The following is a 144,179-nucleotide window of genomic DNA, read 5'->3' as shown; positions in this document are numbered from 1 at the left end:
TCTGTAGTAGAATATGGTTGCTGGGTGAGGAAGAGAATAGTGACATCATTAGGGCGGATGCTTATAGGAAAAAAAGAAAAAAATTTAAATCAAGTTTCAATAGTTGGGCTTCTATAGCAGCGCATGGAATGAGCAGTCTTGCTTGGAAATCTGCTGAAGATTATGGGTTGGAGGCAAGCCTTGGTCTATGGGATTCTCTTTGTTTTATACATTAGTGACTCTTTTCAGGCTGTTTTATTTCCCCTCTAATCCCCAAATCTAGCAGCTTTAGGTGAAGGATCCCTCACACATTCACTGCTGCTGGAAACGGATTAACTACAATCCCTTTAACTGGTTCCTTTCTGCACAAATCGACTTTCAACTCTTTTCCCTCTTAAAACCTATTTGGAATCCCTAGCCGGTGATTTACACATTAAATTAAAATCCCAACAGAGCAGCCCCTGTGAGGTCAGGAAGGTGACAGCACTAGCATTGTGTCATAGGGCACTAGTGTGGCGGAGAACACAACAGATAGGACTCGGGCGAGAGGAAAGAGGAAAGATAAATGACTGAAACAGTAATGAGACCACTAACACTATTGTCTGGGAGTGTTGGGACGGAGATAAATACACGGAGGGATTGGCAGGTGGAATGATGAGATATTAGTCATAGTAAAAAAAAAAATTGTCTTTGGCTAGTCTTGAATGGCCACAATCCAGCACATCGCACAGTCTACTTTGTAAAGGTACAATTGACTGATGTTTGTTATGGTACGCAGCTTCCAATAATGCTTGAATAGCTGGAATAAGGCCATTCCAGATCTCACATTGATCTTGTCCACCATGAAAAATACTCTAAATTACCACTAATCGAAACCTGGAGAGTGTTGTTCATTTTGGGGCTTTTGAGGGAAAAATGCAATTTATGAGATAGTCCTTTTAAGTTGCGTAAAGTGTTTTCTCTAGTAGATAGAGCCTAGCCCAGTGTTGGGAAACGCCTAAAAGACGTATGCCAAGATATGTATTAATCAATATATTGTGATAAACCATAGTGGACAATACACACAACTATATATGAGACTGTATGAATATAAAAAGGCCTATATCTGCTATAAACTCTATAAAGTATATAAAAACATATACAATAAATATATATTTATTTATTTTTTAAAGTTACATAGGTATTGGGTATACAGTCAATTCTAAATTTAGGCCTAAAAAACAATCTAAAGCATTTACCATAGAACTTACATTACCCGACCTGATGGGTCTGAGTGCTGAGGTGCAATATGGACCCTGTAATATGTTTTTATTATGAATGCAAGAACAAAGCATGAGATAGATTTCTCTTAATTGGGGCCTTAGGATTTATCCCCCGTTATTGTGTAAGCAGTAACTAAGTGTTTTATATTCTTTTAAGGAATAATCTTTTCCTTACCACTGATCGATTTCCAATTAGTTTTTAGTATCAATTATACAGTACTCAGTTTGACAAACAAACAGTAGGGCAGAATACAACAGCCGTAATAAGAGGTCAGATGCAGTCAGAAGTCAATCTGTCCAGAAATCATTTAGTAAAAATAGTAAACTGTAAAAATCTATGAATAACTTAAAATTACCATGTGAAGCATGTGAAATAATAATACCCGTCTTAGGCTATGTTCACACAACGTCAAAAATGGAGAAAAAATGTACGATTTTGCTATTTAAAAAAAATGTCCATTTTTGCAGCAATTTAACTGACTTCAATGCAATTGCATTGAAGTCAATAGGAAGACGGACGTCCTATGCACATAATGCATTGAAAAACGGACGTTTTTGCCGCGGACGTCAAAATAATGAACATGAACATTATTTTCGGACGTTTTTTGCAAACAGCGGACGTTTTTTATTAGTAGTTCACACACAGTTTTTCTTTTGTCACTGTTCTTTCTCCGTTTTTACTATTGAATTCAATGGATTTTTCAATTAAGCCACAATCAAAGGGCAATTAGTAACCCCAAACTAAAATAATGTGCAAACACCCGTCATTGCACTAAGAGGATGCCAGGCTTCGAAAAACGTCAGTTATTTTAGACTCAAAATAACGGACGTAATTTTAAACGGAGCTGAAAAAACGTTGTGTGAACATAGCCTTAGGCTGATTTCACACATGGCAGTTTCTTTTTTTTTTTTTTTTATCGAAGACCACTACCTACAGTTTTTGTGTCAAAGCCAGAAGTGGATCTAAATGGGAAAGAAAATATAATGGAAGGACTTGTACTTCTCTGTCCTGTTGAATCCACTTCTGGTTCTGGCACTTAAATTGCCATGTGTGAAATTGGCCTAAGGCCATGTAAGACCACTATGGATGAATGTAGACAGTAATGTTACAGAGGTATATTGTCCACTGATGTCGTATTACAGAGAACATGTGCATGGTAATGTCACAATGTTTTTTTTAATATTACCCTTTTGTTGCTGCTGCAGTGACCCCAGTTGTGTGGTCCTTTTTTCAGCGACTTGGCACTGTTCTCTTCTCGTGCACCGGCCTGTCTCTATGCACTGTAGGCGAGCCCAGTGCCCCCCAGTGTGAGGATATCCCCTCCCCTCTGTGATGAACCTCCATTATAATCAACGAGGCAGCTCCATGGCTGTTACATTTTTTAAGTGTTTTTAGCTTGGAACCATTTGTGTGTAATTTTCTACCTGTCATAATAAAGTACTTTTATTTTTCCATTGCACACTGCTGCAGCTGAGTAACCTAACTGATCTAAAGGCCACCAGCTAAGCCTAGATTCACACTGGACGTATCCGCAGCGGATTGCAGAGAAATCCACTGCGGCTATATCTCCTGTTAGTGTCAATGTGATTACATACTATTGTCATCCCGCTGCGAGTATGTAAGTGCTGCCCCCATTAACCCCCCGCCACCGGGAAGATACTTCACGTGCTCCACGATCCCGCCACACCTGAGGCTCTCAGCTCCCGGAGGTCCCGCGCAGCCTACTAGTGCACTGCTCCGCTGCATTCAATGATTGGCTGCACGGGACCTCCTGGAGCCGGGGAGAGAAATGCAGAAGCATAAGCCGCACTCATTTAATGGGGCAATCAATAGACTGCTGAAGCTGCGCAATTAAAATCAAAATGGAAAGCAGACATAAGACAGGCATAATAAACCTTTTAGGGAACAGTATAAAAAGAAGTATCCGTTTAAGAGTTAATTCATACAATTTATGTAACATATGCTGGAAACGGGACATATTTTAGGCAAATCAGCAGAGACTGCACTGATATGAAATATATGATATAAAAATAACACAATCTATATAATACACTAAACTTTTCTATTCTTCCTTTACATATTTACCAATCTAAACCCAACTAACTTCTGAATTGATTTGTAATCTTGCAGCTCCTCCATTCTGTGAGATTAGGTACCATGTCACTAAGACCTTCCCGTGAAAACGATTCCTTTAAATCTTTCAGCATTATGAGTCATGGGTCCTGCGGATCAGTATTCTCAGGGTTTAACTCAATATTCTGCATCCTGTGGTGTTACTTCCCTTCAATAAGAGCTCACATCGCCGCCTCATTTCCATAACTAAGTAGGTGTAAAATCGTTCTTGGATTGGGCATACTGGCAAAGTTACATACTGGATACATAGACACATAACCCTGATTGTAGACATTTGTCACCTATGAAGGTTTTATGCTGGACTTGGGTAGAACTGGGCGATCCAAAGCAAATGTCTATATATTACCTGCAGCGAATAAGCTACTTTTTATGCCATGGAGGATGCTGCTTTTGGAGGATTGTTTACGGATTGTAACATGTTGGCATCCGTATTTCCGCAAAAAAATCCGGATGAAGTGCATTGAAAAGCAATGAGTAGTAAAAAAATGGAATTACGGAAATACGGATGGAATACGGATGTCCAATCCGCAATTTCTCACGGGTTGTTTCAGGACCAGAAAAAAATACTGAACGTGTGCAAAAGGCCTTATAGGTTATTGCGGGTTCCTAGCTATATGCTTGCATTGTAATCTGTGGGAGGGTGCAGTAAATTGTTTAGTAGTACATCTACTTTTAGTAAGTGATACTGCATGTGTAAAGCTTACCTTGCCTCTGCTGCCAAGCACTTAGGAACATTGCTCGCCTCAACCTGTTTGTTGGTGCTGGCTGAACTCCAGACACATCCAGAGCCACGCAACAATAAATATACCTTTTCAGCTGCAAACCATGCAAACCAACTAGTTTCACAATGTAATGGGAACTTCTGTGTTCCTATGTAGGTCAAAAGAAATACATAACTCTGTTATCAGTTCCAAGAAAATCTCTTTATGTTTTGGCCACCATCTCCTCCTCCAGGGAAGCCATAATAATCTGTATAAGGCAAAGAGACGGAAAAGAAATGATCTTTTATTGTTAATGAGCCATTCACATACCAGGTTCAATAGACACTAAGTTATCAGTTATTATGCTCATGCTGTAGTTGGAAATTGTACTGAGCACGATGGACCAGTTCTGGAGTTCAGTGGGATGTGACTAAGAACAGAAGGGATAATTGTACTTGAGGAGAAGGCTGAAGAAGCCATAGGGCCCTATTACACCGGACGATTATCGTTCGCATAATCGTTAACGATTAATGATCTCAAACGACCTCTATTGCAAAAGACCTGAAAACATTCACTCATTTCCATGGAACGATAATCGTTACTTATGATCGTATTTGCGATAGTTTTTTCTTCGCTATTGCGTTCGTATCTACGAACGTATCAAACGACTGAACAACATCTTATTCAATGCGAACGATTTGCGAACGTTTTGCGAACGAGCAACGATAAAAATAGGTTCAGGTCTTATAAAGCGATCAACGATTTCTCGTTTGGTCGTTAATCGTTAACTGCCTTTCAACCGAACGATTATAGTTTAGATTCGAACGATTTAACGATAATCTTAACGATAATCGTCCGGTGGAATAGGGCCCTTAAAGCGGTAGTTCACTATACATTTTTTCAAATCAACTGGTGCCAGAAAGTGCCAGAAATTTGTAATTTACTTCTGTTAAAATATGTTAGGTCTTTTAGTACCTATCAGCTGCTGTATGTCCTGCAGGAAGTGGTATTCTTTCCAGTCCAGAAAGTTGGAGAAGTTTTCTATGGGGATTCGCTACTGCTCTGCACAGTTCCTGACATGGGCAGAGGTGGCAGCAAAGAACACTGTCTCAGACTTTCTGCAGGACAAACAGCATCTGATAAGTACTGGAAGAATTGAGTTTTTTTTTTTTAAATCAGTGCAATCCATTTTTTTTTCTTTAAAAAAAAACGGACTGCAAGAACATAATGTGAACCCAGCCTTATGTACACAAAAATTTTATCGTCCACGTTTTTCTGTATGTTAAAAATAAACGTACTGTAAAGGAAACATAGAAATGGAAGGAAAAATGTAGCATAAACCCTGCCTTAGCTTATTCCCAGTTATATACTGAAGCTTTTTCAATAAGTATTAACATTGACTTAAAGGGGAAGCTAAAGTATCTGTAAAGCATACGTGGGGAACCTGTAGCGTTGCAGAACTACAATTCCCGTCATGTCTGGACAGCCAAAGCTTTGGTGGGAATTGTAATTTTACAATAACATTTACACTATGGGAACCTAAGGAAATGTATAGGATTCACCAAAAAAGAAGACATCGGTTTACTTCAACAGAATAGAATAGAATCACATTGTACAAGTCTTACCTTGGAGGGTATGTCCATTCACTTACTACCAGCCTTATCATGGCAGACCCTAATACAAACAATAACCAACATATTAACTACCTGCTTCATTTGCATTATTTATTAACCGTAAAGGCAAACTTTTCACATTTTTACCCTGACCAGGCCTCACTAACCTGGTGAATTATTGAAGGATTCCTGATACCGAAAAGCCATGCATGAGTAGCCAATTGAGTCACGCCGATGTGCTTCACACTTAGTTATCTTACTGATTGGTAATGCAAACTGGTTTTATTGCTTAGTCTATTGGGAGGAATTTATTAGGACCAGCTTTTCATATGCAAAGTGTGCTGGAGGATGATACACCTCTTATTAAATTTGGTGCATTTTTGACTGTGTGCCACACCCTGATATCTGGGTGTAGATTTCAGCTCTACATTAATTGTGTAAATCGTAGTAAATCTGTTGTGGTGCAAAAAGGCACCATCCATCCTGCTCAGCCCCTCCTACTTGTGGTGTGAGCAGTACAATAAAAAAAAAAACTTTTTTTTTTTTAATTTACAATTTGACCTCTGAACTTCAAAGAAATCAGTTAGTGGACAAAAATATATAGCCAGATGAGTGAGCACCTCCACTTCCATCTTATAATTTACACATAGTCAATTGCAGAACAAAAACACCTACTACTATCTAACTTTAAGCAACTCTGTACCCAAAATCTGACCCCACTTGTACCTTCAGATAGCTGCTTTTAATCCAAGATCTGTCCTGGGGTCCCTTCGGCAGTTGATGCAGTTATTGTCCTAAAAAAAACAACTTTTAAACTGGCAGTCCCGTGCCCAATGGTCGGGGCTTACATTGCGTATGAATTACGCTAGCACAACCTCTTCATCATTAGGAATGCTCCAGGCAGATTGTCTCCTATTCATCAGCTGTGTCAGCCTGGCACATGGTCTGGATCATTAAGCACATGTTCAGCATGCAGAAAATGTTCCAGTGGCATTCCTAATGATGAAGAGGGTGGGGAGGAGGGGCGAAGGGGTGGTGCAAGGTTAGGGCACAGATACTCCCGTTTGGCACAGGCTGCAAGTTCAAAAGTTGTTTTTTAGGACAATCACCTGCCGAACAAGTATGTTTTGCAACTTTGCTGTGAAAGCCCACCAAATGAGGTCTGATCCAATAAATATGTCATGTGACCTGTCACACAATATTAATATTAATACACCCATTCTGAAAGGCCTCCACCACTAAGCAAACAACATGAAGATACTTTCATTGAATGTCTCCTTGGCTCTTAGTTTCCGTTAGGAGATCCCTTATTTTCACCACTAATGATTCTAGTCTCACCAGGGGGTGGGTGTCATGCATAAATAATTGTGATTGTGAAATTCTATAAAAAAAAACCTTAAATCCACTCTCATACTGTACATTGAAGATTCAAAAGGTAAACCAATGCTTCCAAAGTAAGTTCAGTGTCCCCCAAAGCTTTTCTACAAAACATTCGGTTTCGGGTCCCAATATTTTTGTCTATGCAATTACAGTTATACACCACTGAATGCATCACCTGTTATTAACACAAACCCAGGGTAGTCAATTACCTATAGAAATCAAATATCCAGCTATAGAAACCTATAGAAATCAAATAGCGTCCGCAGAAGACATATCAGTTCACACAATGGAGCATGCGGCTCCCGCCACGCGCTCCATAGTGTGCAGCGGTGAATTTGGATGCGGGCGCACACGGATGCACCCGCATCCCAATTCACCAGAAGTAAAGATCATCCTGCCGGTACTGCACTACTGTCCAGGATGATCTTCTCTGACCGGCTGGGTCACAGAACAGCTGGTGTTACACATAATGTGAACATGGCCTTAAAGAGGTATTCCACTTAAACATAACTTTTTCGACTGAGTGATCCCACCTCCACTTTCCAGACAGACTCCTCTTGGGGTGACACGGCCAGCCACGATAGCACCATGGCCAGTGATTGACTGAGCGGGCTCTCATCCTGAGTCAAGTTCATCTCTGAAGGGGAGGTGGGATCGCTCAGTTGGGGACATGAACAAGCCTCAGGAAAACACTGGGGGAGCATAGAAAGGTAACAATAGGCTGTTTGTTATTTTCTTTTGGGCTCTTGTCCAAGTAGTCCTGAGTGGCAATTGACCCACCCAGACTATCAGTACCGCCACTCACAGAAAGAGGAAAAATGACCCAAAGTGTGTGACGGTGTGTATTGGTGCTGGTGCTGATGTAAGGATGACTGAGTTCCGAAGATAAAAACAAAACAGCTTTACCGTCTCTAAATTATACAGAACACTTTGGCAGCAAATAGATAATCTTTGTACAGGTAATAGTGCTCAACTTGGTCTGTGCTGCAGAGATACTTGAAAGTGCTGAATATAGTAGAGGTAGTTGTAGTGGTACTTGGAGAGTTTAGAGTACAGTAGAGCAGCATAGAGGAGAGGAATTTGTCAAGGGAGTCCCAACCCAAAGTAGTACTGTGCTCTGCCAGAACTTTGGAGAAATACTTGAGACTTGAAAGTGAGATATACTTGTACCCGTGTTTAAAATAGTGTCTCACCACCTTCTGCCCTATAGTGTCGAGGTATTCGTCCTACTAGGGTGATACAAGCCTCAGTCATGGTTACCTGGGTGAAGCTAAGTGTCAGAGGCAGTCCAGGTGTCACCTGCAATGCAAGATAGAATACATAGACCTTCTGGTATCTTTGTTCTATCCAGGCTTGTTCCTCTGTATATCAGGATACTGCCCTGCACTTTGTAGAGTGGTTTTCAGTGTGGGCTGGGTTTATCCACGACTTTCCTCCCTCTTGTAGTGTCTAGAACTGCATGGTGGAAATAGTGGATAGACTGGAGAAACTGAGTGTCTCTGGCTGCTTCATACATGTGTTTTAGACTCAGACCAAATTAGACTTGTCCCGGACAGAGGTTCTGGCAGAGCTAGGCCCTGGCTTGGCTAGCGCAGGGACGTCTGCTCTGTGTGTCCTCCTTCCATGAGAATTTGAGTAGAACTGACGCTACACTTCCTCCCACCAAGTGACTACTTCCTACAGGGGTATGTAAGAGTCCCTGTGAGTGGTGGAAAGGAATGTGTGCAAAGAAGAGAAAGGATAGATCAGAAGAGTATCTCCATAAGGGGACACAATATATAAGAAAAAGTAACCCTTTGCTTACTTCAGCTGTGTAATAGATAAGAGATTATATAAAACACTGACATCTAGTGGCAAAATTACAAAATACCTTCATCACCACTTAACTTTGAGAAAAGAGCTTTTGCAACAAGTGTGGGATACCATACATGCCACTAAAATCATACAATATACATAATGGAAAACACAATGCTGTGATGTGCACAGTTATTGCAACTCTTGGTTTGTAATTTATTTGCAAGTTTTTAAAAAATATAATTCATAGGCTTCAGTGCATCAACAAAGATTTCTACTTACTAAAGAGAACTCTTCTGTAGGAGAAAGTGTAAGAGATATGCCATATCTTTTAATTTCAGAAAAAAATCTTTCACTAGATTTATGCTGCCTTAAATGAGGTCAGCATAAACTAGTGACAAAAAATGCTGAACAGATCAGTGTATTACTTACATCATTTTGTTCATCCGTTTACCTAATATGCAGGAGAATGGGATTCTTGCCACACCCCTGCCCCTGCCCTCCAGCTGTTGATTGACAGTTCACTGCATATATACAGCATGGATAGATTATTCCCAATCAGCAGCTGGTTGGTGGAGTTTTCTGATTCTCATGAATATCCAGGACTACTGGGCTCATGCACAGAATGGAGAGGACTACTTATTGTCCATGTTGTTCAGGCAGATATCTCTGGATCAGCTGCACAGAACAAAGTAAGTGATACCTCATTCTGTTCGGTTTCTCTGCCGCTAGTTTATACTATCTTGAGATAGTTTTTCGTAACATAATTTGGGCCATAGAAATCCTACAGACTGTCCCTGTCCACGTATAGTTATAAAGGGAAACCTGGAATGTCATTGAACATAGTTCTTTTCTATGTGTTATGGTTAGGAGTCATAATACAGCCCAGGCTTGGTATATTTGTACTATGAAATGTCAAAAATGTTCTGTCAAAAATGACAGTAATTCATGTATGCGCTTTCCCAAGTCTATTAAGAGTGGCTCATCTGACATGTTTACACATTCATGGACTCTGGTCGCTCCTCTAGAAACTGCAGAGAAAATTACAGATGTTTAAAAACCCTGATTACACTGTAAATGTCAAAATGGACGTATGTAAAGTTAGTAAAGAACGTTAAACATACAAAATTAATCCGTCGCCTATCTTGACATGGATATATTATTAAATACTTTTTTTCTCTTGTAACAACAATTTTGGAGCATATTTTCTTCACTCGGATTCCTCCTGGAAATATATGAACTGACAACTGGGTGTGACCATTTCACTTGGGAATACATCCACACTCTGTCACCACTGGTAACGTCTACTTGTGAATTTATTCATACATTTCCTGGAGAGATAATAGAGGACTTACACAATGCAGAGTTAGAAAGCAGCCATCACGGAGTGGCCGGTCTCTGCAAAGATCACCCTGCAGTACCGGCCGAATAATCTTTCCTGCCGCAGAGTTCTGATGCGGGCGCATCAGCACGCGCCCGCATCAGAACTCCCCATAGCACACCCCATAGCGGCCGGAGCCGCTCGCTTCATAGGGTGCACTGACATTGTTTCCTACGGCCACTATTTACTGAATAGTGGCCGCAGAAAACTGACATGTCAGTTGTTTGCAGCGCCGCTAGGTTTCCCAGCCGGACCGTATACTATGTGTATAGGCTCTGGCTGGGATGCAATAGACACCGGGCCAACATATTTTTTTGTATTTATACGGCCGTTGATGCAAATTGCAACAAAGGCCGTGTAAATACGAAAAAATACGTTGTGTGAACATAGCCTTATGATTCTCCAGAACTGTTGGTTGATGGGGAAAGCAAGTATTCAGTAAAACAAACCTCTCAGCAATGTTGTCTGATCACACTTATTTACAGTCTGTTGGATAGGTTTATGATCTACCTAAAAATTTACTAAATAGTTAGATGGGCGTGAGCTTGATTTTGATGATGGGAATAAATATCAGGTGATGGGCGGGATAATACTGTCAGCAAGTGTGACAGTTTAACATTGAGGGGCACGTATATCAAATATACACCCCCTGACTGTATAATCCTGCCCATCATCTCATATTCACCGCCTTTATAAATATTAAATGCACACCCATCTGACTATTACCTGAAGTGTCAAAAAAACTAATTCCACATATCTGGAGAATGGAAAGATGTATCAAGAATCTATAAAAAGGTGTGTAAGGCACCCCTGCCTATTTAATGACAGTAAAGTCTAATTTTGGAGGATTTAATTACAGGTCCTCTATAACAAGCAGACCCCCTTACATGATTAAAAAAAGCAAAAGGGCTGGAAATGTAAAGATATGTTGCCATCTGCATTGTTAGTACCATGGGGCCTCTATACAGTTCGATGATTGTTTTACAAAAGACAGACCAGTTCATAACAGAGACAGTTCAAGGCTATGTTCACAATACGTATCTTTCCGCTCGTAGTGCTAACCGCGAATATACGCAGGTAGTTTTGAGGTTGATGCGTTCGCTTGAAAGTATACGATAGTATATGAACTTACGACCGGATCGTATACGGCGCCGTGAAAAATGAACAAGACCATTGTTTGAGGACGGAAATGTTCAAACTCACGGCTGTGGATTTCCATGCGGTCCCGTACAAAGTACTTATTTCAGTCAAATTGAACTTGATTTTTCGATCCAAAAGGTTCTGTGAGTTTTATTGGGTTGGGCGAAGATTTCCAAGTAAATGACCTGTTTCAGATAACTGTACTACGGGCGTATGTTAGCGGTGTGTACGCATCCGGCCACATGTCGATTTTTGCCAAGCCCATAGTTTCAGCTGCACATGTACGGCGGCGTACGAACTGCGGACGGAATCGAACGCAGTGTGAACATAGCCCACAGCTGATGGAGAAAACTAGTGATTGTAAAGGTTAGCAGGTAGCAGGGAAGCTGCACACATACATGTCAGACCTATTGGTCTTTAAGTTTATGCTTTCTGAAAGAATAATAAAAAATTCTAAGTAACGATAAGGTTTTAGGAATAGCCCCATCTCATAAAGCAATGGTTTATCCGCGGCCTCATCTCCCATAAGGTGAGATGAGGATCTCACCGCAGGCAGTAAATTACATAGGCCTTAAGGGGGCAGCACTGGCACATTACGTGTATGGTCACTCACTACAGTACAGGAGCAGGGAGTTCAGAAGTCTCTGCTCTTGTACACATATTTAGTGGCATGCTACCCTAAAATGTGTATACAGGAGCAGGGACTCCAGTCTAATGCCATACTCCCTGTACTGCAGAGGGCACCACTGCTATCAACTGTGGACCCAGACACAGGTGACAGCTATCATAGAGCTGTGATCAATCAACTCTCTGCTCTATGTATTTAATTTTTAGACTGCAGATTGCATTAGACCTTAGCATAGAAGTGATCCGGAGCAGCTGTTGATGTCTATTTAGCACAGACTGCATGATAAGTCCAATGTGCAGCCTGCACCAGGCAGCATCCGGCAGAGGGAACAATAGTGTGGAAGTGACTGGAGAGGTGAGTAGCTTTTTTTTTTTTTGCTTTGCTGCAAGAAATGTCATGGGGCTGGGGGGCACAAAAGGTGCATTGTAACTACTTGGAGAGCAGTAGAAGGCCTTATTAATATTTTGGGGCACAGAAGTGGGCATTATACTACTTAAAGGAGAAGTCCTTTTATTAAAGTATTGTATCGCACCTCAAAAGTTATACAAATCACCAAAATACACTTATTACGTGAAATGCTTATAAAGTGCTTTTTTCCTGCACTTACTACTGCATCAAGGCTTCACTTCCTGGATAACATGGTGATGTCACGACCCGACTCCTACAGCTGTGCGGGCTGGGGATGCTGGAGAGGATGATGGCAGGGGGACACTGAGGGACACAGGGCACTGGAGGGACACTGAGCATCCCTCTGCCATCATCCTCTCCAGCAGCCACAGCCGCACAGCTCTAGGAGTCGGGTCGTGACATCACCATTTTATCCAGGAAGTGAAGCATTGATGCAGTAGTAAGTGCAGGGAAAAAAGCACTTTATGTGCATTTCCTGTAATAAGTGTATATTGGGGATTTGTATAACTTTTGGGGGGCAATACAATACTTTAATAAAAAATTTCGCCAAACTTCTCCTTTAAGGGCATGGAAAGGGCCTTATACTAATTAGGGGCACAGAAAGGGCATTATAATACTTAGGGGCATAGAAGTGTGTTGTTGCTTGGGGGCACAAATGTGGCATTATTATGACTAGGAAAAAGGGTTTTTAATATTATTTGGGCGCAGAGAAGGAACTTTTTAAAAAAAAAAAAAAAGCAGAAGGGGTATTGTTATAATGTGTAGCACAGAAGGGACTCCATCAAGTTAAACATATAACCCTACTGTGTATTTACAGTTATAAAAGTGTGGGGCAAAGGGGCGGGAGGTATTTACAGTATGGAGGCAATGAAAGGACTGATTACAATGTGGGGCTTAAATGGGGCACTATGGATAAGACGTTTGTGTAGAGGTGGGCAGGGTGCTGGAAAAGTGTGGGGGTTAAAATGTTTGTCCAATAGATGTTATGGAGACATAGCTGAAAGAAGTTTTCATTATGACTGAGACCAAATTAAGATGAAAATGGAAAGTGATCGAATCTTATCAGAAAAGATCTGTGAGTCACTGGATGTAACTGAACTCTGATCACAATATTGTCACTGTATGGGGGTAATGTTGCACGCTGTACAGTGTTTCTTGTTCAGTAGCAGTACTGGGGGTATTTTTTTTTTTTTTTTACTAAGCCTGGATAAGCCCTTTAAAGGAGAAGTCTGATGAAAATTTTTAATAAAGTATTGTATTGCCCCCCAAAAGTTATACAAATCACAAAGATACACTTATTACGGGAAATGCACATAAAGTGCTTTTTCTCCTTGCACTCAAGGCTTCACTTCCTGGATAAAACGGTGATGTCATGACCCGACTCCCAGAGCTGTGCGGGCTGTGGCTGCTAGAGAGGATGATGGCAGAGGGACACTGAGGGACACAGGGCACTGGAGGGACACTGAGCATCCCCCTGCCATCATCCTCTCCAGCAGCCACAGCCCGCACAGCTCTGGGAGTCGGTCGTGACATCACCATTTTATCCAGGAAGTGAAGCCTTGATGCAGTAGTAAGGGCAGAGAAAAACACACTTTATAAGCATTTCCCGTAATAAGTATATTGGTAATTTGTATAACTTTTAGGACTCGCTGGACTTCTCCTTTAAGTAGTGATAATATGTGATTAGGATGTGGTGGTATTATTTGTCCCTCGGGTAGTGTTAATATTGGTAATGATATTTGGTCACTATAAGGTCGTAATATGTGGTCATAGGCGGTACTGGCAGAGAGATGTAAAAAATTTTAATCAGTCGGGCTTTGGAGGTGTCTGCAGGCATACACTGTCATAAATGTGGCACATGTGGAGGCAATGTTCGCTCCGTGTGCAGTCGCTTAAGTGATAACATAGCCTACAAATAGCTCTTTTCATGTTTCTTTTTTATTTTACGTTTTATGCATACTTTTCTATCACTACTATTTATAGTACAGAATTTAGCCTAGTTGATACCCAGCTGATGTTTTTGGATATTCTCATTTTTATTAGTATTAATGAACGTTTAATCAACAGTGTCCTCCTTGTGCGTTTTTCTGACCATTGTATACATGTGTACAGCTCTCCCTTTGTGTACCATCCTTTATTTTGACTGAATAGACCGAAGTGGAACCTATGCGAGATCTTTTGTGACAGATGTTCTCACAGTCATTCAGTATATTAGAGGTAAATGTGACTTGGAGAGACAGCTTTGCAAGTTTATGAGATGTATGATCTTCTCCACCCAGCTTCCTCCTCCCTTCCTCCACTGACAGTAGCATTCTTGGAGTGGTTATACTCATTTAACCCCCTGTGGGTGCAAAGCCATGGGGGAATTCTCAGACAGCCTCCCTGCGAGTTCAGGCAAAGAACGCACGATCGAAACTGTCAGGAATTTTGGCAGTTTCTCTGATGAGGAAACTATATGTTCTAGAGCGTGTGCCTGAGTGCAGCCCTACACTTAATCACTTTACAATGTATAGCCTCTACAGGCCCCACTATGTTTATTACCAGGCAACTGTAATATATGTATATACATATATATATATATATATATATATATATATATATATATATTTGGATATGCTGCGACTTCTTGGTTATATTGAAGAGGAGACTTTATCCAATCTCCGTTGCTGGCACTCCCACACCGGGCCTTTGAGTGCACTCCAGACTGAAGCATATATATATATTTATAGCTTAATATAGACCACAGTCCATCCCCTAAGTCTTATGTGGTCTGTAGTAACAGAGTCACTTACTGAGTTAATAACTTTGGATAGACCATTCCCATTAAAAGCTCAAAAGACACGACAGCCTGTAATTCACCATGGAACTTGTCCACCAGGGATGGCGATGACCTATTCAATTCATTGGCAGCTACTGCAGAACAGGTGCTTTGTCATGAGAAGCAGGAATGTGGGCCCGTTCACAGGACAAGGATTGTCTATAATTACCATGAGAATTCATGGCTCCAATGTTGTCATTAAGTGACACGACTGTCATGAGGCCCAGTGAATGGGAGCTGAAGGATGCAAGGACACAGGTCAAGGAATACTATTCGAAGACAGTGGGGTACCTACACACTTGGGACTTTGCGTTGTAAGATGCAGAAATGCTGATGGCTACAGTGCATTATCATAGGATGTGTTCCAGAGAAGAAGCAGTAAGATGAATGACATACTGGCAGACATAAGTGGTTCCATATGATAGATAAGCTCTGCTGTAGACTGCCCCTCTCTTCTCACATTTAGATACCATTGCTTTAATATGATATCATCTGCAAAAGCCATGGGATTTTAGTGATTTGGGAGATTCCTTTAGGCATATGCTACAGATACTGGTGCGTATTGATACACACGTAATCCTATTGTTTCTCAATGTTAGGCGACATTTATCCTTCTTTCACCAATGACATAGCACAGACAAGTTAAAGGGGTTATCCAGCGAAAATAGTTTTCTTTCAAATGGTTTCAGGAAGTTATATAGATTTGTAATTTACTTCAATTTAAAAATCTCAGGTCTTCCTGTACTTATCAGCTGCTGTATGTCCTGCAGGAAATGTTTTCTTTTCAGTGTGACACAGTGCTCTCTATTGACATCTCTGGCCATGTCAGGAACTTTCCAGAGCAGCAGCAAATCCCCTAAGAAAACCTCTCCTGCTCTGAACGGTTCCTGTCTCGGACAAAGATGTCAGCAGAGAGCACTGTGTCAGACTGAAAAGAAAACAGCATTTCCTGCAGGACATACAGCAGTTGAAAGATTTCTGCTGAATAACCCCTTTAATGCCGAATCGGCATGTTTATGGTGCTGGAGGTATAGCTGTGGGTCACATGTCTGACAGTTATCTCATGTACTATAAATTCCACAGCACTCTGAGATTCTTGTCCAGTTAAATATTTGTACAGAAACAAATTCAACAATTCACAGAAAGCCAGAAGACATCCTATGAAAAGGTACTGTAGCCATCAGCATTTCTGTCGGTATTTACTGGAATCTGTTAGCTCTATATTACTCTCAGATACTTGGTACAAGGCTTGGCTTTCAGCACCGAGTCCTGTACATCCATCATACAGGGCAGGTAAGGGTGGAGGAGGGAGAAGGTGTGCATGCTGCAGCTCAGCCCAGCCTCTATGATTTCTGAGCTTAGAAGTAAAACATGATTTTATAACTTTGCAAACAACCATCAGCCAACAGGTATCATTTTTTATTTTCCTATCAGCTTTCTGCCCATGTCTGCAGCTCTGAACATAGTATAGAGTTGACAGATTCTCTTTATTTTCCATGTCTGTGAATCATTATTTTGCGTCTGCACAATAAAACTTTCAGTTTCTGAAGATTCCGAGAAAGCTTTTGCATTTGTACTACATGACTGTGGGTGTATGCTGCCCCTAAACTATCTTCCTGACGTGCACTCAATCATTTATTAGACAGTTGTCTCATGTCTATTACTGGCTTGTTCTACAAGCTCTGGTTTATGTTGAAAATTCCTAATTGTAGGACATATCCCAGATGGCCCTTTATTACATGACTGGGCAGGAGCACTCGGTTCAGCATAGATATATAGGAACCTTACAGTACAGCCCGTTCAAAGATGTTGATGTTAAAGAATTACAAATTCTATATCTATCCTAGTCTGGAATAATATACCCGTGCTGATTGAGAGGAACGTATACAATTATTCTTAAAACACAGATATTTTTTATATTCGCAATTGCTCACAGGCTGGGCCATGTATGGAAGGCTTTTGCATTTCCAGTGGGATCTGTCTCAAAATCATGAATAGTTTATGAACGCTGATTTTCTGATTTCTGACAGGTGTTTTGCTGGAGGAATCCAATCATTATCCAATGAAATACAGTGATACCTGGGTCCTCAAACTGCTCTGAACTCAAACAGTTCAGTCCTCAAATTGTATTTTTAAGGATAGTTTGCTTCAGTTCTCAAACTCTTGCTCAGTTCTCACTTTTTTGGCACTCAGTCTGGAAGTACTATAATACCTCGGTGTTTGAACGCTTCTGAAATCGAACTGAAATATATGGTGGATGGTGGGGTGTACCTGGTGAGTTAAGCAGTGGTGAGGCTTCACATACAGTACAGTGCTGTATAAGACTGCTGGAGTGCAAATACAGTACAGTAGTAGTACAGTCAGTGCACCACCATCTCCCATCCTGTACAGTACTGTATCAAACTGCTGGAGTGCATGTACAGTAATAGTACAGGCAGTGCACCACCATCTTCCATCCTGTACAGTACTGTATAAAACTGCTGGAGTGCATGTACAGTAATAGTACAGGCAGTGCACCACCATCTTCCATCCTGTACAGTATAAGATTGCTGGAGTGCAAATACAGTACAGTAGTAGTACAGTCAGTGCACCACCATCCCCCAGCCTGTACTCTATAAGATTGCTGGAGTGCATATATAGTACAGTCAGTGCACCACCATCTCTCATCCTGTACTGTATAAGACTGCTGGAGTGAATATACAGTACAGTAGTAGTACAGTCAGTGCACCACCATCTTCCATCCTGTACTGTATAAGACTGTTGGAGTGCATATACAGTACAGTAGTAGTACAGTCAGTGCACCACCATCTTCCATCCTGTACTGTATAAGACTGCTGGAGTGCATATACAGTACAGTAGTAGTACAGGCAGTGCACCGCCATCTTCCATCCTGTAATGTATAACATTGCTGGAGTGCAAATACAGTACAGTAGTAGTACAGTCAGTGCACCACCATCTCCCATCCTGTACAGTACTGTATAAAACTGCTGGAGTGCATGTACAGTAATAGTACAGGCAGTGCACCACCATCTTCCATCCTGTACAGTATAAGATTGCTGGAGTGCAAATACAGTACAGTAGTAGTCAGGGGTGATTCTAGCCTCTCTGCTGCCCGAGGCGAACTATAGAATGACGCCCCCCCCCCCCCCCCCCGGTCAATCCGCCCACATTATAATCCACTACTGCCCCCCCCCCCCCCCCCCCACTGCTGTCCCCAATAAACATAATGTTTGGTCCCTTGCTGCACAGAGGATGTCAGGAGAGGAGGGGGCTGACTTTATAGGAGAGGTCCCAGCAGCACAGAGGATGTCAGGAGAGGAGGGGGCTAATCCTATAGGAGAGGTCCCAGCAGCACAGAGGATGTCAGGAGATGAGGGTGCTAATCCTATAGGAGAGGTCCCAGCAGCACAGAGGATGTCAGGAGAGGAGGGTGCTAATCCTATAGGAGAAGTCCCAGCAGCACAGAGGATGTCAGGAGAGGAGGGTGCTGATCTTTTAGGAGATGGTCCCCCTCTTCCCCCCTTATAGATGGTCCCCCTCTTCCCCCCCTTATAGATGGTCCCCCTCTTCCCCCCCTTATAGATGGTCCCCTCTCCCTTATAGATGGTCCCCCTCTCCCCCCCTTATAGATGGTCCCCCCTCTCCCCCCTCCCTTATAGATGGTCCCCCTCTCCCCCCCTCCCTTATAGATGGTCCCCCTCTTCCCTCTCTCCCCCCCCCTTATAGATGGTGCCCCTCTCCCCCCCCCTTATAGATGGTCCCCCTCTCCCCCCCCCTTATAGATGGTCCCCCTCTTCCCTCTCCCCCCCTTATAGATGGTCCCCCTCTTTCCCCCCTCCCTTATAGATGGTCCCCTTCCCCCCCTATAGATGGTCCCCCTCTTCCCTCTCTTCCTCCCTTATAGATGGCCCCCCCCCTTATAGATCGTCCCCCTCTTTCCCCCCTCCCTTATAGATCGTCCCCTCTTTCCCCCCTCCCTTATAGATGGTCCCCCTCTTTCCCCCCTCCCTTATAGATGGTCCCCCTCTTTCCCCCCTCCCTTATAGATGGTCCCCTTCCCCCCCTACCTTATAGATGGTCCCCCTCTTTCCCCCTCCCTTATAGATGGTCCCCTTCCCCCCCTACCTTATAGATGGTCCCCCTCTTTCCCCCCTCCCTTATAGATGGTCCCCTTCCCCCCCCTATAGATAGTCCCCCTCTTCCCTCTCCCCCTCCCTTATAGATGGTCCCCCCCCTTATAGATGGTCCCCCCTTATAGATCGTCCCCCTCTTTCCCCCCTCCCTTATAGATCGTCCCCCTCTTTCCACCCTACCTTATAGATGGTCCCCCTCTCCCCCCACCCCTGCACAGCAGATAAAACAAAAACAAAAAACAGCACACAACTCACCTACCCTCCGTTCCCCCGTCGAGCCTCTCTGGTCTGGTCCCGGCTGATGTGCGGCTGCCCGGGGTGTCCCGTCCTGTCCCCGGCAGCGCGCGCATCACAGAGCTCCCCGTGCGCCTGTGACTTCCGGCGCACAGGGAGCTCTCTGATGCGTGCGCTGCCGGGGACAGGACAGGACGGGACACCCCCGGCAGCCGCACATCACCCGGGGGACTAAGGCTGCATTCCCACGTTCCGTGATCCGTCTGCATGTACTGGAGCCCCCCCCGCGCCCGGGCAGTATCTGTAATGAGATGCTGTGAGCGGGGGGGACTGTATTCATAAGCGCCGCGCTGTAGTATCAGCACGGCGCGGCTGATTTAGTACAGCGGGGCGCTTATGAATACAGTCTCCCCCGCTCACAGCATCTCATTACAGATACTGCCCGGGCGCGGGGGGACTCCAGTACATGGTACAATCAGTGGCAGATTATAATGTGGGCGGCCGCCCGAACCGCCCATATTATAATCTGCCACTGAATGCCGCCAGAGCCGTTTTAATACATTGGTGGGCCCAGTGCACAGCCCTCAAGAGTGGGCCCCCCCTTACCTTTCTGCACATTGTATAATGTACTGAATTTGCCCCCACACTGTATCAAGAGCCCCAATACATACAGTAGTTACCTTATAACACTATTTCCACAATACAGTGATTACATATTACATAAAAACTGCACTAAACAAAACAGAAAGATATTACCAATGATACCATTACATAATACCGCCACATCATGACCCCTAACACTACAATCCTATAACAGAGTGCAGTTACATCCAGTGACTCACCGGGGGTGTTTTCTCCAATCAGAGTCTGTCACCTTTTCTTTTTCTCTCCATCCAGCCTGGGCCACCTTGAAGTCTTCTCCTGGCTGTGAATCTTCTCTCCAGAATCTGCCAGACAAATATTTTAGGCTCCAACACATCCAGTAGTTAGGTCCCTTGTACCCCTATACAGTAGTTACACCCCTCTGTACTCCTACATAGTTACACCCCTCTGTGCCTCCATAGTTTTAAGGTGTCCCTGTAGTATATAGACCCTCCTCCAGTTATGTGCTCCTCCAGTTATATACAGCCCTCCTGTGCGCTCCCCTATTAGTATATAGCCCCCCTGTGCACTCTCCCCAGTAGTATATAGCCCCCCTGTGCTCTCCCACAATAGTATATAGCCCCCCTGTGCTCTCCCACAATAGTATATAGCCCCCCTGTGCTCTCCCCCAATAGTATATAGTCCCCCTGTGCTCTCCAATAGTATATAGACCCCTATGCTCTCCCACAATAGTATATAGCCCCCCTGTGCTCTCCCCCAATAGTATATAGCCCCCCTGTGCTCCCCCCAATAGTATATAGCCCCTTGTGCTCTCCCCAATAGTATATAGCCCCCCTGTGCTCTCCATAATATATAGCCCCCCTGTGCTCTCCCCCATAGTATATAGACCCCTGTGCTCCTCAATATGATATAGCTCCCTGTGCTCACCAATAGTATATACCTCCCCTGTGCTCCCCAATAGTATATAGTCCCCTGTGCTCCCCAATAGTATATAGCTCCCCAGTGCTCCCCCATAGTATATATTCCCCTGTGCTCCCCCATAGTATATAGCCCCTCTGTGCTCCCCAGTAGTATATAGCCCCCTGTGCTCCCCAGTAGTATATAGCCCCCTGTGCTCCCCAGTAGTATATAGCTCCCCTGTGCTCCCCAGTAGTATATAGCTCCCCTGTGCTCCCCAGTAGTATATAGACCCCTGTGCTCCCCAGTAGTATATAGTCCCCTGTGCTCTCCCATAGTATATAGGTCCCCTGTGCTCCCCCATAGTATATAGCTCCCCTGTGCTCCCCCATAGTATATAGCCCCCTGTGCTCCCCCATAGTATATATCTCCCCTGTGCTCCCCCATAGTATATAGCCCCCTAAGCTCCCCCATTGTATAAAGCTCCCTGTGCTCCCCAGTAGTATATAGCCCCCTGTGCTCCCCAGTAGTATATAGCTCCCTGTGCTCCCCCACAGTATATAGCTCCCCTGTGCTCCCCCATAGTATATAGCCCCCTGTGCTCCCCCATAGTAAATAGCCCCCTGTGCTCCCCAGTAGTATATAGCCCCCTGTGCTCCCCAGTAGTATATAGCTCCCCTGTGCTCCCCAGTAGTATATAGCTCCCCTGTGCTCCCCAGTAGTATATAGCTCCCCTGTGCTCCCCCATAGTATATATTCCCCTGTGCTCCCCCATAGTATATAGACCCCTGTGCTCCCCAGTAGTATATAGCCCCTTGTGCTCCCCCATAGTATATAGCTTCCCTGTGCTCCCCATAGTATATAGCTCCCCTGTGCTCCCCCATAGTATATAGCCTCCTGTGCTCCCCCATAGTATATAGCCCCCTGTGCTCCCCCATAGTATATAGCCCCCCTGTGCTCCCCCATAGTATATAGCTCCCCTGTGCTCCCCAGTAGTATATAGCCCCCTGTGCTCCCCCATAGTATATAGCCCCCTGTCCTCCCCTATAGTATATAGCCCCGTCCTCCCCCATAGTATATAGCCCCCTGTGCCCCCCCATAGTATATAGCCCCCTGTGCCCCCCCTAAACCCCCCCCCCCCGTAGTATATAGCTCCCCCTCCCATATAACATTGAAAAAAACAAACACTGTTACTCACCTGGGTCCACGCGTTCCTCTTCTCTTCCCTCCTGTGGCCGCACTTCCTCCGGTCACAAGAGGCTGCACTCCCCTCACCCTCGCGCCGACGCTCCAGTGACGTCGGCCGCTAGAGGGAGAGTGCGGCCTCTTGTGACTGCAGGAAGTGCGGCCACAAGAGTGACTGACAGGGAGGGAGCCAATGGCTCTCTCTCTGTCAGTGTCGCTGCTGCTGCAGCGCTGAAGCGCCGCAGCAGCAGCGGACGGGGGCAGCGGCGGACGGGGGGGCCCTGCAGGGGGCGCCATGGAGGGGTAAGTAGATTACCCATCCATGGCGCTCCCCCCTGACAGGCTGGTGGCCGGAGCCCTGTGCGACCGCATTGGTCGCACATAGCAACGGCCGGCCTGCTCGGGGGGGGCCCCTTTAACCAGTGGGCCCGGTGCACGTGCACCATGTGCCCTCTGGTTAAAGCGGCCCTGAATGCCGCCCCCATAAAGATAGCTGGTGGCGCCGCCTGAGGCAGACGACTCAGGTCGCCTCATCATTGCGGCGCCCCTGGTAGTAGTACAGTCAGTGCACCACCATCTCCCATCCTGTACTGTATAAGACTGCTGGAGTGCATATATAGTACAGTCAGTGCACCACCATCTCTCATCCTGTACTGTATAAGACTGCTGGAGTGAATATACAGTACAGTAGTAGTACAGTCAGTGCACCACCATCTTCCATCCTGTACTGTATAAGACTGCTGGAGTGAATATACAGTACAGTAGTAGTACAGTCAGTGCACCACCATCTTCCATCCTGTACTGTATAAGACTGCTGGAGTGCATATACAGTACAGTAGTAGTACAGTCAGTGCACCACCATCTTCCATCCTGTACTGTATAAGACTGCTGGAGTGCATATACAGTACAGTAGTAGTACAGGCAGTGCACCGCCATCTTCCATCCTGTAATGTATAACATTGCTGGAGTGCAAATACAGTACAGTAGTAGTAGTACAGGCAGTGCACCACCATCTCCCATCCTGTACAGTACTGTATAAAACTGCTGGAGTGCATGTACAGTAATAGTACAGGCAGTGCACCACCATCTTCCATCCTGTACTGTATAAGATTGCTGGAGTGCAAATACAGTACAGTAGTAGTGCAGTCAGTGCACCACCATCTCCCATCCTGTACTGTATAAGACTGCTGGAGTGTATATACAGTACAGTAGTAGTACAGTCAGTGCACCACCATCTTCCATCCTGTACTGTATAAGATTGCTGGAGTGAATATACAGTACAGTAGTAGTACAGTCAGTGCACCACCATCTCCCATCCTGTACTGTATAAGACTGCTGGAGTGCATGTACAGTAGTAGTAAAGGCAGTGCACCACCATCTCCCATCCTGTAATGTATAACATTGCTGGAGTGTATATACAGTACAGTAGTAGTACAGTCAGTGCACCACCATCTACCATCCTGTACAGTACTGTATAAGACTGCTGGAGTGCATATACAATACAGTAGTAGTACAGTCAGTGCACAACCATCTCCCATCCTGTACAGTATAAGATTGCTGGAGTGCATATACAGTACAGTAGTAGTACAGTCAGTGCACCACCATCTCCCATCTTGTACTGTATAAAACTGCTGGAGTGCATATACAATACAGTAGTAGTACAGTCAGTGCACAACCATCTCCCATCCTGTACAGTATAAGATTGCTGGAGTGCATATATAGTACAGTCAGTGCACCACCATCTCCCATCCTGTACTGTATAAGATTGCTGGAGTGAATATACAGTACAGTAGTAGTACAGTCAGTGCACCACCATCTCCCATCCTCTACTGTATAAGACTGCTGGAGTGCATGTACAGTAGTAGTAAAGGCAGTGCACCACCATCTCCCATCCTGTAATGTATAACATTGCTGGAGTGCATATACAGTACAGTAGTAGTACAGTCAGTGCACCACCATCTACCATCCTATACAGTACTGTATAAGACTGCTGGAGTGCATATACAGTACGGTAGTAGTACAGTCAGTGCACCACCATCTCCCATCCTGTACTGTATAAGATTGCTGGAGTGCATATACAGTACAGTAGTAGTACAGTCAGTGCACCACCATCCCCCAGCCTGTACTGTATAAGACTGCTGGAGTGCATATACAGTACAGTAGTAGTACAGTCAGTGCACCACCATCTCCCATCCTGTACTGTATAAGACTGCTGGAGTGCATATACAGTACAGTAGTAGTACAGTCAGTGCACCATCATCCCCCAGCCTGTACTGTATAAGACTGCTGGAGTGCGTATACAGTACAGTAGTAGTACAGTCAGTGCACCACCATCTCCCATCCTGTACTGTATAAGACTGCTGGAGTGCATATACAGTACAGTAGTAGTACAGTCAGTGCACCACCATCTCCCATCCTGTACTGTATAAGACTGCTGGAGTGCATGTACAGTAGTAGTAAAGGCAGTGCACCACCATCTCCCATCCTGTAATGTTTAACATTGCTGGATTGCATATACATTACAGTAGTAGTACAGTCAGTGCACAACCATCTCCCATCCTGTACAGTATAAGATTGCTGGAGTGCATATACAGTATAGTAGTAGTACAGTCAGTGCACCACCATCTCCCATCTTGTACTGTATAAAACTGCTGGAGTGCATATACAATACAGTAGTAGTACAGTCAGTGCACAACCATCTCCCATCCTGTACAGTATAAGATTGCTGGAGTGCATATATAGTACAGTCAGTGCACCACCATCTCCCATCCTGTACTGTATAAGATTGCTGGAGTGAATATACAGTACAGTAGTAGTACAGTCAGTGCACCACCATCTCCCATCCTGTACTGTATAAGACTGCTGGAGTGCATGTACAGTAGTAGTAAAGGCAGTGCACCACCATCTCCCATCCTGTAATGTATAACATTGCTGGAGTGCATATACAGTACAGTAGTAGTACAGTCAGTGCACCACCATCTCCCATCCTGTACTGTATAAGATTGCTGGAGTGAATATACAGTACAGTAGTAGTACAGTCAGTGCACCACCATCTCCCATCCTGTACTGTATAAGACTGCTGGAGTGCATATACAGTACAGTAGTAGTACAGTCAGTGCACCATCATCCCCCAGCCTGTACTGTATAAGACTGCTGGAGTGCGTATACTGTACAGTAGTAGTACAGTCAGTGCACCACCATCTCCCATCCTGTACTGTATAAGACTGCTGGAGTACATATACAGTACAGTAGTAGTACAGTCAGTGCACCACCATCTCCCATCCTGTACTGTATAAGACTGCTGGAGTGCATGTACAGTAGTAGTAAAGGCAGTGCACCACCATCTCCCATCCTGTAATGTTTAACATTGCTGGATTGCATATACAGTACAGTAGTAGTACAGTCAGTGCACCACCATCCCCCAGCCTGTACTGTATAAGATTGCTGGAGTGAATATACAGTACAGTAGTAGTACAGTCAGTGCACCACCATCCCCCAGCCTGTACTGTATAAGACTGCTGGAGTGCATATACAGTACAGTAGTAGTACAGTCAGTGCACAACCATCTCCCATCCTGTACAGTATAAGATTGCTGGAGTGAATATACAGTACAGTAGTAGTACAGTCAGTGTACCACCATCTCCCATCTTGTACTGTATAAGACTGCTGGAGTGCATATACAGTACAGTAGTAGTACAGTCAGTGCACCACCATCTCCCATCCTGTACAGTATAACATTGCTGGAGTGCATATACAGTACGGTAGTAGTAGAGTCAGTGCACCACCATCTCCCATCCTGTACAGTACTGTATAAGACTGCTGGAGTGCATATACAGTACAGTAGTAGTACAGTCAGTGCACCACCATCTCCCATCCTGTACAGTATAAGACTGCTGGAGTGCATATACAGTACAGTAGTAGTACAGTCAGTGTACCACCATCTCCCATCTTGTACTGTATAAGACTGCTGGAGTGCATATACAGTACAGTAGTAGTACAGTCAGTGCACCACCATCTCCCATCCTGTACAGTATAAGACTGCTGGAGTGCATATACAGTACAGTAGTAGTACAGGCAGTGCACCACCATCTACCATTCTGTACAGTACTGTATAAGACTGCTGGAGTGCATATACAGTACAGTAGTAGTACAGTCAGTGCACCACCATCTCCCATCCTGTACTGTATAAGATTGCTGGAGTGCATATACAGTACAGTAGTAGTACAGTCAGTGCACCACCATCTCCCATCCTGTACAGTATAACATTGCTGGAGTGAATATACAGTACAGTAGTAGTATAGTCAGTGCACCACCATCTCTCATCCTGTACTGTATAAGACTGCTGGAGTGCATATACAGTACAGTAGTAGTACAGTCAGTGCACCACCATCTCCCATCCTGTACTGTATAAGACTGCTGGAGTGCATATACAGTACAGTAGTAGTACAGGCAGTGCACAACCATCTCCCATCCTGTACAGTATAAGATTGCTGGAGTGAATATACAGTACAGTAGTAGTACAGGCAGTGCACCACCATCTCCCATCCTGTACTGTATAAGATTGCTGGAGTGCATATACAGTACAGTAGTAGTACAGTCAGTGCACCACCATCCCCCAGCCTGTACTGTATAAGATTGCTGGAGTACATATACAGCACAGTAGTAGTACAGTCAGTGCACCACCATCTCCCAGCCTGTACTGTATAAGACTGCTGGAGTGCATATACAGTACAGTAGTAGTACAGTCAGTGCACCACCATCTTCCATCCTGTATAATATTGCTGGAGTGCAGACACAGTACAGTAGTAGTACAGTCAGTGCACCACCATCTCCCATCCTGTACAGTACTGTATGAGACTGCTGGAGTGCATATACAGCGCAGTAGTAGTACAGTCAGTGCACCACCACCTCCCATGCTGTACTGTATAAGACTGCTGGAGTGCATATACAGTACAATAGTAGTACAGTCAGTGCACCACCATCTCCCATCCTGTACACTGCTGGGATGGGGGAGGCTCTATACAGTAAAGGAGGAGTTAGTCACTACTGTACTATAATTTCTGGTTTTGATCAACATTTCTTGTGTATAATGTACTATACAGTATAGTACCATTATGTACTGTACCGCATGTAAAGTCACATAAATATACTGTATGTGAACATTGATGTCATTTCTATTCATTTTTTACTGTTAATGCTTAGGAGCGCTTTATATTAAAGGTCCTTTACTGGACAAAATAGACTATTAAGCTATCCACTCATTGGCAGAGGACTGACACCAAGAACCTGCGCTGATCATCTGTTTGGTGCCCGCAGTAAATAGTGAATGGGGTCAGAAGTGGTCTGTATACTGTGTGCTGATGGCCACTGGTAACTGCAGCACAGCTCCTATTTGAGTGAACAGCAGCTGAGCTGCAGTAACCAGGTGCAGCCGCAGAAAAGCGAATGGAGACAACTGCTTTCACTTTTTAATTGTGGCAAAAATTTATATATTTTTTTCAACCTGGAAATTTTAAAGTCTGCAACACATTGTTTCACAATATAACAATAGATGATGCAGAGGTTGTGATTGTAGCCAGGCCCAAATGTCTGAGAGGCCCGATTTCACCAGGGCACTAGCAATGCCTGAGAGGCCTGATTGCACCAGGACACCAACAATGCCTCAGAGGCTCAATTGCACCAGGGCACCAGCAATGCCCCAGAAGCCTGATTGCACCAGGATACCAACAATGCCTCAGAGGCTCAATTGCACCAGGGCACCAGAAATGCCCCAGAGGCCTGATTGCACCAGGGCACCAGCAATGCCTCAGAGGCTCAATTGCACCAGGGCACCAGCAATGCCCCAGTGGCCTGATTGCACCAGGGCACCAGCAATGCCCCAGAGGCCTGATTGCACCAGGGCACCAGCAATGCCTCAGAGGCCCGATTGCACCAGGGCACCAACAATGCATGAGAGGCCCGATTGCACCAGGGCACCAACAATGCATGAGAGGCCCGATTGCATCGGGGCACCAACAATGTCTGAGAGCCCCAATTGCACCAGGGCACCAACAATGCATGAGAGGCCTGATTGCACCAGGGCACCAACAATGCCTCAGAGGCCTGATTGCACCAGGGCACCAACAATGCCTCAGAGGCCCAGTTGCACCAGGGCACCAGCAATGCCTCAGAGGCCCGATTACACCAGGGCACCAGCAATGCCTCAGAGGCCGATTGCACCAGGGCACCAGCAATGCCTCAGAGGCCGATTGCACCAGGGCACCAGCAATGCCTCAGAGGCCGATTACACCAGGGCACCAGCAATGCCTCAGAGGCCGATTGCACCAGGGCACCAGCAATGCCTCAGAGGCCCTAATGCCGCTTTGCCTCATGGGACAACAGCAATGCTACTAACATGTCATGGTTGGGTGCCCCAGTTACAGGTTTTCCATAGGGGTCATGGAGCTTCACATTACACCACTGTCCACTCTGTCAATTACTACAGTATATGCTTCACTTTATAACACCAGACAGGGTATTACTTGTTAGCACTGATATTCAGCTTCTAAGAGGCCCTATTGACTTGGTCTATTAAAGCTTTGTGATGAAATGTCTCTTAAACTGTGTTACCCTTACATAACCTTGCTTGTTAGTATTTTCATAAAGGGATGTGTGAGCTGCTCACCACTTTGCAATTTGATAAGCTGGAAGGCATTACCATTCATAGATTAAGGAGGCAAATGCTGGAATGTAAACCCATGCTCCATTTATCACAACCACACATGCATTTCATCGCTGGCAGTGAAATAACAGCTTGTCATCGGCAGCCTGGGAAATATTTGGGGTCTAACTATAAAAATGCAATGTAAAATTGTCTGCAGGGTAATTTTTGGGTTAGAGATGAAAGTCCGACAGCAATAATTTTTCATCTTAGGATTCCTCTAAGTGTTTTGGGTTATATTGTCAATCCCTTGTTCATTAGCAGAAAATAGATTATTCATTGGATTATGAATCATTTTGAGCTGTCAATAAATACGTCATACCACTCTTTTTGGTAAAGTTTTGCTTAATTAATTTACCTGGTTAAGACAATCCCTATACAGTAGTACCTCGGTTCTCGAACTTAATTGGTTCCGGAAGGCAGTTTGAGAACCAAGCAGTTTGAAAACCGAGCAGTGTCTTCCCATAGGAAATAATGTAAATGTGATTAATTGGTTTCAGCAGCCACTAATAATTACCTACAATACTCATTTATTACACTGATAAGTGCTCAGTATAATCACTACAGTACAGTACAGAACAGCACTATACTGTACAGGACATTAAACATAAGAAATGTTCATCAGAACCAGCAATCATAGTACAGTAGTCACCAACTCCTCACCCATCCTTTACTGTATAGCGTCCCCCCCATCCAAGCACTGTAATGTATGGGAGATGGTGGTGCACTGCCTGTACTACTACTGCACTGTATATGCACTCCAGCAGTCTTATACAGCACTGTACTGTATGTGAAGCCTCACCACTGCTTAACTCGCCAGGTACAACCCACCATCCACGCTCGCAAAAACATTCTAAAACTGAGCAAAGTTCGAATTCCAAACACTACTTCTGGGTAAATTTTTGTTCGAATACCAAGCAGTTCGAGTTCCAAAGCATTCGAAAACCGAGGTATTACTGTATATATATATATATATATATATATATATATATATATATATATATATGAGTTTAGTAACTGGGAGTTGTAGTTCAGCAGCAGCTAGAAAGTTGCAGGTACTTTTTGCTGAGAGTTGACTCATCCTTGGCCCATTTGATGCCCAGGAACACCCATAATGACGCTCAGTACACATACTCCCAGATTTATAGATAAAAGATTTTGGTTCTCTTGATGGGATTTGCTTTGTTTGATACATATCATGTAATTGACTTTATAATATTCTAGTTTTCCCCAGGGGGATATAAGTAACTAAGAAAAAGTAGGACAATTAGAGGACACAACAATTGCATCAAAGAAATCAAAGAAAACGTTATAATTGATTTCAATAGGATTAATACCTTTCATGGTGGATTTACTGACACACTCTCTAAAGAAGTGCATTCACAAATAAGGCATGTTTTCTGCTGCAAGAAAAAAAACTGATGAAAATTATTTTTTCTATTCAATGGGGACCATTGGGTGTGAATAGAATGAGACGAATCTAGGCTCTTCATTGTGGTACATGGTGTAGTCAACAAGCCAGTACAGAGGGTCTCAGTGTTTGTTTTCCCCTCCCTGCCCTTTTCAAAACTCTTAGGTTAATCTCCCACCCTTCATTTGAAACACATACTATTATAGAGAATTTATTTTTTTTAGCTGTTTACTATCCAATAGCAAAGAAGCTGAGTCTAACTAAACCTGGGGCCTGGTTCTTTAAGGGTGCGTTCACACATACAGGATCCGCAGCAGATCTGCAGCAGATCCGCAGCAGATTAAATGGTGCAGATTTGATGCTGTGTTCAGTTATTTGGATGAAATCTGCTGCGGATCCGCAGCGGAAAATCTGCAGCGGATCCGGTACGTGTGAACGCACCCTAAGGGTCCTATAGCAGCCACAATGTCTGCGTGTATTATATGTACATGCTTGTTATGGACCTTTGATAAGTATGATGTGTGTTATCATACTATAAAGGACAATGTTATTTCAATAAATTTTTTATGTGGCTCTTTATGTTTAAAGACAAGGGTGTGTTATATATATGTCGTAGTTGATCAGCTGGTCCGTCTGATACATGACAATCACAAAAGTCTGCAGATATCATCCACAAGGGTGTGGACAAAAGAAGAACCCATTGACTGGAGATCCTCCAGAATTACCACCTTTGGTTTACACAATTTTACTGTAAGCCAAAAAAGCACCTCACATGATTGAGATGTATAGCAGATATAGCATCTACCAAATAAATAGTGTTGTGCTTGGAAGAAAAAAAAAGAGGTTAGAATAAGCACTATTGCCCCTCAATTGACAAGGGTGCCGTAAATCCACCCCCCCCCCCCCCAACTAATTGGATTTTTATAGCTTATCCTAAGGATTAACCATTAATATACAGTATAAGGCCTGGAAACCCTTTTTAGGCTATGTTCACACAATGTCTTTTTTTGGGTCTTTTGCAGGGTTTTTTTTGTAAGGCCGTCATTTGGGCGACAAAGACAGCCGCGAAACGGCCCAAAAAAATTGTGAACTGTTTTTAACAGCATGTAAAGCATTTTTTATGGCAAGTTGTGAGCTTTAGCTAATTGTGAATGGTTGAAAATTGCATCTTGTTTATATATAGGTGTATCTGTATATGTGATGATAAGGAGGACACTGCTGAAAAAATGATCTGTACAGAACAGGAAGCTTTTGCTTACTATTAGGCCTAGTGGTCAGAATGAAAACTGCAAGATTTCAGAATTGTTTTAAAACATATAATGGAAAAGTAGAAAAAAAACATTTAGGGAGATTTATTAAACATGGTGTAAAGTGAAACTGGCTCAGTTGCCCCTAGCAACCAATCAGATTCCACCTTTCATTCCTCACAGACTCTTTGGAAGATGTAAGGTGGAATCTGATTGGTTGCTAGGGGCAACTGAGCCAGTTTTACTTTACACCATGTTTGATAAAATTCCCCATTGTTATTTTTTTATTTTTAAACATTTTAAATATGAAACCATTTTCAGATGACACATTCTATAGTGCAAATCCAGGCTTTTTCTATCACTAGCTTTTGGACCTTTGCTACCCTTGGCCTCAGAGGTATGGCAAAGAGTGTAGCGCATGTGCCATTGTGTGCTGCTTCCATTATGCCATCTCTCTCTGTATGTTAGTCTGTCTGTCTGTCTATGTATAAAATCAGAGGCACTCATAAGTGAAGAATGGCCATGTATAACTCTGTGAACACCATATTCAGGATCTATATGACATACATTCAGGGCCGTATTAACAGCTGCTGCTGCCCTAAGCACTAAACCTGAAGACGCCCCATCTTCACGCACCTATTGGCGATACCAGACCTTACCAATACCACCATACCTCCCACCCCCCTGGAAAAGACACCAGATTTACTGGCAAGTCTGAACGGGAGGAGGGAAATTAAAAAAATAAAAACAAAAAAAATTGTTTTTTCTGTCCCCCTGCTCCGTGGTGCTGCCCCCCTGCAAGGTGCTGCCCTAGGCACCGGACCACGGGTGCCTAGTGGTAAATATGGCCCTGCATACATTCCTAATACAGTCATATTCATGAGCTTAGAGTAATATATGCCTACTAGACAGGCATGCTATTTTGTTTATTAGGAGCGGCTACTTTCTCACCACTTACTGTATACGGAAATGTTAGAACAGCTTAGCTGTCTCATGTAATGTTCCCTATAGCCACCTGATCATTTCTAGCAATCAGAACTATAGTAATTACCATACATATGTGATCTAACGAATTCCCATATAAAAGACTCTGTCATTACACATAATTGGGCATAGACATATCGTTGATAAATATGTTAACACCAATCTGTGCCATAGGTTATGCCTATGTCATGTTTTATCATGTAAGCCCCAGCGATGACACAAAGGTGCTGAACTACATCTGCACCAGAAAGGAAAAACAAAATGGGGTGAAACCTGTTTCTATTTCTGTAATGACAATTAAAATGTGTTAAATAATTTACTGACAGAATAATTTATCAGAGAACTTAATCTTACGTGAGAAAAGCTAATAAATCAGGGAGGAGACTGCATGAGCTATGGAGCAAAGTAACATACAGCAAGAACATAAACCACAGCAATGATTAGCACCTGCACAGAAGTATCTGGCACAATAAAATATACACATAAACTTTGACTTCATTTCCCTGTGGGTGACCTTTTTGTTTTGCATGACGGATCAGTCATAGATGATTGATGGAGAATGAAAACCAAAAGAATAACAGGGAGACAACTGTCCCTATTCCATGAAGGCTCAGAGGTCCCAAGGATGATCTTCAGTGCTGGACTAGTAGTGAGCTCTACATCTTTATCCAGCTGATTTGTAAGGATTCATTGACAATCTGATGTCTATGGGAAGTGGCTAGATACAACCTGATCTATTGATATATTGATAAAATATGTTTGACCAGGCATAAAATATCTGTATAATATACTATATGCTGGGTTCGGCAACTTCTCTGAACATGAACGCTCAGCTTATGACTCCTGGCATCTTGAAAAGTTGGCTGCCATGCTAGGGCTACCAGGAAACCATGGATACAGCCAGAGGCCATGTTCACATAGAGACCGGCTGTTCCGTGACCCGGCTTTTACTGCAGTACTCTGAAAAGATCATCCCGGACGGTACTGCAGAACCAGTCGGATGATTTTCGGCCCGCATAGTTCTGATGCGGACGTGCACTGATGCGACCGCATCAGAACTATAAGGGCGAGAGATCCACTGCACACTATGAAGCTTTCGGCCGATGCTGCTCAATTCATAGTGTGCACTGACAGGGTTTTCTACAGCCACTATTCACTCAATAGGGGCCGCAGAAAACTGACATGTCAGTTGTTTGTGGCACCGGTAGAGGTCCCGGCCGGAGTGTATACCATGTGTATACGCTCCGGCCGGGATCCCATAGACACCCGGCCAGCGTATTTTCTGGTATTAACTATGGCATTTGTTGCAATAGGCAACAACGGCCGTAGAAATACGAAAAAATACGTTGTGTGAACATAGCCATAGGCTTGGGGTTCGGAGAAGTTGCTGAACCCAGACCGTTTGCTCAAGTTCGCTTAACAAAAGTCATTCACCATTTTTAGAATCTGATGGTCTGTATGAAGTTCATTCATTATTTTAGTGATTTAAACATTGAAATTTATCTTCAGAAGATGGCTCTTGTGAATTTGGAATAGTAGAAACCTCCCTGCTATTCTCACTAGAGATGAACAAATTTACAGTAGGAACAAAGTAAATCACTTTATTCCTATCTGTGTTCTGCTCATCTGTCTGCGGGCTTTAACCCCTTAAGGACAGAGCCTGAAATGGCCTTAATGACAGAGACAAATTTTATGAATATGACCAGTGTCACTTTATTCATTAATAACTTCGGGATGCTTTTACCTATCCGGCTGATTCTGAGATTGTTTTCTCGTGACATATTGTACTTTACATTTCTGGTAAATTGGAGTCGATACTCATAACAAATCTTTATGAAAAAAACCCAAATAATGTGAAAAAATGTGAAAAAATGCATTTTTCCAACTTTGAAACTTTTTTGCGTATACAGAAAGTGGTTATACCACATAAATTATATATTAAATAGCATTAGCAACATGTCTACTTTATGTTGGCGGCATTTATTAAACTATCTTTCATTTTTTTTAGACAATAGGGAGCTTAAAACATTAGCAGCAAATTTCCAAATTTTCAGTAAAATTTCAAAATCAGATATTTTTCGGGACCTGTTCAGGTTTACTTAAAGTGTATTTGAGGGGCCTGTATGTTAGAAAGCCCCACAAAGCACCCCATTTCAGAAACTGCACCCCCCACACTCTGCAAAAGCATATCCAGAAAGTGTTTTAACCCTTTAGGGGAGTCACAGAAGTAAAAGCCAAGTGTGTAAGAAATTTGTAAATTTTAATTTTCTGTGCAGAGATTTTATTGTAATCCAATATTTTTCATAATTATAAACCTATTACCAGAGAAATGCACCCCAATAATTATTGTCCCGTTTCTGCAGTTTATAGAAATACCCCATATGTGACCCTATTGCGCTATTTGACGCAACCACAAGCCTCAGATATAAGGGAGCGCCTAGTGAATTTCAACGCCTCCGTTATACTTGGTCATTTTTGACTGTACCACTTCAGGTTGGCAGAGGCTCTGGGGTGCCAAAACCTAAAAAACACCCCTAAAGGGACACCATTTAGAAAACTACACCCCTCAAGGAATGTAACAAGGGGTGCGGTGAGCATCTGGACCCCACAGGTGCTTCACAGATTTTCAGAACAATATGGCTTGAAAAAAGAAAAAAAAATTTTTTACACTAAAATGTTGTTCTAGCCTTCAATTTTTCATTTTCTTAAAGGGATAAGAGGGAAAAAAAGACAAAAAATGTGTAGCGCAGTTTCTCCCGAGTACGGAAATACCCCACATGTGGCGATAAAGTGCCAAGGGGGCGCAGGACGAGCCTCCAAAGGGAAGGAGCGCCAATTGGCTTTTGGAAGCTGAATTTCACTGAAAAGGATTTCAAGGGCCATGTCGCATTTACAGAGCCCTCGTGCTGCCAAGACACTGGAAACCCCCCACAAGTGACTCCATTCTGGAAACTACGCCCCTCAAGGAATCGAACAAGGGGTTCAGTGAGCATATGGACCCCACTGGTGACGGGCACAAATGTGGAACAATGTGACGTGAAAGGGAAAAATTTCATTTTTTCACTTTCATGGCACAAATGTACCCGTCATCAAAGGGTCCATATCCTCACTGCACCCCTTGTTAGATTCCCTGAGGGGTGCAGTTTCCAGAATGGGGTCACTTGTGGGGGGTTTCCAGTGTTTTGGCAGCACGAGGGCTCTGTAAATGCGACATGGCGTTCATCATCCATTCTAGCCAAATCCAACCTCCAAAATCCAAATGGCGCTCCTTCCCTTGGGAGGCTTGCCCTGCGCCCACATGGCGCTTTATGTCCACATGTGGGGTATTTACGGACTCAGGGGAAATTGCTCTACACATTTTGTTTTTTTTTCCTCTTTTAACCCCTTGTGAAAATGATAAATTCAAGGCTAAACCAACATTATAGTGTAAAAAATGTAATATTTCATTTTCACGCCACATTGTTCCACATTTGTGTCCGTCACCAGTGGGGTCCATATGCTCACTACACCCCTTGTTACATTCCTTGAGGGGTGCAGTTTCCATAATGGGGTCACTTGTGGGGGGTTTCAACTGTCTTGGCAACACAGGGGCCTTTTGAATGCAACATGGCCCCTCGAAATCCATTCCATCCAAATCCAGCCTTCAAAAACGAAATGGCGCTCCTTCTCTTTGGAGGCTTACCCTGCACCCGCATGGCGCTTTATGTCCACATGTGGGGTATTTCCGTACTCAGGGGAAATTGCGCTACACATTAAATGTTTTTTTTTTATCTTTTAACCCCTTGTGAAAATGAAAAAATCATGACAAGATTAATGATTTAATGATTTATTTAATGATTAATGAGTAAAAATTTTACAAAAATTACACTAAATGTTGGTCTAGCCTTGATTTTTTTCCATTTCCACAAGGGGTTAAAAAAGAAAATGAACACAAAACGTGTAGGGTAGTTTCCCCTGAGTACGTAAATACCCCACATGTGGGCATAATGTGCTATATGGGCACAGGGCAAGCCACCAAAGGGACAGAGCGCCATTTAGAGGCTGGAATGGAGGATGGAGGCCATGTCGCAATTACAAAGCTCCTGTGCTGCCAGGTCAGTAGAAACCCCCGACAAGTGACCCCATTCTGGAAACTACACCCCATAAGGAATCTAACAAGGGGTGCAGTGAGCATATGGACCCCACTGGTGACGGGCACTTACGTAGAACATGTGCCGAGAAAATAAAAAATACCATTTTTTTCATTTTCACGTCCCAAATGTGGCCGTCACCAGGGGGCCATATCCCCGCTGCCCCCCTTGTTAGATTCCTTATGGGGTGTAGTTTCCAGAATGGGGTCACTTGTGGGGGGTTTCTACTGTCCTGGCCGCACAGAGGCTTTGTAATTGCATCATGGCATCCTCTAATGGGAATGGCGGCCATACCTATTTAGCTGGGGAAAAGGGACAATTCTAATTTATTTGGGGGTATTAGGCCAATTATTAGTTTATAAGGTTGGAAATGACAGGTGTCCATCAAACTCAACCTGTGTTGATCCAGAGGAAGGCAAAAAACCCTCGTGAGGCAGACGACAGTAGCCTCATCACAGGGAAAAATTCCTTCCCGACTCCATAATGGCGATCAGAATAATCCCTGGATCAACGTGACCCCTGAAATAGGAATAAGGGACAGAATTTAGATAATGTAGAACCCCAATGACGTGTAGTGCGCCTTGGAGCGATCCAGTATGCAGAGGTCGGGGGGATCAGGACAGGTGTCACACTGGAAAATGGTGTCCTTCCTGATCCCCCTGTTACCCCACACTCTGCACTTCTTCTGGGGTCTCCCTTTCTCCAGTGTGGGGGACGTCACTTGGACAATGTTGTCCTGGTGCGATACGGGGTCCTTCATATCCAGAAGCGCTGGGTCCGCTCCATGGCTGCTAAATATTAGGGCTCTATTACTACTTCTGATATTTTCGTATCGTGCCGCAAGCTACAGTAGCTCGGGCAGCGAGGGACCGGAAGAGGGGGGCGCTGGTATAAAAGTTATCCCCGTACAGGTGGTAACCTTTATCCAGCAGTGGGAAGATCAGTTCCCGGACGATCTTCCCACTTGTTCCAAAGATGGGGGGGCATCTGGGGGCATCTGGGGCTGGATTTGGGTGTCCCTTCCTACATACACTCTAAGGGTACGTGCACACTGCGGAATCGCGACAGATAACCCTTTGTGCATTCCGCAGTTGGCACCCACCGGCGGACTGATGCGGGCGCACGTCTCCATCCGTGTCATAGACTCCATTCTATGCATGGGCGGATTCCGCTCTCCGTCCAACGTATTCATTCTTTGGACGGACGATGGAATCCGCCCGTGCATAACATGGAGTCTATGACACGGGTGGAGACATGCGCCCGCATCAGTCCGCCGGCGGGTGCCAGCTGCGGAATGCACAAAGGGTTATCCTTTGCCATTCCGCAGTGTGCAGGTACCCTATATCTGTAAGTGTACCCTGAGGTACTCTCACAGAGTTAGTAGAATTTTACACCATACCGTCATCTCTTATTGGGACGGTACTGGCAGAAAAGACGTGTCTGGGGGGCAGCGTACGCTACGCTACCCCCCAGACACGTCACTGGATGATGAGGATGATGAGGATGAATGGAGGAAAGAAGGATCCCCCCATTCATCCTCACTGGCTGTTTCGGTGTCGGAGGCAATAATAACGTATCCCTCTGACGCCGAAAACACCCTAGGGGCCATCTTTATATGGGGATTGGTATATGGGGTATGTAGTGGTGTAGTGTCAAACTTTATTCAATGTAGTGTGGTGTAATGTAGTGTTTTTTACGTGTTTTTTATTACAGTAAGTATAAAAAAAAAAACTACGCCAAAAAAGGAGTTGCTGATAAATGCCGCACTTATGTGCGGCACTTATCAGCAGACCGTGGCAGTAGAATATAGAAAAAAAACACCCTATGCCAAAAAGGAGGAGTTGCTGATTAGCAGCGCACTTTCGTGCAATGCTGGTCAACTCTCAGCAGCGATAGGGTGCGGAAAATAGAAAAAAAAAATTGAAAAAAAAAAAAAAAAAAAAAAAATTTCTACATTCTGAACATCCCTGTAGCTGCTGATAAGTGTATTACACATATCAGCCGCTAGAGGGCAGCAGAGCGCAAAATACGGAAAAAGCCGACGCTGGAGCCGAAAATAGCCGAGAGAAGCCGAACGTGACGTCACGGAGGAAGCCGAAGACCCGAACGAAGACGAGGACGCCGCGAACCCGGAAGACGCCGATCAGGAGCCCGGGACAGGTGAGTAATGTACAAATAGCTGCTCTGGACCCCTCGGCTACCTAGCTGAGGGGTCCAGGGCAGGTATTTACTATTTTGTGGGACTCTGATCGCCGTGCCACCGGCCCGATCGCCGTGAACGGCCGGGCGGCCGTTCACGGCGATCGGGCCGGTGGCACGGCGATCGCCATTACTTTTTACAGTAATGGCGGTCGGTGCCGTCCTCGGACAGCACCGAACGCCATTTTTTTCCGGGTCATCGGGTCGCCGATGACCCGGAAAGGTTCCGATCGCCGCTATTGGCTGATATGAATTGATCAGCCTATAGCGGCGATCGTAAGCACGGGGGGTGTTAACCACCCCCCGTGCCGTGAAGCTAAGATGGCCTGCTATGATTTATAGCAGGCCATCTTCCCCGATCGCTGTGTGCGAACACGCAGCGATCGGGGAAACATCGGGCGTAAATTTACGCCCTGATGCGCCAAGTACCAGGGTGCGAGGGCGGAAGTTTACGCCCGATGTCGTTAAGGGGTTAAAGTCTGCTCCACTCAGTGCCGCTCTTCCCCGGGTGCTGGGAAACGATGGATCCAGTCCTTGGAAACTGGGAGAAGTTTGTAGATTCACTTATCTCTAATTCTCACCTCATTGGTCAGGTTTTGGTAGTATGGGTGGAGTTTTTATATAATAATGATAATAATAATAATAATAATTATAATAATTATGCATAACTGCATTGTATGACACTGTCATCTATCTCTTCCTTCTCTTACGAACATTTCTTAATAAAAACTATAGAATGTATATTATAGTGGATTATAGTTTATGCCATGTTAGGCTGGGTTCACACTACGTATATTTCAGTCAGTATTGTGGTCCTCATATTGCAACCAAAACCAGGAGTGGATTAAAAATACAGAAAGGATCTGTTCACACAATGTTGTAATTGAGTGGATGGCCGCCATTTAATGGCAAATATGTGCTGTTATTTTAAAACAACGGCTGTTATATTGAAATAATGTCAGTCATTTACTGTTATATGGCGGCCATCCACTCAATTTCACCATTGTGTGAACAGATCCTTTCTGTGTTTTTAATCCATTGGTTGCAATATGAGGACCACAGTACTGACTGAAATATACGTAGTGTGAACATAGCCTTAGTCTGTTTTTTGTATTTTTTTATAGTTTGTTTTTATTTTGTTCTTGTCATTGCTCCTAGTCCCTTTGTTATTTCTTTATGTCTTAACCTGATATTTGAATTTGGAAGTTCCTGCTGTTTTGCTTAGTTTGTATTGTTGCAAATTTGACTACTTTTGGTTTTACTAAGTTGAATTTCTCTGGGTCTTAGAGTCTGTTTGTTGTTTTTGCTAGGTATATTTTGAAGTTTAGGGCTATTGCAGGAATATTGCAAGGACAGTGAGGTTAAAGGGGAACGCCAGCTAATTTTTTTTTCTTTCAAATAAACTGGCTAGGGATGAGCGAACTTTTGAAAAGTTCGGTTTGGTTCGATCCGGCAAACTTTCGTGAAGTTCAAATTCGGCCGAACCGAACCTAAAACGAACCTTGCAATAACGGCTGAATAATTGCAACTACAATAGTGGGAGTCTGATAGGGTATAGTTTTGTTTAGTTGCAGTTGCTAGTGGAAAAAAAATTAGCCAAGGTGTGATTACTTGGGACATAGGACACAAAGTTCCTTGGACCCAGTAGGGTGGAAAACAGACATTTGACAGTGGAACCAGCAGCAGTAATAGTATTGTATTGGACCCAGTGTGGAGGAGGAGGCAGTAGCACTTGATTGCAAACAGCCCAGTATGGTTGAAAAGAGACTATTGGAGAAGGCGGCACCACTTGATTGCACCAATCTCAGTATGATTGAGAACAGACTATTTGAGGAGGAAGAGGCAGTACCTGATTGCACCCAGGCCAGTATGATTGCGAACAGACTATTCATGGAGAAGGATGGTCAGCCTTGGAGTGGTGGCCTGGGATTCCTCCCTGATGATGTTGGTTACCGCACTTTTAAGAACACGGAAGAGTGGGATGACGATGTTGTTGATGCCTGCTCACAGAGTCGCGTCCTTAAAAGGGATCAACAATTGGCACGACATGTTCGAAGAAACCTGTACACTATGAGGTTCATCACATGTGCCATACAAAGTGTATGACTCCCTGCTGCACTGCAGAGAAAAGGTTCCTCCCTTTGTGGGCTACAACAGTTCCCACCGTTAGTTGACCTTGGCTCAGCCATTCATATATCTCCTACCTCATGGTCCGGAGGAGTTCCTACCCACTGTGGCTCCGATCACCCAGGCTCACAAAATGGAGGACAGCCTGGGAGCGCTGGGCCTGACATCGTTGGTAAGACACTGGGGCAGGTTGGACTGCAGTCAAAGCGGTGGATGGTTGCAAGCTGGTGGAGGGAGAACTTTTGTAGAACTGGCCTCCTAAAGAACCAGGGAAGTAAGAGGGGCAAGAATGGGCTAACTTTCTGGTGGTCTTCTGGGGGAATGTTGACCCAATGGGCAGTAACAGACATGTACTGCCCTTGCCCATAATTAAAGGACCAGACATCAGCACTGGGGTGCACGGTCTTGGGCACCAAGATACCCAATGATTCGCCAACATTTTTCTACACAACTGTGCAGTGATGGGACAGCTGATTGGACTTTTTTTTGGGACTTTTTTTGTTTCTCGGACAGTGATGGGACTTTTTTTTTGACTTTTTATGTTCTTTGGACAGTGATGGGACTTTTTTTTGGACTTTTTTTGTTTCTCAGACAGTGATGGGACTTTTTTTTGGACTTTTTTTTTTTTTAACTTTTTGTTGTTGCGGCTAAGCAGGGTTCTCCTATTTTTTGAACATGATTGTAAAGATATGAACTGATTTTCCCTTAATAAATTCGATAAGCTTGAATTCTGAAATTGCTTTCATGTGTCTTGGTTAATACTCACAGACAGCTGTCACATTACATTTTTGATTAGGCAGCACCCAGGTATATCTGAGGAGACTAATTTAAGGTGTTACCCTAACAGGGGTGACGTCACACATCTTGATATTCACAGAAAACCAGGATACAAGGGATTATAGGAGTAATAATCCCTTGTATCCTGGTCTATTCTGTGAAAAAAGTACAATTTTGCCTCGCTGTTGTTATTTTTACCAGATTCGTAACAAACTATCTCATAGTTCGGTTCAACGCCAAACTGAACTTTTTCCAAAGTTCGTAACGAAACTGGTTTGTAACGGTTCGGTTCGCTCATCCCTAAAATTGGTGTCAGAAAGTTATATAGATTTGTAATTTACTTCTATTTAAAAATCTCAACGCTTCCAGTACTTATCAGCTGCTGTATGTCCCACAGGAAGTGGTGTATTCTTCCTGCAGGGCAAACAGCAGCTGATAAGTACTGGAAGATGGACTGACATTGTTTCAGGCAGTAGTCTGTTGCAGGAGCAGGAGTTAGACATGAGCCAATTGGGTTCAGTTCCAACCCAATTACTGTGGATCCCAACTAAGCACACCTTGTTGCCATCTATACCCAATCCTCTTTTAAAGGGCACACTAATGGTCTGGCCTCACTATTCTGGGCAATCTACACAACCACTTCTCCGGTCCCCCTTGATGCCATCACCTCTCCTTCCAGTCTTATTACACCCTAGGGGACATGTCAGGATACTGTTTGGGACCACTTCAACAATCAAACTCTCAGACTTGATAAAACAGAACACTGTCCCATCTTCTTCTGTAGTCCAGTCTCTGGTGCCCTCCCGGTAATTAAAATATTTGCACCTAAATTTTATACATTTTCCCTGCAAAACTTTTTTTTATCTAAATATAAGAAGAGCAGGTTGCTGTCATGGTTGGAACATCTGTTGGTCTCCAGAGCTGTGAAGAGGCATACCCTGAACTTTTATACTAACCCCCTCTTAAAAAAAAATTTGCACCACAGATCCCCATTTTTACAAGCATGGGAAAATGAGATTGGTAGATCTCTTACAGATATAGAACGAAAGTTTGTCTCTATTTTGTCATCTTCATTCAATCCATCATCTCCAGTTCCAGGCATCTGGAATATTGATATGTGTTTGTATTTTTTTATTTTTTTTTAACTACCTCCTGGTCATTCTCTTCTGCTGTAATATAGGTTGTGGGGGTAGTTGAGTACTGGACACAGCAGTTAGAACCCTGGAAAGTCAACCACTAAAGGTGGGTTGTTTAGCAACGAGCTGGCATTGTTACAATGATGAAATATTTGACATATTAAGAAATGTCATAGACCTTAGTAGCATCAGATTTTACATTTAAACACAAGATAGGGGACAAGTAAGAGATCATGGAGGGTCCAACCTCTGTTGTCCCCGGCGATCTACAGATTGGCCCCGGCTCCCTTGTTCTGAATACAGCCACGGGTGCTGCCGGAAAGAGCTGAGTGCTGCACTCTGCTCTCTCCGGCAGCTCCATTTATTCTCTATCGAGCCACCAGAGAGAGCCAAGTATAGTAATTATCTCTTTCCGGCTGCTCAATAAAGAACTCAAAACAAAGGAGCCAGGACCAATCTGCAGATCTCCAGGGCGGTATTTAGGTTGGTCCCCCCATGATTTCTTACCTGTGCTGCATTCTGGGGACTGCAATCCTGTCATATAAAGATAGCCATATAGTGTTAGCTTTGATCATATGTGACAGCATTCCAGGAGCTTGCAGTGTACAGAGTACCCATCTTATGGGTTTTATGACCTCCTGGATGAGGTGACAATGCTCTCTTGGCAAAGTTTGGGTTGGCCAGCAACTCATGGGAAGGATTACCACTGTTCCAAATTTTCTTCAGTGTGGTTTGCTGGAATCCCAGAGTCTTAGGGTGACATGTATCAAGAGGTGGTTTGTGTATTTTCGGCGGAAAGTGCCGATTTGCGTATTATTTTATTCGCAAATGGCCGTTTTGCGAATAAAATATTAGCAAATCGCCACTTTCCACCGCGTACGCCGAGGGGGCGGGGAGGGGGTGTGGAGGGGGCGGGATTCATCATTTTTTAAACTGAAAGATACGCCGAAAACCTATTCCACCTTTCAGGTGGCGTAGGTTTTCGGCTGTGCGCACCGACACGCACAGGATTTATGTAGAGGCAGTCCGCCTCTACATAAATCTCCGTAGCACCGGAGATGCGGGGACATTTATAAGTCCGGCGTAAAAAACGTCGGACTTAATAAATGTCCCCCTTAGTATTGGCTTTGTAACCCTTTCCAGACTAGTATGGCCAAGAACTCATTTTCCTTTGATAAATGAAATAATAAAAATCATCATTGAAAAACAACATTTGTGCTTATTTTGGGTTATCTTTATGTGATGATCTGAAACAATCAGCTGTTAAAAATAGACGAAAAGAGAAGCGTGCAAATAATGCAGAGATCAGTGCAAGGGAGAGAGGAAAAGAGGTCACATGACAGCAGTACCCATGTTCAGCACTTTGTATAGGAGCACAGCAATACAAGGGTATCACAAAGTGACCTGTAGGCAGAAGAGCTGCCATTTTTATATATGCTGCAGCCTGATCTGGCTTTTTAGCATATGCATTACATTAGAAGTATTTCAGAACACACATTTCTCTGATCTGTATTAAACGACTTGGCACAGCTTGCATCTTTCCATTACATCAGATGTTATTGACAAGAAGAATTATTGAAGTGAGGATGACATAAAATACAAAAACTACTGTTAGTGCCTTTTCTTGTCTTACACAGTGACCACCAACAGCCATCTGACTCCCAAAATTGACATTAAAGGGTCTGTTATGACCAATCAGTAGCAAAGTGAGACAAAGGACACAGACAGTGAACACTAGGCTTAAGCCCGCCCATTGTCCCTGTCTACTTGCCTTGATCTGCCCTAGGCGGCAGTGAGCAACTGGGCGACAGTCCCTATACTAGATAGGTATAACAAATAACATAGTCAAGACAAACATCAGAAAAGCAAGGTGAACTAAACGGGTCGGTAACAGATGGGGCAGCAAGGTACAAAGCAATAAACAATAAGCAACATCAAGAGAATTGCAAGGGTGAAAAGGCAGTCGGCAAACAGGAGAGGTCCAGGTATACAAAGCAATGTAAAGCACAAGGAGGTAACAGGCTAGGGAGCAGGTAAGAGACAGGCTGGCTTGGCTCAATAAGCGGCAATGGAAAGCCAGACTTGCCCCTACTATATATAGTGAGCCAGAGGTCCGGTCCAAAAGATGACTCACTAATCCCATGTAGAACACCTGACAGGCTGTACAGAAGAGAGGTAGCCAAGTTAGAATACTAACTTCCGGAGACAGGCCCGTGGCGCTCCTGGTTACCAGGGAGACTGTCGGTTCTCTGTAATATCACCACGCCCAGCCTGTCGAGGTTGGGACGTGCAACAGTTGGGATCTGTAGCCACCGCAATCCCCTGAGCTGCCTAAGAGTGCGGGGTGGCTCCGGAGCAGAGAAGGAGGCAGCCAGTGCTTGATCCAGGTCAGGTAAGTTCCTGACAAGGGTATTAACTTTTTAACAAACTTTACATAGATAATCATGACTGGTAAATATTTCTAGAAATGAGAAAATTGGTTAAAATTTTATCAATTTCAGTCTGAATCTCTCCAAAAATTCTGTGCGATTTTTCTGATTCAAAATGTTTTAGGCTTTGTTTTGGCCAAATCATTTGCGCAAGAGCAAAGACAGTAATCCCTGCTCCTGTACACCGAGTGGTGAGGCATACACTCTAAACCTTGACACTCAATCTCTGTGCTCTGGTCTGTCAGATGCCCTAAACTGGCTTTTCAGCAGCAATCATGTGGGCTCATCAGCGCCTACTAGAGGCCCAGTATAGTTTTCAAGGCTATGTTCGCACATAGTATAAAACTGTCCGTTGTATGTTAATGAATGGTATTATACTGCCAGACACCGGACAGCGTTCGTCAAGTTTCTGCAGCCCATACCACTGTGTCAGTTGCAGGAAAAAAAAAATTATAATTGAATTGCAGGCACTGTTGGGTGTACCCGCAAATCAATTAACCATTGACTACAATGTAAAGTACGACCAGCAGCCGTACTTTACATTGTGTGAACAGCTATTGTTTCTGGACGCTGTTCGGTGAACAGCATCCAGAAATAATAGGCATGTTCATTATTTTAACACCCGTTCAAAAGAAGGGACATTAAAATAACACAACAGGCGGCATAGAATTCAATGCAGTGCCATCCCAGCAGAAAAGGACGGACGCTTATTTCATTACAATCAGCGTCCGTTCTTTTCTAAATAAGAAAGCTGTGTGCACATAGCCTTATACATTACATCACACTATTGCTTTAGTCAGAGCTTATACTGCTTAGTACTCCTCTGTAATGTCTTCATACTACCGATGCTTCTGTGGGTGTGCTGTATGATACTTATCTTATACTTTTACTTACAGTAAAGATGATATGTTTAATGAATTTGGTGGTTGGCTAAATTGTTGATTAGGAATATTATACAACTTATATACGGGCGGTGAATGCAACACTATAGGTCATTGCTTATACTATTGCTTTGCAGCCACTGGGACCACCTGTTAAATCTGATCAAAGTTACATCTGCAAGGTGACCACATATCAGAAGTTTTCAAGCATCATAGAGCAGGTCGCACAGTGTGGGCAGCTGAGCAGAGTATTTTCTGCATGGTTATGACATCACAGAAACCAGTTAAGAGGACCAGAGAGCTGGTGTGGCAATGGCTTGGGAGTGGGATGGGTTCTTCTCTTATTTTTACAAGGCCCCAGACATTAAGATTTTCTTTTTAGTATATTAGTATATATTTGAGTATATATTTTTTTAGTATATATACTTAAACACCTATACTATAAACAACACTTATGTGTACAATCAGGACCCCTATTGCTATTCACAATATAGGCAATACTGCCAGGACTTCTGCCGAATCCTCATACGACCTTTGATTGAAGAATTTAAATTCCATAAAGCTGTATTTCTCGCTGGTAATATATCTTTCACTGACAGACAAGTTACGCTGACTTCTATGCAAATGAAAACTTCCCTAAGTTGATTCACTGTTATTATCAGAGAGAACATCCTTCCTGTATTGGAAAATGTCATTCTGAGTGACATACTAAAAAAAGGAAGGTAAATGTAAAAGGTATATCCTGATGTATTACCACTAGGCTCACACAAATCTAATAAAAAGCAGTTTCTTGGACACAAGTCTGCTTCACATTCTTTCCTAGGGCATGTTCCTCCTCTTACTTATTTCACAGTTTACAAATCACATGATTGTTCTTGTCCAAACGTCAAATCTAAGTGTAGAAATCTTATCCTTGTCTTAAATAAATAGATGGTACATTTTATAGTAAACTTTACCTTGTCAAACACCCTCTACTTCCTCTTTTTCCCTGAACAAACATACTTTTCATGTATAAGCTTTACCTTAACTCAACATAAGCCAGATTCACTGCTTAATCCCTAAGATATAATTTCATGGTGCCTAACACTTTCTTTTGCTGGAACCCAATGTGTTATTACAATTGTTTGTGGTGTTCACCTGGTAATTTACAAAAGAGACAGAACAGGGTAAAGCTAAACCTATACTACAAGAGTGGCCAAAGGTACTATAGTATATGTAGGTAAAATATATGTTGAATTATCCCTCCTCCTGGAAAAAAAAAAAAAAAATATTCCCTCCATATATGTCACTACCTTTTCTGTCTTCTTCCCCCAGTTCTTAGCTTGCTGCTCTTCCCTGCAAACAACATCCCTGGCTGGCTGTTTGTACACTGTGTAAAGCCGGGAGGGTAAGCTGAAGTTAGGTTACTTGTGACCTTACTGTGATTGACCACAACCACATGTCTTTTTTTGCCGGCTTTTTTTGGAGAGCCATAATTTTAGCCCAAAAAATGTCCGTTATTTCAAAATGACATCCCTTTTATTTGAGAAAATGTCTGTTATTGGAGCTCACAATGACAGCCAATTAAAAAGGCGGCAGTCAAATGGCCGAAAAACGACGTTATGGCCATTAACTCTCCCTGCTGTTCAGAGAGAAGTAGTGGAGAAACAGATGTCCATGGACTTGTTTACAGCTATCTCAGAAGGGAGGGGGGAGGAGGGGGTTAAGAGCAGAGACAGACTGAACAGCTCAGATACAGTTTTCTGTATCTTCAGCTGAAAGCAGCAGGCTCAAAACTGAGGAAAGGAGACAGAAAAGCTAATGACATATATAGAATGAATTGTTAGTCTCCAGGGGGGGGGGGATTCAACATATATTTTATCTCCCCAGATAACCCCTTTAATACTATATTAAATTTTTATATATTAGGGGAATTTTTTTGAGTGCCCTTGCTTCAACAGCGCTGTACATATGTATGTCACTGTCAAAAGTTTAAACTGAATTTGGGCAATGGGAAGCCAGTGAAGGGGTTAGTAGAAGAGAGAGGCAGTGGATGAGCAAGGGGAGAGATGAATTATTTGGGCAGCAGAGTGGAGGATGGATTGGAGGGGAGTGAGGGTGTTTGATGGAAGGCCACATGGGAGGATGTTGCTGGAGCCTGAGTGGGATATGATGAGGACATGTTCCAGTAGTTTAGGTGAATCTAAGTTAAGAAAGAAGCAGATTCTAGAAATGTTTTTCATGTGGAAGCAGCAGGTGGTGGTACACGCCTGAATGTGTAGTTTGAAATACAAAGAAGTATTGAACATACAGTATGCCAAATCTAGTACTAGTACTAATACCAATACTAGTACTAGTAGAGTTTTGATCATTTTCAGTGGACACTTAACATTTATTACATGGTCTGTCTACTCTTAGTACTATGCAAAAAATGTAAAACATTTTATTGAGATTAAGGCATTTTAAGGTTCTTCTAAAGGGTTTTATTGCAGAAATCAGTAGTATAAGCGATTTTAAGAAACTCTGTAATTGGTTTCATCAGCCAAAAAAGCCTCTTTCTGTACTCAAGAAGCAATCTCCCAGCCTCCCCCCTGACTTCTTATCTGTGCATTATCAGGCAAACACGTCTTCATTACAGAGAAGCCAGTGAAGACGGGCTCTGCTCTCTCCATTGTAAGCCTATGAAGGGGGGAGGGGCTGAGGGAGATGAGGGAGCAGGAAGAGGTGACATGAAGGTCAGCTGTTTGTAGACTCTCTGGGCACCTAAAACGCTGGATTCAGGTTTCAGAAAGGTCAGTGCTTATCTATGAACTTACTGAGAGAAGATTGCAGGGTGTTGTGCTTTGCAGGACTGCTCCGTGCTCAGTCACTCCTAACAGCCCCTCCCCTCTCCATAGCCACATAATGGACACAGGAATCCTGCTTCATTTGATGTGAGGGGGGAGGCTGGGAGATTGCTTTTTCAGTACAGAAGGAAACTCTTTTAGTACATAAAACTTATTACAGAGTTTCTTAAAATCGCTTGTATTGTTGATATTTAATGTTTTCAGAAAAATGGCCCTGAAATGACAGTTACGCTTTAAGATCAGCTAGTGTCCAAGTGAGCTGTCCAAGTGAGCTGAACACTCAAGTAGGGATAACAATAAGGAACAGAAGATGAGAGGCATGACAAGGTAAACCATTATGATGACTGCTTGAGTCTGATAATTCAGTATTTGAATATTGGATGCAGGAAGTCCGGGAGGACATGGATACAGCCTATGCCTATATCGCAGAGTAGTAATGGGTGGGACCAGCAGACCTTGGGGTAACATGAAGAACTTCTGAGCATCTGTTCCACCTGATCAGAATCTTAAAATGTTTCTTCTGGGTGAAGCAAAAGGGGTCAATATATGTTGACTGCTCAATGTTAAAATAGATGCTAACAAATCCAGATGGATACCATTGACTCATAATTACCTGTCACACTATTGTATACAGATTAGGCTATGCATGCTCTCAAAATGCAATAGAAACCCAATGGGAAAGATGCAGCAGTGAGAACAGAACTGCACCACTCTGCCCCACAGAATATTATCCAATATTATAATTATAATAATATTAGATTAGTTTATGTATAATATGTATAAATCTTCACAGAATTAACCAACTATTCTGAAAATCAAAAGAGAAGAGATTTGTTCTGAACATTGCAAAAAGTTTGGTTTTGTACCGAAGCAAAGTTTTTGCAAAGTTTGGAATGAAATTGTAGAGATGGCAGCCACACAATAAAATATGCAGTACAAAAAAAAAAGTATGCTGACCGCTGTTCTCCTATGGGTCTTCAGCATCTCCAGCCACCTTCAGCCCGCTCAGCAAGTCACTGACTGAGATGGGACAGCATCGGGGCCAGTGATTGGCTGAACAGGCTGTCACTCCATAGACTGGCGTGATAACCTGCTCAGCCAATCACTGGCCACAGTGCTGTACTGTCTCAGTCAGTGATTCGCTGAGCAGACTGTCAATCCTGAGATTAGAGTGACAGCCCACTCAGCCAGTCACTAACTGAGACAGGACAGCATCGGGGCCAGTGATTGGCTGAACAGGCTGTCACTCCTTGGACAAGAGTGACAGCCTGTTCAGCCAATCACTAGCTGCAGTGTTGTACTGTCTCAGTCAGTGATTTGCTGAGCAGGCTGTCAGTCTTGAGATGAGAGTGACAGCCCGCTCAGCCAATCACTGACTGACTGAGACGGGACCTCGTGGCAGCCAGTGATTGGCTGAGCAGGCTGAAGGCGGCTGCAGGGGACACCAGACACTGGAGACGAAGGAGAAAGGTGGAGGGTGGAGAGGTAAGTAGAGATGAGTGAACTTCCTGAACCGCTAAACGGCTAAATGCCTGCAACTGTTTGGCTCTTTTAGTGCGTTTTGTTTAGTTTGAACAAGGCCGGACTTTGCCTCAAAGTTCGTCAAACTTGCCGAACTGACCTTTTGAAAAGTTTGCTCATCTCTAAAAATCCCCTCTAGTACATATTGATATTATGTGAATATATCATAGCATTTCACTTTCCATAGGGGGAAAATAATACTTAGCAAGTGGTCGATTCTCATGCTGTGCAGGTGAGGTCTGACAAAATATCACAATTCCCAGGCTACTGATGTAACTAGTGGCAAATACAGAGTCTGATCTGGAAATATCTGATAAAGTGAGCACACTGTTTACACAGCACTTACAACAGCTTCCATCTCCCTCTATGACACCAACTACGTGTATTTGCAACAAGCTGCGGAAGAGCCCCGACGGGACCTGGGGCCAAGCGATTAATGGAACATTAACTGTGCAGATCAACAATATTCAAATGAGTCATTGTTCATTGCTAAAGCCAAAACAAACAGAGGGAGGTAACTGGCCCCAGCTCTGCCCTTGGCCCAAACACATATGAAATACAGTTTAATTACTCTTTCCACAGAGGGGGAAACACATAGGGGAGGCTTCCCCAGTGTCACACCCATAGAACAGGCAGACACTTTATTATACATACAAAGCTGGCTACGCCCATCATGCTTATGTAACGTGAGTTACAGCAAGGAATACTCTAAGCAGTGTACATAAATAAGAATTATATAGTGAGTGAGTTATGTCCACAGCAGTTGGTTTTACCGATTGGATAGCTAATTTTGCTGTATGCCTCATATCTCACACATTTAGTTATTGTTAAACATACATTTTAACTTTCAAGAAGCAATGTTTTCAAAATGGATTTACATAATGCGGGGGGCAGCTTCAATTTTAAGCCTGAAGTCGCACAATTTATTTTTTGGAGGGGAAATACACATTTTTTGTGCTATTCTTACTGACATTGGAGACTTGTTATGAGAGTCAAAAAAAAGTAAAAAAAAAAAAAACACAAGAAAATCGGAGACAAAAAACTGATCAGCATTTTCTCTTATTAAAGTATAACCTTTATTCACAAGTTATATGAATACACCCATCCAGGTAACCTAACAAGTGAAAACACACAAAGAACCTAGAAGTAATAAAAGAGTAAGAAAGTGTAAGAAAGAATTGGAGAAGATGCCCAAACCTGTTGCCGACCCCTTCACAAGCCTCTTGAAGTAACTCTACCTATGAAGACTTGCCTCTCCTGCACTTGTAATGGAAGGGATAAACAAACATGAAGAACAAAACACATTGTTTATTGAATACACAATTGTCTATTTTCTTTTATTTAGTCCTTAACTTTGGTTGTCCCTTACTTTACATAGTGGAGGAAGGGAGACTATTTCTGTCTGGGGTTACCCTTTATTCAGGGACAGTACTCCAAGAGGCAGGTATAGGTGGCACCTCCGAGATAGGGCATCTCCTTCAACAGCACCTACTGTATCTTGTGTGCCGTCCTTACTGTATGTGAAGGATTCCTAAGTATGCCGCCATTTTTTTTACTTTCTACTGTTTCTCTAATGAGGCTAAATGCAACTTTGGCTGTCCAGGCATGATAGGAACTGTAGTTGTGCAACAGCTGGAAGGCTGCAGGATTCCCATCTCTCCGTTAGTATTGACTTTGTTATTTTAGTAAAAGGAAACAACAAAGTTTACTCTATAGTATAAATAACAGATTGGAGTTAAATCCTTGAAAAAAAATTATCTGCCAAGCTTTTAATACATTTTGCATTGTATGGAGGGCATATCCCACTGAATAAACGCCAAAAACATTGGGTTCTATATAAAACAGAAAAAAAGAAAGAATTAGCAGTTGTTTCAGCTCTAATACGTAAAACTTTAAGCTTTTATTGGATCGTCGCATGGCATAATTACTTTAAAACGCGTTGGTAAATGTTTTTTATGTGATGACCCAATAAAATCTTGAGGCACTAACATGTATTGGAGCCGCAACAACTGCTAATTCTTTGTATTGGACTTTCATTGGGAGTGGGAACAATGACATTTTCTGTTGGCCGATGAATTTTTTGTGCTCCTCCACAGGGACCCATCCTATGAATTGGACTTCCACACAGGGTGATCTGACAAAACTTTATTTTTATACATCCACAGAAAAAAAGACTGCATGTTCAAGTTAAATTGTTCCTTGTGATGAACATTACACAATGGTGTTAAAGGACAAGTGCCATGAAAAACTTTTTCCCAGTAATTGAAGCACATTACAAAGTTATATAACTCTGTAATATGCTTCAATCACCTATCTGCCTCCCTTCCCTGTCTTTCCCCCCCTCCACCCCCCACCAGGAAGTGTCCTGACTCACACAGACCTGATTACTGTCGTCACCGTCACCAAGCTCTTCTCTCAGCTCCTTCTCCTGTTACACTAGCCTCCCCCTCCTTGTCAGGTGACAGGCTTGCTCAGCTTATCTTCTCTAGTGACATGACTCCTTCACTGAGTCCACGGCAGCAGGAGAGAGGGTATGAGGGGAGGGGGGAGCTGCCTATGTGCCAGAGTCAGTCTGAGGGAAGATAAGCAAGTGAGATGTGACAAGTGATGGCTTGCAGTTGTTCAGCCAATGGGAGCTGAGCAAGCCTGTCACCTGACAAGGCAGGGGAGGGGGGAGGCTAGTGTAACAGGAGAAGGAGCTGAGAGAAGAGCTTGGTGACGGTGACGACAGTAATCAGGTCTGTGTGAGTCAGGACACTTCCTGGTGGGGGGTGGAGGGGGGAAAAGACAGGGAAGGGAGGCAGATAGGTGATTGAAGCATATTACAGAGTTATATAACTTTGTAATGTGCTTCAATTACTGGGAAAAAGTTTTTCATGGCACTTGTCCTTTAATCATGTAAACTACTTTCTTTCGAATTTGTGGTTTATTAAATTTTATATATAAGAGAAAACCATCAGTATGACTCAACATTAGTCGTTTATGAAAGGTGGCAATTATGCTGACTAGGTTCACTTCAATATAATAGTAACAGTCTCATAGTATAATAACTTGTATTGGATAATATTGTGGGCAAAGCCACTATATATTTTTGAACTCCAAACATTATGATCAAAGGAGGTTTGAAGGGGATATTTGGGGAGGGAGGGCTGATGGGTAAGTAGCAAATAATGAAAGGTGGGGGGGAGGGGTGGTTGGAGGGGTAAGGGTAGATGATAAGAACGAAAGAAATAATAGTAATAAAAGTAATAGTTCTGAAATCTGTTCAATGTCTATCAGTGGTCATTCAGCATTTGTCTTTAACTTATTGAGAGCATATTTTACCCACCTTAATAAGAGGAGTTGTCAGTCGTGAGTCACAAAACGTGTTAAAGAAGAGAAATCTTGTGGAGTATAAAGGCAAAAGTTTTAGTATTATAAGTATTTGATGTGTTTTATTGTAAACTACTTTCTTATACATGACAATCTAACAGCAGTGCTCAATACATGACTGAGCAAAGGCAGTAAACCACAGAAAAAATGCCTCTCATATTTATTACAAATTCTTGTTTCACTAGTGACCAATAAATATTAATAGGTTGTATATTGTTCACATACACAGTAGTATTTTGGATAGTTTTTTTTTTAACCCAAACCTGGAGTGGAACTGACAAAGAAAAAAATTCTAATAGAAAATTTGTACCTGGCCACGACCACACAACATCTTTTTCGGCCATGTAATGGCTGATTTTTTGGCCAGCTATCATTTTGCAGCCAAATAACAGCAGTTTTGTCAAATTAATGGTCGTTGTTTTGAAATAAGGAGCGTTATTTGCTCACGAAAAAAGGGACCGTCAAACGGCCAAAAATGATGTTGATTGGTCGTGGGTTTTCTGTGTTTTTGACCCTCTCTTGGTATTGGTTTAAAATACTGACCAAAATACTATGTGTGAACGTAGTCTCATTGTTAATATATTTCTGTGAAATTAACCCCTCAGTGACCATGATGTATCTTGTACATCATGGCGACAGTAAGGGAGTATAAAGAGAGCTCACAACGAGGAGTCGTAAGTGGGGACGCCTCTATTTAACAATTTAAATGCATTTAAATGGCTTGGCGGCACATCATTGGTTGTGCAGTGGCACGAATCAGCTCCGCTCTGTGAGATCATGGGAAGCCGATCCATTCTACAGACAGCCTGGGGCCTCTGCTAGGCTTCCAGGGCTGCCTGTATTCGGTAATTGCTACAGGTTGCACAATCAAGTGCAGAGATAATGGATCGATGCAGTTCATATGTACTTCATTTAAAAAAAGCCTATAAAATGTTTTTTTTTTTAACTTAAATAAATAATAATAATAATTATAAATCTTATAATAAAATTTAAATAACCCCCCTTTCCTATTCCTAAAAAAAACAACAACTATATTGTATATGTTGTATATACTGTATTTTCCTATTTTCCGGCTTATAAGACGACTGAGCGTATAAGGTGACCCCCAACTTTTCCAGTTAAAATATAGAGTTCAGGATATACTTGCCGTATAAGACTGCCCCTCTTCCAACGCACACCAAATAAAAATTAGAAAAAAAAAATATCAGACATCAGCGAGATCTAAGAGACAGGGAAAGAGGTACAGTTCTACCAGTAGGATACAAGTGCTGGCCAGACGGGTGAAACAGGTGTTTTTTTTTCTGGGCACAGCGTCGCTGTACGGTATCTCTTTTTTCCATACCCCGGACGCCTGCAGCTTGCTGTGCCCTTCATATGGTTGCATACGGCAGAGATGCAGACTTTTTTTTATCTCCCTCCACCATATGCGGTGACCGCAGATTCTCTAGTCCAGTTCCTACGTTTTTCAACCCCTTCCCTATCCCTGACTTTTAAGAAGTTTTTTTCTTGGGTTAAAAAGTAGTCTTATAGACATGAAAATACTGTATATATAGAGAGGGAGAGAGGGAGAGAGAGAAAGAGAAAGTGGAATTGCCCAAACGATTAAATTATTACATTCCTGATCTCACATGGTAAACCGTTATATATATAAAGCTAGTGGGCACCACTAATAATCATGCAGTGCTAAACCAATGCATATGAGTAGTACATCATCCTCTCAAAAGAAAAAAAGCATATGCACAAAAAGTGGTAGCACATCACGAAAATCTTTATTATAACACTGACATAGATACAAAATACCACATAAATATATGAATGTACAGGAGTAGTAAAATGAGGGAGACAACACCACAAATACTGCTCTACATTAAAAACACAAAAATGTCACCATACGTCCTGCTGGTGTTCCAGCCAGGGCTAATCTACCACTCTGACTCTGGACCGTATGTACAATAACAAAAATCCAACATCTCTACCTAGACAGAGACCCAGTAAAACAAAATATAACCACAAATAATGGAGCATAGGGGAAAAAAAATATATGGAAAAAACCACCATATACAGTCCAACAGAATGAGAGTCAGATGTCTTATCCCATCTGACTCTCATTCTGTTGGACTGTATTTGGTGATCTTTTCCAATTTCCTTTTTTTTTTCCCCTATGCTCCATTATTTGTGGTTATATTTTGTTTTACTGGGTCTCTGTCTAGGTAGAGATGTTGTATTTTTGTTATTGTACATACAGTCCAGAGTCAGAGTGGTAGATTAGCCCTGGCTGGAACACCAGCAGGACTTATGGTGACATTTTTGTGTTTTTAATGTAGAGCAGTATTTGGGGTGTTGTCTCCCTCATTTTACTACTCCTGTACATTCATTTATTTATGTGGTATTTTCTATCTATGTCAGTGTTATAATAAAGATTTTCGTGATGTGCTACCACTTTTTGTGCATATGTTTTTTTTCTTTTAAGAGGATGACTCGCATGGTAAACGACGTAAGTGCAAAAGACCATAAAATTTTTGTCACATTACATCCCAGAAAAAAAAAAAAATAATAATAATAAGTGTGCTACTGATAAAAACTACAGATCATGGTGCAAAAAATTAGCCCTTACACAGTCCTACAGACCAAAAATTAAGAATAGAGCTAATGTAAGCACATTTGTTTTTTATAATGTTTTCATTTTTTAAAAGTAGTAAAATAAAACAAAAGTTATATGAATTGTAATCAAACTGACTTGAGGAATATGGATAACTTCTCAGTTTTAGCACATGGCAAATGACAGATAGATGAACCCCCTCAATTTCACTGTGCACATTTTTTTTTCCAGTTTTGCTGCATATGTGCTTAAAAGTGAAGCACATAAGGAGCAAGGTTAGGTTCACACTGTGTAAAAATTACGGTCATCTTTCATAATAATGATAGTCATTTCGCAAATATCTTCCGTTATTTTTAAGTAACAGACGATATTTGCACAATAGCGTCCGTTATTATGAAAAATAGGCTGTCATTTTTATATAGTGTGAACCTAGCCCAATTGTGGGAATTGTATTGATGAGAATTTCAGGTCGGACTTTGATCAAACAGCGTTGATAAATTTCCCCCTGTACAGATGGTGAGTGATAAGGTAAGCACAACATATTGCACTCTACAGGACATATAGAGAAGGAAATCTTGATATGCTTAGTGGTAATGAACGAAGTTACCCATACACAGCCACATCATGCAGTGCAGTGCTGAAGTGACTGGAACACAATGATAATAGAAGATGCTGAGAATTCATTGAGAATATCAGAATTCCATTCAATTCTATATTTCTGCTGACTTACTATTATATCAGTACATTACAAGCCTCAAAGGAAGAGCTGCTAATAATTAGAGAATACGAAGACTAGTTATGGAACACATGGAACACATGATCTCATAGGTCACTAGATCTGTTACCCTTCCCTTACACAGCTGTACCTACATAGTTTATTCCTTTGCCCTGAATTTCAACACTGTAAAATTACTTTTGTAATGTCCATCTAAAATTCTTTTTAACTTTTTACCTTCTATCTGAAATTATTTTTATTGATATGGATAACTTCAAAATGTCACTGTCGTTTTAACTTTCAAAATCTAAATCAGCAGTGGATATGATATAAAGCAATTTTGCAATATACGTTATTTATTTTTTAGTTCTCATAGAAAACACGGCACTTCCTGGTTTTTTACTCTATTTTTCTCAAAAAACAGGAAACAGTCAGAAAACAGGAAGTCCTGTGTATCCCAGGCCATCTGAGCGCTAACAGAGAGAAGGCAGTCATGTGACTGATGGACACATTGAGCCGTGACTCTCTGTACTGGCCGGAATTCCTGTGTTTAGTTCAACCAGCACAAAAAAGTCAGAAAATCTGTCTTCAGTAGCCTGGACCTGGATTTCTGGTAAGTTCAGCTTTGTGTTACAGCATGATAACAACAAAAAAAATAATGAATGTATATTGCACACTTGCTTTATATCACATCTACTGTTGATTAAGATTTTGAAAGTGTCACTGTCATTTAATTTTTTTGCAGAAATCAATAGTACAGGTGATTTAAAAAAACTTTGTAATTGGGTTTATAAGCCAAAAAAATGCATTTTTTTAATCAATAAAGCAGTTTGAAGCTCTCCCCCATCTTCATCATTGTGTATGGAGAGGGGAGGGGTGGAGGGAGATGAGGCACCAAAACAGGACAACAAAGAGTTAATTTACAGCTACATCTCCTCTGACAGTCAGCACTGATCTCTCAGACCTCTGAATACCTCTGTCACCCACCTCAGTGTTGTGTAATCCTTTGTTCTCTGCTCTCTGCTGCCGACTCATCTCCCTCCTCCCCCTCCCCTCCCTATAGAACAGACAGGGTTGTGTCTGATGCAACAAGTCACAATTTCCTGATATTTTGCAGTAAATGAAAAAGAGGAAGGAGAGGGGGGACCTGGGAAAAGGCTTTTTGAATGCAGATAATGGCATATTTGCCTAATAAACCCAATTACAAAGTTTCTTAAAATCACCTGGAATATGGATTTCTGCAAAATAAATAAATAAATAAAATTACGACAGTGACTCTTTAACCCTTAGGGAACCGGGCCAATTTCAATTCTTGTGTTTTCGTTTTTTTGCTCCTTGTGCTTAAAAGGCCATAGCACTTGTATTTTTTCACCTAGAAACCCACATGAGCCCTTATTTTTTGCGTCACTAATTGTACTTTGCATTGACAGGCTGAATTGTTTCACTGTACACTGCAAAACCATAAAAAAATTCAATGTGAGGTCAATTTTTTTTTTTTTTTTTTTTAAGCCATTTGCCCTGGGGTAAAACTTTCTAGTTATATGTTCCTCAAGTTGTTATGATTACAACGATATGTAACATGTATAACTTTTATTTTATTTGATGGCTTGTAAAAAATTCATACCATGGTTATCAAATGTATGTTCCTTAAAATCACTCTATTCCCAGGCTTAAAGGGGTATTCCCCCCAAGAGCTAAAAAAAAATGTAATGCTCCCAAACCTAGCTGTCCTTACTCACCATGTTCCTCTGAGTATTTTGAGCCGTCTCCCATCTTTCTAGCTGCTACCGTTCCTAAATTACAAGTTTTTCTAAAAGCCGATCTATATCCAAGATAGGAAACTACATTTCCCATCATGCAATGCTTCTGCCTGATGATGGGGAAGTAACAGAGCTGAGACAATGAAGGAGATGATGACACTGTAGCAGAGCTGAGATGGCGGTGTCGGTGTAGCAAAGCTGAGTTGGAAGTGACGGTGTAGCAGAGCTGAGTTGGGGTTGAGGGTGTAGCTGAGTTGGCGGTGATGGTGTAGCAGAGCTGAGTTGGGGATGACGGTGTAGCAGAGCTGAGTTGGGGATGACGGTGTAGCAGAGCTGAGTTGGCGGTGACGGTGTAGCAGAGCTGAGTTGGGGGAGACGGTGTAGCAGAGCTGAGTTGGGGGAGACGGTGTAGCAGAGCTAAGATGGCACTGACCGAGTAGCAGAGCTGAGATGGTGAGTGCCGCGGGTGAAGGTGGTGCCCCATGGCTGATCATAATGGGGAGGTGCCACTTGGTGATCGCGGGGTCGGGTGCCGCTGGTGATGGGGGGGGCGGAGCTTGCTGCGGGCAATTGTGGGGGCGGAGCTTGCCGCGGGCAATTGCGGGGGTGCCGTGGGTGAGTGCGGAGACTATGCTGCGGGTGAGTGAGGGATGCCACGGGTGATGGGGGGGGCGGTTGGTTGCGGGGCGGGGGGCTGTGTGCTGCGGGTGAGTGCTGGACTGTGTGCCGGGAGGCTCCGGACACAGAGGGTGAGCTCTGGGCTTGGGGTGACCGGGTGGCTGCTGTTAGAGAGGGAGACAATGACAGCTGCGCTGATGACTGTCTCCCTCACTAACAGCAGCCACCCCATCAGTGTTCTCATTCACTTCACTGTGCTGGGACTGAGGACACGTGATGCCGTCTCGGAGGGTGGGGGCCAGGAGCAGGGAGCGTGTCAGAGTGGACTGAGATCTGATGATTCTCTGCAATTCGTGGGGGTGAATGCAGCTGGATAACAGCAAAACTGTGCAGAATCCTTAATACATTGATATTGGAAAGAGTGAAAGCTACGGGTGGGTAACATATTAATGCAAAAATAATTTTGGGGGGAATACCGCTTTAAAGTGCTTTTATCCTTTGGTCTATGGGGCTGTGTGAGGTGTCATTTTTTGCACCATTATGTGTCCTTTCTATCGATACCTTGATTGCGCATATGAGACTTTTTGATCGCTTTTTATTACAATTTTTCTGGATTTGATGGGACCAAAAATGCGCAATTTTGCACAACCCGCGTGCAACCTGCAGTGTGAACAGTGTCATAGATGTGCTGCCAATTTTTTCTTTTTTTCTGTAGAATGGTTCTCCACTAGTCTCATGGTATTTTGCTTCATCAAGGACACATCCTCCTGACATGTGACTGCTGTGAACAATCACTATTTGCAGTGCAAAAGAAGAGCCCGTGGAGCCTCATTTAAGGGTCTCGAAATACAGGGCTACCCATGTGCAACATATTATGCATAGGTCTAGAAATATTATTGCAGGTCTGTACTATTGATTAGTGGATGTTTATCTACTGTATTTATTAACCCTTTAAGACAGAGCCCATTGATGCCCAGATGTCCGGGTCAAATTAATGCAATGTTCCTCCTCGCCTTCTAAGAGCCATAGTGCTTTTATTTTTTCACCTACAGGGCTGGTTGGGGTGTAATTTTTTGTGCCATGATCTCTAGTTTTTATTAATATCATATTGGTGTAAAAGAAAAATTTTGATCGCTTTTTATTTTTTTCTGATATCAGCCATAGCATAGCATAGATCAGTGTTATCGGCGATCTATGCATAGAGCCTGCCTGAAACCGAACCGACAGGACGGAGGTAGGAGGCTTACCCCCCCCACCTGTCGGTACAAGTGATCGGGATCCCCGCAGCGTATACGTATTGCTGACACGAAGGGGTTAAAAGGTTATTCCTACCTCAACTAATAGTTTCACTTGTTATATATTTTTGCAAATACATTGATTCAGCAAACATGTTTCCTTCTCCTGCTTTTACCTCTTATTGTTGACAGACCACCACTCTGCAATATAAACTATAGGGATCAGTGATCTCTGCTGACATCTCTGTCCAAGACAGGAACTGTCCAGAGCAGTAGCAAATTACGATAAAAAAACCTCTCCTGCTCTGGACAGTTCCTGCCTCAGGCACAGAGGTGGCAGCAAAGATCACTGGGTCAGACTGGAAAGAAAACTTTTCCTGCAGGACATACATCAGCTGATAAGTTTGGGAACACTTAAAAGAAGTTAATTACAAATCTATATAACTTTTTTAAACCTGTTGATTTGAAAGAAAAAGATTTTCACCCTTTTACCCTTTAAATTCAATTTGTCAATTATTACTACATTCACGATATATATGGCACACATGTACTGCTGGACAAATTGGACTCCCATTTCACTTCTGAGTGGGTTTGCTACTGTTGTTCAGAATTATGTGGTTAACTAGTGGAAACCAGTAGAAGAAAACATTATGGCGTTCCAGCCCACAAATGGTTCTTATGATACATCTCTGCCAAGCCGAGCATGTGTATGAAAAAAGTTGAAGAGATTAAGGTGTAAGCGTCGGACATGGCAAAAGGCAGTCTGACAAGACATGGACAGTGAGCCCTAAGTTGACCCCGCCCACTATCCCTGCCTACTTGCCACAAGACAGTCCTAGGCGACTGCGGACAACCATGATGGCAGTCCCTATACTCAATAGGGTGAAACACAGAACAGCAACAGACAAACACAATAAATGCAAGGTCAACAATCCAGGTCGGTAACGGCAGGCAGCAAAAGTTCACAATCGGCAGACAAGTGGGGTAAATGAGAACAGGCTATAAGTCAGGGCAAGCGGCAGACAGGATAGAGAGGGAACAGGCAAGGGTCAGAGAAACACACAGCAGATACCAGAGAGAGTATGCTTAGCCTAGATTGCTCTAATAGCCAGCAACTATCTGCTGGTCATGCTTACTACTTATGAGGACCAGGAGCCCGGTCCAGATCCACATTGGACCGGTGCTCAGATCCACAAAGACCCTAACTGGTAAAGACAACTGCCTGTCAAGGGAAACACCACACTGCTCAGCTGCAAGAATCAAGCTAGCAGAGTAACTCTATCATTGCCAGAGACTGAGAGGCAAAGCGGGTGAGGCTGAAGATATAAAAACAGAGCCCTGTTCGCACAAGGTTCAGTGCCTTCTGCACTGCACGCCCCTAAATGAGGAGCGCAAAGGCACATTCCTGACATCAGGTCTGTGTATGAGCCCCTCTAGTCCTGGGGCAACATTCAGCAGGGAATAGTGGTTTAGTCTTCAGGGTGAGTCTCAGGAGACCCCTTTATTTCAGAAACAAAAGGGAAAATGACATATCTGAATACGGCTATGTTCACACTACGTAAAAAACACAGCCGTATTTCATAACAACGGCTGTATTTGCACAAACAACGCAACGTTATTTGCGCAATTTACGGCCGTTGTTATGAAATACGGCCGTGTTTTTTACGTAGTGTGAACATAGCCTACCCCAGCAAGTATTAGGTGAGGGGGCCTATCTTTTAGCCCATGTCTTGAACTTGGCTCCCATCTTGTCAGTTAAGTATCAGATCAAGGGCACGTTTTTTCAATGGGAAGGTGGTCATGTAGCATGCACATCCTCACCATTGCTCCAGGACACTGGTTACCATGCCTCAAATAGTAGAGAGAAGATAAAACATTAAATGAACGATTAAATACAAGCTATAATAGAAGCATCCAAACTATGTACTTATAGAGGATCGGCACATACACCGCTTCTAGCATCTTACTTACCGCTTCACAGTTCTATCAATTTTTCTAACTGGTTATGTCTAGTAGCGTTAATAGATGTAAATATAGCCACCCAGCATAATAGCCTCCAGCCCTTCACTGACATGTTATGATGTCTGATAATCTGCATTATTTCTGCTATAGTCATTGGACATTTACATTTTTCTCTCTGTTTTAGCTTGACAATTTGACTTTTTGATTGCACTTTAAGTTGAACTTCAGTAGTATCGCCCTCAGCCATACCCCTTTAAACAATTATAGCTGTCCCCAGTGCTATGTGACTTCATAGCCATCACTTGGATATGTCTCAGCTTGCAGCCTGCTTCCATGCTGTCAGATGTATCACTTGGAAGCTGTGGCCACTGTATGTGCTGTGGGCTATTTGCCTCATATTCGAGTGGCTTGGATTCATCTTCAAACGCATTTGCTGCAATCAGTCTTTTAGCAGTTCTAGGTTCTGCTTCGGGCCATTGGATCATCCATTTAGATGCAAACCATATGCCACCTGTTCAGACTGCAAAAGGATGACAGTCAGTTATACATGTTATACATTTGTCCTTTTCTCAAGACTGCACTTCAAACAAGTTCATGCAATGGATGAAACATTAGCGGCTATAGTATCTAATAGAACCTAGCAGAAAAAAGCTTATTTTCCTCTGCTGAAAGTGAGCATAGACTTCGTACAGTACATCTGCAGGGACTTAAAGTGTAGGGGTCCTATTACACTCGCCGATGAAGGCCCGATCAATACTGTAAATGAGCACAGATCTACCAGATCAGCGCTCGTTTACTGGGCCTATTACACGGCCCAATAATTGTTAAGCAAGGGCTGAACGGCCATCGTTAGCCTTGTCCGTGCAGCCTTTTCCCAAACAGTTTACATTCCCTATCCACGTTCCCGGTCTCCTCCTGCCCTCTGCTTCCTCCCTGGTCCCGCGCGTTGCAGCTTCAGAGCAGCCTGGATGTGCTGTCCTGGGTGTATACATGGAGAGCAGCACTAGTTCTGGCCATTCTATCACTAGTATATGGCATCAACCCCTTCCATGGTTACCATCCTGCAAACTCTATGGGGGAGATTAATCAAACATGGTGTAAAGTGAAACTGGCTCAGTTGCCCCTAGCAACCAATCAGATTCCACCTTTCATTTTCCAAAGAGTCTGTGAGGAGGAATCCGTGGAAGGGGTTGATGCCATATACTAGTGATAGAATGGCCAGAACTAGTGCTGCTCCCCAGGGGCATAGCTAATGTCTCCTGGGCCCTGGTGCGAGAGGTCAACTTGGGCCCCCCCCCTTTTCACGACCAAGTGTTGCTACTGGAAGGTGTATGTATATATATATATATATATATATATATATATGTACTGCAAGACGGATATTACCAATAACACCAGCGTATAAGAAGAGAAAATATTATCACCATATATATTACCGCTATACTGTTACTGACCAAATCCTGTATACTGAGACCAATATTGCCAATAATACCAGTATACAAGGGGGAAATATTACCGCCACACCACAACCACTACCATCACCACCATATTGTTACTGACCAAATCCAGTATACTAAGACCAATAAAACACAGTACTGGATAACACGTAACAAATATTACCACCACATACTGACTAACACCACCACATACCGACTAACACCGCCACATACCGACTAACACCGCCACATACTGACTAATACCACCACATACTGACTAACACCACCGCTGCTACTGAATAAGATCCACTGTACACAGATCACTATCACCCCATACAGTCATATAGAGGTGGACGCAGCTCCACACAGGTTCTGCACACCATATACATTACATTGCAGTTATATCAGGTGACTCACAGGGGACGTCTTCTCTGATCAGAGTTCTTCCCTTTTCATTTTCTTCTTCTCCATCTGCCCTGGGCGTTATGAGAACTTCTCCGAGCCCCACTGGCACCATCCTCATCTCTTTACACACTGCACATCTGTAATGGCCCCTTTACACCCTCATTTAGTGGGTAGCCCTGACACTGTGACCCCCCCTTATAGTATATATAGATGGTCCCCACTGCATGTTGCCCCCCGGCTGTCGGGTGTGTCCCGTCCTTTCAGTATACTCCCTATGCGCCAGGGCTGGGACTTCCGGCACAGGAAGCGCCTCTGATGTGCGCTTCCTGTACCGAAAGTCAGGGCCCCAGGCGGCACAGGGAGTTCACTGATGCGCGGCGCTGCAGGGAATAGGACGGGGCACCCCCGGCAGCCGCGTATCAGCCGGGGGCCCGGACGAGCCTGCTCTTGTGACCGCACGCAAAGCAATGCTTGGGGTAACAAGAGTGATTTATGGGGGGAGCAGTGCAGTGGCAAGGGGCGGGCCCCTTGTGGCGGGCCGGGTCGCAGCCGCGACCGATGCGACCCTGGTAGCTACGCCACTGCTGCTCCCCATGTATACACCCAGGACAGTGAGCCAAATCCACTTTACACCATGTTTGATAAATCTCCCCCATCTCTCTGTTTGCTTTTCCTGTGCCCAGCTGCAATGTGGATGCAGACTAGTCTCTGTGCTGGCTCCTATATACTAGAGGCCACAAAAAATAGGATCATCAATCCTATCTTCCTGTAAGAAACCTTCAGCAGTACTAAGCAGTCTGGCCTGTGACTCCAACATTTTCTCTGACCAGAAACCCTATATCCTCTGTCTGCTTCTTAGCACTGCCTGCTCACTCATTCCCCCGGCCCCTCCCCTGTCCATAGGCTTGTATAGGCAGTGTAATCCTGTCTTCACTCTTCTTCTCTCTACTGTAGACGGCTTTCCTTAGTGATGAACAGACATGAGTGCATTGTATCAATTAGATTGATTACATTGTTTCTTTTTTTCACTTGTACCATTGATTTCTGCAGAGTTGCACTTTAATATGGCTTCATACCTCATATACTTTTGTACTGGTATATGTTCTAGAATTTTTCTTGTATAGCTGTTAAGTCATGAAACAAGATTCCCGACAGCTCTTGATGTGTATGCAGAAACTGGCCTGTATTCCAGATGTGCTGCTAGCCACCCGGACCAGCGTCAGCACCTGGGTAAGTGCCACTGGGTGCTGCTCCTGGCCCTTTTTTTGTATGCATTCCTAAGGTGTTGGCATTCCTAGAAGTAAATACAGGTAAATGCGGTGCTGTGTTTGACAGGGCAATGAGCAATTGGCTCCCCACCCTGTCAAACACCCTTCTGGCCAGAGGCAGTACTATACCTCAGTGCTCCGGCATTTTACCATACACAGAGCTTTGGCACACCAGGGGAGTAGATGAGCTGTGCTGCTGCCTTGCTGCAGGTAAGTATGTGATTTTGTTTTGTTTTTATTTCCCCTTTCCGTTTTTTCATCAGGAAACACTGACTATTTCCTGAAGCCTTCTAAAACACTTCCTGATCAGTATTTCCTGACAGTGAAAAAACTGACTTGCCCATGGGGCCTTGGTTTATAGTTCTTCTTCAGATATTCAAAAAGTGTGAACTTCTAAGGCGAGGCTTTCTAGTTTATCAGTACAATGAAAAAGGCTGGTTATGGACCTGGGCTGATCCATCAGGGCGTCAAACTATTTGGGATGAAGGAGTGAAATAAGAATAAATGGAGAAGCATGGGTCCAGAGAAAGGGTTTAGGGTGAACCAGAACCATCCACAATTTGTTCAATTTGCCATAAGTGAAATGACCATGAGAGGATATAATTCGCCAAGTAATATTGTTTTATCAGTAATAACTACCACGCAGTGCTGTGAACAATAGATCTTCGAGTGCCCATTCTCTCTGCCCCTACCTCATAACTATGCATTAGGAGATGGGGCTTTCTGCTAGGGATGCTTTGCGCCTATTTTTTGGTGAATAATTGGATTTTTCACCCATTTTTAGTTCTATTTATTCAACCAGTATTCGACAGACGAATATTTTTTAGATGCAACTTTTTTTTAATCTGCCTTTTTCGAGTATTCACCCAAAAGTTCACATAATCCGGGATTAGCGCCCAATTTATAATTTGTGACTTTTACAAAAGTCGCACAAACAGGTGCAAGCCTACATTTGTTCAGTTCCAGGTTAATACGATTTTTGCAATTTTTTTTTAAAACTTTTTAATTAGATACATTCACTGTGGCAGTGCTACATTTTAATAAATCAGTCACAAAAAACACACCAATCCTCATTAGAAGAGTTGCCCACATTAAACTCCATAGTAAATGTCCTCCTAAGAGTATAGTAAAGATGCCTGAGGGGAGTTCTTTTAAATTTTTGTGCAGTTCCTCTCCCAATATGGGTGCGTTTAAAGAATTTAGAGCATCTAAATGGAATGTGGAAGCTGTCATTAGGATAAATAGTCCCTGAGTAGTGATATTCTGGTCTTCAGGTCTAGTAGTGTATTGGGGAGGTTATATAATCTGGATCGCATATTGAGAGTTCCTATGATCAGCTACCAAATACAAATTTACCTCCAGAACTTCTCATCTCCCTAATTTGCCATGAAATACAGTAACAAGACATTGAAACTTTGGAGGGAGAGGCTATGGGGGAAATTTATCAAATATTTTGTAAAGTGAAACTGGCCCAAATGCACCTAGCAACCAATCAGATTCCACCTTTCATTTTCCAAAGAGTCTGTGAGGAATAAAAAGTGGAATCTGATTGGTTGCTAGGGGCACCAGTTTGATAACCCCCCCCCCATGTCTTTAATGGGCAATGCAGTCATTTTGTTAAGCCATTGGATTAAAGTGGAAGGTTTACTGATGATATTGATGGTATGGTATCACATCCATTGGCAGAATTATTGAAACTAAGGGGGAGATTTATCAAACATGGTGTAAAGTGAAACTGGCTCAGTTGCCCCTAGCAACCAATCAGATTCAACTTTTTATTCCTCACAGACGCTTTGGAAAATGAAAGGTGGAATCTGATTGGTTGCTAGGGGCAACTGAGCCAGTTTCACTTTACACCATGTTTGATAAATCTCCCCCTTCTTCTACCCATTATCTGGTTAGAAATAGTAATCTGCTGTTGTGACAGGGTAGGACAATTCTCTCTCTGCCGCTTCTCCGCTGCTCCTTTTCACCACCTGTCATTTTAAAGTCTTGCTATGAAGAATATACCAAGCTACTATTTTCCACTAATACTTATCAGGAGCTTTGTTGTACTGAGCTGAATAATACACATCAAATAACTTAGGGGATTTTACCTGAATGGGAATTCGAGATATTCTAAATATATTTATTTATTTGCAATGCAATCATTGTATTATCTTCCTCTTTCAAAGGCTCTTTGATATACTTAAAAGCATACCTATCATTATGTTTAAAAAAAAAAAAAAAAAATTAGTACATGCCGATATATGAAACTTTGTTATACATTTTATGAAGTGAAAAATAGGATGGGGCCAGAAAGTTATATAGATTTGTAATTTACTTCTATTTAAAAATCTTGTCTTCCAGTATTTATTAGCTACTGTATGTCCTGCAGGAAATGTTATTTTATTTTCGTCCAGACACCTTGCTCTCTGCTGACATCTCTGGCCGAGACAGGAACTCTCCAGTTAGTTAGAGGTATTCTATGAAAATCCTCATAGAAAACCTCTTCTGCTTTGGACAGTTCCTGTCTTGGCCAGAGATGTCAGCAGAGAGCACTGTGTCAGACTGAAAATAAAACATTTCCTGCAGGACATACAGTAGCTAATAAATACTGGAAGACTTAATATTTTTTAATAGAAGTAAGTTACAAATCTATAAAACTTTCTGACACCAGTTGATTTGAGAGAAAAAGATTTTAGCTGGACAACCCTATTAAAGGGGTTATCCAGGATTAGAAAAAGCACATCTACTTTCTTGCAAAAACAGCGCCACCTTTGTCCTTGGGTTGTGTGTGGTAATATAATTCAGCTCCATTCACTTTAATAAAACCAAGTTACAAAACCACAACCAAAGTAGAGACAAGAAAGGAGCTGTTTTTTGGAAGAAAGCTGCCATATTTCTCTAAGCCTTGATAACCGCTTTGTCTAATCCTGTGAGATTACAGCTGAGTTCAGGTTCATATCCAATTTTTGTATCTGGTTATTACACAAACAGATCCATTATATCAGTTCGCACTCATTTGTAAACTGACCCATTTTTCATAGTACATTTTTAAAGGTGTTAAAAGGGTTGTTCACCCCCCCCCCCCCCCCCAAAAAAAAAACTGTTGGTCACCAATTTTTTTTTTTTTTTTTTTCAAATTGAGATTTTTTTAATAGAAGTAAATTACAAATTTCTGGCACTTTCTGTAAGAAAAAAAAATGGTGAACAATAGTTATTTCTTTAAGTATAAGCTTATTTTTCCATTAGCAGGTAGAAGAAAACTTAAAAACAATAACTTGCAAATGATTATCAGATGGCCTATCTGATAGGAATTGGAAAAATGTTTGGATAGCTGTAAAGCAAAATGTTATCTTTTCATATTTGAAATTTTCCCTAGAGTTATGCTTATCTAATGCTCCTCTATGGAACAGTGCCTAGTCCATTCTATCTAGTTAATATGGAAACTAAACAAGCAGAAGCAGGATACCCCAACACTACTCCCTTGTTATTTCATTATTGATTTATTTTAATTTTTTAATTAATGATTTATTCTCAACTTTTATTCTAAGACTTATAATATTTCATCTGTTTTAGAAAATGTGTCATCAGAAAGTATGTTTTTATGTTAAACATATTATTTTTGGGGACTTTTTTTTTATTTTCTATTTTACTCACAATAGTTTAAAGCCATCCTGAAGTCTTGCAGTTTTTATTCTTACCACTATGACTAAGGCTATGTTCCCACATTACTTCCCACACTACTTTTGCTCAGTATTTTTCAACCAAAACCAGTGGATTGAAAACATAGAAAGGCTATGTTCACTTACTTTTGAAATTTAGTGGATGGCCATCATTTAATGGCTAATAATTGCCATTATTTTAAATGTTATTTGCCATTAAAGTAGCCATCCACTACATTTCAACAGTGTAAAGAATCCACTCCTGGTTTTGGTTGAAAAATACTGAATACTGAGCAAAAATACTGTGTGTGTGCGTGTGTGTGTGTGAACATAGCCTTACAGTGAAAGGCGACACGAGTAGATAAAGAAAACGATAGCTGAAGCTCACAGCTAAGCCTTCCTCTTGCTATTGAATGGCATCGGCCAAGGTCACAAAGCATGCCAAGACACCTTTCCCTTTTATGTCAATGGGACAGACCCTGTCTTTTGTTGCTTATGTCCATGGGGTTTGCTGTAAAGCACATCAGGCAAAATAGATACTTCAAAATAAGGTACAACACATAAAAATCACAATCAGAAAAGACTGATTAGAAAAAAAAGAACATTCAAGTATCTGTCTCTAATCAGTTAAAAAAAAGGAAATATAGGCAATTAATTTTCTCCAATGAATTTTTGGAAAGGGAAGGATGGTGGGGGAAAAAGCAACTTTTACAATTATTTGCCTATAGGAGGATTTGGCACAATATTTTGATGTTTTTATCTGAGTAATTTTTTAATTTGAATACATTTTTGGATATATAAAATATACTTTTTTTTTAAAGCTGGAGTCTGAGTTGGTCCAACCAAAACTACCTCCGACTCCACAGCCCTGGTAAATAAATAAATGAAATTGCATAAACGCAGATTGTAGTAGATGTATTTCTTAGATAGGTAGTGGGCATTGTATGTCGACAGGGCTGAATTAAAGGGGTATTCCAGTCAGGCTGAGTTGGCGTGTCCTGCAAGGTCAACATGTGAAGGGAAGTGGGGAGCAGCGTATACCAGAAGGCATCGAAATGGCAGCGGTAACACATCTGGGCAGGAAAGTACCTTACATAGGCTAAATTCCAGATATACAAAGCAATTGTCTGCAAGACACTCTTTATTGAGAAGAGGCCATGCATTATGATGCATATATGCAGGGACCAATGTGCATGATGTTAGAAATATTAGCCTTTCCATACCACAAGGAAAGGACGTCCACATCTTCTTGCAGGTCGCAGATTTTAGAACAATGTACTCTTAGAAATAGCAGTGCCCCCTGGTGTTTAGACTTTGTTCTAAATACTGGACTCTGGGAACAATTGTGAAAGTGTGTGTTGAATAATATACATAGATGAACATTTTTTAAGCCTTTAGTAATCTGGTATCAGGATAAGCAAGTTTGGGTCTATGTTGCTAAATAACTTGTTCTGGACCTTTAAAAGCAGTACTAACAGTCCTTACCAGTGTACAGCATTTGATAGAGGTTAAATAAAAACAATTTTATTTTATTTTTTACATTTCTTTCATAAGGTTGCTATTAAAGAAGAGCAATCTTACAGTAGTTTGGGGCTTGCGCAAACCTGATCGCTCAGCATTAAAATCTCGCAGCCTAGACAAGATGGATGCAGCCCTGCACGTTGTGAGATTCAAACGGTGAGTAATCGGGTTCGGGTGAACCTAAACTTACTGTAAATTCTCTCATCTCTCGTTGCTATGTAATGCTTCATTATAGCTAACCATTGCCTATACTTCCAGAAGAAGCTTGGATTGACATCACATGGTTAGTTACCTGTGTTCCCTTTCTCGATCATTACAATAGGGAGATGTTTATGCTATAAAACTTGTTTATGTAAATATTTACTCTAGGTTTTATGTAAATAAATATGCAAAACAAGAGACATGTTGTAACAAATGCTATAGTCTGCTATATGGATTCTCGATCTGTAAAGAAACACGTGAGCAGGGAGACTATTGGGAGACTACATCTTTATCATCAATGTTACCAGCTCAACTAGCATTGTAAGTGACATGATAAAGCATGGAAAGAGACACTGCCACCACCCACTAGCTCTGCTGTATGTTACTAAGCCAACAACACTGGTGGAATTTTATTTATTTGGAAGGAGTTTCAGTTTTAATAAAGGGGTAATGAAGAATGAAAAAATTCATTCCTGTCCCCCCCCCCCCCCCCCCCAAATACAGCACCACACCTGTCCTCAGGTTGTGTGTGGTATAACTTAGCTTTGAATTAGCTTAGACAAGAGTAATGCTGTTTCTGAAAGAAAGCAGCTGTTTATTTCTCAATCTGCAGATTTTATGTAACATCTGTATGTATTTAAAACAATAATAATAATAATGATAATAATAATAATAATTATTATTATTATTATATATTGTATTATATCTGCTAACCTACTTAAATAAAAAAATATATATAATTTCAGCTAAAATGGCCATTTGCACCAATAGCTGTTTTACACAACTTGCACAACATTTATTATGGGTTTTAGACACTTCATTCTTTTTTAATAAGGGTCTGTTGCTGACGGGAAAAGGGCTGTGGCCTCTCTGAAGGGCGATTGGCCTAAATGACCCAAATCAGCTTTCTTCTGAAATCTGTGGGTTTGGTTATATTGTATAATATTGAAGAACACAACTTTCTAAACTTGCAAGCCACTTCAGATGGTATTGACCTGCATTTAAATGCTTTTTAAAGGAGAACTCCAGGCTGTGGTGATTTTTGGCAGAGTGCCAGGGAGGATGAAAGAAGAAACATGCGCTCACCTCCCTTGCTTCAGCGCTGATGCCGGTATCCCACAGCTTTGGTCTCCCGGTCCCCTGCTGCTTCCTGGTAAGAGAGGGGACCTAAAGCGTGATGTGCCAGGCCCACTTAGCCAGTCAGCAGCCATAGCAGGGTCCCGCCTCAGCCGCTGACTAGCCTGACACGACGCATTCCAGGTCCCCACTCAGACCCAGAAGGTACCTGGGGACCAGAGCTGCGGGAAACCAGCATCAGTGCTGGAGTGGGGGAGGTGAGAGCATGTTATTTCTTTTATCCTCCCCGGTTCCTGTCAAAAATCACCCCAGCCTGGAATTCTCCTTTAAAGCTATGGCCCTATAGATAACTGCCTGCTATATGGTTTTGACCCCTGTAATGTTATTTATGTCCCTGATATCAGTAGTACACAATAGTTTTTGCAGCTTCCAACAGCTATCCTGTCAAATGTATGGGTTATAAGCATCAGGTTGGAAAGGATGAACATACTGCACGTATATTGGTTAGCCTTAAAAGTTTAATGCAAAACTTTCCAATGAGGAATTTTTTATGAAACCTTATAAAAGTATCTGGAAAAGGTGTATTGCCCCTAGCACAAAATGTAAAGAATGCTGGTTGAACGTGTAATCAAGCATAGAAAGAAGTTCCATGGAATGGTTTCTCTACGGGAAAACTCTTGGAAAATAGAATGAGCGGATAATGAGGGAGGAGGACAGGACGAGGTCATGGGAAGAACAGAGGGATCAAATTGGAAGATATATGGAAACAAGTGAAAACACGTTTACCGATATAGTGTTGCTAATTGCTATTTGTTGGTTTGGATTGGCTATTATACCTATATTTCTGATAATAAATAGCAAAACAATTACCTTTTTGGTAATTACCAAAGCACAGTTAAAGGGATATTCCCATCATATACATTAATGGTATATCCACAAGGTATTCCATAAATATTTGATAGTCCCACCTCCTAATTGTGGAAACATTGGAAAACAGTGAGTGCAGCTTTGTCCATAATCTTACCTGCACCTGGATGCAGCAGCCAGGGGTCTTCTTACCAGGTGTGCTGGGGGCTGGGGAACCATTGTTTTGTAGACAGCAGTGGGTCCCAGAGGTGAGATGTACATCTAATATTCTGTCAATATACCATATATGTCATAGATATAATAATCCTTTAAATCAATTTAATTAGAACCCCATAAAAGTCTACTAAAACTTTTACCTCTACTGCCTATTGAGTAATGTCACAGCTAAAATAACTTATTTGCCCTATGAATGTGTTTGTGATCTGTGGAATAAAAGTGAAATACCCTTAGAAAAGTCATGCAAAGACTGTGAGGAAACTACTAGCTCCATGCAGCTACTGACCTGGCCATAAATGATAAGTTCGAGTGGTTGCTCTACATATGGGGGGAGATTTATCAAAGGGTGTAAAATTTAGACAGGTGCAAAATGCCCACAGCAACCAATCACAGCTCAGCTGTCAGCTCTGGTAGAATGAAAGAAGAGCTGTGATCGGTTATTGTAGGCAAATTGCACCAGTAAATTTTACACCGTTTGATAAATCTCCCCCCTGGTGTTTGTTTAGGCTGGGTTCACACTACGTTTTGCAATCAGTTTTTTCCATCTATTTTTGCAAAAAACTGATGCATTTGTATGCATCCGTTTTGATCCGTTTTTCCACTGACTTCCATTATAAAAAAAAAAAAAAAACAGATCCGTTTTTGTTTTGTTTTTTAAACGGATGGAAAAAAAACGGATTGCAAAAACGTAGTGTGAACCCAACCTTATCTGTGTATTTATTTGGAGAATGCTGTGGACAGATAATAGCTGGAAGTGAATGTGAAAATATAAAACACTATGAGAAATGAGAAATACTTCAATCATATGATCAAAGATTCACAGAAAAAAAATGTCCTAAAACACACATTTTTTTTTAAACACACGAAAACTAAAACAAAAATTACAATTCTGTAATTTCTTTTTAAGCCCAACAAGGTTATGTGTGAATGAATGGAATGTATGGAAATACACTGGAAAGAAATGCTGCCCTCTGCAAATGGTCCTGCATTCAGGAAACAGAAGTCACATGAAGCTGGATGTTAGGACCCCTATCAGTTCTAGAGTGATAGGAGAGTGTTTGAGAATTCCTTTGTGTTCAGTTTGGATTTGTATATTGTCAAGCTGATGTAGTGTATCAGTTGTCTTGTTAGCATGATGTTAAAGGGGTTGTCCGGCGCTAAAAAATTATTCACAGAATAACACACTTTACAAAGTTATACAACTTTGTAATGTATGTTATGTCTGTGAATGGCCCCCTTCCCCGTGTCCCACCACCCCCACCCGTGTACCCGGAAGTGTGGTGCGCTATACTCACCTGTCACGTGCCGACCACGGTCTCCGATCCTCAGCAGTGACGTCTTCTTCGGGCGGCCGGCGGATCATCAGCCGCTCAGCCGCGATTGGCTGAGCACAGTTATGCTCAGCCAATCGCGGCTGAGCTTCGGATGACGCTGCAGAGGGCGGCCGGCACTCGGGAAGATCCGCCGGCCGCCCGAAGAAGACGTCACTGCTGACGATCGGAGACCGTGGTCGGCACGTGACAGGTGAGTATAGCGCACCACACTTCCGGGTACACGGGCGGGGGTGGTGGGACACGGGGAAGGGGGCCATTCACAGACATAACATACATTACAAAGTTGTATAACTTTGTAATGTGTGTTATTCTGTGAATAATTTTTTAGCGCCGGACAACCCCTTTAAAGATTAGCTAATTTGCCGAACCTGGACAGTCAGCATTTAAATCCCGCTGCCTGGAGAAGGTGCATGCAGCTCAAGAACTGCCTGGAAAACATGGATACAGCCATTTATTCCAAAAATAGTAGCATCCCTGTTCTTCAGTGTATTGCAACTTGGGACCATTCACTTTAGTGGAACTAAGCTGCAATATCACATATAAACTGAAGGCAAGAGTGTCATTGTTTTGTGCCAAACTTGGTATATTACAATACTAGACTAGTTTCACACAGGTGTAATCCAGCCACAGACTGTGGGTCTAAAGAAGCTCGTTTAATCAAAAACGCGGTCAGGCTGGGACTTGTGGCGCTGAAACAGACACAAAAATGCGGCCATATTAGACTTTATATTAGGTTTTATACTAAATCTGATCTGATTCTGCCTCTGGTAAATGGTTCAGCCGATAGTATAAGGTGTGTGGCTGCCTCCCAACTCTCCGCCGACATATGATGTCAGTGATGATAGGCCTCAGGCACTATGGATTTTCACTGACCATTTTTTTTTTGTTCTTGACAGTTATTAAAGGGGTTATCCAGTGCTACAAAAACATGGCCCCTTTCTACCCGAAACAGCATGACTCTTGTCGCCAGTCCAGGTGTAGTTCGCAATTAAGCTCCACTCACTTCAATGGAAATGAGTTACAAAACCTGCACCCAAACTGGAGAAAAGAGTGGTGCTGTCTCTGGAGGAAAGTTGGCATTTTTGTGTAGCGCTGGATAACCCCTTTATAAGGCTATGTTCACACTACGTATATTTGAGGCTGTATATTTGAGGCTGTATAGCAACCAAAACAAGGAGTTGATTGAAAACACAGAAAGGCTCTGTTCACATAATGTTGAAAATGAGTGGATGGCCGTCATTTAATGGCAAATATGTGCTGTTATTTTAAACAACGGCTGTTATATTGAAATAATGGAAGTTATTTACTGTTATATGGCGGCCATCCACTCAATTTCACCATTGTGTGAACAGATCCTTTCTGTGTTTTCAATCCACTCCTGGGTTTGGTTGCTATGAGGACCAAATACTGCCTGAAATATATGTAGTGTGAACCCAGCCATTAGGGTACAAACCCACACACCGTATATGCAGCGTATTTACTACTGCGATACGCAGCAAATACGCAACAAATACGCAGCAAATACGCAGCAGATTAGATCTAAATAACTGAACACAGCATCAAATCTTCACCATCACATCTGCTGCTTATTTGCTGCGTATTTGCTGCGTTTTTGCTGCGTATACGGTGTGTGGGTTTATACCCCTAAAGGTGTATAGGGGCCGTAAAGGGGTATTCCCACTTTAACTAATATAGCTATACTTATAGGACACCTATATATATTAAATATTGTTGCACATACATTCATTCATTTAGTAAACGTTCCTCTATCTATCTATCTATCTATTACAGATATACTGTACATACCGCAGCTAACTATACAGCAGCCAGGCCACTGCTTTTAAGAAAGAGCCACATATCAGGAAAAGGAGGCAAGTTTGCTAAATGAATGTATTCACAAAAATTTTATTAGGGGAATACCCCTTTAAGTGCGATTTATCAAGCAGTCTTAGGCTGAGTTCACACTGTTTTTGCAGTTTGTTTTTTCTATGCAAAGTTCTATGCAAAAAACGTTGTGTAGGTTAAAAAAATGGATGTGATTTCATCAGTTTTTTTATCCTTTTTTTTTTATAATGAAGTCAATTAAAAAAACAGACCAAAACAGATGCACACAAATAAATTGGTTGTTTAATTTTTTTTTTCATGAAACAGATATAAAAAATGGACTGCAAAAACACAGCGTGAACCCAGCTGTACAATAAGAAGTTTCCTTATTGCCCATAACAAGCAACCAGAGCTCAGCTATCAAATATTCAAAATAACTGGCACACATTAGTACACAGATTTTTTAGAACAAATAAATTAATTGAGATTTGTGCCAGGCTAGACAAGGGGACTGCTGCTTAGTGTAAAGGTTGATGCAAAAGGCCATAGCTGACATAAACTACAGATGTTAGCCCACATTTTCTTTTATAAGGCTATGTTCACACAACGTATGGAGACCGGCCGTTCCATGACCGTTCGCGGAATGGCCGGTCTCTGGCCGGATCATCTCGGCCGCTCGCCTCACTGTGTGAACTGACAGGGCTTTCTGCGGCCGGAATTCACTGAATTCCAGCTGCAGAAAACTAACATGTCAGTTATTTGCGGCCCCGTATGGGATCCCGGCCGGAGCGTATACGATGTGTATACGATGTGTATACGCTCTGGCCGGGATCCCATTGAAAGTAAGGCATTGTTCTACCACGCAATGTGTGAACATAGCCTAAAAGTGTAACTATTAGAGATGAGCAAACCTTGAGCATGCTCGAGTCCATCCGAACCCGATCATTCGGCATTTGATTAGCTGGGGCTGCTGAAGTTGGATAAAGCCCTAAGGTTGCCTGGAAAACATGGATACAGCCAATGACTATACCCATATTTTCCACATAGCCTTAGGGCTTTATCCAACTTCAGCAGCCACCACTAATCAAATGCCGAACGTTCAGGTTCGGATGAATTCGAGCATGCTCGAGGTTCGCTCATCTCTAGTAACTATTATTCTTTATCAGCTGGAAGATAATTGTCAAAATCCTGCCACTGCGTTCCCTGTTCAGGCGTGTGCTGGGGACGGAATTCTCCTGTCAGCGCGGTTGACTGCTTTGCCGGAAGAGTTCCATCTAAGGGGCACACCTAAACAGGGAGCGCAGTAGCAAGATTTGGACAGCGTATTCTAACGCCAGTAAAGAATGATTGTTACACTCTTAGGCTGGGTCACGGAATGGCTGGTGTCAGAGAAGATCATCCCGGACTGTACTGCGGTACTGCCCAGATGATCTTCACTCTTGATGAAATGGGATGCGGGTGCATCTGTGCGCGCCCGCATCCCAATTCGTCGCTGCACACAATGGAGCGTGCGCCCCAGTGTGCACTGACAGGTTTTCTGCTCCCGCTATTCAGTGAATGTCAGTTTTTTGTGGTGCCGCTAGGGTTCCCGGCCGGAGTGTATACACTCTGTCTGGGATTCCATAGACGGTAGCACTACAAAAGTTCCATAGTAATCACGGCCAAACTGTCATACAATGTCCATTGGGTGAACATGTCAGTTTTCATTGCGGCCTCTTGCAATCCCAGCCAGAATAAATACTACGGGGGACATTTATTAAGTCCGACGTTTTTTACACCGGACTTAAAAATGTCCCCGTATCTCCAGCCCTATGGGGATTTATGTAGAGGCGGACTGCCTCTACATAAATCCTGTGCGCTCCGGTGCGCACGGCCGAAAACCTACGCCAGCTGAGGACTGGAGTAGGTTTTCGGCGTATCTTTTGGCGGAACGAATGATGAATCGCACGGACTCTGAGTCCACGCCCACCGTTCCGCCCCCTTCACACCCACACCCTGCCCCCCGGCGTAGCGGAAAGTGCCGATTTGCGCATGATTTTATCTGCAAAAAAAATCCGCCAAAAAAAAAAATGTAAGCCCGTTGATACATGTCCCCCTATGTGTATACACTCCATCCGGGATTCCATTGTAAATTATTAATTAAAAACGGCTGTTGTTGCAAATTGCAAATTTACGCTGTGTGAATATAGCCTAAATGTAAGCCAGTTAGAAATGGTTAGGGGTAGTAAGATTTCCAGCTTGCACCACTTATATATTTTACATTTCCTTATTGACAACCTGCTCACATCTGGCTGCTGGCTGGCCTTTGCCATCCTAAATATATAAAAAGCCATCATGGTATTTTCTAGCAAGCAAAAAGCAGGGGCTTTTATATAGTAAATCCTTCTGTCTGTATAAATGATGGTTTTTATGGTCCCAGGTACATCACAAACTGATTCTCACTATCCCCATACAAGAAAAGTTAGAACAGGATTAGCTACATTGTAGGTTCCCTCCCTATATTTGAACATATACATACTCTGATCCCCACAGCGATGTCTAATTTGTTTGCATGCTTGGTTAAATGACTAGTGACACAATAGACGCTTTGTAGTGCAAAACTTGCCCTCTGAAGTACAATTTTGTTTTTATGGGAAAATATATGTAAAAAAAGGACAAACCTTTGGAACATAAACCCTTCCTAACTGACATGTTTACAACCTATTGATAAAGGGCACAAAAGCTAATTCTCGCCAATGGCCTTTCCTTCCCTCAGGCAGTATAGAAGCCAGTGGGGTTTTCTCCATGAGAACTCTAATAGGCTTATGTACTAAATATCTATGTGTAATGTAAAGCTAGTGAAAACAAATGATAACTATTATGACAAAGATTAACAAAGCAATGGATAAAAGAAGTTCCATAGGAAACTGTGGGTTATTTCATTTACAAGAGAAAAAAAACAAAACAGACATCTATTTAATGGTATGGTCACACATGGAGCATGTGTTACAGGAATTTTTATTCATCTGAATGGGTTTTGCAGGAACACACACTGCAGAAATAGCTCTATTCACATGTATAGAACACATTTCTGTATCCTATCCGCCACATGTATGCCTGTATTTCTTTACATTTCACACTGTATCTACTTTATATAATCATTACTCTATATCATCCAAGGTCTATACAGTATAGTTATTTATACTCCATTCTAATCCAATGGAGTTTGCACAAATTTCGTTCGCAGCATTGCACATAGCCATGGATGGCCGAATCTCCGGATGAAGAGAGGAATTTGCCGTTCTGACAGGTACACTTAAAGGTATGTTCCTGTGCAGCAGATTTATTGCAGAAATGTCTGCAACACTAAATCTGTTTCACACCCTTGAATGTAGTTTAGAGTCCGTTTACACAGAAAGATTATCTGCCAAAGATTTAAAGCCAAAGCCAGGAATGGATTTGAAAAGAGGAGAAATCTCAGGCTGTCCTTTATGACCTGACCTCTGTTTAACCCCTAAGCGACCCATGACGTATCTGATACATCATGGTGCCACGGGGGGGGGGGGGAGTTCAGTGAGGGGTCCTGCCGGGACCCCGCTCTGAACGGCGCTGCTCCCGGCTGTAATCTGTAGCCGGGGAGTGCCTCTATTAGCCGGCACGGGTCCCGATGCCGCGCCGGCTAATTAAGCCTCTAAATGCAGCTGTCAAACCTGACAGCTGCATTTAGAGGCATTGCGCCGCATGTCCCTGGTGTCTAGTCGGTCGGATCTCCCCCCCCCCGCGATGCGATCGCGGGGGGGGGATTCTTCCTTCTGCTTGTGCCGGGCCTCAGCATTGCAGTGACACTGATCCCGGGTTGGCAATAGATTGCTGTGCCAAAGCAATCTATCACCGATCTAATGGATCTTTGCTGTGTATATACACAGCATTGATCTCTATGAGAGATCAGTGCTGTGTATATACAAGTCCCCCAGGGGGACTTCGAGTTTATGTTAAAAAAAAAGGAAAAATGTTTTTTTATTAATAAAAAATCCCCTCCCCTAATAAAAGTCCAAATCACCCCCCTTTTCCCAATTTATAAATATAAATAAATAAATAAACATATTTGGTATTTGGCGCGTGTAATCGCCCAAACTATTAAATTATCACATTCCTGATCTCGCACGGTAAACGGCGTCAGCGCAAAAAAATTCCAAAGTGCAAAATTGCTCATTTTGGGTCGCATCAAATCCTGAAAAATGTAATAAAAAGCGATCAAAAAGTTACATATGCGAAATCAAGGTACCAATAGAAAGTACATATCATGGCGCAAAAAATGACACCTCAATGCAAGTGCTATGGCCTTTTAAACATAAAGTGGAAAAAGCAAAAGCGCAAAAACGAAAATTGGCTTTGACCTTAAGGGGTTAAGTCCATTCCTGTCTTTGGCTTCAAATCTTTGGAAGATAATCTGTCAGATGATCTTTCTGTGTAAATGGACCCTAAGGACTCACACTGCTTTGTGCCTGCATTTCTCTGATTTGCAATTTACTATTATTATTATTATTATTATTATTTTTATTTTCTATATTGTAGTAGGCTATTCTGAAATATGGCAAAATTAGCAGTTTTTGAACCACATATCACCCCTAAATCAGTCATTTTATAGCTAAAAAAAATTGGTTAAAAATTGCCTACTTTTATCTAATAATGTGTTACATTGCCTTCTATGGGAAAACGGCCTTTAATGCTCATTTTTATATATATATAAAAAAATAATAATAATAATAATTCCAACAGCTGGTAAATTGAAAAGCAGATTCTTTATAAAGTAATGTTCCCAGAACGGGAAAATGACGACCTTCTTTCTGGACTGCCATCTGTTGATAATAACGGCTGCATCAATCAATAATGATCATCAACATTATTTGCGGCATTCATTCATTATCAAAAGGCAGCTGTCTTTTGGCACTAGGAAGATGTCCGTCATTTTCTTGTTGTGGGAACATAAGCTAAATTAGCTACGAAATAGTAGCCATAAAATTCATATGTACCTTTTTAAGTTAAATCTTTTTTATTAAGAATTATATTGTCACAACATAACAAATGGATAAAGCGTCATAGACAAGGAAACGGATTCATGAAAGACTCATAATATACAGGTTCATAATATATAAATATCACAAATAGCACATCTGTGGTAACTGACTGTGTATGTAACTAGAGTCCTTTAGAAAAAGAAAGGGCTACTAGTTCACCTTGCGAGAGGCTGAAGATGTAGAAGTTTTGTTGGTGGAGTGCCCACATCTGGAGAATCCATTCTACAGTAGATGGAAACAGCTGTTCCAGTAGCAGTCCATGTGCACATGACGCAAACAATATTGTTCAAATTTTAAGAATCAACAAAATGAAAAATAACCCTAGAGGTCGAGAAGAGCGACCAATTTTGTGTAGATTAGAAAAACAAGAGAAAGTAGAGAAGGGAAGACGGGGAGGAAAGGAAGGGAAGCATAAGAATACGATTTTATTTTTGTCATCTAAGATATCGGGCTAACTAGTTTTGAAAGTCATCAGTGCCTCTAAACGAATCCCATACAAACCAGGTCTTATCCAAAAGGGTTGGTTTATCCGAGTCAGCAGCCACCAACTCCTCCATTCTCCGAACCCTGTCAAGGGTCTCCACAAATTCTGCTTTAGAAGGAGGCCATAATTGCATCCAAAGCCTCGGTATAACCGCTCTGACAGCACCCAGAAAATGTCTTAGGAGGCCTTTCTTAGCCAGAAATGAGGGGCCATGGATGAGCGACAGCAGAGCCACCTCCGGAGAGGCCGCTACTGATGTCAAACAGACAAGGTTATAAAATTGGAGGACCAAGGACCAAAAGTCTGGATAACAGGACATTCCCACCAAATGTGTAAGTATGAGCCAGGTGCCCCACACCGGCTCAGAATCTTAAAGTTATGATCTTGTATCCTGAGATAGATGCCTTGTGAGTAAGAAAAAAATGTTTGGAAAGATCATCTTCTGAAAAGGTCTCATTAAAGTCCTTTTCCCATTGCAGGATAATAGGAGGTTTAAGGCTATGTTCACACTACGTAAAAGTACGGCTGTTTTTGCCTTCAGCAACAACGTCTGTACTTTGTACGGTGTGGAACACTGCCTTTGCTCCTATCGGATTCCGGCCAGAGCACATACACATAGTATACGCGCCGGCCGGAATCCCATGCGGCGCCGCAAAGAACTGACATGTCAGTTTTCTGCGGCTGCAATTCAGTAAATTGCGGCCGCAGAAAGACCTGTCAGTGCACACAGTAGAGCGAGCGGCTCCGGCCGCTTGCTTCATTGTGTGCTGTGTGAAGTTCTGATACGGGCGCGCGCTGATGTGCCCGTATCAGAACACTGCGGCCGGAAAGATCATCCGGCTGGTACTTAAGAACCGTCCGTAATGATCTTTGCAGAGACCGTCCAGGTCACAGAACGGCCGGTCTCTTACTTAATGGGAACATAGCCTAAAGGGGTTATCCAGTGCTACAAAAACATGGCCACTTTTTGGTTTGGTTTGGAACTGAGTTCCATTGAAGTAAATGGAGCTTAAATGCAAACCACACTTGAACTGGAGTCGAGAGGGGGGAAAAGTGGCCATGTTTTTGTGGTGCTGGATAACCTCTTTAAGATCAGCCTCCAAATTGCCCCTAAGCACTCTGTAGATCAGGGATATGGTGTGAGTGGGAGGAGAAGATTGTGTGCAAAGAAGCTCAAATAATGTATGTCCCTATGCAGTTACGTTTTGGGAAGCAACATATTATAATAATGCTGTAGTCTGCCGTAAATAAGCCATAAAAAAATCGGACCTATTTAAGCAATTTGTATAAAATAGCTTTTTACAGAAACTAACAATTTCTTCTAGAAACTAACAATTTCTTTTAAAGCTTTGGCTGTCCAGGCATGATGGGAGTTGTAGTTTTGCAACAGCTGGAGAGCCAAGGTTTTCTACTCCTGTTTTAGAACATGGCTGTAGTCTGCGCTAAAAAAAAAAGTATACATTGCAATGCTTTTTATTTTTTCACAATGTAAATGAATGGGAAACGGTTTCTACAGTATGGTATACAGCAGAATCTATTTCTTGCCTATACGTTTTTAACACTCACCAGTATTATACAGAAATGCTTTAAAGGGTTACTAAATGACAGGAGCATGCAGAGGAAGCTAGTCAGTAGAATGTGGTAGGGAATCACTGAAAATCGCCTGAGGGAAACTATTTAAACCATTTCGATTAATTAAAAGGTAGAAATAAAGGCTGAAATCTGCCATGTCTTCGGATGAAACAAGGTGTACTTTCTGGCTTTGGAATTCCATGCTCCTGTTAATAAGACGTATCCTGTAAAAGGTAATCTTACTTCTACCTGCAATAACATTAGCTCTTTTGTGCTCTTTTCGCTTGTAGTTTTGCCACCTAGAGCTTTGCAAATTGATGTTGAACTTTGCCCTGTGATCCCTCATCCACATGTCCCCCAAAGCAGCAGGCAGAAAGGTAGCATTCTCTATAAACCCGTTACACCTTAGAGATAGGAGAACCTTACGAAGACAGTAAGGAGGAGAGATGATAGTAAAGTTGAAAGAGGTAAATCCTTTGGATGGACAGAGGGGGGAGTGGAAAGTGACTTCAGGGAGTGGCTGTGCATGCAATATCCAGATCAACTTCAGACACAGAGGAGAGATTCTGCCAGACACATCCCTATAGAAGCTGCTCATAGTGGTTCTACAGCAGCGTCCCATCACATCGGAGAGCTCTGGTGACCAGGTGACTAGGACAACGTCACGGACAGATGCAATGACAAGGGGAGCAGAGTAGTACAGACGCACCTAGAGGATCCCAGTAACAATGGAACACACTGATATATCCAGGGGAAGCATCTTCAGCACATAGGAGACAACCAAGCACTGGAGAGGAAGGTAGGACAATAAAGGGCTTAGGGATAATACAGAAGCTTAACTGGTAAAGGTAAAGTGAGGAGAACAATGTATAGAACAATGCACAAGTGACTGGCAAGTTATTCATTCTATATAATAATAATAACGATAACATTATGTCAAAGTATTATAGGATATAAACTGCCTCGACTGTCAACACATTGACAAAATGGAAATACACCTGTCAACATTGTATATACCAGACTGAAAAAAAGGAATGAATATTGGCTTAGTGTATAAGATTACGCATCGGACATAGATTTATCGCCTACTTATACAGATGTAGTAGAGCTGACTTTGTCATCTGGAACAACTCATCGTAATCTATCACATTGTCTTATCTATGGTCTTTGATTTTTTTTCTACAATGTTTATCGTCTTGTATAAGAACTTATGACAAATTCATCTCTGCTACACACAAGAGATGATGTTGATGTATTGACACGTCTGGAATAATCTGTCGACTCAGGATGGGTGTTACGATGCCAATGGTTAGGAGTTGGCATTTAGCTTGAGGAATTGTTTGCCAAGGCTTCCGGACGCTTTTGCGGTTGCATTATCTGAGACTTAGCAAGTCAGCGTAAGGGGTTAACAATGATGACCCACAGGTAGGAAAGAAAAGAGAAAAAGCAGAGAAAATGGTAAAAAAAAAACAACAAAGAAGATTTATAGAGGTCTGTTATTGAAGGTTCCCTGCTGTCATAGTAAAGCAGTCACTATAGCCATGCTTCTTTAAGCCTATAAAACATCCCATTTGATTTAGGCCAAAAAGGTCTTAACAACTGTGTAGCAGAAATTCTTTGCACATGATGTCTATGACTTGACTACATGTAACATATATAGTGTTATCTATGGTGAGAAAATATCGAAACTTATTACAGCTGTATAGGAAAACGTTGATACAACATTGAGTGCAGTTTAATCCAGACAAATCATTTCATATATCCTATAATAAGGACACACCTAAATACCTCCCCCAGCCCTTTCATGTTGGCACACACAGCCGCGGATAGGTGTGAGAAAATACATTGATTCTGATTTATTCTGAGTGTCTCAAAATACAGTCTGCCATTCAAAGCTGCTATTTCTCCTTGTTCAGGATAGAAATCTAATGCTTCATTGCGGAAAGAAAAATTCTTGGCCAAGTGTCTGTGAGTCCTCGATTTATCATTGAAACTAAACTAAAACAGATTTACAGATCGCTTTCTCACTGACTTCAACATCCCATAACTCTCTCCTGTCATTGAGAGGTTCTCATCACACTTTTACCACTTTATCTGATAGGTTTCAGTGTTATGATTGTTTAGAGAATTGGAGACTGAGCCTAGAGATCCCTCCATAATATCTGTGAGCTAGGTACCATACATCACAAGTGGCCAGGACCAGGGTCACACTATGAACTGAGATCTGAGTAAAAGGTGAACTACATACAGTAGATTACCCAACAGGCACCTCTAGGTTTCAGTGGAAGGTTTCTGCATTTTCCTTACTGCTAATTATTTTCTAGTTTCTGATGACTAATAAACAGGAATTGCAACATAAATCATATACATCCAGCAGCTGCTTATTAGAGACAAAGTCATGCAATTTACATAAAAGCAATGCACCCACTGGAGCCTGCTAACAGAGGGTATTCCTCTAGTATGCTGAATGTTTAATCTGCGTATGAACACAACCAGTGAATATAGGTTTATTGATCAATGTTCATTTATAATAATCTATAAAATAGTATACAAATGCAGTGCTGATGTGCTGTAGTTTATATTGCTTATGTCATATATATAACTATTAGTCAGATAGATAGATAGATAGATAGATAGATAGATAGATAGATAGATAGAAAAATAGAGATATTTAGTAGATATGTGATAAATAGAGAGAGTTAATAGACTGAAAGGAAGATATTCACTAATTAATAGATATATATAAGAAGGTTAGATTGATAAGGAGATAGATAGATAGATAGATAGATAGATAGATAGATAGATAGATAGATAGAAGAAATATAGATATTCAATAGATAGATATGCAATAAATAGCATGAGAGATAATAGGTAGAATATAACAAAAGATATAGCTGATAGATAGATAGATAGATAGATAGATAGATAGATAGATAGATAGATAGATAGATAGATAGGTAGATATTCATAATAGGAAATGTATGAGGGTCAGTATCCAATAACATTAGGCATAATTATCTCACCTGACAGGTAGCCTTGTTAATACAAATTGTAATATTCAGTCAAGGATGAGATAGTAGTGGGTTTAAGTCTCTGGACAGTTTATTGGGAAGCAAGTGGGAACCCTAGGGCTTCCAAGTTGCCTTAAACCTTCTAGCCATGTATATGGAATCTATACATTAGAATGAGCCCTTTTTTACCTATACATTCCGCATTCAGTATTTCCGCTACTGTCTTCATCATATTGTATCATAAATAGAATGCAATCAATCACTTGCCTAAGTTTAATTGATATTTATACACATTGAGCAATAACTGCGTCTACACAGGCTGACACATCAGGCACTGTAGACAATGGGTTGATACGTATTGTCTGCTGGATAAATTTATGACTTTAGAAAAGAGAGGATGCAAAGATAAAACAAGGGGAAAAGATTTGCTTTAACCAGGGACATTGTTAGGGTCCTAAAACATCCGAGTTATGGGCCCTCTGAGTTGCATTTTGCTCAATAAGAGGTTAGACACACAACAGTATGTCTAGATAACACATTTTAATGCCACATACAGGTCTGAAAGGCTTACAAATAACACCTGTTTCAATCACTGTGTATAAGCGATTTATGTGTATGACCACCACATAAAGACTTATACCACCATACAATTACTAAAAACCAGTATACCAAGATCAATAATACCAGTATATGAGCAACACATATTATCACCACCACCATTACCACCATATCATGACTAAATAACGTCCAAGTTATACCATATACCATAGTATACAAGACCAATGATACCATCAACACGATCAATTATACCATATAAGAAACAAATATTATTGCCACACCTTCACCGCCACCATCACCAGAAGAGTGACTAATACCATCATACCATTATTACACATACACACATCACTAACATCCACTGTGTAAAGACCACTATTCCCCCATGCACTGACCCATAGAGAGGTAGATTACATCCAGTGACTCACAGTTGGCATCCTCTCTGATTGAACTCACTCACTTTTCATTTTCTTCTCCATCTGGCCCATCTATCATGAAGACCTCTCCCAGGTACAACTTATCTCCGCTAAATCTGCCAACAAACATTTTAGTCTTCTTGTCCTCTGTAGTTAGGGCCTCTTCTGTGCATCCATATAGTAGATATGTGCCTCTGTGACCTATAGTTAGGTCCCCTTCTGTGCATCCATATAGTAGATATGTGCCTCTGTGACCTATAGTTAGGTCCCCTTCTGTGCATCCATATAGTAGATATGTGCCTCTGTGATCTATAGTTAGGTCCCCTTCTGTGCATCCATATAGAAGATATGTGCCTCTGTGATCTATAGTTAGGTCCTCTTCTGTGCATCCATATAGTAGATATGTGCCTCTGTGACCTATAGTTAGGTCCCCTTCTGTGCATCCATATAGTAGATATGTGCCTCTGTGACCTATAGTTAGGTCCTCTTCTGTGCATCCATATAGTAGATATGTGCCTCTGTGACCTATAGTTAGGTCCCCTTCTGTGCATCCATATAGTAGATATGTGCCTCTGTGACCTATAGTTAGGTCCCCTTCTGTGCATCCATATAGTAGATATGTGCCTCTGTGACCTATAGTTAGGTCCCCTTCTGTGCATCCATATAGAAGATATGTGCCTCTGTGATCTATAGTTAGGTCCTCTTCTGTGCATCCATATAGAAGAAATGTGCCTCTGTGACCTATAGTTAGGTCCCCTTCTGTGCATCCATATAGTAGATATGTGCCTCTGTGACCTATAGTTAGGTCCTCTTCTGTGCATCCATATAGTAGATATGTGCCTCTGAGACCTATAGTTAGGTCCCCTTCTGTGCATCCATATAGTAGATATGTGCCTCTGTGACCTATAGTTAGGTCCCCTTCTGTGCATCCATATAGAAGATATGTGCCTCTGTGATCTATAGTTAGGTCCTCTTCTGTGCATCCATATAGAAGAAATGTGCCTCTGTGACCTATAGTTAGGTCCCCTTCTGTGCATCCATATAGTAGATATGTGCCTCTGTGACCTATAGTTAGGTCCTCTTCTGTGCATCCATATAGTAGATATGTGCCTCTGAGACCTATAGTTAGGTCCCCTTCTGTGCATCCATATAGTAGATATGTGCCTCTGTGACCTATAGTTAGGTCCCCTTCTGTGCATCCATATAGTAGATATGTGCCTCTGTGACCTATAGTTAGGTCCCCTTCTTTGCATCCATATAGTAGATATGTACCTCTGTGACCTATAGTTAGGTCCCCTTCTGTGCATCCATATAGAAGATATGTGCCTCTGTGATCTATAGTTAGGTCCTCTTCTGTGCATCCATATAGAAGATATGTGCCTCTGTGATCTATAGTTAGGTCCCCTTCTGTGCATCCATATAGTAGATATGTGCCTCTGTGACCTATAGTTAGGTCCCCTTCTGTGCATCCATATAGTAGATATGTGCCTCTGTGACCTATAGTTAGGTCCCCTTCTGTGCATCCATATAGTAGATATGTGCCTCTGTGACCTATAGTTAGGTCCCCTTCTATGCATCCATATAGAAGATATGTGCCTCTGTGACCTATAGTTAGGTCCCCTTCTTTGCATCCATATAGTACATATGTGCCTCTGTGACCTATAGTTAGGTCCCCTTCTGTGCATCCATATAGAAGATATGTGCCTCTGTGATCTATAGTTAGGTCCTCTTCTGTGCATCCATATAGAAGATATGTGCCTCTGTGATCTATAGTTAGGTCCCCTTCTGTGCATCCATATAGTAGATATGTGCCTCTGTGACCTATAGTTAGGTCCCCTTCTGTGCATCCATATAGTAGATATGTGCCTCTGTGACCTATAGTTAGGTCCCCTTCTGTGCATCCATATAGTAGATATGTGCCTCTGTGACCTATAGTTAGGTCCCCTTCTGTGCATCCATATAGTACATATGTGCCTCTGTGACCTATAGTTAGGTCCTCTTCTGTGCATCCATATAGTAGATATGTGCCTCTGTGACCTATAGTTAGGTCCCCTTCTTTGCATCCATATAGTACATATGTGCCTCTGTGACCTATAGTTAGGTCCCCTTCTGTGCATCCATATAGAAGCTATGTGCCTCTGTGACCTATAGTTAGGTCCCCTTCTTTGCATCCATATAGAAGATATGTGCCTCTGTGATCTATAGTTAGGTCCTCTTCTGTGCATCCATATAGAAGATATGTGCCTCTGTGACCTATAGTTAGGTCCCCTTCTGTGCATCCATATAGTAGATATGTGCCTCTGTGACCTATAGTTAGGTCCTCTTCTGTGCATCCATATAGTAGATATGTGCCTCTGTGACCTATAGTTAGGTCCCCTTCTGTGCATCCATATAGTAGATATGTGCCTCTGTGACCTATAGTTAGGTCCCCTTCTGTGCATCCATATAGAAGATATGTGCCTCTGTGACCTATAGTTAGGTCCCCTTCTGTGCATCCATATAGAAGATATGTGCCTCTGTGATCTATAGTTAGGCCCTCTTCTGTGCATCCATATAGTAGATATGTGCCTCTGTGACCTATAGTTAGGTCCCCTTCTGTGCATCCATATAGAAGATATGTGCCTCTGTGATCTATAGTTAGGTCCCCTTCTGTGCATCCATATAGTAGATATGTGCCTCTGTGACCTATAGTTAGGTCCCCTTCTGTGCATCCATATAGTAGATATGTGCCTCTGTGACCTATAGTTAGGTCCCCTTCTGTGCATCCATATAGAAGATATGTGCCTCTGTGATCTAGTTAGGTCCTCTTCTGTGCATCCATATAGTAGATATGTGCCTCTGTGACCTATAGTTAGGTCCCCTTTTGTGCATCCATATAGTAGATATGTGCCTCTGTGACCTATAGTTAGGTCCCCTTCTGTGCATCCATATAGAAGATATGTGCCTCTGTGACCTATAGTTAGGTCCCCTTCTGTGCATCCATATAGAAGATATGTGCCTCTGTGACCTATAGTTAGGTCCCCTTCTGTGCATCCGTAAAGTAGTTAGGCATCTCTGTGCTGGTAGTATCCACCATTTAGTCATTACTTTATAGTTAATCTCCCCAGTAAGTAGTATGCTCTTGTAAGTATTTCCCCTGGATCTTAGGCCCCTTGCCCCAGTAGAGAGTATCTCCCATCTTTGGCATCCCCCTGTAAGTAATTCCCCCCCACTCAATAGGTAGTATCCCCATGACCCCATGTAGTAAGCATCCCTCTGCAGACTCTGCAGTTAAAGGGACATTTGCAGCAAACGGGAGTCCCGGTCGGCCACCGGCTGCTGTCAGTGATGCCGGCTCAGGGGTCTGGTCCATTACCAGACTGGCCCGCCGGGCCCTGAAGCACTGTGGGGTCGGTGGGGTCCAGAAACCTTTGGGTCTAGCCGTGAATCCTTCGGGTCTTGGACCCCAGACATTTATGACTAGCGATGTCCCTGACTCTAACCAGTCAATCACGAAATCAAGAAGCTCACAGCAGACGCCTTTTAGAGTCAAACTGTAACCAAACACCTAACAAGGAATGAGTCAATTTGGAAACGCTATCCCAGTTTTTAAGCACACCCTCCCAGCATCAATATAAACTTGGAAAACCTTCAGAGATTAGAAGACGTCTCCAAACAGTATATATCAAAGAATAACATACATACTGGTTTGAAACGACATGATCCTTTGATATTTGCGAAGCAATTATCCAACCCAAAAATTGCTCCCCCTTTTCCCTTATTACATAAAATCAACTGAACATGTTACCAAGAACACCTAACAAGATTAAACCTGCTCCAAAGATACCTTCAGAGGATTACTCCAACCTCCAGCTAACCAGACAAGCAGGGACACCTGCAGAGGGCACTGAACAGCACTGGCTTCTCAGTAACCACATGCAGAGGGCTTCTAGTGAAGCATGCAGGGTACAGTTTACTATTAAGTCTTTCATAGGCTTACTTAGTGGTTAAGTATTACTTATCTTTATAGTCCTGCTGAGCCCTATTTACATTTAGCAGTGGATCCCACAGAGCATCATCTCATTGTATCAGCATGCCAGTGGTTCTCACATTGAAGCTTCCACCATGGGATTACAGTGTGAACATAGAAGAGCTCCAGATTTTACACTGATAATTTATGTTACTGTTATTAAACACAGCAAATGGTGTTTGGGGTAAAAAAAGAGAGTTACATAAATCAAATGCTAACAAAAACTGAAGACAAATGAATTCGGGAACATTGGTAAGACCTTTCCATGATGATTTTTCTTGGACCTTGGTTTCCATAAATAAAAAACCTGTAACATATATATATATATATATAATTTAGATTTTTACTGTGGAGAGTCCATGCTTTAGGTCAGGGATGGGGTACCTGTGGCCATCCAGTTGTTGCAACTACAATTCCCACCATGCCTATCTTTGGCTGCATCCAACTTTTTAGCCACCGGTAATACAATCACACACGCTCGAGTTTGGACAAACCTGAGCTTGCTCGAGTCCTGCTGATCTCTAGTGGCAATCAATAAAATTTATTGGAAATTATTTTGGAATTTAGGTTTAAGGTTTTTGAGATGTCATCAACTAAATATAAAATGTGAGATATATCTAAGGATCCAATGGGACAAAACTACCTCTGCACCATAGAACGTACATAGCGGGTCATAGAGAAAGTCATTGAGGGTGCTCCAGGTTACATTTTATCTATGTCAATGGGATGGTACTTGCTTACTTCAAAATTTAAAGGGGTTATTCAGGATTAGATCAAGCACCGCAACTTTCTTTCAAATTTTGCTCCATTCACTTCAATTAAAATGAGTGGGAAAACCCACAGCCATACTGAGGACGGGAGTGCTGGAAGAAAGTGGCCATGTTTTTCTAAGCCTAGACAACTCTTCTCTCAGAAGACAATAAGTTTCAGATTTTTTTTGTGTACTATCAAAATGTAACGTGTGAATTCATTCTTATAAAGAACCTAGAATAAATTATGTTAACACATAACAAGTTTTGAGTATAGTAATATAGGAGAACCAGATTTTTTATTTTTTGGGAGTAGAAAAAACCTGCATAGTCCTGGTTTTCGGCTAACTTCATTTCTTTGTAAACATAAATATTATGGGTGGTTTCACGTGCAACTTTTTTTTTTTTTTATATTGCCACTGCAGTTTTTGAACCAATGTCCAATTGGCCAGGATAGAGAGTCTAAGAATGTGCCAGATTTTTAACAGTGACTCAGGCTGTTTGAAAATCTGGCACATCTTTAGACCCTCTAGTCTGAGTTTAGCTTAAAATTAAAGAGGTTGTCTGACCAATTTTTCTTATTGGAATAGGGAAATCATTTGTAATTTGTCCCTTTTCCTTAGTTGTTTTCTCCACCCTTTTTTCTCCTTTGTGCCCCTGGGCATCTTCTGTTGCTGCTTTTTGGATTTCTTTTTATTTACATAACGAATTTCCAGGTCACAGGGGCAGAAGTGCTCCACCCCTTCTTCTCTGAATCTAGCTCCCCCTACTCTACCCATAGGCAGGGAAGTGTCTATTTCAGTGGTTAAGGCTGTTTCCTTGCAATGCTGGAATCTTTGGTTCAGATCTAGCTATACATTTTTTCATATTACATTATCTTACATTATAGATTACATTATACATTATTTTGTGCTGCTCCTTTTTTCTTGTATTATACATTTCTTTCCCTTTAAAAACTCTGGTAGAAATGGATATCAGCAGTATGGTGGCTTAGTGTTTAGCAATATTGCCTTGCTGCACTGGGGTTCTAGGATCAAAACTCATCGAAATGGGGCTGGCATGTTTGTCTGTGTATAGTAAAGAAATCATCTGCATGTAGACAGGGTGAATTATGGTTGCTGGAGACCCCACCATTTTATACAAGGTGGTATCTGCAACTGCCATAGTGTCTGTCAATTACTTATATTATCAAATAAACTATTTTCCTGGAGTTCTGAATCTTTTAGTTGGTGTACAACTACAAACCCCACCACACATGTACATTTTAGGAGTTGTAGTTCTGGAATACACACACACACACTACAAATAATACAATACAATAATTACAATATATACATGGGAGACGGAAGGTTGGCACTTCTAATGCATCAGTACAATAAGGACATACGAGCATGGAAAAAAACGCATCTAAGCTGACTCCAAGGGTGGTGCAAAGGCAAAACAAGAAGATGAAATGTGCAAATTGAGAAAAGAAGACATCTTGTACTCACCCACATTATGCAGAATCTTCAGTTTATTGTAGACATCAGCAGGAAGGGGGAAGGTGATACACGGTCTCAGATGACCTCCTGAGATGTCCCCACGTACCACCTTCCCCCTTCCTTGCCTGTTCCTCAATGTCTACAATAAACTGAAGATTCCACATACTTTGGGTGAGTGCAAGACGTCTTTTTTTCTCAATTTGCTAACAATAATAACAATATTGTTCCTTTATTTATAGCTCCAACTTATTCTGCAGTGCTGTACAGAGATTGTAGTCACCCATATTGGTCCCTATCCCCAATGGAACTCACAATGTATTGGAGTATGTGTTTGCTGAACAGTTTGACAGGTCCTCTAGCCATGTACCTTTGTTGAACATGGAGCACTTTTTGTGCTTCATTCTTTTGGTGAAATCCTGTTTGGAAATGGCTAGTCTGTTGACTATTAATAGATTCCTTTGTGAAGGGGGCCTGCTAATCATTTCATTTTTTCTATTAGTTACATACAAGCTTAAGGTGTCTGGACGGGGACTTTATTGTATACTCCCACCATATACAGTTATGCTCAAAAGTTTACATACCCCAGCAGAAGTTTTGCTTTCTTGTCCTTTTTTCACAGAATATCAATGATAACACAAAAACTTTTTTTCCACTCATGGTTAGTGGTTGAGTGAAGCCATTTATTATCAAACTACTTTGTTTTCTTTTTCTAAATCGTAATGACAACCAAAAACATCTAACTGACCCTGATCAAAAGTTTACATACTCCAGTTGGTAATACTATGTATTGCCCCCTCTAACATCAATGACAGTTTGAAGTCTTTTGTTGTAGTTGTGGATAAGGCTCATTATTTTTTCAGATGTTGAAGCTGTCAATTCCTTTTGGCAAAAAGCTTGCAGTTCCAATAAATTCCTGGGCTGTCTTGCCTGAACTACACGCTTGAGATCTCCCCAGAGTGGCTCAATGATATTGAGGTTAGGAGACTGAGATGGCCACTCCAAAACCTTTACTTTGTTCTGATATCCAGGGAATTGATAATGCCAGTCAGCAGTGTTCAAACTGTGATTAACAAATGTAAAAACAGGGGTTCTTTAAAAACCAAACCTCAGTCAGTTAGACCAACAAAAATGTTCAGCCACAACTGCCAGGAAAATTGTTCTGGATGCAAAGAAGAACCAACAAATAACATCAGCTGAAATACAGGACTCTCTGAAAACTAGTCGTGTTGCTGTTTCAAGATTCACAATAAGGAGGCACTTGAAGAAAAATGGGCTGCATGGTTGAGTCTCCAGAAGAAACACATTACTGAACAAATGCACAAATGCCACAAAGTATCTCGCCTACAGTACGCCAAACAGCACAGACACAAGCCTCAAAACTCCTGAAATAAGATCATTTGGAGTGAAGAGACCAAAATCTAACTTTTTGGCCACAATCATAAAGGTTACATTTGGAGAGGAGTCAACAAGACCTATGATGAAAGGAACACCATTCCTACTGTAACACAGAGGTGGATTGCTGATGTTTTGGGCATGTGTGGGCTACAAAGGCACAGAAAACTTGGTCAAAGTTGAAGGAGAGATGAATGCAGCACATTATCAGCAAATACTGGAGGCAAATTTGCACTCATCAGCCCGGAGACTGGGCATGGGAGGTACTTTGACGTTCCAACATGACAACAATCAAAATCACAAGGCCAGGTCGACCTGTCATTGGCTACAGCAAAACAAAGTGAAGGTTCTTGAGTGGCCATCTGAGTCTTAAAGGGGTAGTGCGGCGGTAAACAATTATTCACAGAATAACACACATTACAAAGTTATACAACTTTGTAATGTATGTTATGTCTGTGAATGGCCCCCTTCCCCGTGTCCCACCACCCCCACCCGTGTACCCGGAGGTGTGGTGCGCTATACATACCTGTCACGTGCCGACTCGTCTCTGATCTTCAGTCAGTGATGTCGTCTTCGGCCGAATCCCTCCGTCCGTCCTGAGTGCCGGCCGCCCTCTGCCGCGTCATCGGCTGCTCAGCTGCAATTGGCTGAGCATAACTGTGCTCAGCCAATCGCGGCTGAGCATTTGATGATGCTGAAGAGGGCGGCCGGCACTCAGGACGCTCGGAGGGATTCGGCCCGGCCGTCCGAAGACGACATCGCTGACTGAAGATCGGAGACGAGTTGGTACGTGACAGGTATGTATAGCGCACCACACTTCCGGGTACACGGGTGGGGGTGGTGGGACCAGTGGCGGTCTTTGGCACCAAGCACCCCAAGCGATCGCTTGGGGCCCCCAACATCCAGGGGGGCCCCCACGCCCCGCTCTTGTGCTCAAGACCACTGGACAGGGCCGCTGCCCCGCTCGCTGCTGCCATCTGAACTGTAACTATGAGCACTCGTAATGAGCGCTCATAGTTACATGCAGCAGCACTGACAGGGCGGGAGACATTGGCTCCCTTCCTGTCAGTCACTCTTGTGGCCACAGGAAGGGTTTTCCCTGCGGTCACAAGTGGCAGCTTTGTCCTTGTGGTGCAGGCGCTCCAGTGACATCACTGGAGCATCGGCGCCAGGACAAGGGGAGTGCGGCCTCTTGTGATCGCAGGGAAAACCCTTCCTGCAGCCACAAGAGTGAAGAGAAGAGGAGACGCCCGGACCCAGGTGAGTATAAGTGTTTGTTTTATTGTGTTATATACTATATGGGAGGGGGAGCACACAGGGGTCTGTTTAACTGGGGGAGCGCACATCGGGGGTCTATATAAATGGGGGGAGCACACAGGGGGGCTATATAACAGGGAGAACACACAGGGGGGCTATAGACTACTGGGGCTTCACAGAGGGGTCTATATACTACTTGGGGCAGCAGAATGGGGTCTATATACAACTTGGAGAGCACACAGGAGGTCTATATACAAGTGGGGGAGCACACAGGGGGGCTATATACTACTGGGGGAGCACACAGGGGTCTATATACTACTGGGCCAGCACACAAGGGGTCTATATAATACTGGTGGGGCACACAGGGGGTCTATATACTACTGGGGGAACCACACAGGGGGTTTATATACTACTGGAGGAGCACACAGGGGTCTATATCCAAGTGGGGAAGCACACAGGAGGTCTATATCCAAGTGGGGGAGCACACAGGGGGGCTAAATACCCCTGAGGGAGCACACAGGGGGCCTATATACTAGTGGGGGAGCACACAGGCGGTATATACAACTGGAGGCAGCACACAGGAGGTCTATATACAACTGGGGCAGCACACAGGAGGTCTATATACTTCTGGGGGAGCACACAGGGGGCTATATATAACTGGGGGAACACACAGGGGTCTATATACTACTGGGGGAAGCAAACAAGGGGTATATACTACTGGGAGCAGGACACAAGGGGTATATACTATTGGAGCAGCACAAAAGGAGTATATATTACTGGCGGTAGCGCACAAGGGGTATATACTACTGGGGGCAACACACAGCGGTCTATTGTTTTGGAACACGTGTCGAGGGGGGGGGCCCAGACATAACTCCGCTTGGGGCCCCAGAAATGCCAAGACCGCTCCTGGGTGGGACACGGGGAAGGGGGCCATTCACAGACATAACATACATTACAAAGTTGTATAACTTTGTAATGTGTGTTATTCTGTGAATAATTGTTTACCGCCGCACTACCCCTTTAATATCATTGAGCCACTCTGGAGAAATCTCAAGTGTGCAGTTCATGCAAGAAAGCACAGGAATTTACAGCAACTAGAATGGGCAGCTTTATCATGTGAGAAAATAAAGAGCCTCATCCACAACTACCACAAAAGCTGTCATTGATGTTAGAGCGGACAATACACGGTATTAAGAACTAGAGTATGCAAACTTTTGATCAGGGTCATTTGGATGTTTTTGGTTGTCATTATGATTTAAAGTGGTCCAAGCAATGGAAACTGCAGTTAAATGTTTCCACATGTAAAACAATGAACTTGAGGAGGAGGAATCCTCTATCCGAGTATTGTATTGGCAGTTCTGTGTTGGCAAAGACTGCAGAGGAAAAGGATTTAGGGGTAGTGATTTCTGACAGCCATAAAATGAGTCACCAGTGCAACCAGGAAGTGGGGAAAGCAAATTGTATGCTGGGCTGTATAGCTAGAGGTATAACCAGTAGGAAGAGGGAGATTGTGATCCCGCTGTATAGAGCTCTGGTGAGACCACATCTGGAATACTGTGTCCAGTTCTGGAGACCACACCTACAAAAGGATATTGATAAAATAGAACAGGTCCAAAGACTACAAAAATGGTGGAGGGTGTGAGGCATAAAACATATCAGGAAAGACTTAAGGATTTGAATACTCTAGAGGAAAGAAGAGAAAAGGGGGACATGATCGAAACCTTTAAGTATGTTAAAGGAGTAAATGAGGTTTAGGAGGGAAGTGTTTTTAGAAAAAAACTGAGGTCAAGAACAAGAGGACACAGTGAGAGGTTATCTGGGGAAAAGATCAGAAGCAACATAAGAAAATATTACTTTACTGAAAGAGTAGTAGATACTTGGAACAAACTTTCAATAGATGTGGTTGGTAAACCTACAATAACAGAATGTGAACCTGCCTGGGATAGGCTATGTTCACACATCGTTTTTTCAGCCTTGTTTAAAACGACATCCATTATTTTGAGTCTGAAATAACAGCCGTCATTTAGCAGCCTAGCCTCCCCTTAGTGCAATGACTGGTGTTTGTACATTATTCTAGTTTGAGGTTACTAGTTGGACTTTGGTTGTGGCTTAATGGAAAAATCCATTGAGTTTATTAGTAAAAACGGAGAAAGAAGGGTGAAAAAGAAAAACTGTGTGTGAACAACTAATAAAAAACGTCCGCTGTTTGCAAAAGACATCCGAAAATAATGATCATGTTCATTTTTTTGACGTCCGCGGTAAAAATGTCCATTATTCAATGCATTGTGTGCATTGGACATCCATTTTTCCATTGACTTCAATGCATTGCCATTGCAGTCAATTAAATCGCGGCGTTTTTTAAATGTCAAAATCGGGAGCCTTTTCTCAATATTTGACGTTGTGTGAACATAGCCATAAACATATATCTATTCTAAGAAAATAAGCAAAATTCTGCCAGGGTATGTAAACTTTTGAGCAACACTGTAGCTATAATGGATGCCCCCTTGTAGTATCCATCATACACAGACTTCCAAGTAAAAAGAAAAAGAAACATAGACCACACAATATCCTTTTTTACAGGATCCTGCTCTATTGAATAGCACAGAGGTCTGTGGTATTCCATCCAACAGGAAAACACAAACCCTGCCAGAAACCACCTGAACTGAGGCCAAAACAACACTTTACTGCGTTGGGTGATTGGTAGATTTCCCAATGCATACAGCAAACGGACGCAACTATTGTGGTGTGAAAAGAACATGAAAAACCAAAACTATAATGAAAATTGTTCAACCATCATTACAAATTATTATTTGTAAAATTTACGAAATGTCAGGTGTTTGCAAGAATTCAAGCAAACAAGACCAATTCAAATAGCTGACTACATGTAATATAGAATCCCCCATAAGATCACACAATTACAGATCAAGGTGTCATCTCCAGCATAAAGGGCAAAAACCAATAAATAACTGGGCTGGACAAGACGTTGTTGACTGCGATGCTTGATGATATGTTAAAAACATGGCGAATTCAATGGGGTGGTCCAAAATGTTAAAGAGAAAAAGAAAGAAAAAGATGTCGAAGGCCCTGAATGTTTCTAGAGAAGAAGGAACTACCTAAACACAGTAGAAAGAGAAAGCTAATTCTAGCTGCCACCAAATTTCTAACATGGTAGGTGGTCAAAAATCCTTGTGACCGCAAAAGACCTACGGAACTATTTGTTGGCAGGGGGCACTGAGGTTTCCATTTGCACAGTAAGGTGTATATTATATACTTAATGTCTTTATATAACAGAACTTCAAGATGTGCATCTCTGCTGACCCACAGGCACAAGAAAAGTCAGCTTCAATGTGCTCAAGGCCATATAAATAAGCCACAGACGTTTGGGGACAATGAAAGAAAACTGGAACTTTTTAAGCCTATGGATCAGTGTTTTGTTTGGAGGAGGAAGAACGAAACATACACTGAAAAAAACATCTTGCCTGCAGCCAAGTATGGTGGTGGCTCAGTGATGCTCTGTGGCTGGTGAGGAAACTTAAAAGGGAACTCTGGATTGGGAAAATTATTTTCTGTCAAAGAATAAATTAAAAGGTATATGGATGTCTCTAGATAATGTATTACCGTGTCTGTGCAGTTCTGCCGTACCGGTAGTTGATAGATATCCAGAAAGTGAAGAGAATTGGTCTCCCTGAAATCCACTCTGTCTCCTGCTCCCCCCCCCCTAGCCCCCCGCGGGAGACAAAGACCATGTGACCTCTGTCTCACATTCAGTTTGTTGTTTGCTGAACACAGACTGGGGATGCAGATGTGACAGGGGTTGAGCATGGGTGGGAGGAGGAAGGGCATGGGCAGAGTGGGTTTGGGATGCTGATAGTAAGCCCTGAGAGGGGGTGGGGCATATGTGGAAGGGGTAGGGTTAGTTAAAGAGAAACAGGACATTCTGAAAGACTACTGGGAAATGTATGCAAAAATGGGGCATAAGCAGCACCAGTACTTCTTTTTTTTTTTTTTACCAAACTTTCTTGAAGTTTCCCTTGAAGCTTGGGCATCACTGAACCTTCAAAGAGGATAATGATCTCAAGAATATCTCAAAGTCCACCAAGGCTTATTTTTAAAAGAAAACCCAACCCCCCCCCCCCCCCCCCAAAAAAAAAAAAAAAACATAAATTTTAGAGTGTTGGTGAACTGGAAGCCACTGACCAATTACACAGTTCTTGATTTTTGCAAACAGCTAGAATTTAGTAAATGATGCAAATAAACCTGATTTGCAATGGGGGTTGACTCATTCTGCGACTGTAACTGGACCCTGCTGGGTTGTTTAGGGAAGTGATCTAGCAGCACACTAATGCTCATACATTAATGATAATATTTGCTGCCTATATACAAGTGGTTGTAGTGACGTTTACTGAATAAGCTCTTCCAACGTGGGAAGTCAATAGAGACGCTCAGTTTAGATTATTTTCTCTTTTTTGTACAGTGCCTCAAAATGTCAGCTTTTGTCAGCTTTACAAAATGTCCAAATAAAGTACACAATAAGCCGTCAAAACAGACATTGGTATAATAATATAGAATGTCACCCACCAAGATCTACAGATGTACAGTATATGGATAAATAAAAAAAATCATGAACCAGGTTGAATTTTCAAAAGGGTATAACCATGTAAATACAGAGGAAGGAGTCTCAGCTGACTGGTGAAGTTAGTGGGACAGGTGACCTATGGCGTCCTGTACTGCTAATATATGGTCATCATATGGACAGTAAGACTCAGGGGCGTAGCTAAAGGCTGATGGGCCCTGGTGCAAAATGTTAGCTTGGGGCCCCCCCCATCTCACCCGATCAGGCAAAGTCCTATCTAACGTTATATCCAATTACTCTAATGTGCCACCATGTTCTAATGCACTGCCACTGCCTCCACCTCATGTACTGCACTACTGCCCCCTATAATTAATGGACTGTACTGTGTCATTGTCTAATCATTGTATTCCAATCTTTGACTCTCCAGCTGAAAAACTACAACTCTCATCATAAACTGCCAGTTGGAAACGATGGGGGTTGTAGTGCTGCAACCTGAAGAGCCACACTTTGCAAAACTACAACTCCCATAATAAACTGTCAGCAGGGCACGATAAAGTTTGAACTTCTGCAACCTGGAGAAGTCACCTGATATCACCTGCAGTCCTATGTAACACCACAAATAACTCAGTGATATCCCTCTGAGTACAGATAATGTAGTAGTCACCTGCAGTCCTATGTAACAGCACAGATAACACAGTGATATCTCTGAGTACAGATAATGTAGATGTCACCTGCAGTCCTATGTAACAGCACAGATAACACAGGGATATCTCTGAGTACAGATAATGTAGATGTCACCTGCAGTCCTATGTAACACCACAGATAACACAGTGATATCTCTGAGTACAGATAATGTAGTAGCTGTCACCTCGGGGCACCCCTACTAAATGATGTTCTACAAAATAAGAAAACCGTCATACAGTGACTCACAGGTGACGTCTTCTTTGATCTGAGGAGTCCCTTTCCCTTTTCCTCTCCATCCAGTCCAGTCCTCCATGCTGATTCCTTCCAGATACATTTCATCTCTTCAGAACCTGCGAGACAAACAATTTAGGCTCCGCACATTTCTAGCAACTTCCTTTCCTTTCTCCCTCCTGTCGGCTCCCATAGTAACTGCGCTGTGTGGGATGCCCCCTGTATGTAGGATTCCCTGCTGTGCCCCCATGAGCTAATAATGCCCCCAGAGGTGCCCCCATGAGCTAATAATGCCCCCAGAGATGCCCCCATGAGCTAATAATGCCCCTAGAGGTGTCCCCATGAACTAATAATGCCCCCAGAGGTGCTCCCATATACTAATAATGCCCCCAGAGGTGCCCCCATGAGCTAATAATGCCCCCAGAGGCGCCCTCATATACTAATAATGCCCCCAGAGGTGCCCCCATATACTAATAATGCCCCCATGAACTAATAATGCCCCCAGAGGTGCCCCCTATGAACTAATAATGCCCCCAGAGGTGCCCCCATGATCTAATAATGCCCCCAGAGGTGCCCCCATATACTAATAATGCCCCCAGAGGTGGCCCCCATATACTAATAATGCCCCCAGAGGTGCCCCCATATACTAATAATGCCCCCAGAGGTGGCCCCCATATACTAATAATGCCCCCAGAGGTGCCCCCATGAACTAATAATGCCCCCAGAGGTGCCCCCATACACTAATAATGCCCCCAGAGGTGCCCCCATATACTAATAATGCCCCCAGAGGTGCCCCCATGAACTAATAATGCCCCCAGAGGTGCCCCCATATACTAATAATGCCCCCAGAGGTGGCCCCCATATACTAATAATGCCCCCAGAGGTGCCCCAAAAAAAACAAACATCCTACTCACCTAATCCGCGCTGTGTGGCTGCAGGCAGCAGCTCTTCCTCCTCCTCGGGCTCCATCTTGCGAGCCGCAGGGACGTGACTTCCGGCAGGCGTGATGACGTCACATGATCACGCCTGCCGGAGAGGTCACGGCCCGGCCTCCCATAGGCTGCTGGTATGAAGTGCCGGCAGCCTATGGGAGGGAATACAGGAGGAGGACGCTGACAGGTCCTGCTCCTGTACTCTGATCGCTTTAATGTTCCGCCCGCTCACTGTGCGGGAGGAACATCAAAGCGACCAGTGCATCCCGAGAAGCTGCGCGGCCGCAGCTTCTCGGGATGCTCAGAGACAAGTGGCAAGGGGGGCCATGGCGACCGCTGTGACCCCTATAGCTACGCCACTGGTAAGACTGTTGGTTGTGTAGTAAATTAAAGGGGACCTGTGGCCTCTCCTGATCGGTCTGTTTTAGTAAATTCCCTATGAAATAATAATTCTGGAACATCTTTACTTATTGCTCTCTATTGTGTCATTCCTCTGTTATTAAAGAGAGGGGACGTGCCTCTTTAAATGTTCAGCTATGACATGTCTATGGCATTATACTGTATGTGGACTGTGGGCTCAGGATGAAGTGAATAAAATCTCTAATGTATGACACAAGCACTACGAGTGATATTATTTTTGTACATTTTGTGGATTTCTGGAATTTTGTTTCAGTAATATTGAACAAACAAAGAGTTAAAGGACAACTCCGGCCAAAACTATTTTTTAATATGTTATTACTTATGGAAAGTTAGGCAAATTTTAAATTAATTATGGGAAATGCACATATAGGGCTATTTCCCTTAATTTAGTAGATCAGGGAGACTTCAGATTCTCTAAAAAAAAGTGACGTCACAAACCGGGGGTGTAATTCCAATGGAGTGTCCAGCAGGGGCGCACTATGTATAGAAGTCAATGAGTACCATTGACTTCTGTATATAGTGCGCCCCTGCTGGACACTCTATTGGAATTACAATGGATGTGTATGTAAATGTAATATACAGTGTTTTTGATTGAATACATTTATGAAATACTTTGGGGAGCAAGTGTCCTTGCTCCCCAAAGTATTCCATAAATGTCATCAATCAGTACATTTGGATATTCATCACAGTAAGCCTGCCAAACAGCCGCCGCCCGCTGGCTGATGCTGGGGAGGGAGGTGTAGTAGCTTGGTTATCGCTATGAGATCCCCGCCGCCGCCACTGCCGGGCGCCGCTCATCACTGTGCAGCCATCATCCCCCTCCGCTCCCCCCTCCTGCTTCTTCCAGGATCCGGCAACATTACACTATTTGATGGCTGACTCCCTGCCCGGCCGCTCTGAGCGTGCTATGAGCAGGTGATGGGAGTAGTAGTTCAGTGCAGTCCAGAGCGGCGGCAGCAGCGGGCAGCGGCGGTTCGGCAGGCTTACAGTATCCAAATGTACTGATTGATTACATTTATGGAATACTTTGGGGAGCAAGGACACTTGCTCCCCAAAGTATTTCGTAAATGTATTCAATCAAAAACACTGTATATTACATTTACATACACATCCATTGTAATTCCAATGGAGTGTCCAGCAGGGGCGCACTATATATAGAAGTCAACGGTACTCATTGGGGGAGATTTATCAAAGGGTGTAAAATTTAGACTGGTGCAAACTACCCACAGCAACCAATCACAGCTCAGCTTTAGGCAGTGCTGAAAGGAAAGCTGAGCTGGGATTGGTTGCTGTGGGCAGTTTGCACCAGTCTAAATTTTACACCCTTTGATAAATCTCCCCCACTGACTTCTATAAATAGTGCGCCCCTGCTGGACACTCCATTGTAATTACACCCCCGGTTTGTGATGTCACTTTTTTTTTAGAGAATCTGAAGTCTCCCTGATCTACTAAATTAAAGGAAATAGCCCTATATGTGCATTTACCATAATTAATATACATTAGAAATTTGTCTAAGTAATAACATATAAAAAAATAGTTTTGGCCAGACTTCTCCTTTAATGGCAAGTCTAATATCAGTAATAGTGTATGATTTTATTGTGTATGGTCGTTTGCTAATAAATATACGTTTGCGCTGTAGGATTTAATAGACATCTTTTCTTATTGCTCTATGTTGTGTCGTTCCTGTTATTCTTACTAGAAATAGATGGCTAAATAGTAAACTGGGTGTTACCAGTAGGGGTTCCCTACCCAGTCTGGTACTGTCATCTATGATTGAAAAGTGTCACACAGTGTATGGGTACACCCCCACACATCAGAGAGCTAAATAATAATAAGAAAAGATGAATACAAATATTTACTTAACCAAGCAAGTCAGGACAGACAACAGGTCTTCTTTAAATGTGGTTGCATCAGGGATCCAGATTTGCCTAAATCTCTTCTGTTTATGCTTGGGGATAGTGGTCATTTATTTGTTTTATTGTTTATGCTTCTTGTAGGTCAAGAGTTACCATTTCTCTTCTAGTGAGTACTGTGATCAAACATGTACTTGCTGACATGGTCCACATTACTTTCAGACTTCTTCTATTTAATTTGTTTCCATCAGGCTATTTTTCTGTTTCAATAATTTTTATTGAATTTTAAGAATTTTTTAAGAACAAATTACGGCCACAAATACTGATCATGATCATTTTTTTGCGTCCGTCACTAATTATAGATGGACAATTTTCCCGATAAATGCCAGCCTCTTTGTATTTCAGTAGATGGCTCATAATTTTATTGCCAAAATGGTCCCATAAGGTCCTCATCTGTTTGTTACATACTCATGAAGCCCACTGCAATACTAATGAGCCCCCTTGTGGCTAGTGAGTGCAGAGGGTGGCACCTTTTTTGCATTGGGTACCATTGTTAACTACGAACTACTGTGATTTTTACTCCACTAAAAATAGATCTTAACACACAGGTGAAAACACCCACCTATTATAATGGCTTTTTGATTATGTATTCTCATTGTAAGGCTTAATGCCCATGGAAGACAATATCTATGAGCACTTACTGTACCTCTATACGCCACCAATTGTATGCAGAGACATACAATCCTTTCTTGCATAGAACTTGCAATTCCAATACAAGTGATATGGATATGGCGCCGTACACAAATAGTGCATTCTACTTTATAATACAGAGCTGTAGGAATTTCCATGTTCTTTGTTAGCTAAAATTAGACACAAATGGTATGTTCACTCTGAGCAAATATGGCGGAATTCCGCCGCGGAATCCCGCCGTGCTCAGTGTCCTGCTGTGAGTGAATGAGAGGGCGCGCGCTTCTCCGCTGGCGCCGCTCTCCGCTGTAAGAGGTCACTTCTTTGTGCAGAGAGCGGCGGCTGCGGAGGAGCACGCGCTCTCCCTTTGAGATGATATGACACACTGAGGCAGCCGTCACTCCACCTATTTTACTCAGTGTGAACATACAAGGTGTGAACATCAGTACTCCCCATAGCTCACTGTGAAGCAAGCGGCTGCAGCAGCTCGCTCCACAGTGTGCACTGACATGGTTTTCTACGGCCGCTATTCAATGATTAGTGGCTGCAGAAAACTGACATGTCAGTTCTTTGCGGCGCCGCTTGGGATCCCAGCCGGAGCGTATACTATGTGTATACGCTGCGTCCGGGATCACATAGAAGAACATGCAGGGTGTCTTGGCGTACAAAGCACGGACATTGTTGCCAATTGCAACAACGGCCGTACTTTCACGCTGGATGAACATAGCCGTATAGTACATACAATTTCTCTACTTTCATACAACTTTTGATGGCTGTCATTTTGAGGTCAAATTTCATAACAACAGCTGTTATTCATAGAATATTGGGTGTTATTTTCAAATAACGACTGTTATTTGACCTCACATGATGACTGTCCTAAAAACGGCCAAAAAGAGACATAGTAGGAAAATAGGGGACATCAGGAACTCCCGGCATCATGTATCATTATGATGCCATGAGCTCCGAACCTGTTCAAATCTTACCGCTACTGTACTGATGGAAAAAAAAAAGTTCAGCCATGTTTTAACATGACTTTAGTGTCCACATCCTAAGCACGCCAAGTGACAATGTTTTTAGCGTTCCCCAACAAATGTGTCTTGTTGAGGTACCATGCTTACTCAGCCTTTCGTATTGCTAAGCTAGCACAGCTGGGACACCAGTCTTCAACATAATAACACAAACACACAACCTGCATAATGATTCCATAATAACATATTCTGCCACTACAATAGCGCCATATGTTCAAATAACACTGCTATAAAGTGTAAATTCTCAAATAACAGCAACATACTAAATCCATACCATATTAGTAAACATGTAGCAATTTATAATTTTTTTCTTTAATCTTTAATTACGGTAAGCTTTTCTACATCTTTTCTGCCCAAAACACAATATAATACAAAATTACCCCACAACACAACCCCCCCTCCCCCCCAAAAAAAGAAAAAAGTAAGGCGAGCCCACACACCAAGTGGCAACAAGAGCTCATTTTCCAAGTTACATCATAATATTATCAGATTTATAAACCCCCTTACAGATTTCTAAGAGCGCAAGACTAGACTACCTGAGACTGAAGCGGAGGCCCCCTACATCTAAGTATATTTCTCTTTACAAGATTTGTATAGGAATAACCCTTAAATTAACCCCTAGAGGAGATCCTTGTCATAATTGGGAGTAGTCTCTTATAGATATTATACTTATCTCCTATGAGCATAGGCTGGAGGGCAAGGGGACACGGGCCCAAAGGGCCATAGAGGCCCAGCCAGAACACCAGACCAGATGGCCGAGGACCCAATCATCTCTGTTTCTTAACCATTTACGACTCCATTAAGGAATACTGGGGCAAAATTATTATTTCAAAAGGGCCAGAATTCTTGCGCAATTTGCATAGAGAAATATACTTGCATGACCTGACCGTTTTTGACCCTTTTTTGCCCCATTCAAAAATCAAGGCGTATCTTTGTTAGTGTTCAAAAATAAATGGTTGGTCTAAACTTATACAGTACTCACAGTATTTGTATTTGTAAATTCACCCTACAATGCCCAAATGTCCTAATCTTTTCAGAGTGGAGTGCTCATATCATGCTGATAATTCTACATGCATGCATCTAAACGCTACATGCATGCATCTAAATACATTCAAACACACATGTTTGTTCTCACTACATACATGTGGGCAAGTCATAGACTGACAACATACAGGTCCACATACATGAACACTCACAATAAGCAGGTAAACATACATTTACACATTCACTACACACACTGACCATACATGTCAGGCACACATACTCAATAAACACAGTCAAATGTACATACATATAGACACTTGCTCATCACTTACATAATTTTGCACACAAATAGTTAAACTCACATACACATAAATAATATCTCCATAGCTCTGTCCAATGTGGATACTGATAGTATGGGGATGGAGCATGGCTAGTGCAGCTTGAGTACAAAAGTCATGAGTCTTTCTCAAGGTTTATTATAGATGACATGCAGAAGCCTTTGTCACTAGGTGGCAGAATTACACATTAGTCCTGGGTTAGATATGTAGAGTTCTCAGATTGTGCACCAAGGAGAACTTGGTTATTTACTGGCCAGCAAAGAAACCCAACCTGTAAAAACATTATATTAAAAAAATGGAGATTAGTAGAGAAGGAGCCAGAAGCACCTGGTAACTGCTGCTCCGCCAATCAGGACTCTCTTCTCATTGCGGAGGAGAAGTAGGAGCATTGATTCTCTCCTCTATCAGTCTGAACTGGCTTTTACCAGGAGTTACATCTTTTATTTTTGCCAGGGCATAGGGCCAGTAGCCTGTTTTGTCCTTTGCCCTAACAACCATTCCCTGGTTTTAACATCAAGTCCATAGAGAGTCAGGCTAGTTAAAGTGCAAGTACCATCAGTAGTGGCGCGGGGAAGCTGGTGCCACAGTCCTTTTTTTGAACCACATCCCGGGTAATGCGTATGGCACTGTTTTAATTGATTCTAATGGAGCTGCATCATAGAGGGGGTTCCCTCCTACTTGGGGTGGGCTGGCTCGCCTCCAGTGCTCCCCCCCCCCCATCAGTGCCTGGGAATAGATTGGTGCCTTACACGGAAACCGGGCCACGGTTAAAAAAAAAGGACTGCGACACTGGCTTCCCCGCACCGGCATTGTTCTATCCATGTGCAAAACTTAAAGCAAATGTACTGATGGTACATTCATTGAAAAAAAGATATATAAATAGTTTTTTTGTTTTTGTTTTGTTTTTTTAAACAGCAGGTAAACTGCAAGGAACCACCCTGGAACTGAACCTCTACTGTCTACTGCCAAAATACAGCACTGGTGCCTAGTGCTAGATAAGAGCCTGCATACTGTAATGGTTATTTAGTGTTAGTGTTTGTTTTCTTTATATACTTGGTTTGCTGTAGCTAAAGGATATTTTTCATTTAAAGTAAATTTTGTGATTGATCTAGAAATTTTTGGGTAGGCTGGACTTTTTTTTTTTTTTGCTATAGGTGGTTGTACTCATTCACTTTATCTCAGGCTCAAACACTCAGCATGTACTTATTGACATTATACTTTGCTATGATGAATATATTGGAATGTTTTATAAGAAAAAAATGTGAAAAATCTTTTGTCCGTGTCCAGTTGTAACTGTATTATAAGCAAAATGTAAGCTGAGAATCGGAGCATACATGTTTTTGCTGCATTAGAATTCATCCGCTTGCTTAGTCATGTTTAGAAATGCAAAGGGCTAGCAGACATAGAGCTCCAGGTATCAAAAGTGTCCTGCCAGCAATTTTAAAAGGTTAAATCTGCATTCATCGGGGACTAGGAAAACAAATACAAATCTCTGAAATCCTCTGAAAACTTCCTTGTGTGCTATTTTTTTATCATTCAGTGAGCAAGCTTTAAAAACACACCTTGTCAAAGTCATATGTGCTAATCCATTCAAGCTGAACTAACTTTTTACCCTGGGAAGTCAATGAATGTTTTTCTGCTTTTCTGTTTTTTCTGTTTTTTTTATATATATATATTTTTTTTAAATTTAGTTGTTTTTTTTAAGGCACACCTGGCTTCAAATGTGAACTGTAAGAGAACCGGAAAATACTTTTTTTTTTTCACGCAAGAATACCTTTTCATTCATTTTTAGAAGAATTTTTTTTCATTATGAAATCTGTTCCTTAGTGACATAGTGAAACAGTGAAACAGCTTGGTGCATTATATGCTGAATGTGAATTCTTCCACAAGCCCTGGACAGTGGTGCTTATTATTTGTGGACTGCACAGATTGCAGTATTGTTACTATAAACTTACACACATAGTAGGGGGTCGTTTTTTTCTGTGTTTTTATATGGAAGGGTAAAGGGTTATATCTCCTGGTCTGTGAGTAGTGGGGGAAATGCACCATTACTTTCATTATAGAACTGCACATTTTTATAGAATAACATTTTAGATCTGTATTAGATATTAAATAAATTAGATATTAGTATTTAACCTGCATATTCTGAGATTTTTTTTCCTTCTGGGTTTCGGTAAATACGCAGTCTTATCTCCATGCCTGCTAAGTGGGTAAACAGAAAAAAAGACCTCCCTCCAACCAGGGTAGAAAATCAGGCGCGGATCCAACGGAGATGAAAGATATATTTTAAAATTTTATATTTAAAACATTTATGGCGACACAACGTGTTTCTAAACCGAACCGGTTTCTTTCTCAAGTGTCAAGTGATGACACTTGAGAAAGAAACCGGTTCGGTTTAGAAACGCGTTGTGTCGCCATGAATGTTTTAAATATTACATTTTAAAATATATCTTTCATCTCCGTTGGATCCGCGCCTGATTTTCTACCCTGGTTGGAGGGAGGTCTTTTTTTCTGTTCAGTGCTAACCATCTTGTATGGTTTTTACCTGGGAGTGGCAGCGATCCTACATGTGGTTTTAGAGTGTTGTGCCTCCATTTGCACAACCCTATCAGATGAGAGTTTTTAAATTATTTCTCACACTAACCGCATACCCCCCTGATCTGTGCTATGGAGCGCTGTTCAAATTTCTCTTGCTAAGTGGGTGGACCTTTCTGGAATAATGTGGAATGATGTCAGAGGTGTGCTGCATGCTCTGAGCCAATCAAATGCCTCCCTCTCTGTCCCTTTTCCTCCTTATGCCGCGTCACTGAAATATTGAGTGAAAAGCTGCAGCTGCATCCCCCTCTTCTCCTTCTACGTATGGTGCGTTTACACAGACAGATTTATCTGACAGATTTTTGAAGCCAAAGTCAGGAATGGATTTGAAAAGAGGAGACATCTCAGCCTTTTCTTTATGACCTGTTCTCTGTCTATAGTCTCTTCCTGGCTTTGGCTTCAAGAATCTGTCAGATAAATCTGTCTTTCTAAACACTTTAAGGGCCCTATTACACCAAACAATTAACGGCCATACCTGGCAGATTACCAACCGTTGTGGCCAATAATCGTTTGGTGTAACAGTGTCTGGTAAAAGACCACGATCATCTCATGAACATCTCATGTGTACATTCACAGGCGCTAATGATTTATCTAATGTTCTTCTGGCTTTTTGGAAAAAAAATATAATTTTATCATTACTATACTTTCTAAATCTAGTTTATTTCATGGTAGTTCTATAACAAATATTTAATAACTCTGGAGTTTTCCTAAAACTATAAGCCCATTTAATACATGATGAATGTTAAAGGTCACTATTATGCATATACTCTAATTAATATTGCAGCTTTTTAAGATAAATTCTCTCTTGAGAGGTTCATGGTGGTAAAGTAGCGCAAAGAAAAAGGAATAATGTTGAATAAAGACTATGTAAAAAACTGAATAGGGCATTGGCCTTTAATGGGAGGAAAGCTAAACTTACAATCGGCCAAGTTAAATGTTTTGAAATTAATATTTTCAAAATTTCATGAAAGTCAATAAATGTGGAAAGCTTCAGAATTTATCGAACCATAAACGTTGTCTTGAAAGTGAGTGCAGCCAAGCTGATCACACAGCTGTCGTCTAGTTGTGGGGTCACCTCTCAGTCCTTGTAGGCCTCAAAACCATTAGGTTCATCCCTTGTGGGTTGCCTATTCTTCTATATGTCTGTGCACATTAACATCCTATAGATTTCTACATGTGATTCTCTATCAGGTACTTTGCTTTCTTTCTAGCAACTTGTAACATAAAATTTTGTTACACTACAGTGAAGCCAAACTGACACTGGTCTGTCTTTAATAGGCTCAGTAAGATTGGAGAAGAGGGAGCCTCTGGGCCAGGAGATGAAGAAGGAGCCTCACTGTCTGACACAGCTGTCCAATGAAAGGTCAGAGGATGGCCTGGGACATTCACACAGGGACCTGGCCCTGGATTCTTTCCATCTCTATATGGCTCTGCAGTCGGTAATTTATTTTTTCTTTATGTTGGAACTGTTATTTTATTATGTCAACGCTCTTTACAGTCCTACTTCCAGTAGGTGGCAATGTAGAGCAAGTCCAGATATTTTAATACCTTTTTTGAACATTGCTTGGGTTGTAAGAATTCATACACCTGTTTGTCTCCTCAACGAGATACACTACCCACCAAGCCTAGTTTCACCCAGAAAATACGTTTTGTTGAGAACCTCAGTAATGCATTAGAGTTAGAGATGAGCTTTGAGCGATTACCAGTGGCTAAAGAAGTTGAATGCAGCCTTAAGCCTGCCCGGAAACCGTTAATACATCCATAGACCATATTCTGTATCAATGTTTTCTGGGGCTCCTTAGGGCTGCATCCAACTTCTTCAGCCACTGGTAATCAAATGGAGAGTGTTAGGTCTCAAGGATCACTCATATCTAATTACAGTTAATGATGCATTACACACCTTCCGAAAAAGTAATATGTCCATACCCAAACTGATTGAACACTTCTAATTGTAAGATTACATAGATAAGAGGAAGGTCTAAACTAGGTGCACAGTAGTACCAGCTCAATCTATTACCAAGGAAGACTCAAGCAATAGTAATATACACATTTAATGGACAGTCTGACCCTTCTTTGGCAATACTTGGAGCTTGTGGAGAGAGGGAATTCTGTGCAGGTTTAAACTACCAGCGGTGAAAGGTATAGGTTTAAAGAGAAACTATCAGCAGGTTAGACAAATTTAATCTGCTCATAGTCCCCTACTGCACAGGAAATGCAGAGGAGGAAGGTATGTCTCTTACCTTCCTCCTCAGCGTCTCCTGTGCAGTAGGGACATATCAGCAGGTTAGATTTGTTTATGCGTAATTTATGATACATCACATAACTCATAGAAACATGTAATTCTTTTAGATTATCATACATGAGCCTGTAAAATACACAATCTCTAACAAAATATAAATGAAGTTGGACACAACTGTTTGCTGTCTTTTAGACATGGCTAAATCTGAGGGGTTGAAAGGAATGAACTGGCTTTCTATATATATTAGTTTAGATCCAGCTAAATAAGATTTTTACTATATATCATATTATATTATATTAAAATACTACATCTATCGCTAACTAGACCCTGCCTTGATAGCACTAATACCTAAATCCTATCCAGTCGTGGTATGTGTCTTCTTGAATGTCAACCATTGCACCCTACGGCAATGAAGTGTTTAAGCACCTGAACTTCAGGAGGGCTGTCATGGTGGGATTTATGAAAGTCTTGCACCTTGACCTCAGTGAGTTTATGAAGATTTATGTTCCATCAATGAGAGATAAGCCTACCTAGAGCAAACGTGAAGATAAGGACAAATTGTATAAAGAGGGAGTTCTACGTATTTGTTAGCCACAATATGAATAAAGGGTTTTCTCAGAATCAGCATCTTATAAATAGGTGATGTGTGTCTGAGGACCAAGGACCCCATTAGTGATCATGAGAATGGGGAGTCCGGGGTCCCCTATTTGTCCTTACCATGGTTAGGTCATTCAGGAGTCTAAACAGAGCTGCAGTCAAGTATCCATACTGTAACTCCATTCAAAGTTTATGGGACCTAGAGAGATAGCTAAATACAATACTCGGCGCTCTTCTTAGTCATGCAATGAGGCAAAATGGGAGACACAGGACCTCAGTTCTTGTGACCAGTGGAGAACCAGAGGTGGGATAAGATACAGGATTAGTGATGATCAGGGTCATGATAATATTAATAATACTTGCAGACATTAGTTACCTTTATTCCTTTACATGTCACTCACCTGTCTTTCAGTAGTAGCCTCTTATAAATCACCAAGAACACATGGTGCATACACATTGACTGGAATGCTTAAGGGTACAAACCCACTTGGCGGGTCTGCAGCGAGTCTCCATGCTGCGTTTTTGCAGCGAGACTCGCTGCAGATCCCGGCCCTATACTTTTAATGGCAGACAAACACGCAGCAGGGATGTACATCCCTGCTGCGAGTTTGTCTGCAGCCCGCCCCATTAACCCCCCGGCCGCCGGAGCTGATACTTCACCTGATCCCGGCTCCGGCGGTTCCCGATGTCTTCAGCAAGCCGGAGCGGGGACCAGGTGAGGTATATGCCCCCCCCCCGCAGCCCCGATCGCACACACGCCCCCCCCGCAGCCCCGATCGCACACACGCCCCCCCGCAGCCCCGATCGCACACACGCCCCCCCGCAGCCCCGATCGCACACACGCCCCCCCGCAGCCCCGATCGCACACACGCCCCCCGCAGCTCCGGCCGCTCGATCGGGGGGGCGTGCGATCGGTGCTGCGGGGGGCCGTGCGATCGGGCGGCCGGGGCTGCGGGGGGTGCGATCGGGCGGCCGGGGCTGCGGGGGGGCATGTGTGCGATCGGGGCTGCGGGGGGCGTGTGTGCGATCGGGGCTGCCGGGGGGGCGTGCGATCGGGCGGCCGGGGCTGCGGGGGGGCGATAGGGCGGCCGGGGCTGCGGGGGGGCGTGTGTGCGATCGGGGCTGCGGGGGGCGATCGGGCGGCCGGGGCTGCGGGGGGGGGGGGCGATCGGGCGGCCGGGGCTGCGGGCGGCTGGCTGGAGCATATACTTCACCTGGTACCCGCTCCGGCTTGCTGAAGACATCAGGAACCGCCGGAGCCGGGATCAGGTGAAGTATCAGCTCCGGTGGCCGGGGGGTTAATGGCGTGGGCAGCAGACAAACTCGCAGCAGGGATGTACATCCCTGCTGCGTGTTTGTCTGCCATTAAAAGTATAGGGCCGGGATCTGCAGCGAGTCTCGCTGCAAAAACGCAGCATGGAGACTCGCTGCAGATCCGGCAAGTGGGTTTGTAACCTAAAGCAAATGTACCATCAGGTACAGCGCTGCTCGATTAGTGCTGGCACAGGGATGCCGCTGCCGCAGTCCTTTTTTTTAAATGCCACCTGGTTCCCACACTCGGCACTGGTCTTTTCAGGAGCACTGGCCCGCCCTGGAGCACTGGAGACAGGCCTGCCACCCCCCAGTGTGACGAAAACCCATTTCCTTTGTGAAGCTGCTTTATTAAAATTAATGGAGCAGTGTAACAGAGGGGAGGGGATAGTTCCACACTGGGAAGCGATGGGCTTGCCCCCAATGCCCCAAAGCGCCAGTGCTCCCAAAAAGACCAGTGCCAAGCGTGGGAACCAGGTGGCATTTAAAAAAAAAAGGGCCACACAACCGGCATCCCCGTGCCAGCACTAATCAATTAAAGAAGTCTGGTGAACATTTTTATTAAAGTATTGTATTGCCTCCCCAAAAGTTATACAAATCACCAATATACACTTATTACAGGAAATGCTTATAAAGTGCTTTTTTCCCTGCACTTACTACTGCATCAAGGCTTCACTTCCTGGATAAAATGGTGATGTCACGACCTGACTCCCAGAGCTGTGCGGGCTGGGGCTGCTGGAGAGGATGATGGCAGGGGGACACTTTCCGGGAATCTTTCTGTGAATATTTCTGTAGTAGAATCTTTGCCGGGAGCAGGGAAAGTGTTTTAATCTTTGCAGCACTGCTGTAAAGCAGACTATACTTCTTGTCTCTGAAATAAAAATAAAAAATCCTTTCAGCAGCAGAATATGCATTTAGATGAATATAAATGGTGGAACTGGGTGGAGATGGTATGTGTCTGCTGCTAGGATAGGTGATGATGTAACCCTGTAGATCACTGGAAGTCAGTCAAATGACCCAACTGCAATAAGGAAAGAGATTATTATGCATTAATACAGCTGAGCTATAGTGATTCCACTGTAGGCATACTACTGGTGAGTTAGGAGTACATGTGCAACAAAAAGTTAGGTAAGAGTGAGTACCTAAATAAATGCAGTTGTCTTATCAGGCCCCACTACCTCTGCCCCCAGTAAGATGAACCCAGGCATTTCTATTGCAGCAGGCACTGCAGGAGAAATAGGTCAGCCAGATGAATGACCATCTAGGTCCAGTAGAACAAGAGATGCCCATTGTGGGTGGACCAACCATTTTTATATCTATATGACCTAGTAGAGAACATGAGCAGGGGTTGTCTTTATCAGTCATGCCCTTGGAATGTAGGTATTTTTCTGTACTGTCAGGTCTTTTCAGGTGTATTGTATAGTTCTCGTGTATACTGTAGGGTGAAGTAGCACAAGCATCTGGTATTGTCTTGGTAATTAGGTTTAATATTGCGCAAACCTCTGTTCAATCTGAACATGTTTTAACAGAGGGGATGTCTGACATAGATGAGGAGATAAGACGCATGTGCTGGCACTTGTTTGACATACCTTGAATGTGTCTGCCAGCCAGCATGTCAGACAGACATTGATCCCTTATCATATATAGTGTCCTCACATGAACAAAAAAGTTCAATATTATTTCTGTGACTCCGGGACCCCGTATGCCGCTGTATGGTCACTGATGGTATTGGTGCCAGTTTTGAGAAATGGGACGGGAGTAAGACCCTTTAGTTTACCAGCCTATACACAACACTATAAGAAGTCATACACTATAAAATACAAAATGTTACCTGGAGATGGACCTGGATGGATAAATTGTTACCATAGAGTTATGTAGGTCATTTATTTGATGCATCGGGCCTGTTTTGTCTTACATTAACCCTTAGAGGACCGGGCCAATTTCAATTTTTGCGTTTTCGTTTTTCCCTCCTTGTGCTTAAAAGGCCATAGCACTTGCATTTTATTCACCTACAAACCCACATGATCCTTTATTTTTTGCACCACTAATTTTACTTTGCAATGACACGCTGCATTTTTTCATAAAGTACACTGCAAAGCCAGAAAAATTCAACGTGTGGTGAAATTGAAAAAAAAACAAAACGCATTTCTTTTATTTGGGGTTTTTTCGCTTTTACGCCATCCGCCCTGGGGTAAAACTGACTTGTTATATATGTTCTTCAAGTTGTTTCGATTACAACGATATGTAACATGTATAACTTTTATTGTATCTGATGGCCTGTAAAAAATTCAAACCATTGTTAACAAATATATGTTCCTTAAAATCGCTCCATTCCCAGGCTTATAGCGCTTTTATACCTTGGTCTATGGGGCTGTGTGAGGTGTAATTTTTTGCGCCATTATGTGTACTTTCTATTGGTACCTTGATTGCGCATATACGACTTTTTGATCACTTTTTATAAAAAATTTTCTGGATTTGATGCGACCAAAAATGCGCAATTCTGCACTTTGGGATTTTTTTCCACTTACGCCATTTACTGTGCGAGATCAGGAATGTGATAAATTAATATTTCGGGCGATTATGCACGTGGCGATACCAAACATGTTTATTTATTTATTTTTATTTATAAAATGGGAAAAGGGGGGTGATTCTGACTTTTATTAGGGGAGGGGGCTTTTTATTGATAATAACACTTTTTTTTTCTTTTACACTTATACTAAAAGCCCCCCTGGGGGACTTCTAGTATAAGTGCACTGATCTCTTATTGAGATCTGTGCTGCATAGATATGCAGCATAGATCGATGAGATAGGCACATTGATTGCTTCCGGCTGCTGCAGACGGAAGCAATCGAGTGCCGAGCCAGGATCAGCGCTGTTACGGCGCTGACCCCGGAGGAAGTAAGATGTATGGATCGCTCTGTCCCGGAGGAGAGATCCACCCCACTAGACACCAGGGAACGGCTGCATCAAGTAATCGGATGCAGCTGTCAACTTGACAGCTGCATCTGATTACTTTATTAGCGGGTACGGCGATCAGACCGTGCCCACTAATAGCCGCGGTCCTGGGCTACGAGCAGCACCTGGGACCACGACGGTTTACAGCACCCGCTCAAAAGCTATACAAATTACCAATATACACTTATTACAGGAAATGCTTATAAAGTGCTTTTATATTCATCTGAACCTGAACGTTCTGCATTTGATTATCAGTGGCTAAAGAAGTTGGATGCAGCCCTAACTCTGCCTTGAAAACATTGATACAGCATAGACCATGGGTCTCCAAACTGCGGCCCTTCAGCTGCTGCAATACTACATTTTCCATCATGCCTGGACAGCCAAATCCAAAGCTTTAGCTGTCCAGGCATGATGGGAGTTGTCGTTTTGCAACAGCTGGAGGGCTGCAGTTTGGGGACCCATGGCATAGATTGTATCCATGTTTTCCAGGACTTCTTAGGGTTGCATCCAACTTCTTCGGACACTGCTAATCAAATGCAGAACGTTCAGGTTCAGATGAACCTGAGCATGCTCAACTTTCATCCATCTCTAATCACAAGTAATCTGGCATTACTAATGATATACACTATTTCTGTCTACAAGATGCTATATATTAAAATAATAATAAAATAAAAATTACAGTAACTGCTGATGAAGAGATACAGGCAAGACATGACTGGTTGTCATCAACATACACAGAAAAAAGGAAAAAATTGGTCAGCTCTCCTAGAACACCGTTCACACTAGGCAGGAGCACGTTGCCATGGCTGACATTGCAAACACACAAAAACACAGAAAAATGCAACAGCTCACCGCAACAGCAAGATACAGACCCACCATAGACATGAAAGTAGTTAAAAGCAGCCCCCTCAAACTGCCAAAAAAAATTCCCACAAAAATAATGAGTCTCTTGGTTACTATTTGCAAACAGCGTAACCTGCCTCACCACAATAAGGTGGACTCATATCGAGGCAGACCCTACACTACTATGGCCTCTCCATGGCGTGTAATACGCCTATGCTCTGGGCATGCAAGATCTGTCTAATACCTGCAAAAATAATTGCACCACCTGGATGAGACAGAAGGAGTGCACGACCAAGTAGGGGCAGCCACTCCCCCAACTGGAACACAGAAAAAAAGAAAAAATTGGTCAGCTCTCCTAGAACACCGTTCACACTAGGCAGGAGCACGTTGCCATGGCTGAAACATATACCAGTTGACCAATTGACAAATACTAACTGGACTAATCTAATATAATAGAGTTATTAAATATAAACCTATGATCATATTGTTCTAAATTGTTAAAGGAGGAAGAATGTTTTTTCCTTAATATAAAAAAAATATAGTCAATCGTTATACATCTTTTACATTAGAAGCATGCTCAAGTCCGATCGTTCGTCATTTAAATACCAGAGGCTGAAGAAGTTGGATGTAGCCCCAGGGAGTCCAAAAAAACATGTCCTAAAAAAGCATGCTCCAGTTGCGCTCATCTCAAGTAGTTAAATGTTGGAGAGAAACTGAAGCCGAAACCGATTCCATTGTTGTCAATGGAATCATTCCTGGCATTCACTAGACTGGTCTAGAAGATGAATAGGAAAACCTGACCTGCAGCAATTTCCTATCTGGCTCTGAAATTTTTCTAGTAAAAAAGGATGAAAAAAACTGATGATAACTTACAGTGCAACCCCAAACACTTGGTATTTGAATCCCAGAGGCTGGAGAAGATGGATGCAAAATAGATGGAAAACATGGTTACAGCCTATGGCTAAGTTCAAACAATGTATAAATTCATTAAACAACAGCTGTAGTTGCAGGTTTGCAACCAATGAATTTAATGAATTTGCCAGTCGCTTTAATTGCTATGGAATCCTGGCTGGAGTGTATACACACTGTATACACTCCGGCTGGGATTCCAGGCGGCCGCACAAAAAACTGACAGTACAGACAATGTAATGTGCGGCTCCGGCTGTACTTTACATTGTCTGCTATGGTTAATTGGAGTGCGGGCACACCCGAATGCACCCGAATGCCAATTAAAAAGAAATGAAGTACCGACCAGGATGAACTTCACAGACAGCAGCGGCCACTGTCATACAGCGTGTGAACCTGGCCTATGACTGTATCCACGTTTTCCAAGAAGCCCTAGGGCGGTATCTATGTTCTCTAGCCACCAGTATTCATATACCAAGCTTACTGGTTTGCACTGGTGCTGACATCTTATAACATAACATTGCACTCCAATCAAAGCATTTTGTGCCAACCCACTGATACTGTTGGGCGACAATTCAGCGCCATCATTGAGTTGCATATTGGACAACCCAGAACAATGTTGGCACGTCCACTAATGCACGGAGCATCCCTTAAGACCCCCCAGCCCCTTCACAAGGGAGAAAATATAGGTGTCATATTAGAAGTGCAGAGTTTTTTCCTCTTTCCGCTTGGACTATAGTGCTGGGCTGGAGGGTATCCACGTGTACTTTGTGTCCTGGAGCACCTTATATCTTGTAGTATTGATAGTTTTGTCTGCATTTGTTAACATGCATGCTAATAATGTATCTCTGTGTATGTTTTATTACATTCTCACTTCCTGTTTTGAGAAAAGCTGCTTTTATTACTATGGTTATAAAACATGAATTATTTTCCCTTCAGCATGGGCATGTTTTGATCTGTCGTTTGGTCCCTTGGCTCCGAGTTCTGTTTTCCTGCCCCTCCTACAGCAGGAGAGAAATTGCTGATCCCCAGTTCCAAAGTGAAGACAAATATATTCCCACCCTGCAGGGAGCGTCCCGCAGAGTTTCTGACAGCGGTCGAGTCTTCTGTCCCCACCCAGGGCAAGATGTGCAGGCCATGTGTTAACCATTTTACAGCCACATCTGCATGAACATAGGGCACCTCTTGGCTTAAACATTTGGCGCTTTAACAGAACCTGAAGCATGGCATGCAATGCCAGGTGACCTGCACACCTTCCCTTACATACGTATCCCTGGGACCAGACAGTAGCAAATAAAACAAGAGCCTAGAGAAATGGAAAAGAACATTCGGTGGAATGTAATTTTCTTCAGGGCTTGAATTTTTATTTTTATTTATTGCCAATGCATCTGACAGGTCCTATCCTGCACTTAATGGTTTCTTGTACATCTGTTAAAACTAAGATCTAAATGAATATTATAATCCCATCTAAAATTACATGGAGCTGATTGCCAAGGCATGATATGGTCTTTTGAAATGTATAGTTGTATTTCCACTTATATAAGACTCAGTTAAAGAGCAATACCAGATGCAAATAGAACTTACAGATCACCTTCTTCACCACCAGGGACTGTGATAGACTCCACAACCAGTTTATTACATGTTTCTTTCATACATGGTTTTCAAGAGCTCTGCTTGCTGTCATTTGGTAGGAACTAGAAATGAGCAAACCTCGAGTATGCTTGAGTCCGAATGAACCCAAGTGTGCAGCACTTGATTACCGGTGCCTGAAAAAGTTGGATGCAGCCCTAGGGAGTCCTGGAAAACATGGAAAAAGCCTATGGCCTATGGTTGTGTCCATGTTTTCCAGGCAGCCTTAGGGTGGCATCCAACTTCTTCAGCCACTGGTAATCAAATGCTGCACGCTTGGCACCCAAGCATGCCCAAACTTTGCTTATCTCTAGTAGGAATCAATAAGGCAAGAAAGATACAAGACCACAAGCAGATATATTGAAAACAATGCAGAATTGATACATAAAATATATTTTTTGAGTTTTTAAATGAGCTGTACTGCAGAAAAAAATATCTTTCACATCAACTGGTGTCAGAGAGCTATTTAGATTTTTAATTTACTTCTATTAAAAAATCTCAAGTCTTCCAGTACTTAGCTGCTGTATGTCCTACAGGAAGTGGTGTATTCTTTCCAGTCTGACAAAGTGCTCTCTGCTGCCAACTTTCCAGAGCATGAGAGGTTTTCTATAGGAATTTGCTACTGCTTTGTGCAGTTCTTGACACAGACAGAGGTGGCAGTAGAGAGCACTGTGTCAGACTGGAAAGAAAACACCACTTCCTGCAGGACATACAGCAGCTGATAAGTAGTGGAAGACTGGAGATTTTTACATAGAAATACATAACAAATATATATTATATTCTGACACTAGTGATTTAATAGAAAAAATAAATCGCTGGAGTACTCTTTTAATTGAGCTTGTCACTTTAATTCAAGCTTATATACAAATATGGTTTGGTGATTATATTGTACAGATCCAGTTCAATATGGTTTATACTCTGGATATTGCTAGATTTGTAGCTGGATCATTAAAAATAGATAGACATTTGTTAAATCGAGACACTTTAAATATCTGTCGGCCAAACTTTTGTTTAGTTGACACTAGAGATGAGCGGAACTTTCGGACTTTCAGCCCGAAAGCCGCTCGCGCCAGTGCGATGCCTGCGATCCCGGGAGCATAGTTGCGCTCCCGTGAATCTGCAGGCAGGATCTTCCAGGGAATTCAAGATACATTCCTTGAAAGATCCTGCCCGCAGATTCCCAGGAGCACAACTACGCAGGTATCCCAGGCATTGTAATTGAGCAAAGATGCCGTCGGACCAAAAGTACGACGGTTCGCTCATCTCTAGTTGACACCTATCGCTCCTGAGACACCCCATCGACACATATACATAAATTTCACATTCCTTTTTGTCTCTATGGGGATGGCTAAGCTGTGGTCGGACAGCTCTGGCTCCTGCTTATCCCTCCAAGAAAATAATAGGGTCGGGGACTGAAAATCAAGAAAGTCTGAACCCTTCTTTCCACCAATATCATCTATTGGTGGAGAGTTGGGAGGCTCTGGCAGGTATTAGCACCTTTACTGTATATTCATTATACACAAGAGAGCTGTACCAATGTCCACTTGCTTATTCTAGAATGTTCTCTATTTAATAACTTCTGACTTTTGTTTCTTCTCTCTCCAGAGTTCTATGCAATGATATTTTGGGTTTGAAGCTGCCCAATGACCCCATCCTAACTCCTAACACCGTCTGTCTGACACTACCTGGCCTAAGTAAGCGCCAGCTGGGCCTGTGCGTGCGCAGCCCCGATGTGACAGCGTCAGCTCTCCAAGGAATCCAGATTGCTATCCATGAATGTCAGCACCAGCTAAAAGGGCAACGCTGGAATTGTTCCACTTTGGAGACAGGGGGCAAAGTGCCACACGACAGTGCAATTCTGAAAAGAGGTATGGTCAATGCCAAGCAACCTTAGATGCATATAGTGGTGCATCCAAGAACTATATTGATATTAGTAGAAATATGGTGTCTTATTGATTAAAGAGGTATTCCCATCCAAAGATATTATCTCCTATCTAGAGGATTGACAGAAAGCAGATTGGTAGGGGACTGACTGCTGAATTAGGAAATGCCCGGCACCTGCCCATGCCCAGGACACACTGTTTATTCCAGGGGTTTCTGGAAGTCCCAGCAGTCTGACCCCCACCGATGAGCTCATATCCCCACTCCTGTAGATAGGGAATAACTTCTTCAGATGGGAATACCCCTTTAGGCTGGGTTCACACTATGTATATTTGAGGCTGTATTTGTGAGGCTGTATAGCAACCAAAACCAGGAGTGGATTATAAACACAGAAAGGCTCTGTTCACATAATGTTGTAATTGAGTGGATGGCCATCATTTAATGGCAAATATTTGCTGTTATTTTAAAACAACGGCTGTGGTATTGAAATAATGGCCGTTATTTACTGTTATATGGCGGCCATCCACTCAATTTCAACATTGTGTGAACAGATCCTTTCTGTGTTTTCAATCCACTCCTGGTTTTGGATGCTATGAGGACCTGACATGAGGACCAAATACTGCCTGAAATATACATAGTGTGAACCCAGCCCCCAACTACACAAATTTAAATATGTAGTGAATTGGAATAAACAAATAATGGGAGTAAGTTTGAGTGAGGCCTGGATATCTGAGCTGGACTAGCCAGACGTCAGTGTTTCAAAGACCTTGTGGGATATTACTATGCAGCAGTGTCAATAGTATTCTAGCTAAAGGGGATGCTGTTCGGTACCTCCACCTAATATGCAGCAACTGCAAAAAGCTATCCTGTAGAGATGAGTGAACCTTGAGAACACTGGGGTTTGTCAGAACCCGAGCATGCAGTATTTGATTACTGTTTGCGGAAGAAGTTGGATGCAGTCCAAGGAGTCCTGAAAAAATGGATAGAGCCTATGCTTGAAGTTCACTCAAGTTAAAGCAATGGCAGTTTGTTTTAAGGGTAGAAGAGCAGGTGGGAGGATGTAAGCAGACCACTGCCTTCTAAAGCCATCGGTAATGAAATGCCACACACCCGGTTTTGGATGAACCCAAGCGTGCTCGAGGTTTGCTCATCTCTACCAATCCGTCCAATATTCTCTAGAACAGTTTCAACACCTAGTGCGATGTCTAAGCCTCAACATATTGCTGTAATGCTGAAAGTCAAAGGAGGCCCAACATGCCATTATAAGTATGTCTATAATAAAGTGGTCATTAAGTATATAAATATATTCTCTGTGACTTCCCTTAAAGGGGTTATCCAGAATTAGAAAAAGCACAATTACTTTCTTGCATAAACAGCACCATCCCTGTCCTCAGGGTGTGTGTGGTATTATAATTCAGCTTTATACACTTCAATGGAACTAAGCTGCAAAACCTTAACCAAACTGAGGACAAGAGTGGTGCTGTTTCTGATATAAAGCAGCCATGTTTTTCTGAACCTGGATAACCCCTTAAGTTATTTACATCTTGTTTACATGGTGAATGATCAGAAAATTCTGAAGAATTGAATTGATGAAGATTTCTAAGTGGATTTTAAAGGGGATCTGTCTATTTGCTGTTAAGAGCTGCAGACACCATTGGATAGCTGTTAGGGTATAAAAGCAAACTGCACCTTTGGGAAGCTGATGGCAGTTAACAGACTTATAAAATTACCTTTTTATTTCTCAGCCAAGTGTCAAGGAGGTGGAGCCTAGATGCTCCAGTACCAAAGCCTGGCACCATTCAATTGCACTCACATTCCAACTTCAACTGATGTTCAGGAAGAGCGCAGATTCTGCATACAAATCAGCACAAATTGTGGCCATGTGCCATGAACTTAACCTTAGTCCGTATTATTTAGGCGTTATTACAGTTCGTAAAGTAAGTGAGTAAGGCAATATATTAGGTGATTCCTGCATGCATAAAATGGTATATGAGCAATATTTGGGACAGATGACATCCATAGCAGGTGCAATACTTACAACGCTATGCCCATGTTAAGAACCCATAGCACAATGGAATAGCAATAATTCTACTGGATGATAAACTTTTCAAAAACATTTTTACCATCAAGTTTTTAGAACAATTTCCTAAATAACAACCTTCAGTTAATTTTATGGGGTTTTTTTTTGCTCCCTTACAATAGATTAGAATATTGAAATATCCAAAACACTAAGTAATGAGATTGGTAAAGATATAAAGTAATATCGACTATATTATACGTAAAGTCGTGAATACGTTTTCACAATTCACCAGGATTATCAGGATTATTTTTACAAGTGTTATATATGTCAACTACATTAGTGTCTTTATTTAAGAGTTGACATTTTGAACCTTTTTAGTTTTAGACAAATGGACAGAAATGTTATCGTGTTAGACGATATTATTTTTTATTGTTTTATAGAAAGTGCTTGAACATACTTGTTCTGTAATAACTGTGAAACTTATAAATTGGAGATTAGGTGTAGACGGGTGTAAAACATGCCCATGGGTGGCAGACAGCTTTCTTCTTGGCACACCTAAATTGTGACTAACTCACGTCTATGGCCAAAAAAAAAAAAAAAAACTCAAAAAACTTGCCTAATGATAGTCCTAGGTGAAGCTACTCCACTTGTAGAGATGTTAATCTGGGAGAAGTGGCAATGAAATGAAATATTAGTAAGTATTGTATCATTGAAAACTAATACATATGCATTCCAGGTCCTTTTTGCTGAAATTATTCTTATTTACCAATATTAAGAATAGGGACCAGGTTAAAGTGGAGCTGTCATTTCAAAAGATTTTTAAAAACATGCATGGTTTTGTTAGAGTAACCAAGGTTACAAGGTGATTTTAGTGCTTTCACTGCTGTTATTGAGCCCCCGAGAGTCCCCTCCATGGTGCACAACTATTTCGGGCCCTATTCCACGGGACGATTATTATTCAAATTATCGTTAAGTCGTTCGAATCTAAGCGATAATCATTCGGTTGAATAGCAGTTAACGATTAACGACCGAACAAGAAATTGTTGATTGTTTAATAATACCTGGACCTATTTTTATCGTTGCTCGTTCACAAATCGTTCGCATTGAATAAGACGTCATTCGCAGTAGTGACGAACGCAATAGCGACGACAAGACAACTGCAAGAACGATCATAAGTAACGATTATCGTTCCATGTAAATGGGTGAACAATTTCAGGTCTTTCACAATAGCGGTCGTTTGGATCGTTTATCGTTAACGACTATGCGGACGATAATTCACTATTGCGTTCATTTCAAAGGGTGGGACCAGAGGTGAGCTGCTACACATACATGGACTTTCTTTCACTTACTTCTCTGGCTAATCCAAGCACATATAGCTCTTTAGTATACCATGATATGGGGCTAGAAAAAGTGTACTACTTGATTTGTAAGGTGCTATGGGAGCAGAAATGAAAGAAACAGCAGCATTTGGTTCACAGCCAAAAAGGGTTACACTAAGCAGTGAGTAGCTACAGTTGCTGTCAAGTAGAAAAACAAGTGTGGGGGGGGGGGGAGTTTAACACTGACACTTTGGACAGTAAATACACTGGTATTTACACAAGGGACAGCTACCGACAACAGAATACAGTGGTACAGTACCTTGGTTTAAGAGTAACTTGGATTAAGAGCGTTTTGCAAGAAGAGCTCACAGTTTTTCAAAACTGTAACTTGGTGTAAGAGCATTGCCTTGGTTTAAGAGCTCCCTCTACAGGATGGGAGCGAGTGAGGGAGGGTCATGGTCTGCATAGTGTGGTCTACAGCACTGTACTCTGACCCAGGAAGTCTCCATCACCTTCCAAATCATAGCAGATCTGTCAGCCCTTGTGTTTCCTATCCTCTCCATTCCTGCTATAATGTGCCTGCACTCACACTCAGCTATACACACTGCTGCTGCTATAATGTGCCTGCACTCACACTCAGCTATACACACTGCTGCTATAATGTGCCTGCACTTACACTTAGCCATTCACACTACTGTATATAAAATGTCTGTCACTGTCCTCTTGCACAGCTCTGTAAATCTCACTTCCTGATTTGTCCATGTTGAACCCCTTCCCAATCCCTATCATGTGACCACACAGACCTCTGACAGCAGCCCTGCTTGTCTATTCTAGCCTGTTGTACTACACAACTGTATTATGGGGATCTGCACCTCCATCCTGTATCTACAAACTGCTGCTGTTTTTTCATTCTTATGCAAAATCATTATTTTTGTGGTGTGGAACCAATTGTCTGCATTTCAGTAATTTCTTATGGGAAAATTTGCTTTGGTTTAAGAGTGGATTTGGATTACTAGCACAGTCCTGGAACGAATTATGCTCGTAATCCAAGGCACCACTGTATTACGGATGGTCAGAGATGAGAAGGAAGCCTTGATCTACCTTTGAGGTACACAATGTGGAACATCTTCTGTAGGCAGGCTCACCTTGTAGGTACACATCACAGACTTTATCACATCCATACCTCTTTTTAAGGATTGAGGGCCTCCTGTCCAACTGTCTTCGGCTTCACAATCACCTCTCGCAGCAACAAGCAGGCCAGACGGGGCCAGGGGGCCCTCAACCGTGAGATTGGTACAGGTTTCAGACTTGCATCTCTCTGACATTTATATGAGAAATAACCCCTTAATGAATAAATCTGAACATCATCAATAAATCAATACAAAAAACATGAATAATGACAGACACCAGTGTTAAGCAGAGCATAAGTATAGATAGATGTAAAATTACTATATAAAAATCAAACATTGGCTTGGTAAATAATATTTTGATATAGTGACAATTGTAGAAATGTATAAATAACAAAAGAAAATACTTAAACATGAGGAAAAACCATTACAATGAAGTGCGAAAAATGTCACCACATTAACCGTGAATTTACCCTGGTACCATTGGAACAACTTCAAACTTCTCTGTCATCGGTAAGCAGCCTAAAAGCATATTGAACCATGGCCAATGAGGAATGAGTTATGAAGAAGGCGAAGTATATAAAATAGAATAGAAGCTTACTATTTACAGCTGCTTCTGCTGGGAAATTCCCAAGTGCAAGTAATAACTTCACAAATTGTGGAGCTCTAACTCCCCGGATGGGAGTTTTGGGGAACTGTGCTGCTTTTAGTGTAAGAGGCAGAACTAATATTCATTTTTAACCCTTTGTTGTAGCATCCACCACTATCCCGATACAGGAGGTAACTGGTTTACAAACATAACAGGAGTGCTAGAAAAGAACTGACGTGACTAATAGAGGCTTATCCTACAGGAGAGGGCCATGATGTATAAGCAGAACGGAAGGCCAGTATATAGGAAAGGAACTGTTGGGAATATATCCAGTAATTGACAGGCTGTTATGGCATTAAGACCAAAAGGTATTCCCATCTCAACTAACATAGTTAAATTTGTAGGGCTTGTCAAGTTTAATATTTTAGCCTACAGTATATATATATATATATATATATATATATATATATATAGCAAACTTGCCTCATTCTCCTTATAGGCTGCTCTTTCCTTTTATTGTTGACAGCTCATTGTCTAGGTTACAGACCACCACTCTGCTCTAAAAGCAGTGGTCTGCTTGGTGCATATATAGATATAGTAAACACATTTATATTTATTATACAGTATATACATACATACTATATTTCAATACATGTACCTTAACGCTACATATGCACAAGTAAGACCACTGATTTTAGATCAGAGTGGTGGTCTGTAACCTAGACAGTGAGTCAACAAGGAAAGGGAAAGCGCAGCATATCAGAAGGAGGAGGCAAGTTTGCTAAATGATTGTATTTGCAAAAGTATTTATCACTTGATGATCCCAAGAGGTTTAACTATGTAATGAGATGAGAATACCCCTTTACCCCTTTAACAGACTCTGTTAGCAGACCTGAAGGAGGGGAAAGGGGGGGGGGGGCGGGAGGTATAGAATGTTCCTAAAAAAAAATTACAGTTTTGGTGGATCTTAAAGATACCCTGTCAGTAGGTTTATGCAGCCCTATCTAAGGATAGCATAAACCACAGAAAGACAGAGAAGCTGAACAGAACGGTGTATCACTTTCATTGTTCTGTGCAGCTGATTCAGAGATATCCATCTGAATAACATGGACAATAAGTAGTCCTCTCCATTATGTGCATGAGCCCAGTAGTCCTGGATATTCATGAGAAGCAGAAAACTCCGCCCACTAGCTGCTGATGGGCAGTTATCTATCCATGCTGGGTATAGGCACCAACTGTCAATGAGCAGCTGGAGGGCGGCGGAGGGGTGTGGCAAGAATTCTATTCTCCTGCATATTAGGAAAAAGGCTGAACAAAATGATGGAAGTAATACACCAATCTTTTCAGCATTTATATCATTAGTTTATGCTGCCCTCATTTAAGGTGGAATAAACCTAGTGACAGATTTTCTTTAAGGTTTAGGATATACAGTAGACAAAAGGCAAAACTAGAAGGTGCATATTTATATTACAAACCATACATAGAATAGGGAACTCATTATGGCCAACACATGTATTTCTTAGGGTGAGGTATCTAATTTGAACAAAAATATGGGCACAGATAAATCTAATATAAAATGTTCAGCAGGCCAAGTCTACATTATTTTCTTGTATTTTTATCTCCCCCAGGTTTCCGGGAGAGTGCCTTTGCCTTCTCTTTGCTAGCAGCTGGAGTCATGCATTCAGTAGCCACTGCTTGTAGCCTGGGTAAACTGCAAGGCTGTGGATGTGAATGGAAACGGAGGGGAACTGAGGAGAAGATACGTTTAAAGTTGAACCAGTTGCAACTGCAAGCTTTATCTAAGGTGAGGGGTCTCCCCAGAGACTTGACTCCGCTGCTTCGGGAGACCCCTGAGCCCAGCCCCCAGGATACTTGGGAATGGGGTGGCTGCAAACACGAGCTGGAATTTGGAGAGAAGTTCTCCAGGGATTTTCTTGATTCCAGGGAGTCACCAAGGGATATTCAAGCACGAATGAGGATACACAATAACCGTGTGGGGAGACAGGTAAGATATACATAAATATATATATAAATACATGTCATTGACCCCGTCGAATCCTGTTCTTCAACTAAAGAAGGAAGAAAGTGGGGAAGATTGGAAATCTAGCGGACAGTGGAAGAATTTTTGTTTTTTGAAACCAATCAGTTTAAACCTTTTATTTTACCACTCTCTGGCGGTTGCAATGGCACAAATAGCACAATGTCTTTTTTTATGTTTTCGTACCGAATACATTGTAGCACATTAACAAAGTAACCACTGACTTATAATACATGAGCAAGTAAAATCATTGAAATAACAATACAGTAACACAACAGGCTGCATGTGCTTGAACCTTGTTTGGTGCCATGTAGAGTCCCCACACTGGTCCGTATTACAAACCCTTACATGCTATAGACACAGGTGGGGGTGGAACACACGCAGATTCTGGGAAGCATTATTACCAATGGTAAAGAGGCAAATCTCCGTTGGTCCAAGACAAAGTTGCAATATTTATTGTGGCAGCTTAAGCAGCATTACAGCCCATAAAACACAGAACATCTGACTGCCAACGCATTTCAGGCTCAGCTGGGCTTTTGTCATGGCACTAGCTCAAAACACGTTGGCTGATTGTGGTTCTGCATTTTACTTGCTGAAATGCTGCTACAGCTGCCACTATAAAGATTATATCTTTCATGTAGATCCGCTGGAGCTTTCTTTGGCTACCATACATACATTATGTTCCATTGCATAAAGTCTCTGTAAGGTACCATTATCAACACTAGGAAAAGTTGTCTGAACTTGTGCCACACAGCAAGGTATAGCGCATGTTACTATTGTTTTAGTGGAGGTACAAGGACATACAATATTTGCCTACAGCATGCTAAAGGCACCATATTATAGGTGCATAACAAGACCACATCCATAAGCCCTTGAGGCCCTATTACACAGAGATAATTGGCCGTATTTGGCCGACTATTGGGCATTATGGCCGATAATCGCTCTGTGTAGTGAAAGGCATTGATCAGCTGACATGCACGATATCTGCTGATCATTGTCTTTCAACATGTTGAAAGACAAATGACAAGGATAGTAATGATCTGCTGCCGTCACCTACGAAAAAGGAGTGGCAGCAGACCACCGCTATCATCTATGGGCTCCCAAGACAATCTAAAGATTGTCTGGGGAGCCCCTCCCCCACTTATCCACTCATGTAATAGCACTGGCAGCAATCGGGGAACGCTCGCTTGCTCCCACTGATCGGCCCTGAATGTTTTTTAATTTTTTGTATGCGTGATCATGATGCAATAAATGCTTACATTTAAAGGCATGTCTTATATTACATTAATGAAGACCTAAAGAAACCTTACAACATTATAACAATAATTGGGATACTCTTTGCATTACAATGTCGTCCCGCTTTTTCCTAACAGCCTCTTCTTGTCAATCTTTCCAGGCAGTGACAGAAAACATGAAGCGTAGATGTAAATGTCATGGAACATCTGGAAGTTGCCAGTTTAAGACTTGTTGGCACGTAACTCCCGATTTTCGGACAGTTAGCACATTACTTCGTGAAAAACTACAACGTGCCGTGTTTGTGAACTCCCGTAATAAAAACAGTGGAGCCTTCCATCCACGTCTTAACAAGAAGCGACTGGCTCGTGAGCTTGTCTACTTTGAAAAGTCTCCAGACTTTTGTGAGAGGGACCCTCTGGTAGACTCCCCTGGTACTCAAGGAAGAGTATGTAATAAGACAAGCCATCAGATTGACAGCTGTGCTAGCCTTTGCTGCGGACGAGGTCATAACATCTTGATGCAGACACGACGGGAACGATGCAACTGTCGCTTTCACTGGTGTTGCTATGTTATGTGTGAGGAATGCCGGGTCACACAGTGGGTCAATGTATGCAAGTGAGGAGTATTGCAACTTCTTCATATCTCAGTTCTTATAGCAATTAATTTATTCCTTCTCAGTGCTGATGTACAGTATGTAGTTTCTGTTCTGAGGTCGCATGGAACTTGCTATGTGATTTAAAGTAATCAAATCTCAAGGGGAATTCTACCTTAACTGGCAGTCCCTGAGAACAATATCTTGCAAGGTCTAGACTTCCATACATTCCAGGCCCCATGGACATATAACTATATTTTTGGATTTTTTTTTAAAACAGTGGTTTACGGAGATAAGCAAGTCCAGTTAATCCTTGGATTAAACACTGTGGCATCTCATGGTCTAGAGGAATTGCAGTACACGGTCATACAAATAATATACTTTCTATAAAAGGAAGAGTAAATAATGAAAGATGTTCTTTTACCAAAATATTCAGTTTTGGACTTTGGAAATCATTGTGTAAGTGGTGTGCACTTACTCAAACTTTTAACTGAGAGACCTCCACGTTTACATATAATTTGATGGGGTTAGCCCAGGAGAGTCAGAGAGGATATATACCTAGGAGGTTTATTTATTGGAGTTTGTGTACATCTCTTAAATTAAAGTATACTTTAGCTTAACCTTCCATTTAAGGTTTACATTATTCCTATAGAATTATGTGAAATCATTTTAATGATCACGTCTTTTTAAACAACTTCCTTCTGTGTGATAGCCAATGTGAGTCCTAAAATATTCATAATCCATTTCATTTAACAAAATGATTTATTTCAGAAAAACAGCTCTAAAGGCCTGGCTATTAACTGTCTCCCTTCCCTGCAATATGCTGTTGTTGGGGGAAAGCTGTCTCTACTAACAGCAAGGTCAGGACAGAACGCAGGAAGTGGGAATGGGGCTTAGTATGTGCTCTGTGCAAGAGAGGGGGAGAGAAATATTGGGCTGTTTACTTGTAAACTGGGTCAGTCTATCTGATGAAAATGAATACAATGAGTACAAAAGAGTGACAGTACAAAAAAATTTAAACGTAGAAAATTAGTGTAGTGCACGCCTCACCAGACTGGGCTCAAGGTTCAGATCATCTAAATAAGTAATAGAGAGAGACAACACTTTTTGAAGTGAAAAGTGTGGCTTTATTCACACCCTTGCAACGTTTCGCCTAAACACAATAACTTCCTTGAGAAAAGCTAGTGTGTTAGCCAAAACGTCACAAGGGTGTGAATAAAGCCACAGATTTTTTCACTTCAAAAAGTGCTGTCTCTCTCTCTCTCTCTCTTTCTCTCTCTCTATTACATATGTGATAAAGATGATCCACACTGTTCTTGAAAGGTAGATACAAGCTTTCCTCCATCTCTGACCACCCATAGCTTCTCAGTAGCAGCAGTTCAGTGCTTTGTTTAACCTGTGTTTCTCACTTCTGTTTCTTCTGTTCCCAAAGCACAATGTAAAGCCAGTGTATGTGTAACCCCTTCTCCCTCCCACATGCCATCCATAGTACTGTATTGTGTTGGTCATTCCCAAGCACACTGCAGCCTGTTCAGTCCAGTGCTTCTTCACCTACATGATGTCATGGTATAACATAGAAGAGTGTGTTATGTGAAGTGATTAGCCAGAGAAGTAAGAGAAAGGAAAAACCTGTGTGTGTACTACTGACAAACAACTCAGTGCTGTTCCCATATCCAGGAGTGAATGAAAAAAGCTGTGCACCATGGATGGGGCTCTTGTGGGCTCTATGACAGCAGTAAGGGCACTAAAACCACTGTATCACCACTCCAAGAGTTAATGTAACAAAATCATGCATCAACATTTTTTTTGATGTTTTAAATGTTAAATTATGGTCATCTGGTCCTACACCAAGAACTGCTGAGAGGATAAAGGTAAGTGAAATGGGCTTGTTTGATAAATGAAGATGATAAGGATTGATGAGGTATCCTAGCCACTAGACCACCAGGGAGATAATTGATTAGGGATGACAGGAGGCAACAGATATCATGCTAGGCAAGTGGGTATTGATTGTACTAAGCCAGTCAGAGCACCTATCAATGGACAACCCATCTAATATATGACATCATCACATACACATGCATATACACATACACATGACTAGGTTTCAGTGTAAGCGTATACTAGAAAGTAAGCAGGGTTCTTTATGACTTAAGACCATTTATAGAAGTATGAAGACAACTGTAGTACACTGTTTTCCTAAGTTGTAACCCTGAGGAAACGAAAGGTAGTTATGTTCTAATTCTTCTAAAGAAGAAATAGAGATGGAATCGAATCCAAGAACCAACAGACAAAATATTAAAGGGTTTGGCCCACGAACAATATTTCAGCAAAAGGCATGGTTAATGTATGACGCAAGGTCCTGGGAAATGGGATCTGAGTCAATATCATTGGGGTGGTGTGCACTTTATTCACTGGTGATACCAAACCCTTTAAGTAGGTAAAGCATAGGCTCAAACTACATAGAGCTCATATAGGAGAACATATAGTTCAGGGGACTGAAAATTAGAGATGGAGCCGGCAAGGGAAAACCATTAAAATGCAATATACATGTTAGGTAATGGACATATATAGTGCTACTTCTCATGTACAGATAAGGAAGTTTATCAAGTGTATGCCAAGCCCTACCCACTTATGGCACAGCTGACATAAATAAACCCTAAACATCATCTGTTTCACAATTCCTATTATCTAATTGTTTGGTTGAGTTTGTCTTGCTAGTTTGAGTGAATTTCAGAAATTAATCAAACAAAACTGCCTCAAAGTACACTCATGGAGTTGGAGTCAGAAACACAATATAATTAGACATTCTCATCTGAAGAAGTTATAACGTGTCTACCGGATGTGCATAAGAAGATGATCAATGGGGTTCCCAGTGGTTCATGAGAAAATTGACTTCAGAAAGAATGAAGCTTCAGAGCATCTCAGCAATATTTGGAAGCCCTATAGAAAATAAACTGTGTTAACATTTCAGATACAAGGCCTCTGTGCATTCTGAGGGCCATCCATTTTCTCCATTCTCTTGATTGTGGGACTCCCAGCAATTTTTAAGCTATTTGCACCACACTTAACATGTGTGTGGAGCTCTGTGGAGAAAAGCATGGCCTCCCCTACCCTGACATATGTACTGTAATTTATGATATAAAATGGTTTACAGCCATTTGCACCAAAATTATTAAGAGGCCTTCATCTTAAAAATGATACTTACCTACTACGGTCCTCTCAGCTACAGTTGTACCTCCTGTCATTACTCCTTCAATTCATCCACTGCCCCTTCTCTCTTCTGCCTGCTTCTGACACAGAAGGTAGGGGCAGGACCAGCTCACTCAGCCAATCACTGGACAAGATGGGATACCTCTGCGGACAGTGATAGACCGTGTGGGCAGGCCCTGCTCACATAGTTACAACTTTTGTTGTACTACTAGAAAGTCTTGTGATCTATAAGATATAAATATATCTGCTCACGTGACCATATGACAAACCAGATAAGAGCCTGGACCGTGTGAACGTCTGCTTTCTCAATAGGGTCCACACTGTGCCTGAAAATCAAGGCTTCCTTTTTATCTCTTACCACTCATAAAGCTCTGAGCAGTTTTCCTTTATGTAGCTCGTCATCATTAGCAGGTCACCACTTAGATCAGGGCTGATTCTGTGATGGAGCCCCTTCCTTACTGTAATCCCCTCTCTTCCTTCCATTTAGCTTGTTATCAGCAACAACAGGACACACATACCATATTGCTGTAATGTGTGAATCATCCTCCGGTAAAGTGCATGCCTGTCCAATACCGTGCACTTTCTCTAGCAATGTCATGGCATAGCAGAGAGGAGCAAGTGCTGTCCTGTGATTGGCCATAGAAGTAGGCCCCAAAGGAAGTCCCTGTGTGAGTAGTCCTGGCAAACAACCCAGCACTGGTCCAGCACTCTCAAATGGAGAGAATAAGGAATAGCTGTGCAACATGGAAGCGACTTTCAGGCTCAATAGCGGCAGTAAGAAATCTCCTTGTCACCATTCTGAAGGTTTAATGTAACAAAATCATGAAGGTTTTTAAATTCTTTTGAAGGTAGATAAATGATAAATCACATGGGTAGAACCTAGGAGAGGTGTCTGGTCAGATGTTTTCTAACTGATTTTACTAAAATATTTTCATACTCGGGCTGATATGGTTTGATATTTATAAACTGTTATAGGCGTATACAGGGCCACCATCAGGAATTTCGGGGCCCCATACAACCAAAGTGTCTGGGCCCCCCACATTAATAAAAAAAAAAAAATAGTATGTTGGCCCCACGCCTTGCTGGGAGGTATAATTTGGTTCAGATCAATTCTAGAGAACTGGCTCATATTCCCCATTTTTCCCAGTGGCTTAAAATGTAACCTCTGTTATACAGTTATAAAATTGTAGAAATTAAATGTGAACAAGGTGCAATTCAAATAGACACTTACTTGTATAGCTGCCTCTTGTGATCTGTATGCAGTGCATTATACTCACCCCTGCAACGTACAATTTATAGCGTGTCTACAAGCCCAGCGGGGCTCATTATGATGGAGACTAAAACTTATACAAGAGTGGGGTAGGGGTTCCCCTGTATTCAGAATGCTGTTGAGTACTAGGCAATGCCCCGTTTGGGGTTATTGAATTTCGAGGGTCTGGGGGGCTGTGTGATTTGTATATGTTCACCAATATCCCCCTCCCCCCGGTATGCTCACTAACATAGAATATGTTGATAAGGCTAATATAATGAGGCTGTTCCATGTTAGTGAGCATATACAAATCACACACCCCCCAGGCAGACTAGTTTAGCTCACCCAAGCCAGTGATAGCGAATACATGGCGGTGAGAACGCTTTCTAGGAGATCCTGTTTGTGCAGCAGAGGTGTCTTTATCCTGCTCTGCATAGACCCTCGAAATTCAATAATCCCAGACGGGGCATTGCCGAGCACTCAACAGCATTCTGAATACAGGGGAACCCCTACCCCACTCTTGTATAAGTTTTAGTCTCCATCATAATGAGCCCCGCTGGGCTTGTAGACACTCTATAAATTGTACGTTGCAGGGGTGAATATAATGCACTGCATACAGAGCACAAGAGACAGCTATACAAGCAAGTGTCTATTTGAATTGCACCTTGTTCACATTTAGGTTCTACAATTTTATAACTGTATAACAGACATTACATTTTAAGCCACTGGGGAAAATGGGAAATATGAGCCAGTTCTCTAGGATTGATCTCACACACAGACACCAGCACACATGTATACAGACACCAGCACACATGTATACACACATACAGACACCAGCACACATGTATACAGACACCAGCACACATGTATACACACATACAGACACCAGCACACATGTATACAGACACCAGCACACATGTATACAGACATACAGACACCAGCACACCAGGGCACGATGAAGTTTGAACTTCTGCAACCTGGAGAAATCACCTGATATCACCTGCAGTCCTATGTAACACCACATAACACAGTGGTATCTCTGAGTACAGATAATGTAGTAGATTTCACCTGCAGTCCTATGTAACAGCACAGATAACACAGTGATACCTCTGAGTATAGATCATGTAGTAGATGTCACCTGCAGTCCTATGTAACAGCACAGATAACAGTGATATCCCTCTGAGTACAGATAATGTAGATGTCACCTGCAGTCCTATGTAACAGCACAGATAACACAGTGATATCTCTGAGTACAGATAATGTAGTAGTCACCTGCAGTCCTATGTAACACCACAGATAACACAGTGATATCTCTTGAGTACAGATAATGTAGTAGCTGTCACCTGCAGTCCTATGTAACACTACAGATAACACAGTGATATCTCTGAGTACAGATAATGTAGTAGTCACCTGCAGTCCTATGTAACACAACAGATAACACAGTGATATCGCTGAGTACAGATAATGTAGTAGCTGTCACCTGCAGTCCTATGTAACAGCACAGATAACACAGTGATATCTCTGAGTACAGATAATGTAGTAGCTGTCACCTGCAGTCCTATGTAACACCACAGATAACACAGTGATATCTCTGAGTACAGATAATGTAGTAGCTGTCACCTCGGGGCGCCCCTACTAAATGATGTTCTACAAAATAAGAAAAGTGTCATACAGTGACTCACCGGTGATGTCTTCTTTGATCTGAGGCGTCACTTTCCCTTTTCCTCTCCATCTGGCCCAGTCCTCCATGATGAGTCCTTCCAGATACGTTTCATCCCCTTAGAACCTGCGAGACAAACAATTTAGGCTCCGCACATTTCTAGCAACTTCCTTTCCTTTCTCCCCCCTGTAGGCTCCCATAGTAACTGCACTGTGTGGGATGCCCCCTGTATGTAGGATCCCCTGCTGTGCCCCCTGTATGTAGGATTCCCTGCTGTGCCCCCATGAGCTAATAATGCCCCTAGAGGTGGCCCCCATGAACTAATAATGCCCCCAGAGGTACCCCCATGCACTAATAATGCCCCCAGAGATGCCCCCATGAGTTAATAATGCCCCCAGAGGTGCCCCCATGAACTAATAATGCCCCCAGAGGTGCCCCCATGAACTAATAATGCCCCCAGAGGTGCCCCCCCATATACTAATAATGCCCCCAGAGGTGCCCCCATGAACTAATAATGCCCCCAGAGGTGCCCCCCATATACTAATAATGCCCCCAGAGGTGCCCCCATATACTAATAATGCCCCCAGAGGTGCCCCCATATACTAATAATGCCCCCAGAGGTGCCCCCCATACACTAATAATGCCCCCAGAGGTGCCCCCATATACTAATAATGCCCCCAGAGGTGCCCCCATATACTAATAATGCCCCCAGAGGTGCCCCCCATATACTAATAATGCCCCCAGAGGTGCCCCATATACTAATAATGCCCCCAGAGGTGCCCCCATATACTAATAATGCCCCCAGAGGTGCCCCCATACACTAATAATGCCCCCAGAGGTGCCCCCATATACTAATAATGCCCCCAGAGGTGCCCCCATACACTAATAATGCCCCCAGAGGTGCCCCCAATGAGATAATAATGCCCCCAGAGGTGCCCCCATATACTAATAATGCCCCCAGAGGTGCCCCCATATACTAATAATGTCCCCAGAGGTGCCCCCATACACTAATAATGCCCCCAGAGGTGCCCCCATATACTAATAATGCCCCCAGAGGTGCCCCCATACACTAATAATGCCCCCAGAGGTGCCCCATGAGCTAATAATGCCCCCAGAGGTGCCCCCATACACTAATAATGCCCCCAGAGGTGCCCCCATATACTAATAATGCCCCCAGAGGTGCCCCCATACACTAATAACGCCCCCAGAGGTGCCCCCATACACTAATAACGCCCCCAGAGGTGCCCCCATACACTAATAACGCCCCCAGAGGTGCCCCCATACACTAATAACACCCCCAGAGGTGCCCCTAAAAAAAACAAACATCCTACTCACCTAATCCGCGCTGTGCAGGCAGCAACTCTTCCTCCTCCTCTTCGGGCTCCATCTTGTGAGCCGCAGGGACGGGACTTCCGGCAGACGTGATGACGTCACATCATCACGCCTGCCGGAGGGGCACATGATCACGGCCCGGCCTCCCATAGGCTGCTGGTATGAAGTGCCGGCAGCCTATGGGAGAGAATACAGGAGGAGGACGCTGACAGGTCCTTCTCCTGTATTCTGATCGCTTTAATGTTCCGCCCGCTGTGCTCCGCCCGCTATGGCCCAGAAACTGCTTAGTGTGACCCCTAAGGCTGTCATCTGTAGTCGATGGTACCAGCACAAGAATGGGAGCATAATAATACAAGGCTGCACCTCAGAATAATATATGAGTATCAAAGATATTTTATTATGCATATACTATTACTATAATCCAATATTGACTTGTTTGATGGGGTGGTTTGGTGTACATTGAGCCTTAAATTTGTCTTGCCATCGTTTGGTTATGCATAATAAAATATATCTGATACTTTTGTATATTATCCTGAGGTGCAGCCTATTATTATTAAAGGGGTAGTGCGGCGCTAAACAATTATTCACAAAATAACACACATTACAAAGTTATACAACTTTGTAATGTATGTTATGTATGTGAATTGCCCCCTTCCTCGTGTTCCCCCACCCACGCTAGACCCAGAAGGGTGGTGCATTATACTCACCGCATCTCCTGTCGACCCCCGTCCGCCATCTTGTGACAATGACGACGTCTTCGGGAGGCCAGCCGAACCACTCCATCCATCTCTAATGTCGGCCCCCCTCTGCCGCGTCATAACTGTGCTCACCCGCGATTGGCTGAGCATAACTGTGCTTTTCGGGCTTAGTGGCTAGCACTTATTTTTTTTATTTTTTCTCCTGAATGGAAACACAAACACATTATTACTCAATAAAGGCACAGAGAAGCATTATTACTATATGGAGGCACAGGCTGGTATTATTTCGGAATGGAGGCACATTGGGGCATTATTACTATATGGAGGTACTGGAGGGCATACTCATAACTACTGATTTGAGGCATGGGGCACAGGGAGCATTATTACTGAATATAGGCCGAGGGGGGAATATTTACTTAATAGAGGCACAGGAGGACCCTATTACTATATGGAGGCAAGTGGCACATTGTTACTATATGGAGGCACAGGGAGCATTATTACTATATGCAGGCACAGGGAGCATTATTACTGTATAGAGGCACAGGGAGCATTATTACTATACAGAGGCAGAGGGAGCATTATTACTTTATGGAGGTACAGGGAGCATTATTACTATATTGAGGCAGAGGGAGCATTATTACTGTCTGGAAGTATAGGGAACATTATTACTATATGGAAGTACAGGAAGCATTATTACTGTATGGAGGCACAGGGAGCATTATTACTATATGGAAGCACAGGAAGCATTATTACTGTATGGAGGCACAGGGAGCATTATTACTATATGGAGGCACAGGGAGCATTATTACTATATGGAGGCACAGGGAGCATTATTACTGTATGGAGGCACAGGGAGCATTATTACTGTATGGAGGCACAGGGAGCATTATTATTGTATGGAGGCACAGGGAGCATTATTACTATATGGAGGCACAGGGAGACATTATTACTATATGGAGGCACAGGGAGACATTATTACTATATGGAGGCACAGGGAGCATTATTACTGTATTGAGGCACAGGGAGCATTATTACTATATGTAAGCACAGGGAGACATTATTACTATATGGAGGCACAGGGAGCATTATCACTGTATGGAGGAACAGGGAGCATTATTAATATATAGAGGCAGAGGGAGCATTATTACTATATGGAGGCACAGGGAGCATTATTACTATATGGAGGCAGAGGGAGCATTATTAGAGAATAGAAGCATCGGAGGACTTTATTACTATATGGAGGCAAGGGGGACATTATTGATATATGAGAGCCTCCAGGTTCTTCTGGTTTTCATTCCACACTCCAAATATATGGAGCTAAGTGAACTTGGGATTTAGATTGTGAGCCTCAATGGGGAAAGGGACTGATTTAATTGATGTTATTGAAGTTATATACCGCTTATATATCGTTTGTGCTATATAAATAAAGGAACTATTATTATTATGGTAGCAAATAACTAATCGATAATCAAACATTTACAATTGTTTTGAACCTGAATTGAACGTGTGTCGTCAACTTTGAGTGTTTTTTATGTGCAGTCATGGAAGATGGAGGGGGGGGTAAAATTATACTTACGCTATACTTACCACTGCAGTCTTCTATCTACTATGTTCATTATGGCCGCTCACTATTTTAAGGTAATGTAGATATTAAAATCTGTATTAGACTAAGGCAGGTTAAAAATACAAGAGAAACAAGCCTCACAGATGCACAACGTAGTTAACAGTATTTTGGCAGCAAATACAGATTACAGCATCAGTGGAAATGCAGTGAGACAAATGTTATTTAGGAGAGATTAACTTCTTTAAAGCTACGGACCCCTAGGCAAATGAACGATTTAAGGGTGGACTCCACATTCCACTGCTATATGTTGTAGTATCTAGTATCCCTATACATTGTCTGCGATGCACTTTACTGCTTGTATCCCATCGCCAGGTAATAAAACCATCAAAAGTATGTCCCCCTCTTAAAGGGAACCAATCAGCACATTTATGCTGATTGGGCTCCCAGAATGGCTGCACCCACATGGAGACGGCAGTAAAATGCATTTTAATGCCGCAGATGAGGCAGGGGGAGAGCCATGAACTAGTCATCAGGGCTTTGACTAGTCACAGCTATTTGTCCTGACAGCGCACTCTCTGGAGTGATTAGTGGCCACTAACTGGCCCCCTTGCCTATCAATCACCCCGCAAAGCGCACTGAGCACAGAGAGCTGACTAGTCACAGCCCAGATGACTAGTTTACGGCGTTCCCCCTGCAACATTAGGCCATGTTCACACAACGTAAGTTGTGTATTAATCATGGCCATTGTTGCCGATGTGCAACAACGGCCATGATTAATACACAACTTACGTGCACTGCTTTCTTAGGGAATCCCAGCCGGAGTGTATACACATAGTATACACTGCGACCGGGATCCCTAGCGGCCGCACGGAAAACGGACATGTCAGATTTGTGCAACTGTTATTCAATGAATAGCAGCTGCACAAGTCTGACAAGTCACACAATGGAGCGTGCGGCTCCAGCTGCACGCTCCATTGTCGACTATGGTGAATTGGGATGCGGCCGCAAAGGAAGATCGTCCAACCGGCACTGCAGTACTGGCTGGGATAATCTTCTCTGACAACGGCTGTGTCACAGAACGGCCAGTCTCATACACTGTGTGAACATGGCCTTAAAATCCATTTTACTGCACATGAAGCCCACATAACCCAGATCTCCCGACAACATAGGAAAGGCGGCTGCCAGGTGGGTGCAGCTGTTCTGGAAGCCGAACCAGTACAAATGTGGTGATTGGTTCCCTTTAAAAGGATTAAATTACTTTTATATGTAACGACTTGCATTAATGTGAATCTACTAGTTTACCTTAAATGGGAATGTATACTTACCAGTCCTCGTGACACTGGTTGTCATTTTCGGCTCTTCCAGCTGGAACATCTCGGCCCAGTTGAGCAATTGTCTGCTCAGCCAGTCAGTGAATTGGGCAGTGTCCCATGCCAGATTATCTTAGCGGACAGTCACTCAGTGTATGTGACGTTACAGGTGGAAGAGCTGCAGTAAGCCGGCGGCTGTCAGCTGGACTCAGGAGTGGAAGAAACTGAGCACAAGGATAGGAATAGTTTTGTTTAATATGTTCCTGCACCCCCTGCCTTTCTGCTTTATTCTTTTTTTGATGAGACACATAGACATCTATCCAGCAAATATTTGTATACTCTTGCAAAACCAAGTAAAGTCAAAGAATCACAGAAACATTGAAAGTATTTCACCCAATGCCTGGACGAAGCAATCTAGTCTTTAGGCTATGGCATCAGAACTCTTCAAATCGAATCGAAGGTTCTTACTGATGGGATGGAAGTGACATAGGCACAACATTTCGGGGTCCTCCCATTTCTCAAGTGCTTGTCAATTCTTTGGGCAAACGGTGGATTGAGCTTGAGAATATCATTGAGTCAATGGGACAGGCAGAACTTCAAGTCCGCCATGTCCTCCTCCAGGTCTCCAATGTTTTCAGCCCATTCATCCAATCACTGATTAAGACCAGACAGTGTAGCTGCCAGTGATTTGCTGAGCAGGCTGTCACTCTTGGAAGTGACATCCTGCTAAGCCAATCACTGGCTTACTGAGACAGGACAGCACCGTAGCAAGTTATTGGCTAAGCAAGCTGTCACTCTAAAGATAAGAGTGACAGCACGCTAAGCCAATCACTGGCCACTGTGCTGTCCTGT

General features: G+C 42.5%; 1 protein-coding gene across 1 annotated transcript; it reads left to right on the top strand.

Annotated features, from left to right (window-relative positions):
- The first annotated feature begins 84,360 nt into the window (after positions 1 to 84,360).
- On the top strand, positions 84,361 to 132,931 carry WNT10B (Wnt family member 10B). The gene is made up of 5 exons (XM_069972141.1): positions 84,361 to 84,626; positions 112,301 to 112,461; positions 123,108 to 123,370; positions 130,067 to 130,443; positions 131,873 to 132,931. The coding sequence occupies exons 2-5, from the start codon at positions 112,379 to 112,381 to the stop codon at positions 132,329 to 132,331; spliced, it is 1,182 nt and encodes a 393-aa protein (XP_069828242.1). The 5' UTR covers positions 84,361 to 84,626; positions 112,301 to 112,378; the 3' UTR covers positions 132,332 to 132,931.
- The last annotated feature ends 11,248 nt before the right edge of the window (positions 132,932 to 144,179 follow it).

This window comes from Dendropsophus ebraccatus, chromosome 5, assembly GCF_027789765.1.
Source record: "Dendropsophus ebraccatus isolate aDenEbr1 chromosome 5, aDenEbr1.pat, whole genome shotgun sequence".
NCBI classification, from domain to species: domain Eukaryota; kingdom Metazoa; phylum Chordata; class Amphibia; order Anura; family Hylidae; genus Dendropsophus; species Dendropsophus ebraccatus.
This window is presented reverse-complemented; position numbering and strand designations above follow the sequence as displayed.

Bases quoted from the DNA above. Each gene is read 5' to 3' on its own strand.
- WNT10B (XM_069972141.1), top strand. From the start codon at position 112,379: ATGAAAGGTCAGAGGATGGCCTGGGACATTCACACAGGGACCTGGCCC. The intron at 112,462-123,107 runs GTAATTTATTTT...TTCTCTCTCCAG, and splicing joins TCTATATGGCTCTGCAGTCG to AGTTCTATGCAATGATATTT. The intron at 123,371-130,066 runs GTATGGTCAATG...TATCTCCCCCAG, and splicing joins CAGTGCAATTCTGAAAAGAG to GTTTCCGGGAGAGTGCCTTT.